The 143,257-nt window shown below is 47.8% G+C and overlaps 2 protein-coding genes across 3 annotated transcripts; one reads left to right on the top strand and one right to left on the bottom strand.

Annotated features, from left to right (window-relative positions):
* The first annotated feature begins 23,987 nt into the window (after positions 1-23,987).
* Positions 23,988-68,965, top strand: ERO1B (endoplasmic reticulum oxidoreductase 1 beta). The gene is made up of 16 exons (XM_045861044.1): positions 23,988-24,268; positions 31,465-31,584; positions 38,203-38,286; positions 42,297-42,338; positions 44,247-44,329; positions 45,739-45,812; positions 50,775-50,895; positions 51,007-51,053; positions 53,578-53,589; positions 55,596-55,622; positions 58,306-58,398; positions 58,527-58,773; positions 59,566-59,635; positions 61,805-61,891; positions 62,832-62,965; positions 66,441-68,965. The coding sequence occupies exons 1-16, from the start codon at positions 24,170-24,172 to the stop codon at positions 66,499-66,501; spliced, it is 1,401 nt and encodes a 466-aa protein (XP_045717000.1). The 5' UTR covers positions 23,988-24,169; the 3' UTR covers positions 66,502-68,965.
* Positions 68,966-69,882: 917 nt separating this feature from the next.
* Positions 69,883-114,159, bottom strand: GPR137B (G protein-coupled receptor 137B). 2 transcript variants are annotated; one of them, XM_045861055.1, is made up of 7 exons: positions 113,457-114,155; positions 93,590-93,639; positions 89,833-90,055; positions 87,728-87,877; positions 84,591-84,719; positions 77,571-77,695; positions 69,883-76,196 (listed from the first exon to the last, which is right to left on the bottom strand). In XM_045861055.1, exons 1-7 carry the CDS (start codon positions 113,823-113,825, stop codon positions 76,076-76,078), a joined length of 1,167 nt encoding a protein of 388 aa, XP_045717011.1. In that variant the 5' UTR covers positions 113,826-114,155; the 3' UTR covers positions 69,883-76,075. The 2 variants fall into 2 exon arrangements, with proteins under 2 accessions (XP_045717011.1, XP_045717021.1); XM_045861065.1 differs by lacking the exon at positions 84,591-84,719 and having other exon boundaries at positions 113,457-114,159.
* Between the last annotated feature and the right edge of the window lie 29,098 nt (positions 114,160-143,257).

Below are 143,257 nucleotides of genomic sequence, written 5' to 3' on the forward strand. Positions count from 1 at the left end.
AGGAGAAGCTTATCTCTGGTGCTCGTTTGAGGATGTAGGAGGTTGCTCGGGCTGAGCAGTGGACCAGGCAGTGACGAGGCCTCCGGATCTGAGTGTCCTTGCAGAGTTAACTGCCCCAAACAGGTCTCTCACGGGGTCCTCTCTCCACCAAGCCCTTCCAAAGAGCGTGTGCTCAGATGACAGTCGAAAGACCTCAGCTCAGAAGCAGCTGAAAAGCAGATGAGGAAAGCTAGACCCTCGTGTGCAGAGGAACGGCGGGTACAAGGTCCCACAGTGAGTTGTAGGGGAATGCCAGCCAGACTCCAGGTACGTGCATGTCGTGGTTCAGACCATGGCCTGGGACTCAGATCGCAAGAACCACGTCCTGTGTCACCTCTTCACCCCTCTATGGATTTGGGGAGCTATGGATGATTTCGGAGCGTCAGGAGGAAGAACAGCACTGGCCTCACACGGCTGTTCTGAGACGTGATCCTTAGAAAGCCTGGCATGTAGTGAGTGTTCAGATACCACTGTTACTGTCACTATTGGCTGCACAGTCACGTGCCAGCCATTAGTAAAGAATGGCCCCAATGGACTGTTTAATTAGGCTGATGTAGAAAGAAAGAGACTTCCAGAGCTTTTCTTCTTCATCCAGGTCAGCTCAGAGCAGCCTCGGAAGCCCGGAAGCCCGGGCAGTCCCACCTGCTGGGCTTCCCCTGGCCTGCCTCGGTGAGGTTCTCCTGGGGCAGGCTCACTCCATCCATGAAGACTGGGTGGCGAATATGGGTTTGGTGAGCCGTCTGACTCTGTGCACAGGCAAATCTGTGCACACTGGGGCTGACATGCTCACCTCCTTTGGGAGGCGGAGAGGGGAGAAGCCAGCCAGGGCAGCGGCAATGGCCGCCTCAGCCTCTGGCTTTGTCTCTCAGGTTCCCTCCCTCTGCATGCCCAGGCCCCACGGTCCCTCCCTCTGCATGCCCAGGTCCCCAGGGTCCCTCCCTCTGTGTGCCCAGGTCCCCAGGGTCCCTCCCTCTGTGTGCCCAGGCCCCGGGGTCCCTCCCTCTATGTGGGTAAGTCCCGGGCTCCCCTCTGCCTACTCCCCAGCCTGCTCCCTCTCCCCACAAATCGTCTGCTGTGCTTCAGGACCTGGAGACCCTGGGCAAAACTCCAACCCCACAGTGCAAGGACCCTGGAGGGGTGTGGCTGAGGGACAAGCGAAGGTGCCGACTTTTCAGCCTTCACCAGGGTCTCTGGCAGCTGGAGGACGGTTTCGCCGGCCAATTGAGGTGCTCAGAACACTGACTCTACAGCCTCGTCGTCGTCTGAGACTGCCCAGCAGGTGTCCCCCTGCCAGCAGGCTGCACACCCACCCGCCCCAGCCCTTCCTTCCCCCTCCCCAGTAGATCTTGAGCATCACTGCTAACTTTAGTATTTTTACAAATTTATTTCATATATAAGGTAGATACGTGAACATAAATTTAAATAAAACATTTAAATTTGCATACATTCTTGTAAGCACATCAAACTGCTTTCATTTGTGTGTGTTTTCTGCCCAGATCTTATCCAGGTGTGTACAAATGCCCTGTGCTGTTTTAATTCATGATTTGACCGTGATCTTTAAAAATGCGTGTAAATAATAATGCCCTAGGTGGTTTAAACACTCATTTTATTCACTTAAAAGACTTAGGATTGATTTAAGGAAGGGAAATCAAAGGCCATTGCTCTGTACTTGAACCCTGAACTGAGGAGTGGAGTCTTTGTAAGAAATTCCTCCCTTCGCGGGTCAGAGGCCACGGAAGGCAGGTGGGCACTGTTCTGCCTTTACACGTGGGAAGTACCTCGAGGTGCGGTTCCATGAGGCAGGAGAACAGAACAAGGAAAAGATCCTGGGGGAAGAGAGGCAATAAATGACCCATTAAAATTAACCTAAAGTTTAAAAAAAAAGGAAAGGTTGATTTACATGCTCTCTTACAACACCGATACTCATATAAAAATGGCAAATACAGTAGAGCTATTATTTCCATCAACAAATACACTTCGAATATGTGTGATCTTATAATAAGTAACCTGTGCAGCTCCGTGATAGAAAGTAGCTATTTTAACAGAAAGAGGCCTGCTTTACATGAAAAGACACCAGGGCACAAAGCACTAGTGATGTCACCACAACGCATCTGTGTCATCCCGTTTCCCTCCGGTTCCCGCTGACCGTTCATTCCTTCCAGAAGCTTAGGTCGGTGCGAATCCCGGGAACAGGTGTGAAGGGGGCTTGAGCCGACCCTTTCACAATCTCTGCAGATACTGAATCTCTATGTTGTACACTCAAAACTAATGGGAGACAAATTACAGAAATTACTTTTTAGTTTTATAAAACTGATTCTAGAGAGAGGGGAATGGAGGGGGAGAGGAGAAGAGAGAGAGAAACATAGATTTGTTGTTCCCTGTACTTATTCATTCTCGTTTCTTGTATGTGCCCTGACCGGGGATCGAACCCGCCACAAGCTTGGTGTATCAGGATGGTGCTCTAACTAACTGAGCTACCTAGCCAGGGCCCAGAAATTATTTTTAAAGAAAAAAGAAAGAGTTCCGACTGGTGTGGCTCAGTTGGTTGGGCATGTTCCAACAAACTGAAAGGTCACTGGTTCGATTCCCGGTCAGGGCACATGCCTGGGTTGTAGGTTTGGTCCTCGAACAGAGTGTGTACGAGAGGCAATTGATCGACATCTCTCTGGCACATTAATGTTTCTCTCCCTCTCTTTCTCCCTCCCGTCCCCTTTCTCTAAAAATAAATAAATAAAATCTTTTGTTAAGAAAAGGCGTACATTCAAGTCAAAAAAACACAGCTTGGCACTGGCAAAGCACGTGCCGTGAACTATCAGAGTCTAGCCCTTCCCCACCAAATGGGTTTCGTGGTGAGGAGGAGAAAGGCCCCAGGGGGGTCACTTCTGTGCTCACTGCTCAGCTGTAACTCACGCCCTCGCTGCAGTGTGGAGAGCATGTGATTTCGATTTGTTCTCCAGAGACTGGATATTAATTATTACATGCTGAGCCTCTTCACAGCCCTCCGGCCACTCAAGACCACAACCGGTTAAACAGAGAGATGTACGACTGGCGAGAACCTTGCTGGGAGAGTGTGGCCAGGGACTGGCAGCCTCAGCAACAGCCCGGGAGCTCATAGAAATGCAGAATCTTAAGCTCACCGCAGGCCTCCTGAATCGGAGCCTGCCCGGTAACGCGGTTCCCGGTGACTGACTGCTCACTGGAGTCCAGAAGCCTGAGAGCCAAGCACATCCCAGTGCCTTAGGATTCGCTGTCTGGCAACGTTGGATCGGCAGCTCCCAGGCCCCACGGCAGGATCCTTCCTTGATTTTACTGAATAGAGAAACATGCATGAGGGACTTTGTGAGACTTGGTATCTTTTCATATTGGTCTGTACTTAGAGCGAATTAAAAATCGGGGCTGATGCGCATCTGACTTGACGACAAAGAGAAAGGCCCTAACCTAAATCCGATAGCAACAATAACTCCAAACCTCCTGGCAACGGTGTTCTCCGCACAGCAGTCTGGAGGTCACTGTTCACAATTCCGAATTTGTCCCCGGTTTGCATAGTGTGTGTGTCCTGTGCTCTACCAGTTTTTGTTGAGCAAGTATTATCAGTTGCTTCTTGTCAGGGGAATTCTGAACACCGCTGCCGGCTGCTGCGTCTTGGAGTTGCCCAAGAAAACAGCACAGGCCCTGGGGGAAGAGCTTCCCTCGCATGGAGGAGAGGCAGAGCCAGAGCAGCTTCAGGGAGTCATGTGCTTTCAGACCCCTGGCTCTCAAGCGCCCTCTGGAGCTGCAACAGGAGGACCCACGCCCACCCCACCCCCAACAGGGGACAGATGCTGCAGTGGGGCCAGGTGCCAGAAAAGGCACCGCTTTAGCAGAACACCGGAGACACATGCTGAGTCTGAAAGCAGGGAAGATCGCTGCCCACACAAGTGACAAGTCCCCACCTGCCGCGAGGGCTGTTTCTTCCCTTTTACCAGCAGCCTGTGGGGCTGAAAGATTCTTTCCCATTTTAGCAGTTTCTGTTTTAACTCCTGTCTACCTTGCATTAACTTTGTACAAGGTGATTCTATTGAACAGTGACCGAAACTGAGAAGGTTCACAAACTAGGGAAGTCCGGCTTCCCGCCCGACAGGAACACTGACCTAGGAAGCCAGCCTTCCCAGGGGCTTCTTGGTTGACCGGTCATGCCGCTACGACTGCCCGAGTCTCTGTGTGCCAGGAGCCCCGCAGAGGCTCCACCGAGGAGAGCCAGGGAGTCATTCACTTCATCCCAGACGCCATGGCCAAGGGTTAGCTAGCTGTTGTTTTCGGTCTTTGTTCCACTGGGTGGCTGAGCTAGACCAGTACCTGCGGTCCCTGGCCTGAGGAAGTATCTTCATGGCATTTGCAGTGAAAAGACTCCCAGTTGCTAATAAAGCAAAGCCTGACCACATGACCACGTAACCACAGTGCTGTTAAATGGCTACACAGTGGTCCGGATGAATAAAGGCAAGCCAACCAAGGAGTGTGTACAAGATGTAAGAGATCTTGTCAGATGCATCTTACTTTTCACACACTGCAGGGCCTCTGAGGACAATGGGTCAGCTTTGTTTGAGACCATCACTTTGTCGATGGCTTCCTTCAAGGATCGGAAATCCTCGGCTTTGTTGTAACAAAGTTTATCAATTTGGTTTCTGTTTTTGAAGTTCTGTTTAAAAATATCTTTCCTATCTTTTAGGTCCAAAGATGTTCTTCTACATCATTTTCTATGAAGTTTATAGTTTTGTCTTTCCAATTTAGATATTTAATCTATCCAGAATCCTGTTGTATACTTTCAGAAATACTTTCATTTTTCTTTATCAGTAAACTGTTTTTTTTTCAACAGTGCGTATTGAGCAATTTGTCCTTCCTCCACTGATGTGTCAAACTGGTTTTGTGGTGTACGTGGTTGCCATCTGTACACAAATCTACCTCAAAATTCTCTCTTCTCTTCCATCAGGCTATTTTTCTGTTCTTTGGCGCCGATCACCATTTTAAAATTCATTTAAATGGCTTCAAAATATGTCAATAAATGATGGGCAAATTCTCCTTCTTTTCTTTTTAAAGACTGACTTCGTTATTTATGAACCTCCTATTTATGTCCTTAGCTACAGTTTAGAACAAGTTTACCGAGTTTCTCAAGAAAAATCCAACTGGAGTTTTGTTTGGTATGGCGCTAGATTGGAGATTAATTTGCAGATCATTGATATTTTTATAATAGAAAGATACCTTATGCAAAACCACAGGATGTATTTCCTCTTATTTAGTACTCATCCTTTTTCTCTCTCTCCTTGCCGTGAGCTGGCAGCTCGGACCGCAGGGCACTGTGACGAGCAGCGGCGACGACGTCAGCATCAGCTGGCTCACGTACTGGCAGGGAGCTTCAAGGTCAAGGTTTCCTGTTCAGCGTGACGTTGGCAGTATTTGGGGTGTATAAACTTTATTGAATAGAGGGTGTTCCCTTTTATCCTTAATTTGCTAAGAATTTTCCCCCTTAATCATAAACAGCTATTGAGTTTTAATTGTTTTCTGCATCTATTGACCATGAAGATTTTCTCCTCCAATCCGAGATGTATTCATTAATTGTTTAGTGTTATTCCACTCTTATATACTTGGAATAAACTCAGTTTTGTCATCTTTTTCATATGGTGTTCGTGCTAATTCAGCCTGCTGTTATTTGGTTTGAGATTTTGGGCATTTGACTCGTGAGTGGGACTGGCCAGTCATGTTCCTGGTGTCTTTGTTTGGTTTACTATTAATGTCTTATAATCTAACGGAAGGAACTGGAGACCATCTCCTCTGTCTTTATTTTCCAGGGAGGTTTTCTTAGTTTGGAATGATCCTTCCTTTCAAGTTTGATAAAACTTGCTTTTAACTGGCCAAATGCAGGCGTTTTTCTTTTCCTTAAGAAGTGTATATATAACATAGATATCCCTATGTATACATATGTGTGTGTATGTTTACTGAAGTATCATATACACCCAAAAGAGTGCCAAAGACACGAACGTGTACCTTGATTTCCACAAAGTAACCTCACACGTGTAATCGCTGCATTGGTCAAGAAATAGGACATAACTTATAAGTCCTTCCCAAGGTGTTTGCTATTGGCTGTCTTTTCAGCTCCTTGTTAGACATCAATGTTATTTTTAAAAAGACACATGGTGTATTTTTATTGATTTGTGTTTTCTGATTTCTTTACTCACTATTCGTTCTTGTGTCTGAGACGTCTCCTTCCTTCGACGGTGTGCTGTCTGCGAGTTCTTTCAGTCGCAGGAGACAGTTTTTTAGTTCCCATGAAAATGCCCTCACTTTGCTTTGCTCTCATTTCTGAAAGAGAGGTTTGATGGGACGTGGGTCCAGGCAGATCCCGATTGCTGTCGGACGTCTACCTTGTGTGTGCACTGTGGCCCCTCTCCCGTTGTTGCTGGGAGAAGTCTGCGCATATTTAGTCGTCATTGCTTCGAAAGTGACCTGCCCTTTCTCTGTGGTTGCTTTCAAGATCGCTTCTTTCACTTTCTGTTCTGCAATTTCACTGCAGGACGTCTGTGTGGGTTTCTTCTTATTCATCCTGTGCTGTTCACTGGGGTCCTTACATTTGTGGGCAGCGTCTTTTATTATTTCTAAGAAATTCTTGCCCACCATCTACTTGAATATCACCTTTATTTCATCTTGTCTTTTCTCTCCTCTCGGGAGAGAAAAGGGGAAGTGGTTGGGCCTCTTACTTCTTCTTCATGTTCTCGGTTCTATGCTGAAATCTGGGTGATTTCTGCAGAATTATCTTCCGGTTAACTAATTCTCTCACCTGAATCTGGCTTACTTCTTAATCTGCTTGTTGAGTTTGAAATATCCATGATTGTATTTTTCATTCTTAAATGTTATTTTGTTGTTCTTTTTTACATGAACTTTGTCCCTTGCGGTCTGCTCGTCTTAAAAATTTGATCTTCATTTAATTTGATCGACCATTAACCATGTCTTACATTGTTACTTTACATCCGAATCTGGTAATTCCCACACTTGGAATCCCCAGAGGCCTAAATCTGTTATTTGTTCTTTCTGCCGACTTTTATTAATATCGGATTCCTGACAGTTTGGTGATTTTCTAAAAATCATGAGTTTGTGCTTGACTGAGGTGAAGCTGTGGGAGTCCAGAACACCTAAATTGGAGCTGTTTTCCTCCAAGAGAACTTTTGTGTTTGTTTCTTTTGTTTCTGTGGGAGCAGGAGGTACTACCAATGTGTGGTCACTTCAGTCTGACTTGAGAGTCTTGGCTAAGTGGGGAGCCTGGGACTGGACTACAGTCATGCATTCAGTTAGTGACTGACCACACGTACGACCGTGGGCCCATGAGATCATAATAGAAGTTAACTGTACCTTTTCTAGGTTTAGATAGTTTATAGACACGAATACTCTCCGCCGTGGTACCATTGCCTACAGCATTCGGTACAGTAACCTGCTGTTCAGGTTTGTAGCCCAGGGCAGCAGACTAACCATCCAGACTAGGTGTGCGCTAGGTCTGTGTAACTGCCTCTCGAGGTTCAGACAAAGACAAAAGGACCTAAGGACACATTTCTCAGAACTGAGCTGCACGTGACTGAACTGCATCTCTCAGTGGGTGTGGGTTAGCCAGCCAACCAGAGCAGCGTTAGCTCCTCTGGCCCCAGGGAAAACACAACTTTTTTTGTTTGCTTTCTACTCATCAGCCAGCTTTCAACGCACGAGCTCTTTTACTGTCTTCATTTTCCCCGGCCCCCAGTCGATTTGGTTGGATGACTTGCTGACGATAGAAAGCACAGGACAGCTTCCTCTGCCTCAGTGTGAGACGTTGTCTTGTTTTGTTGCGAGCACATCATTGCTCTCCCACCTGGAGCTCGAGAGGCCACTTCCCCTTTCCTCTGCAGAAGGGGGGGCCTGTAGGGAAGGTGCAGTGTTGAGGAACGGTTAGGCAGGGCCCCGGAGGCACTTCAATAGAAGCATGGGGAGAGCATGTTGATAGAAAATTTCAAAGTGGAGCGAGGTTAAAATCCCTCCACCGGTTGTAACCTAGCCTCTGCTAAACCGCCTTCGGAGCTTCAGGAGGCCGCTGTTCCAGAATGTGGGTGGTGAGGCAGCCGCAGCAGATTTGTGTTAATTCCTGGTGGGAACTCCTGCCCTCCAGTGAAACAACAGTGGGTTGTTTTTGTTACTGTTTCTGTGAATGTGGCAACATGAGAGGGAAATTGAGCCAAGGAAACCGCTGGGGATATTTGATCTTTTGTTTCAGATGTCTGTTTGTTATGATAAGGATGCATGAAAGATTAGTGGCAGTGGAAATGCTATCCCACACTCCAAACATCGGCTCAAAGAATTTCGAGAAATTGACACCCTTGGAGTCTCTGGAGATGTGATTTAAGGGGTTGGGAGGGACTGGGAGTTGACAAGTTTATTTAGGATTGTTGAAATACACCATGGTTTATGTAATACGGATGCTGTTTATCTGGCTATTTACTTACTTGTTTGTTTGAACTTCTCTTGTTCTGCTGCAATGACCCTAATAACATTAAGTGCTCTTGGGTATTGTCATTGCTATGACACAACATGTTTCGGTTCTATAAAACACAGAAGAAAATATTGATGGAATTTCTGCGTCATGTAAGACTTTTGTTGAGGGCACTGTTCCCTCCTCTCTTATAACCCTTGCCCCTCCGCATCAACTGTGCTCGATGAGCTTTGCCGAGTCTTTACCATAACAGAAACGGCTAACAGTAACAGAGTCCTTAGGCTTGGTTCTATGAATTGGGAGTTGGTAGTGAACAAGCAGGCACGATCCTTCTTATCCTCGTTGAGCTTAAAGCTGTCTCTTCATTTGGACAGTGCCATCCTCTTACTGAAACTCACCAGGGGAGCTCAAAGTCAGGACGGCTGCCTGCCACAGTCTGACTCCAAAATACTGCCTTCCTTGAGAACTCAAAGGCTGGCCCTCACCTGAGGTGTAGGAGAAAAGGTGGTGTTACAAATGCAACATTTTATCATGAGTTTCCATGATGCCCAAGTATAGTAGATATTTGCTGGGCTGTCTTAATCAACCTGCTCCCCACCCGGCACCCAAGTGTTCTGGCAACTGCCCACTTCACAGTTCAAACGAAAGCATCCATGTTCATACAAATACGGTGATCCTGGGGTGGGCACCAGGCTCAAGCAGTCCCTGTGAATGTGGACTTGGGACCAAGAGATTACATTTCCATTCTAGAAAGAAAGAGAAGGAAATCCTAGAGAAAGGGGCTGCCACGTTCTGCTTATACGAACCGAGAAGCAGAGAAAGCTGCTGTGCACCAAACAAGAGCAGCTAACAAGCCCTGAAGGGCAGCGAGACGAAGAACACGGAGATTTCCTCAGGACTGGAGCCCCTGCTTCCAGATTACTCTGCAGCCTGGCTGCTTCCTTGCTCTTGTGGCCCACGGGTCACTCCTGCAGCTTACAGTACACTCTCTCTCTCCACTTAAACTGGTCCTGGTAGACTTCCATTAGTTTTGCACTGAGACATACCATTGCAACAGGTAAGTGTGCTACGGGCTGTCTAAGAACGATTAGCAAGCTTTGTAGTTTGGCAAAAGTCACTCAACTTCATGGATCACTTTGACTTTTGTGACTGTCCCTTTTCTTCCTTGTGCCACTGTGTGCCCATTGGATGGGTCCCTCTTCTGAAAGAACACAAAGTGCAGCAGGGAGTTGTCTATCATTTCCCAGATAAGAAAGGACGGCTTTGTGTTGACTGTGCTCACATGTGACACTGTGTGCTGTGGCTGTGGCTGCGTCCGCACCGGCGGGAGTGTCAGTGTCCCGGAGAGAGCCTCCTCACACCCCATACCCAGCCTCACCCACTGTGGGCAGCACCAGGAAAAACAGTCGTGGGTCCCTTTCAACTTGTCTCTGGGACCCTGTTTCAGCTGTTCTGAACAGGGACCCCGATCCCATCCTCAGCCCGGGCGGCTCTATTAGCCCATCTGGTCACATGTTAGTTTTGTAACTGAGGGTTGTAGGGTGTTTATGCACTGTGGGTCGGAAAGCAGTTGGCAAGCAGCCTACACTATTATTTGTTTATTCCAGGGGTCCCTAATCCCCGGGCCACAGACTGTACTGGTCTGTGGCCTGTTAGGAACCAGGATGCACAACAGGAAGTGAGCGGCAGGTGGGCAAGCGAAGCTTTATCTGTATTTATGGCTGCTCCCCATCCTCACATTACTGCTGGAGCTCCACCCCCTGTCCATCAGCACAAACCCTGCAGTGAACTGCAGCGAGGCATCTGGGTTGGGATCCGGGTTGCGCTCCTTCACCTGAGGATCTGAGGTGGAGCTGAAGCCGGGATGCTAGTGCTGGGCAGCAGCTGCAAATACAGATCATCATTAGCAGAAGGTTTGACTGCGCAGAGACCGTAACAAACTGATTGCTTGTATACTCCTATCAAACCCTGTCAGTGAGTGACAAGTGACAAGCTGCATCTGGTCATAGTCTTTAAGACAGAATCCGACACTTATTTTAGTCCATGCCTGGCCCGTCCATTATTTTATTTACCACTTCTTTCCTCACCTCTTTCATGCTCTGCACGCCTGTCTTGGTCACAGTTTTGCTGAGCCCACAAGCTAACCCTAGCCGAATTGAGTACCAAACAAATGTCCCTGGAGAGCTCCTTTGAAAGGGAGGGAAGACCCAATAATGAGAGCACAGAAGACTCTAAGAGTGGCAACAAAAAGAAAGCTGCATGTAAAAGAAAATAGCAAGAGTCCTACTTGAATTGCGGGCTCATTGGAACAGGTGATTCGCATTCTCCAATCCTGCTCTGTATAACATGTGGTGGCCAGCTACCCAGTGAAGCCATGACACCTTCAGAACTGCTTTGCCACCTGGGGACCAAACACCCTGTGTTAAAAGACAAGCCTCTGGAGTTTTCCAAAAGAAAAAACGTGCATGAAGAACAGAAGCAATTATTGAAGGCCACCACTTCATCAAATGTGTCTGCACTGACAGCATCGTTCTTACTGGCTGACCGCATTGCTAAAGCTGAGAAGCCCTTTACTATTGCTGAAGAGTCGATCCTGCCTGCTACTAAGGACATTTGGTGTGAACTTTTAGGAGGGGCTACAGTTCAAAAGGTGACATGTGTTCCTCTTTTGGCCAGCACCATAACTAGACCAATTGATGAAATAGCAGAGGATATTGAGGTGCAATAGTTAGAGAAGAGTTGAGTCACTGTGGTATGCAGTCCAGGCTGACAAGTCTACCACCATTGACAAGGCAACAATGCTTGTTGAGATATGTTTTTCGGGAGGACGTGCATGAGGATACGTTTATGCACTTTTGTTGCCAACCAACATCACAGCTGCAGAACTATTCAAGTCTTTGGATAACTACATAGCAGGAAAACAATTGGTCATTTTGTGTCGGTATCTACACAGATGGAGCAGCTGCCATGACTGGACAACTTTCTGGTTTCACTACCCGGGTCAAAGAGGTCACTTCTGAATGTGAGTCTACGCACTGTGTCATCCATAGAGAAATGCTGGCTAGCTGAAAATGTCACCTGAACCTAACAATGTTTTGCCGGGTGTGATTAAATTATCCACCACATTAAAGTGCATGCCCTTAACTCGTGTCTGTTCGCATAGCTCTGTGAGGAGATGGATGCAGAGCACACACGCCTTCTCTTCCACACAGAAGTGAGGTGGCTTACTAAAGGTGGATCCCTGGCCAGAGTTTCTGAGTTACAAGAGCCACTCCAGAGATTTCCTTTAAAAGAACAGTCACCATTGGCAGCACATTTCTGGGACACACGATGGGTCACAGAATTTGCTTGTGGGATGAACTCTGTCCCGTGGAGCTCTCCCGGCTGCTGCAGATGAAAAATAAGTCATCCCAGACACACTCTTGTTGTTCTGGCAGGAAAGGGGGTGGAGATTCCCTCTAGTGGGGAATGCCCCAAGCCCTTCCCTGGAACAGCTTTTCTTGGGATTGGAATGTTCTGGGTTTGTACAGTAAGCACGCATAGCTCATCAGTCAATGCCAACAGGTATTATCTACGGATAACAACCGAAGGAGCACAGTGATCTGGCTCAGGGTCTGTGTCTGGTAGTCATGCTGACGCCAGATGGTCTTTAAGACGTGTTTCACGAGATGAGGAGTTTACTCTTTATGCCTTGAACGTAAATATATCAACAGGGCTATACAAAGCAAAGCAAGCTCCTAAGGATACAAGGTATTTATCAGGCCTGATCTCCCATGGGAATCCTTGGTGTTAGTGTTGGGTGGTGCCTGCCACCTGTGTTTCCTGGATTTCCAGGGAGACTTACTGGCTTCTTTCAAGGCCTGATCTTTCCGGGCTGCAGTCTCCGAAACCACAGAGCGGTCCCCAACACTTGCTTGGTTGTGGGACATATTCACCCTGCTCAGCGAACTCAACCTGTCCCTTCAGAGGAGAGCAACCACTTTGTTCAAGTTACCCAATCAAGTGGTTGCATTCAAAGCCAAACTGGAATTGTGGGGCGACAAGCGAACATTGGGATTTTTGACACATTTCAAGTATTAGAGATTTTGAAAGAGACTGAGACAGGGCCTTCTTCCTCCCAGCCGGTGCATGATCCTTTATCTCAGCTTTCAAAAGAGTCTGGGCATTCCTTCCCAACCACAAAAGACCCTGAACTGGGAAGGAATGGACCTGCGACCCATGTGTGAGTAAGCCAGGTGCATCGACCTTGTCCGGGCTGGAAGAGGACCAACTACTGGAGATCACAAATGACGGTGGCCTTAAAAGGATGTTTGAGATTACTTCAAATCTCCATGCATTCTGGATTAAAGGCAAGGCGGGATATCCTGAGACTGCCACACAAGCACTGAACAGCCTGCTTCCGTGTCCAACACCCTATCTTTATGAAGCAGGGTTTTCTGCAGTGACAGCCACCAAAACGAGATTGGGGTAGACTGGACATAAGCAACATACTTCCGGTGTCACTGTCTCCCGTCACCCCCGGATGGAACCATCTAGTTGCAGGAAAACAATCTCAGGACTCCCACTGATTCGGCATTATGGTGAGTTGTATAACTATTTAACTATATATTACAATGTGATAATAATAGAAATAAACTGTACAATAAATGTAATGTACTTGAATCATCCTGAAACCATCCCCTACCCTACCCCCTGGTCCATGGAAAAATTATCTCCCACAAGACTGGTCCCCGGTGCCAAACAGGTTGGGGAGCACCGGTTTATTCAACAGATAGTTACTGCGTGTCAGGGGCTGTTCTGCGTGCTAAGGATACGGCAGCGGACAAATCAAACCACTGTCCTCACCCCGTGGAACTTACATCGTGGTGGAAAAGAAAGGAAAGAAGACGAGTAAAATGTGCAGTGTGTTTACATGTGCCAAGGAGAAAACAGAGCAGAGAAGCAAGAGGGGAAGCACTGGGCGAGAGGGATCACAGTGCTCAAGTGGAATTCCTGGTGACCATCTGAAGAGGGTGGTCAGGGAGAGACGGCTGGAGGAGAGTGTGCTGGCAGGGCCCTGCTGAGGCTTGCTCAGAGTGTCTGAAGAACAGCAAGGAGGGAAACAGGGCTGAAAGGGAAAGAGCCAAGCAGAGAGGGACGGGAGACGAGGGTAGGGAATCCTGGGCGGCAGACTGCAGAAGGCCTCACAAGTCCCTGTGAACACCTGGGCTTTGGGGATGAGCCTGATGGGAGCCATGGAAGGGCTACGAGCAGACAGATGACATGTTTTAACAAAAGCTCCGTGGTTGTTTTGCTGCAAAAAAAAAAAAAAAATTAAAGACAGGTGAGGAAAGAAGCAGGAAGGCCAGTGAGGAGGCTGCGGCAGTAATTCACGTGAATGGGGGCGTAGCAGGCACGGTGAGAAGTGATCAGATTCGGGGTGTGTTTGGAAGAAAGAGCCAGCAGGATTGGGTGAGACTGGGGTGAGGCAGGAGAGAAGACAGCAAAAGGCCAAGGATTCTGGCCTAAACACCCAGGAAAGGGAGCTGCCACTTACGGAGCTGGGGAAGACGGCAAGCGCAGCGCGTGGGTGCGGGCTGCTGGCCGACAGCAACGTGAACGTGTCCGGGGTGCAGGTGGGCGTGCATCTGGGGCTGCATGCAGAGGTCGAGGCTGAAGGTGTACATTTGGGGTCACTAACACGGGATGGCAGTTAAAGTAAACTGGAAGAGGTAACCAAGGGAGTGAAAGTGACAAAACAGAAGAGCCTGTTTAGGGGTCTGGAGATGAGACGGAACCAGCAAAGCAGGTCGAAGACCCTAGGTGGGAGCAGAACCAGGGGAGCAGGTTCTGGAAGTGAAGTGAAGAAAGTATCTCACAGAGACGGTGATCGGCTGTGCCGAATGCTGCTGTGGGTAGAGTCATCGAGGAGGACGGAGACTCAGCCTTGGGATGCAGCGGTGTGCGCCGAGGCCGGTGGGGAGCCTGGTGGGAGCAGTGGGAGTGGAGCAGCGAGGCAAACACTTGGCTGAGTGGGTGCTGGAGAGACCAGGAGAGAACGGAAGGCAGCAAGTGCAGAAGGCTGCGTCGAGGAGTGTTCCGTAAAGAGAGAGGCGTGGCAGAAGTACAACGTGTTTTTACACATTGATGGAATAAGTCTGATGGAATAAGTCTGTCGAGGGGGAAACTGATCGTGCAGGAAAGAGGTGGAGGAACCGTTAGAGAACGCCCTGGTGTGAGGGCGGGTAGCACGCGCAGCTCAGGGCGGTGCGCTGATGGGGAGGTGGGAGACCTAGGGCTGTGCTTTGGTTTCTACATGCTTTTTGCAAATGAAATCAAATTTTTGGTGAACACAGTTATATTTTAAATGGGATGACGGCAATGGCCAAGATACTCACTTTGGGATGAGAGGTTCTCTTTCACGCCTGGAAAGTCCCAGTGCTGCTGCGAACATCGAGAGACTCAGTGAACTGATGTCCCAAGACGGTTCAGCAACTGCTCTCCCCACAGTTCCTTCTGACACTTCTATCTGGGTGTTTTAAAGTGTTTCCTTAATAACCAACTCTGTGAAGATAACCTTACAATCGTTAGTTGCCCTCATTAAACACTGGCTGTTAGTTTGGATTTTTGAGTCAGAAAGTTTTTCTTGCTCTTTTGTTCCTCAAAGTATATTCCTGTTTCCTGGGAATTCTTACACATAGTCTGGTCTGTCTGAAAACGTGCTAAAATACGGCCACCAGTTGCTCCATTCGCCCAACATCTCCAGCTGCTTTCCAGTTCGAGCTCTTGCCTGTGGGAACACAGGGTGACAGGCCGTTCATTGACTGGCCGACCTTGGTACTCACCCTGAGAGTGGGAAGGGATCGTTTTCAAATGTTTTACTACATTAGAGAAAGACTTCTTGGTTGAAAAAAGGCTTGGTACACCTCTCTGCTTTTTAGGTGGAGTTCCTGAAAGTCAGGTTTGAAAAACTCATTGCCCTGGTTGATGTGGCTTAGTGGACTGAGTGCCGGTCTGTGAACCAAAGGGTCACAGGTTCAATACCCAGTTAGGACACAGGCCTGGGTTTCAGGGCAGGCCCCCAGTAGGGGGCACACGAGAGGCAACCACACATTGATGTTTCTCTTTCTCTCTCTCTTCCCCTTTCTCTGAAAATAAATAAATAAACACTTTACTTAAAAAAAATCATAAAAGATCATGTGGCCCATTCATTTATTTGATGCTCAAACTTCCCTTTAACTTTCCTGCTGAGGGCTGTCCACTCTTTGCTTACTTAGCTCCAGTCCAGGGGAGTGCTCGCTTCATTTCTCCATATCGTAGAAATTATCCAGCTAGGGTACACTAGTAGGTTTCCACTTTAAATTATTATAAGTCATATGTCACTTGTCAGGACCGTTGAGAGGTTTTTCAGTTGTTACCCCAAAAATATAAATCAGAGCTATGCCTTTTACGTGGACACGAAATGGGGACGTGCAGGTGCCACGCACACCCTGTGCAGCAGGTTGAGGTGCAGAGACCCCCGAGCTGCTGTGGTGTGAGGCCCGGCTCACCTCACAGGTGAGGCCACAGAGTGAGGTGGGACGCTGGAGCTCCAGGGCGCCACCCAGGGAAGGTCCCTGTGTCGGTTCCCTCCAGCCACGACAGTGCGCAGACATGAGTCTCTGGCCTGGCTCGGGGTGCCTATGGCACTGTGGTTTCAGAGCTGATCCTCCTGGGCCATGATTTTGGTTGGAAGATTAAGTGGATGATCTTTCACATTTAATAAGGCAACTGAACGCAACTACTCCTCATTTTCTTTTCTATTGAAAGCACACGATGCACACAGAGTGAAGAGAAACCACTACAGATGAACGAATCTGGTGTTTGATTTTGTTTCCATCTGTGTGGTTAGAATTAATCCCAGCTGATACGGATTTTTCCATTTGTGACATAGACCTCAGGGAAGGAAGTTTACTGAAAAATGATTTCAAATTTGTGGCATGATACATGTGAAAAAATGAAAGACTTCTATACTGATAAAAAAAACACTGAGAAAATAAAAAATTATTTCAGTGGGAGGGAGGGATGAACAGGCGGAGCACAGGACCTGTTAAGGGCAGTGACACCATTCTGTGTGACGGGGCCATGGTGGACACACGTCCTTACACATCTGTCAGAGCTCATAGACTGCACAGCGTCCCGAGTGACCTCCAATGTGAAAGATGGGTTTTGGGTGACAATGACGTGTCCTTGTAGGTCCACTGACTATGACAGTGCCCCATACCGGTGGGGGATGTTGGCCATAGGGGAGACTGGCATGTGCAGGGGGTAACTGGGAACTGTATGTTCTGTTCACTTTTGCTGTGAACCTAAAACTTGTCTAAAAAATAGTCTATTAAAAACTGACTCCAGCCCTGGCTGGTACGGCTGAGCTGGTTGGAGCATTGTTCCATAAGCCAAAAGCCTGGGGGTTTGGGTCCCAATCCCGGCACCTACCTAGGTCGCAGGTTTGATCCTTGGTCGGGGCATGTGTGGGAGGCAACCAGTCAATGTTTCTCTCTCACACTGATGTTTTTCTCTCTCTCTCTTTCTTTCTCTTTCCTCTCCTCTTTCTCTAAAATCAAAAGACATATTTTAAAAATGACTTCACAAATCTTTCAGATATAAATGTAAGTTTTTAAAATAAATACAACTGCTAATTTCTTTTGTTATTAACAAACTTGGAGCAATTTTTTGATAAATTAGTAAAATTTTACATGTCAATTAAAAAACTGCAGTGAAGTCATTCATTGATAGATTGTTTTGTACATGAAGTATCACTCTAATTAGTCCAGAGATGTCTGGAAAAAGCACCATAGACTAGAAGCTTCAGATCTATTTTTTTTGTTTGTTTTTCAGAAAGAGGGAAAGGGAGAGAGAAAGAGAGGGAGAGAAACATTGATGTGCAAGAGAAACAATGGACTGGGCCCCCAGATGGGGACCCAGCCCGCATCCCAGGCCTGTGTCCAGACGGGGAACTGAACCAGCGACCTTCCAGCCTGCGGCTGGTGCTCAATCCACTCAGCCACACAGCCAGGGCTAGAAGCTTCAGATTTTAAGACAATTTTTAAAACAACCTGAAAACTGGGTGGTGGGGGAGGGAATGATTCTCTCAAATAATTTAAAGTAATCTGAAATGAATGAATATTTCTTCTGGGTTTCCTGATTGATTTATAAACTGGTGGCAATTATGGACTGGTGGAAATACAATAGGTATTATTTTCTAAGAAATAGCAAGTTGATTGTATTGTAGAGTGGAACAGAAAGTGAATCCCTGGAATCATGGAAGAAAGAGGAGGCACAAATTACCTGTTTAGTTCTTAGGGGACTAGAAGAGTCCCCACAGTGTCACTTAGCACAGGTGACTGTCCTGCTCTGGGGGGCACTGTGGACAGTGACAGACAAGGAGCCATTAGGTAAGAGGCCCTAGGGCACCTGGCGGAGTGTGTGTTCTGCTTGTCTTTTTTCCAGAAAAGAACAAAGGGTGTTTATGTAACATTCTAAATGCAAGACAGCCGTCCTGCTGGAGAACAGGGAGAAGACAAATCCCTAAAGGGAACAAAGGAAATAATACAAAATGGAAGCCAGAGAGTGTGTGATTCTGTTCGGGCCCAAATGGAGTCCAAATCCCAGTCAAGACGGTGGCGAGTCCGAGAGAATGGGGCACCGGAGGCCGGGTCCCACTCGCTGGGGACTGCACAGTCACCACCAGACTCCTCTGGGACAGGGACAGGGACAGGGGTGGGCGGGAGGGGACAGCAGCGGGGCAGGGAGTGTGGGCGTGACTCTTGGAGAAGCCACGGGCCCGGCACAGTTTACACCTAGCCTGAACCCAGGAAAAAGCAACTGAATTTGGAGAAACGAACTTCTCAAGGTCCCAGGGGTGGTGAGTAGAGATTGACAGGAGGGCAGAAGTCCGTGCCTCGCAGGAGCACCCCAGCAGCCGCTCAGGACCTCCTGTGACCTTCCTGCCTTCCCTTGCCTGCAGTCACTGTGTCCATAACCTCGTCCCTCTCTGCTCCCCATGCCGTGCGTTTCTCGGCCGCCCAAACACTCTCAGTGCTGCCCTCACTGTGCTGTGTCCAGACTCGTGCGGAGGGGCTGGGACAGGACCGTCCGGACACGCAGGCAGTTATTCAGAACTTTGGGGTTATGGGAAGTCTTTTGTGTTATAGAAATTAGGAGGGAGGAAGAAATTGGCAGAATTATGATTCCAGTTTTCCTAATTGTTTAGATTTCATAGATTCCGCCGATCACATATTAACTTCTGGCATACCTCAAAATGTTTGTTATACAAACGAAACTTTTGTTGAAACTGCCTCCTTTAGAAATGGAAATAAATCTAATTTAAGATGATCAGCTTTAATGCTGTTAAGTGAAAATGCTTGATGGTGTCACAGCTGAGTAAATATTGAAGAAAAACCCAAATACTTTAGGAAGATAACTAATAACAAGCTATAGGCCAGCCAAGTGCCTTGGCTTTCGTTACTTTTAATCCCTATTACTTGTCAAAGAAAAGGGAGAGAACCTCTCTCAGTATAATTCAGAAATCCTACCCTCACACAAAAATTCCCCTTATAACTAAGTTACAGGTAGAAATCCACCTTTTTTTTTTTTTTGAAATCCACCTTTTAAAAAACTGCTGTGGCCAGTTGGTTAGCACAGCAGCACTATCTACAAATACAGTTGTTTAAACACAACAGATTGCTAGGACTCAGCAGGTTCACTGATGGCAACTGGGCTTGAAAATTACCAGTGTTATTAAATTTCCACCCCATTACCTTGACTTTTATTTAGAAACCTCCGTCAGTGAGTTTCTCCTTCATTACAAGTCACTAGTTAACCAAGCCATAAAAATCACAGAAACACAATGATGTCTTGGAAACGTAAATACTTAGTTCAATTCTGTTGCTTCACAAAGTCACTGAAGCATTCCAGTTAATCCACTTATGACCATTCTCAAGCCTTTGATTCAAAAACCATTAGTTGCAGTCATGTCAAATGGTGCTTGACAAAAAGAAAGCCCCAAACTCCTGACCAGTAATGGATCTTAACCAGTCGTCGGACGAGTGTGGTACCCCCTGTCTTTTTTTTTTTATAAGTTTTTAAAAGATTTATTTATTTATTTTTAGAGAGGGAAGGGAGGGCGAAAGAGAGAGAGAGAGAGAGAGAGAGAGAGAGAGAGAGAGAGAGAGAGGGAGAGAGAAAGAGAAACATCAATGTGTGGTTGGCAGGGGAGCATGGCCTGCAACCCAGGCATGTGCCCTGGCTGGGAATTGAACCTGCAATGCTTTGGTTCACAGCCTGCACTCAACCCACTGAGCTATGCCCGCCAGGGCCCCCCTGTCTTTTTGATTGTCCCCAAACCTCTGTTTCAGGACCGGTGATCTCCTGCCTGTATGAGAGTCTTGTCCTGCTGCCTTCTCCAAGGGCATTCCTACTCGAAGCAGCTGCTTCCCAGCTGCCCGCAGCAGGCGCTCAGGGGTTGGTTCGGAGAGAGGTGTCTTCTCAGATACACTGAGATCCTAAATCACATTAACAAATGAACAGCAGTCAATTGACAAGTACTTATTGACTGTTTGTTCATTGAACTAAATACCCACTGAAGAGAATTTGGTACGAGAAGACAGAGTCCTCTAAACCTTCGTACTCTGGATGGCTGCATGGATGTCTCCAATATACACACACACACACTTGTAACAGAGAGCAGACTGCCAGGGCTCGACGAAGGTTGTGGGAAGGACCTCTGTCAGACTCTGGACGAGACACTCTGGACAAGGGGACGAGGTAGTGAGGCCAGCCTCTGATGGAAGAAGGAGAGACGGCGTGGAGAGGGAGGCGGTGGGGGAAACAAAGGGATAAGAGGGGTGAGGGGATCGTTCGCATTGGACAAAACGAAGTGAATCTGCAACAGATGTAAACCTGCGTTTTTGTGCATGAGTTAGTGTGCCCACATTGCACATACGACTAAGATTGGCTTTGCCTTAAGCCCATTCTGATGCTATTCATTTGAAGAGATGAAGCACACCGAGGTCACCCACGCTGATTCCATCGGGCTCCACCAAGAATCATGGGAAACAGTGGTGGCCGGCCCCGGTGGAATTTCCATCTATGCTAAGATTGTTTCTTAACCCCTTCCCGTAAGCTGTCCCATCCAAATCAATTCCAAATTATCATTGCTTGTCTTTGGAGTGGGACGGGACAGATTATACTGATTGACTTTATTGCTGGCACTGACCCTTCTCAACGGAATAGATCTGGGAGGCCCATTAATTCTTCCATTTGAAAAATGTAGTCAATTTTTCTGTACCTTCGTTCCAGATAGTTAAGTTCCTCTAACCCCGGGTGGTGTCAGAAAGTCATAAATCACAAAAACTACCGTAGGCACACTGTTGCTCCTTCTGATGTGTGCCTTTTGGTGTGCCACGCTCAGGACACCTGTGACGATGTAATGAACCTGTGGCTACAAGCTGAGGTGAAGACAAAGTGGGAGCGAGTGCATGAGGGGCAGCACGACTTCCTGGAGGGCACGGCTGCTGCTTCTGCCCCAGCAGCTCCCACCCGCTGTCGACGGTGGAGGGCAGAGTGCTCACTGCCTGCCTGCCTACCTCTTGCTCACTCCGTGCAGTCTTGCTCTCTCCCCACAAGCTAAGCTCTGGGAGGAATCTGAATTTTGAACAAATGTACAAAGGGCCAAAAGGGATTGGAACTGATCTGTCCAATGGCAGTGCCTGAGAAAGACTCCTCTTAGAGTCCCCAAATGCTGTCCTAATGGGTTTGCCTTCCCTGAGGTTGGAGCAGTGACATCGTCCTCCATACTGGAAGCTGGGGACTTCACCCCTTTTCATCTCTTGGCATACATCAACTAATTACTACAATTCTGTAGCACACCAAAAATATTTGCCAATCTGACAAAAAAAAAGGTATAATTTTGAGTCATTCACACCAGACAGCTATCATTGTGTTGGCTGTTGTCATTTTTTTAATGTGACAACCTAAGGGAAAAGAGGTTAGTGGCTCTGACTAAATAGTCAGGTATTGAATGTTTTAAAATTTTTGTGGCACACCCATTGAAAATCGCTGCTATAAGCTACTCCAGTTTTTTTGCAGTTGCTATTCTTTTAAAAAAGGATTTAGCTAGAGGTGATTTTTTTGTGGCTTGCAGCCAAAGGGGATTACAGTATACACTTTCCTCCCTCTGTTACAACTTCCATCCACAGCATTAGGGATGGGAAGGTTCAAACAGTACATTTGCAGGACGCAGAGGTGACATCACTGATGCCTTCTGGTGCTGCTTTCAGCGCAGCTGATTTTAGGGACAGCAACAGTGAACAAAGAGGCCAGGGTGAGAGAACAAAGAAGGTGGCTGTCTGCTCCCTAAGGAGCTACCCCTCATACCACTCATTGTAACAATGAACACTACAACAGATCCCCGTGGGCATCATTATGAATGAGTCTGGCTACACTGTATCTGCTGATAAACACTAGGGCTTTCCCATTTCACCCCCCCAAGAAAAAATCCAGTCCCCAAAAGATGAGTGTGTCTGGCTTCTGAGCTGAAAAATAAATGGTGGAGGAGGGAGCACTACCCTTGTTGCTATTATTTTCTGGGTTGGGTCACCAACAAGATAAAAACTCTGTGATCCCTGCACTGGAGTTCTGTGTCTGCTGTCCCCTTTCCACCAACTAACCACTCGATGACAAAGATAGAGGGGCTCTACCTACAGGCCACAGATTCTATAGTTGAAATCAGAAGCGTGAGAGGGCCTGAGATTTTATAAAAAGAAAATACATAGTTCACTTTAACAACAATGGAAAATGCCCAGGATGTTTTAGAATATAACCCCAGAGAGTATGGGTAACCAATAACATGAAATGCAGCACAGAGACAAAGAATCTTGGGAAAGGCCCACTAGATTCCACAAGGGAAAAGCTCCAGTAGAATGATAGGGACAGAGCACATTCACATGAGGGAAAGGGGGCTGGAGGACAGAAAATAGAGGTTTGGCAAAGAAAAGAAGAGGAGAGGTAGAAAAGTAGTTAAAGGAATCAAAAATTCTTTTTGTTTTTAAGCTAGGGCCCTGCACTTGGGCTTATGCTCTGCCGTCACTGTGTTGAAATTCTTTATATTTTTGGAACCAGGACCCTGTGTTTTCACTTTTCACTGAGCCCCGTGAATTTTGAAAGTGCTCTGAAGGGAGCCAAGCACTGCGTGTAACTGACGGCTGCTTCTCCAAAGATGCCCGCGCCGTAATCCCCAGAACCCATGTGTCTGTTACCTCATGGCAGCACAAAGGACTTTGTGGAGGGGACCAAATCAAGGATTTTGAGGCAGGGAGATTATCCTGGATTTCTGGGTGGACCCTATGCGACCACAAGGGTCTTGGTAAGAGGCAGGCAGTGGAGTGAGGCTCAGAAAGAGGAGGCCTGTGGCAGTGGAAGCAGAGGGAGCGAGGAGCCCACAGTGCCATGCTGGTCCTGAGCTAGGGAATGCAGGTGGCCTGTGGAAGCTGGAAGAGGCAAAGAAATATATTGTCCCTTAAAGCGTCTAGAAGGAAGGCAGCCCTGCTGATCCAGTCTGTACTCCAGAAATGTAAGATAATAAATTTGTTTTAAGCCTATATATTTGTGTAATTTGTTATAGAAGCGATAGGTACCTAATACACACTAAAAGTGCTGTATTTCTAGTTCTCTGGAGGTCAAGGCTATTGATAAAATTAATAGCACCTATCATTGATTGAACACTTCTGTTATGTCATCCTGGAACAACTTATGAGGGGGGCGTCATGGTGTTCACATAAAGACAGGGAAACTGAGGCATCCATAGATTAAGTCACTTGCCTAGAATCGCATGATAAGTTAGAATGTTTACAGGTGGGTGCTGAGCACTGTCTATATCACAAGTTTTTCTGTGCGTTTGTCCCTATTCCCACGTTACACTCTGAACTTTGGGGTTCGTTTTCCCTCTCTAACGTGCTTCCTGTTAGGAAGGGGAGCGGGACAGGCAGAGGATGACAGCACGTCCAGGGCGCATCAAATGAAAAAGGGGCCGAAGCCGCAGGGGCTCACTACGCCCCCGCGGCGGATGAGGCCACGGGCCAGCGTCAGAGAAAGCGCCTCAGGTTCAAAGTCGAAGACGCTAACGTACGTGGGTACTGGCCGAACCCCAGGTCAGGGTAGCTGACACCCGAGACCAGGCCCTGTTTCCAGGACAACTGCAGGGGGAGGGCCGTCCCTCCTTAAACCCCGGCCAGCGCCTCTAGTGTTTTGGAGCTCACGTGGTCCCGCCTCATTGGCCGCCACGGAGGCCGAGCCCCGGGAGGCGGAGCGACTCCGCAAAGGCACGTCCGGTTTGTTTCTCCGCGATCCCGCCTTCTGCGCGGACCACAATTCCCACAAGGCCCCGCGTTCGGGGCGGGCCCGGGGCGGAGGCGGGGCCGAGAGCGGGGCGGGGCCAGGCGAGGGGCGGGGCCCCGGGGATGTGGTGGGGGCGCTGGGCTCTCCGCCTCACTGGCAGCTGCGGGGCTCGTGGACCTCTGACCCTGGACTGTCGCCGCCGCCGGCAGCAGCCCCGGTGGGTCGTCGCTCGGGCCGCTCACGGTTCCCCAGCCCTTTGGGGCCCTGCCGGCCGCGGTGCAGGGAGCGGGCAGCATGAGCCGGGGGACCCGGCGGGCCGGCGCGGAGCGGGGGGCGGCCGCGGTGCGGCTGCTGGTCACCCTGAGCCTCCTCCGGGGCGTCGTCGAGGCCCAGGTGAGCCGGCGATGGTGGGGAGGCCGGGCGGCCTTTGGGCAGCGGGCGACCTGACAGGAGTCGTCCAGGAAGCGCCGGCGAGTCGCCGCTGCGCGGGGCGGCGACACTCGGGGTGACGGCAGGGAAAGGGGAAGAGGATGCGGGCCGGGAGGTGTGCGTTCCGAGCTGATTTGTGGACCCGCTGGAGTGCGGCGGGAGAGGCGGGAGGGGCGGGAGCGAAAGCATCCGCGCTGAAACGCCCCCCTCGCCCTTGGAGAGTTGCGGGGACTAGAAGACCGAGGCCGGTGGCCTGAGGGAGCGGAGCGAGCCGGGAGGGGACGGGACTTCCCTTCCTGAACTAGAGCGTCTCTTGGCTGTCACCCCCACTAAGGACCGCCGTGTCTCGCCAACTTGTGCAGTCTGCCTGGCGACGTCCAGGTGCACCCACGTGCGAGCCTGGGTCTGGGTTGGCCTGTGGTCTCAGCAGGACGGCGGTGGCCCCGGAGCAGAGTTCGGGGTTTCCTTGGCGAAGCTTACATTACAGGTGTTCCCAACAAGCTGGAAATCGGAGGGTTAGTGACCAGATCTTTGTCCTTAAGGGGCATGTTTGCTTTGGGTTACACAGTCGAGTTTGGATAGACTGCTGCCAGGTGTTGCTGTTTGCACCTGCGGCAAAGTGGCAGAACTGAGAGAGGAACAAGGTGGCTCAGGTGGCCGGATAACCAGGGGAGATGTGATTTGAAGCAATTAAAGCTCATTGCTAAGAAAAATTCCAGGTAACTGAGTGTAACCGTGTAAACATGTTTTTCTGACAGTATTCAGACACTTTTTTCGTGGCTTTTGATGCTTTGCACTAACTCCCAGAATGCCTGAATATTCTACTTGTGCCCATGTTTGAATACTTTTTCATAAATGATAAAAATAAAAGGGACAAACTTTTGGTTTGGGGGAGTATGTTAAAAATGCAGGTTCTCTGGCCCCACTGCCAGATGTCCTGACTTAGTGGCTCCAGATGTGACCCCAGGAGTCAGCATTTTAAATAAGCCTTGCAGGTAACTGTAGCAGAGTTATCCTTCCAACTGCCTGTCCAACCCCACTTGGGAAATACTGAAGTAAAGATAGTGGAAATCTGGGCATACCTACCAGATTTATGAAAAGCACGCTTGGGCAAAATTACTTTCTAGTTACTAGTTGGATGTTTGTTTTTGAATGGAATTTACATTCAGATATTTTTTAACATCAGATTTTCTCATTTTCTCTCTCTTTTTCTCTTTGGTTTCTCCACATACCACTAATTATGTACATTAATGCTTCATAATTGCATCTGCCCTTTCATTTTTATTGTATACAAGTAAACATGTAATTTTCATTTCATTCACCCAATGGAATTAAAGATTTGTGCGTATTCAAAGTGGCATCGCGCCTAACAATCCTCAAGCATGAATACGTTTGCTTTTTGTTTCTGGTGGCACTTTCTAATATAGCCTTTGATCATATTTTAGATAGTCCTTTAATCTGTAACAAGTTACAATATACATTCTCTCATTCTATTTGATACGTCTCAGAAATGGGACTCTTGAGGTGACTGGAGTTCAAGGAGCTCACATGACGAAACATCACACTTATTAAGTCAGTGAACAAGGGGAAACGGAGCCCCAATGGGCCCCTTTCTGATCTGCACAGTACATCCCAATGTGCTTGCTGTTTTGGCATAGAAATAACGCACAGGAAACCCAGGAAAATGAAAAAGGGGAACCAAGAGAGTTCTTTTACTCTTTTTCCATATGCTAACTTGGAAGCAAAACAGTAAAGCATAAAGGGAAGAATAGATTAAAAAATAGTTTTATTCGCAAGAAATCACTGAGATATATCTTTGTAATAAAAGTGTAAAATTATTTTCAAGCACACAAAATAATAGGGATTTGTATATCTCAACTCCATTTTTTTTTAAATGAAATGCAAATGTGTTTTGTAGTGTGGCAAAGCCCAAGGAAGTAAAGACTGCAGACAGGTGATAGAACAAGTTAGTGTTCCTGTAAAGAAGTAGTTTCAGTTGGATATATTTTAAAATCTTTCTACATGCATTTCTGAGGTGGCATGAAATCCAGAAATACACAGAGCACCCCACCCCCACCCCAGCCCCGGAAGGAAAGCCATATATAACCTTGGGACTCAAACAACCTTGTTCTAGTCCATTACCCTGGGGATTTTCCCCAGCCCCAAAGACCTCCAGCTTCTGCTTTAACAGCTGCGTGAGGTGGAATGGACAAGACCTAAAGCCATGTCTGTTCAGGGAGAGGAAACTGAAAGGAGACCTCACCCTAAAACTTGGACTTCAAAGGGCTACATCCTCAACATATGGGTGACTGAAAAATGAATCCCACTGGGAGTAAGGGAACAGGAAGGAAAGTTGCTTGGGGAGGGAGGAAAAGCTCCCTTGAGAATTTGTAGCCAGGAGCCACTTACACAGGTTTGCAGGCCAAATCCATGCCACCTGTGCCACGAAAGGGTTCAAGTGGAAAATTTAATTTCTAGCAGGCCCAGGTTGGTATGCCCCCAGCTTACTGATAAAAGCAAATATCCATCCTCTCTGGAGGAGTTTATTTTCAACCAAGGTCCCAAAGAATTATTGGAGGTAAAGTGCTGGGAAGAATAGCAACTGACAATCAAAAATCACAAAACACACAGGCACCATGAACGAGGTATTAGAAAAATAGATTATAAAAGTAGACCCATAATGACCTAGGTTCTGAAAATATAAGATACAATTTTAAATTGTTCAATGTGTGTAGATAAAAAGAAATTTGAAAGTATGAAAAGGCAACAAGAGACCAAATTAAAGAATGACCAAAGAGATGACAACAATGAAAGAGTTCTAGAAATGAAAAGAAATGAATATCGATGGATGGACTAAGTAGCTGAGTATATACAACAGAAGACAGGATTATTGATCTAAACAACATTTTCTTTTTGTTCCTTCTACTTACCCTGCGGCATGTCTTCCATCATCACTCTCAGCTTCAGACGTCACCAACAAAATCGGAGTAACGGAGTAACCCACATCTGTGCATCTGTAGTCGCTGTGCCCACCTATTTTGACTTCTATAGGTCACCGTAGATAACAGTTCATACTCACACGCCCATCCATCCCCTTTCCCATTTCAGGGACCTGGCTCGAGCAAATCTGCCCCCATTCTCCTGGATCATCAATTTTTCCTTCTCTGATGGACTGTTATTGTCATTATAAGACATGCTGTTCATTCTACTGTTTTAAAGTTCTCTCTTGGCCCACCCATCTCTTCTGCCTGCTCCATTCTTCTGTCCCCGTCTGTAGAAAAAACACAGGAGAGCTGCTTCCGTCCTTCCTGTTCTGGCCCGCTCTTCAGCCCGTGCCAGGCACACTGTTGGCGCCGCCACTCCCTAGGCTGCCCTTGTCAGGACGGCACGAACGTCTCCCAAAACCTGTAGTTTTTACACGTTTGTTTGCTCTACGTGTCAGCGGCAGATTTTCACCTCTCGCTCTCCCTGAAATTCTCTGTTCTTTTGACTTCGGGATATGGTTCTGATTTTCCTCCCGACTTGCAGTCCAGTCTTTCTCATTATCCTTTCTGTGTTCCTCCCCTGCCCCCAACTAACCATTTGACCCTCTTTCCTCTCTCTGTCCTTGTTGTCTCGTTTAGTCTCTTGGTTTTAAATAATTATACATACACACACGTGTGTGTGATAAAATTGATTTTATATATAAATAATTGATTATATTTCTATATATATAAAGTTGATTTTCAGAATGTCCATGTTAGGAGTCTCAGCTCTAGATTCAAATATCCAACTACCTTTCACTATCTCCACTTGGAGGATAACTAGATATCTCAAACTGGATGTGCCAGGAACCAAATTCCTGATCTTTTCCCCCAAATCTGCTCCTCCCAGTCTTCTCCCCATTAAACAGGTTGTTGTTCTCAAACAAGGCAAGTGTGTTCTTGTTTTGAGGCCCGAATGCCTAGCACAGTCTTCTCGTGTATTTACATGGCTCACTGGCTCCCTTAGGTCTCTGCTAAAGTGTCACGTTATCCCACTTGTCCACTAATGTGAATTGTTACCTTCCTTGATCATACAAAATAAAAGAGAAACCTTCCACCTCACCTTGTACTTCTTAGGTCCTTGTCACCTGTTCTGGCACAGAGCTCCTAAAACCCTTGGAATTTCCTGCAGAATGGGAGTGCCTTTTGTCATTCATAACAAGCCCCTTTTAATCAGTTAATGCTGTGATGGTAGGTGGGGAACCCCTGGGCAGCCTCAGGGTGGGCTGGAGTGATAACAGGGCTGGTACTTTTAGCCTCCTGATGGGGAGGGTATGGTGGAGATGGAGTTCTGTAAAAGCTCTTAAAAACACAAGTTTTAAAAAAATTGTTTTTTCTTCAGAGGAATGACACGAAGAGACTCCTGTTTTAGGACAATATATATTTTTAAATATTGTATTTACTTTTAGAGAGCGTAGAAGGGAGGGAGAAAGAGAGGGAGAGAAACATCAATGTGTAGTTGCCTCTCACACATCCCCCACTACTGGGGACCTGGCCTGCAACCCAGGCGTGTGCCCTGACTGGGAATTGAACCAGCAACCACTAGGTTTGCAGGATGCCTCTCAGTCTACTGAGCCACACCAGCCTGGGCAAAAACATGAGTTTTAATGAGCTTCCCGGTTGGCAGCACAGAGACTTGGTGGGAGTGTGGCTCAGAGACACAGAAGCGCTGCCTTGCACCTTCCAGTACCTTGTCCAGTGCGTCTCTCCCATTTGGCTGCCCCTGAGTTATATTCTTTACAACAAACCAGAGGACATCAGTAAAGTGTTCTTCTTCTCAGTTCTGTAGACCACTCTAGCATATTATCAAACCTGAGAAGGGAGTCACGGGGAACTTGGGTTTTTAGTCCTCAAGCGTGGGTGGCCTGAGGTTTGAGACTGGCCTTTGAATGAGAGGAAGCCCTGCGTGACTGAGCCCCTGGTCTGTGGGCTTTGCTTGCAAAACAGATAGCATTGTTAGCAGCAAAACAGCACCAGAAGGGTACTGGTGGTTGGATCTTGGTTCAGCATCCTTGGTACTTGAGTTCCAGCTAAGAAAGAATTCAGAGCCAAGACTCAAATAGAAGTAAAAGTTTATTTAGAAAGTCACAGAGGTAGAGAAGTGAGTCGTGAAAGGAGTGAGCCAGCTGGGCAGCGTGGGCTCAGGAAACATATTGCAGAGGCAGAAGAAGGGCCCTGGGAGCTTAGGAAAAAGAAAGGCAGAGACCGTGCCTGGGGGAAGGTAGGGGGAAAGGCACAGGCATGACAGCCGTGTTGGGTCTTCTGTCCTGAGTGTTTTTTTCTGTTTCCTAAAAGCGGGGATTTTAGGGGAGGTCCCAGGGCAGGATCCCAGTAGCATATTCATCAGCTTTCCAGGTGTGCCCTTTCAGGGTCGTGGTCTCTACTGATTGGTCAGTGCCAGGGCAGGGGTCGTTAGTCAGTGCAGCTGGTCCTGAGGTCAGCCATGGCATCGTCCTGCCTGTCCTTGCTGCCTTTCTGGGCCTGAAGCTGAAGCACAGCTGAGGCCCAAATGTCATCTCCAGTTGGACCAAAACTCTGTCTCTGTGGTCAACAGACCCAAGGCTTTTGTCACTAAGGTTATTTGATGCAGGTCAGGACCTTGTCATCTTGACAGCTTAATGCTTAAGAGAGTGGTCATGTGAGGGCTTGTGTGGGAGTGGAGTGAGGCTCTTCTCCGGCCCCCTGTTCCTCCTCTAAGGGGGTCTACTAGGGGAGGAAAGGTCAGGGGAGGGTCCAGACTGCATGACCAGTCTGGATGTGAAAGGTCAGGGGGTCTACACCACATGACTAGAGAGATGCTGGGGGAGGAAAGGTCTCCCTGGGGCTGAGGTCCCACCCTACAGTAGTCTGCTGCTATGCGCGGCCCCGTGACCTCTGGTACCTGGCCCGTCGTTCTACTCTGCTCACGCCTAACGCCTGCAGAAGGGGCACCCAGTTAGTGTTGGGGAGTTGGCTGGTGTGAGGAAACCTGACTTTGTGAAAGCCAAAATCTTACAAGGGTCTCCTAATTCTTTTTTACCTACTACATAGTCCTCCTCCTTGTTTCTCAAAAACGGCAGGCCAGCTTATTGCCTCGGGGCCTTCACATGTGCATTCCATTGTTCTTATCTCATTGGTATGTGTGTGTATGAGTTCCATACACGTTTATCACATGTGGGTTCATGTACCCACCACCGCAGTCCTGGTGATGGGCAGCTCCATCGCACGGAGCCCTCCTGCCCCTGTCCCCACTCCTGCTCCATCCACTACTCCAGCCCTAAGCTCTGCCAACCAATAGTCTGTGCTCCCTTTCTAGGATTTTGTCATTTCAGAAATGTTGTAGAAATGAAACCATACAGTGTGGAACCCTTTGGGATTAGCATTTTTCATTCAGCGTAATTCTCGAAGGCTCATCTAAGCTGTGCATGTCTCAGTGAGTTCCATTTTAAAATCAGCTGAAGAGTGTTTTATGGAATTTTTGGACTCTGAACTTACTTTGTAAGAGTCAGTTTTTCTTTTCATTAATGGATACTTTCAGTAGTGAACAAGAGCATGTGTTTTAAAGTGCAATGACTTGAGACTAAGTGTCATTCCTAGTTTGGAAAAATTATTTTAACCCTGCTAAGCCTTATTTCCTTATATGTAAGATAGGGATGTACTTATTCACTGGGTATTTAGAGAATGCGATGGCTACACAAAACGGCTACACAAACACGAGATGGCACACGCACTGCTCTCAGCCCCGAGCCTGCCGCATCAGGGTTCTGAAAGTGACCGTCTAAAAGAAAGCTAGGGTCACCACAGTGACGTTACTGAGTCTATGACTTCTAGGTTAGTTTTGGAAGAAATTGCTATAGCATTCCAACGACTGCTTGGATTTGATACGTGTTTAGGCAAAGGGAAAACTCATTCAATATCTTTCTTTCTGACCACTAAACAAAAATGTTTAGTTCCTCAAAATGGGTACATCTCATTCTTCTGTTGTTTTTTATTGAGTTGACCATAGTAAAAAGTAAGTGACTACTTTGTTTTGTATCTTAATTAGCAAATCCTAGCTAATTTGAATGAGCAAGTTACCTTTTTATGTAATAGTGCAGATTTATCAGGTTCAAACATCATTTATTTATTTTAAATTTTATATATACATATTTTTTCTAGGTCATCGGAGTCCTGGATGATTGCTTGTGCGATATTGAAAGCATCGATAACTTTAACACCTTTAAAATCTTCCCCAAAATAAAAAAACTGCAAGAGCGAGACTACTTCCGTTATTACAAGGTATAGTTATAATTTTTTATTCTGTTGGTACCAAAGATTTTATATAACTGTCTACTGATGTGACTTTTATTACCTTTTAAAATGCATTTTCGACTCTCCTCAGCACCGTATATATTGGGTTGGCCAAAAAGTCCATATAGTTTTTTCCATAAAATAAAAAATGCATTTTTTATTATCACCAATAACTTGAATGATTTGGATATTTTGATTATGTTGGTGCTCTCTCTCATGGTATAATGTTGATTGTTCCCAATTAATGCCTCAGTTTGATCGCTGTCAACTTCAGCTGGTCTGCCTGACTGTGGAGCATCGTCCAGAGAGAATTCTCCAGCATGAAACTTCGCAAACCACTTTTGACACGTTCGATCAGTCACAGCACCTTATCCATACACTGCACAAATCTTTTTTTGCATTTCAGTTGTGTTTATACCTTTCTCAACAAAATGAAGCATGATATGCTGGGAATGTTGTGTATTTTCTTCCATCTTCAATATTAAAATGGCTACACAAAAATTCACCAGTTTTGGTAAGTTTTTAAAAAATGCATGCTGATGTGACAGCTGTCACAATACAGTCTAACCAGATTATCTTCAACGAAGTTAAAGACAACTAAGCACTACTAGAGCCACCTTAGGAAAAAACCAGATGAACTTTTTGGCCAACTCCATATGTCTTCTCTTGCAATGTAGTAAGCCTTATACTAAAAACCCGTTAGTCTCTCCCTCTCTTTCTCCCACCCATTCTCTAAAATTAATAAATGAAATCTTAAAAAATATATTAAAAAGAAAACCTGTTAGTCTTTTTGAAACACTTAGAATCTGAACCCCCTTCCTATGTTGGGGAAATTCTCCATCTTCACTTTGGATTGCGAGGCAGAGACTGCAGCCTCCACAGAAGCTAAAAGTGCCGCAGACTGACTTGGTCAGCCAGCCTGGTAACCGAGGTTCTGCTGTTCAGACACGCCTGCCCAGGCTCTGAGCTGAGCTGACCACGGTGTCACATGCCAGCACTGTTCTCTGTGTAAGGGACCCAGCACAGTAGACGTTCACTGGTGGCTTCCCAGGAGGGCACCGACCCAACTGAGGATGCAGGCCAAATGCCACCCACAGCGACACTGTAGGACCGGTTCTTAAATCCAGCGGCAGTCTGCTCTCTCCAGAGTGACCAGCGACCCAGCAAAGGCAGGAGCAGCGGGGCAGCGTGTGGAAGAACAGTTTAAACCTAAGAACAGGAGTCGAAGTGTAAGGACAGTCGGTTAGGTTTGAGAAGAGTGGTTTGAAAGCTGCTCTCAGGCCTTGCCTGTGCTCTTGTTCTACGTGTTCAATTGGGTTTATAAATTCTTTAATTTTTAGTGTATTTTAAAAATTGAGCGTGATTATCTCTTTTATCCTGATTCTGTACAGGCTATTTTAGTTCTTTAAATATTTCTGAGGATTAAAAAATCCAATATTTTGGTAGTTTTAAGTTGTGCAGAAAGATAAGTTAGAGAATTAAAAATTAGGGAATGCATCCTTTTTTTTTCCCGTCAGTACCAACAATATCCAAAGTAGGTGAATGTTTCTCCCCTATACACAATTCCTTAGGAACGCAGATTCCACAGACATTTCCAAGAGTAATGGATGCCTAAAGAAACTAGTAATGGAGTGTCTAGTGTTCTGGGCATTTTCCATACAAATAAGGTAGTTCAGAATGGCTTTTTCTCTTTCTCACCCTAAAGCCATAAATCCATCTGCATTTGTAGCTGCTTTCCCCTATTTCCTTTCTACTGTTAGGTTTAACCATGTGGAGTTGTTACAGATCACAGCAGTTGATTGTTGCCGATGTCATATGGTTCAGCCCAGTGCAGTAGGGGAAGTGTCACTTCGACCGAAGGTCACCCCTTCACAGAACATCCAGACCTCATACCTGTGCTGTCTGTCATCACCCTTGCTCATTCACTGCTCTCTGTTGGGGTCACATCTTCTCTTTCTGTGTCCCCACAGGCCTGGTCAAGAGTAGGCACTCACATATTTGACTAAATGAATGAGTATCTCATTGAATATTTATACTGAGCACTGTTGGGTCAGTGTTAGCTACGCTTTACAAATGAAGAAACAGTGGTTCCGGTGCTCCAGGTAGAAGTTTCATTAAAACAAGGCATGGAGCAGCACACAGAATTGAAAGACACGCTGAAGCAGCACACTTCGGAAAAGACAGAAATGAGAGCAGGAGCTACTGACCATTCTCTCTGTGGTGCCACTGGAATTTTGGGTCAAGTCCACCATTTCACCTAAGAGTCAGATTCCTGGGAGAAAGGGTCTCAGTGGTCTAGGTAGGGTCATGTGACCCTTCGACCAACAGAGGGAAAGACACTTTGGCTAACAGTCCTATCTGCATTAATATAAAGGAAGTAATTGTTTCTGAGTGGGAAATTAGAGGATGTTACAGAAGAAGGAAAAATGAAAGTTGGACAGGCAAAAATTATTGTACATCGTGGTCCTTGGCTAGCCAACATACAATTTATCTTTATACATGAACTTTTTAAAATGTTCTTACCAACATAATGAAGTTCCTCCCTGTGTAACCGGAATGTACTCATATCCTCTCCCCAAGGAGAAGAATGCAGTGGTCTGGTTCATGTATTTAGCTCCAGGTCCAAGGAAATTTAACCAGTATTCTCTAAATATTATAGTGGCAGAAAAGGAAAGCTAAGAGAAGAGATGAATTTTAAACACATTTAGATATTTATGCTACAAGGAGATATAGGCAGAAGCAACAGTAGACCTCTGTCAGCTGGTCAGTTGGCTGTGGTAGTGGCAGATACAATTCTGTTTTGCACTATCTGTTCCATTCCTTTATTCACCCAATATTCATTGATTTAGCAAGCTGTGTCCTGAGTGCTGTGGAACCAGTACTGAGTAAGACAAAGACTCTGACCCCATGGAGCTTTTATTCTGATTAGGGAGACAATAAACTAGTAAACAATAAAATATAATTGTGTGTGGTTATAGGATAACTGCCGTGGAGAAAAATAAAGTAGAGTAGGACATAGAGCGTAATGGGGTTGGGGGGTGTCAGCAGCCTTATTTAAAAGAGGTCGGTCAGGAAAGGAAGGTATCGAAGGTACTCGTGCTGTGCAGCTTGAGCAAAGAGCTTCCTGACATGGAAGGGTAGGCGTGGCGGTCCCTGGGGAGAACGTGCAGGAAGGGGACTAGAGCTGCAGGACGGAAGGTGTCGGTGTGGGAGGAATGAGACGACGCCTGGTACGGCTGGAGGAAAGCGAGGGAGATGGAGCTGGAGAGGTTGGTGGGGCCAGAGGAAAATGAGCGGGGGGCCTTATTAAACGTGAGGATGGCAAGGTTCGTTGTAGGTGTTAGGAGGAGCCACTGGAGAGAGCGGCACAAAGCAGACCGACTGTAACGGTGTGGGACAGGCAACACAGGAACCACCGAGGGGGCTGTTGCATCAGCCAGGTGACAGAGGAGGCATGGAGTCGGGCCGGGTCGTAGAGTTGGAAGAGGAGGAAAATGATCAGCTTCAGGTTGTGTATAAAAGGTAACACCAACAGGCCGTAGGGGCTGCACATAAGGTGTGAGGTTAGAAGTGATATCAAACACGATGCCCGAGTTTTGAGCATATTGCCAAAAACACACTGTGTCCAAGTGGATTTTATTCCAAGAGAGCAAGGGTGAGGCTTTGAGGTTTTCAACACATATTCCTGGTTTTTAGAAAATTTAATAAATTAAGGATGATGGGTACTCCCTTAACACGATCATTTCAGCCCTCACATTAGCATTGCCGGCCTCTGACCTACAGGGAGCTGCTGCGGGAATTCTCACTTAGGTCAGGAGCTCAGAAGAGGGTGCCCACGCTCCCCTCAGCTGTGGGAGGCGTTGGCCTGGATAACCAAACAAGAAAAAGTAAAACTCTCCACTTAAATGACGAAAGTAAACCTAGAAAAGTCAAAGGAAATAATAAAATGAACACAAACAATAAAAAACATATAGTAGGCTATAAACTTAGTAAACAAAAATCAGTATCTTCATAGTTATAAACAATAACAAGTTAGAAAATATACTAGAGGACAAATCCCCATTTGCACTGGCAATGAATAAAGATGAAATATACAGGAATAAATGTGTGAAGAAATGTGTGGAACCTGAGGCAGGAAGCACGCTCCAAAGCACTCCTGAAAGGCACAGAATAGTCTGACCAAATGAACAGGTAGTCTTTGTAGTATAAAGACGTTAATTCTCCCCCGAGTTAACATATAAATTTTAATGTAATCCTACTAAAAATATCAATAGTTGTTTTTTTCAGGAGCTGGACAAGTTGCCACAGGTTAAGTCCCGTGGGAAGCTGATTCTGAGATAGCTGTTGGTGTGTGAGAGCTTCATTAGGGCCTGCCCTTGCATCCATGTGAGGGAAGGGCAAGGGGGGGAGGAAGTCAGGGTTGGGGAGGGAGAAGGAACGCTGTGATGCTGCCTCAGTGGATACCTCTGTGACCTTCCAGAGCTGCCACCACCTGAGGGAGGGTCTGGGCCTTTATTTTTATATTTATCCTCTCCCGAGGATACTTTTTCATTGCTTTTTTAGAGATCGGGGGAGAGAGAAACATCAATGCCAGGGAGAAGCATCCATTGGTTGCCTCCCATATGTGCCCGGACCGGGGATCATATGTTTCTGGACTGGGGACCAAACCAGTAACCCAGGCATATGCCCCGATTGGGAGTTGAACCGGCAACCTTTCAGTTAAGGGATGATGCTCCAATCAACTGAGCCATGCCAGCCAGGGCACGGGTCTGGGCCTTTCTGTCCCCACACCGGTCATTGGATGAAGGCCATCACAGGCTGGGGTGGGGAGCCCTTGGGCAAAGTGGCTCTCTCCAGGTCAGCTGCCTGCAGCATTCCTGAAGGGTGACCGGAGCAGCGTGCTAGTGTCTCCCGCAGCCCTCTCCTTTCACCATGAGTTCATTATCTATTGCTGCATTAAAAACTAGCCTGAAACTCAGCAACTTAAAATAGCAGACTGAGAGGTGGTATTTGAAGAAGACCTAAAGGGAGTGAGAAGGCAAGCCATCTGCATTGCTTTCAGGCAGCGGGAGCAGCAGGAGCAAAGGCCCTGAGGCCACGGGGTGCCTCCGTGGTTGAGGAACCACCAGGATGCCTGTGAACGAGGGCTGAGAGCAGGGGAGCAGGCCCTGCAGGGCCTTCTCCGCCAGGGTAGGAACTTGGAGTTTGACCCGACCCGATTTTCGGAGGTGGTGTATGTAGGGTGAGAAGAGGAGATGAGGATGATGCCAAGGTTTTAGCTTAAGGAACTGGAATAATGGCTATTTACTGAGATGGCAAGAATTGCTGGAGGGAAGAGCTCGGATTTAGTCATGTTAGTAATTTGGCAGTGACTGTCCTGTGGGAGAGCGGGACGAGGAGAAGGGGGTGAGCCACAGGCCAGCCTGGAGGGCCGCAGAACAGGCTCTGTAGTGGCCTGGGGAGGGAGAGGAGCCCCCATGGGTGCCCAGCAGGAGGGCTGGTGTGGCTGGAGGCTGGTGGCAGGAGACAGGAGGGGCAGGGGTGGGCAGGAGGTGGGGTGACAGAGGGCCTGGTGAGCTGGCTGCAGACTTTGGGAAGCCACAGGAGGGTTGGGAGTGGGGATCGATACCATCTGAATGACGTTTTAGAGAGGTGGTTATGGCTGCTGTGTGAGAATCGGAGGCGGAGGAAGCAGAGAGACTTGCAGTAGTCTGGGCGAGAAATGAGCAGGGCAGTGGAGGCGGTGAGGAGCAGACGGTGAACTGTTTGAAGTGGATGAAAAGGGAGGAAACAAGAATTAAAAACCGTGCTCTTTGATTTGGGCGATCCCTCTGCAAGTCCTGTTGAATTGCTCTCTTCCCGTCATGGTTAGAACATGACAGTTCAGAGTCGTCACTGTGGTTAAAATGCCCTGCCCGACCTGTCCCTTGCCTGTCCCTCCCTCACTCCCTGCCACTCTGCCCGCCCCCACCCCCACCAAAAGTCAGTGAATTGGCTGTTTTCAGTTCTCAGATGCCAAATACGTTTGTCCATCCAGCATTTATCTGTTCTGAAGCATTACCTCCTCCGTGGCCTGCAGCCGCCAGCCCTGGCGTTTTCCATCAAGCAGTCAATATTTTTCCTCACGATTTGTTATTAAAGAAACATACGAATCTATGAATTTTGTACCCTCCAGCGGATGGTGAGGGTTTTGCGGGGAGGAGAGTGCTTTTTCTGCCCTTTCTTCCCCCAGAGCCCACCCAGCCCTGACACACTTCGGTGCGCCAACACGCTTGTTCCGTGATGGGGGTGTGAGGGACCCTGTGAGACGTTGAGGCGTGGAGTCCAGAAATGCTTTCCACTTCTCCAGAGGAGCTGTGCACTTGGCTTTCTTCTTTTTTTGAAGTGTCAGAGGACTAATAGCATCACTTAATTTTAAAAGTTGATATTACATCTGGGTGTCTGGAGAATAACAGTCATTTCAGTTCTGAACTAGGCAGGTACCTGGGGACAGGAAGCTCCTGCTCATTCGTCACCACGTCCCCGGTGCCCAGCACGGGGACGCCGAAGAGAGCACTGCAGAGCTGTGACACGGTGTACTCACGTTCATTCGTTCTTTCTCTCAAGGTCAATCTGAAGCGACCGTGTCCTTTCTGGGCTGAGGACGGCCACTGCTCCATCAGAGACTGCCACGTGGAGCCCTGTCCCGAGGTAACGCACCGAAAACCGGAGGCCTGGGCTCGGGCGGGTCCTCGACTGGCCGATTCTTACCCACGCTTCTGGAGCCTGTGTCTTGTGTCATAGGCAAAAAAAAATAAAAACAGAAAGCATTACTGAACTTTAAATGTAAAATTCAGAGTGGGAATTAAGTGCTTAAAGTGGGGAAATTTCAGGCTTGGAATTAGGTCTCCGATTGGTCTTCTTACAATGGGATAAAAAAGCTACATTTATTAGTAGTAGAATGTTTACATTTTAGGTTTTGTTTTTTGACATCTAGCATAGTTAATTATAGTCTTTTTCACCAGTAATTAGTTACTAGCTATATTTTCATATTACTCTTTGCTTTTCTTACCTAACCAGCTAGCCTAGTGTGTTGTCCTTAAAAATATGAAAACCCATCTGAACCAATGTCCTTCCTAATAGGAAAATTTTCAAAAATATATTATTTTCATTTCCCTTTAAGAATAAACTATGTTTTTTAAGTTTTTAGTTTGAAATGATTGCAAACCTAGAGAAAATTTGCAAGAATGGTACAAACAATATCCATATACCTTTTATCCAGATTCCCTAAATGTTAATCACATTTGCTTTATTATTCTCTCTACATGTACATATTTAGTAACATTATATTCTGAACCACTTAGGTATAAGTTACCAACATGATCCTTTATCCCTAAATATTTCAGTGTATATGTCCTTAAAAACAAGATTATTATTCTCTTACCTAATCACAGCATAATTAACAAAATCAGGAAATTAATGTTAATAGAACACTGATTTCTAATCTGTAGACCTTAATCATATATCGCCAACTGACTTAATAATGTGCCTTATAGGGAAAAAAGTTCCTGATCCTAAAGACGTGTAGCATTTGGATGCCGCGTGTCTCTAGCTTCCTTCTGACCTGGAAACAGTCCCTCCGGAGCGCTCCATCTCTCAGTGGCTTGGCTTTTCCCTCCCCCCTCCCTCCTTCCTAGGACACCAGTTGTTTGGTAAAACGCCCCTTATTTTGGGCTTTTCTGGGCTTTTCTAATTATTGGACCCAGGCCACACACTTTCAGCGGGCATGCCATAGACGTGACGATGTGTCCTTCTCCACGTGTCATGTTAGGAGTCATATGATATGTCACCTTCAGAATCACTGGGCTAAGGCGGTGTTTGCCAGATTTCTTCAGTGTCCAGTAAGAAAAGTCTTGGAGCCTATGAACATTTCCTGCTTTTCATCGTACATTTACCATTATAGTTTTAGCATTCATTGATGATTCCTGCCTGAAACAATTATTTATGTGGTGTTTGCCAAATAGTGATTTTCTTATTCCACTTCTTCCACACTTACCAGTTGGTATTCTACCATAAGCAAGAGATTTTTCTGGCCTTTTATTTATTTGTTTGTTTGTTTGTTTGTTTCAGTATGAACTTGAATTATTATTTTATTTAATGTTTTATTGTTTTTTATAACTGCTTTATTGAGACATAACTCATATATCATAAAATTCACTCTTTCTAAAATGTACAGTTCAGTGGCTTTTAGAACAGTCACAGAATTGCATAACCATCACCATTTATAAATGTTGTTACCACCCCGAAAAGAAACCCCAGCTTATTGGCAGCCACTCACCATTCCCCTCTCCCTCTCCCTGCTGGAAAGCATGGATCCACTTTCTGTCTCTAGCTCATTACGGGTGTTTCGTGTCGATAAAATCATACAATATGTGGCCCTTTGTGGCTGGCTCCTTTCACTTAGCATAACATTTTCAAGGTTCCTCCACACTGTAGCGTGTACAGAACAACCTTCCTATTGCAGAATGAGATTCCATTGTATGGATACACCCCGTCTTGTTTGTTCATCTTTTGATGGGCATTTGGGTTGTTTCCACTGTTTGGCTACTGGGAATAATGCTGCTGTGAACGTTGAGGTACAAGTTTTTGTGTGGACACATATTTTCAGTTCTCTTGAGTGTACACCTTGGAGCAGAATTGCTGGATCATATTGTAACTTGAACTGTTCGAGGAGCTGCCAGGCTGCCTCCAACGTAGCTGCATCATTTTACATTCCCGCCAGCAATGTACAATAGCTCCAGTTTCTGTGCACACTTGTCAGCCGTTGTTATCTCCTGTCTATTTTATTTTGGCCATCCTTGTGGATGGTATCACATTTGGTGTTGATTTGCATTTCCCTGATGGCCAGTAACGTTAAGCATCTGTTCAGGTACTTACTGGCCATTTGTATATTTTCTTTGGAGAAATGTCTCTTAAACTTTTGCTCATTTTTAAATTGAGTTACCTTTTTATTACTGAATTGCAAGAGTTACTTGGCTGTGTACAGAATGTATTTCTAAATTGTTTTACATTAAAATATTTATTGTCTATGGTGGATTACCCTCTTTAGTCTTAAGTTTCTACTAAGAATAAATGAAAATGTGTATTTATATATGAATCCTGGACACAAGAAATACAACATTTATATGCATTTAAAAATTCCTGTCTATTCCCTTTCCAATCCCATTCCTGTCCTTTTTTCCCCAAAGATAAAATCTGTCCCTTTTTGTTGGTTGTTTTAAGTGATGTGACAATATTTGTATTTCTCTGTCTTTGGGGGGAAGTTTAGTAGGCATTTCATACAGAACTCAAACTTGTCATGATATAGAGTGCAATTTTGCATTCTAAATCTGAAGTCTAATTGTGATGGTCGCTTCATTTTATAATTCTCAGACTGCTACATATTGCTTGCGTTAGTGGCAACAGACGGGGTTGCTTCATGCTTGGTTTTAGTTATTAACTTCATATTTCTAATTACTTTTCATTCTTTTTTGTGATTTTTATATTATTCATGATGCTCATCTATGGTGCCTACCCCCATATTTCCAGATGGCTTATGTTAGGATTTGTTTCAGGCAAATTATTGCATTTAGCATCAAACCTTTTAAAAAGCTGCTGAAGATTTTGACTTTATCATACCATAGTACCGTACAGTGGTCAGAGGGTACTTTGGCTAGTATTTATTCCCTATTTAAGTTCCGGGTCTTAAACTGTGCCTGCTGGATTTGACCTGAGTTTCGTAGCTTTCTCTCTCCTGCCCTCTGTTGGAGGCACTGGTAGGAAACACTGAAATGGTAAAATGCCAGCAGCAGGTAACATTTTTATCATGTATATGGTCTTTTTTATTGATTAGGAAAGAATCTTTTATCATAATAATAATTATTATTTATATTCTTCAGCTTGACAGGAAAATATTTATTCTGAATATTTTGTTAAAATTTATGAAACATGAAAAATTCTTCTCATGTTAATTTGCTATTAATTTGATAACTCATAAATTCAAACATCAAAAATCAGTCCCCTGGGCTGATCAGAGGATCAACCTGTGATTGTCTGCTTTCAGATATGATTTTTGTTTAAAATTGTGTTTGATAAACCAAGTGTAATAATTCATAGATTTAAGTCTAAAATGAATTATTGACTTCGGAGGGAAAAAAGTTGAACTTACATGCAGTTCTTCTGTGGTAGACCCTAGGTCAATCATAAGGGCCACAGAACTTACTCTTGCTGCTTACATTAATCCAAAATTGCCTAAACTTTAAATGTCAATTTAGAGCAAAAATTAAAAGTGAATTGAGCATATTTCAAATAATCTTGAAGTTTTTAAAGCTTCTGTTTCTGTGGTAAGGAAGTTTATGGAAAAAGTGATTTAGTCATTTTATAAAACTAAAATTATATAAACTATTAAATACTGCATTGAGAGTTTAAATTAGAGCTGATTTTGATGCTGTGGTTTTATATATGTCATTTAATTTTCTGTCCTGTGATTTACAGGTCTAAATTGGTGTAACTCTTTACCTTTTACCTCAAAGAGGTGATATGATTACAGAATGTGAATGAATATACATGTTCTCCTCATGGAATAAAATAGCCTTTGTATTAGAGCAAATAGCATTCTAATTTGTGAAGAAGTCTCAAAAAATGAAGATTGCTTAAAATTTTTTTGTTGTTGTTCTTTTAAGAGTAAAATTCCTGTTGGAATTAAAGCTGGGAGTGCTAATAAGGTGAGTCACTTTTCTTCCCTGAGTATTTCTGCTTTGTGTGGTGAAGCTTACTGTTTACTGCTTGCCAGGGGTTGCAGAAGGGAGTGGTAACATGGTGATTGGGAACGGCCACATTTTATCCGAAACTCCCTAACTCCTAATTTTTGCAGCAAGCATGGACTTGTATATTCCTGCTATTAAAATTACATAGCTTCAGTCCTGTTTTTGGAACTCTAAAAGAACTACAAAGTGTTACTACAAAGTCAGATGGCCTCCCCAACAGGTGTTTTATTGTGTGCGTGTTTTTAGTCTTCTGTTTCAGCTGGTCAGTCTGTCACATTCAGGATTATGTTGTACAGAGTAAATAATTATCAAGATATTTGAGCCTACTACTTTTAAGTGGAATTAAACTATTTTTTTAAACTATAGTTTACCCCTTTCCTCTTCTGAATATGCTGTAATTTACTGTGTCATTCCCGTGTTTTTAGATCATAGTACACATGTAGTTTTCGCTATCACACATACATGGGAAGGTCCTCATACCCTCCCTCTCTGCTTCTGTATGTGAGGCATCAGCGATTCTCCACTGCAGTGACTCCTCACCTGTCGCGGGAATTACGTTCCAGAGACCCCGCGATAGGTGAAGGTCCACAAAGTAGCAGCGTTATATTTATTTTATTATTTACATATATTTTAAGGCTTTATAAACCCTTCCCACACTCCTATAAACCTTTCCCACACTCTTATAAGCACTTCATATGCTCTTAAACACTTTCTACACTCTTAAACCTAGGTAATTTTAACAACATATAAAATTCTGCATAGGTACTCACCAGTGAAGTATACAGTCGTCCCTCGCTATATTGCGGTTCACTTACTGTTTTAAAAAACCCGCGATACAGTGAGGCTGCAATCAGTGAACCGCGATAGAGCGAGGGACAACCGTATTGCTCTCTCCCCGGACGGTCTCTCCTTCGCATTCGCTCCCTTTTATTTGTTCTTGTTTCGGGTCTCAAGTAAACAAACAAACAGTATAAAGACAGTTGCAGTCCCTTCTGGACTCCTTCCCAACCCCATTCTGTGTCCTCCCTCCCCAACGTGAGACATTTTTCTGAAGTCGATGTATATGCTGTGATATACTTCCTATTTTTATACGTTATTGTATAAGCATCCATAGTATATGTAGATCTTTTCTGTGAAATTTTTTAAAAATTTAAATACTATAGTTTTGTATGTATTCTGGTTAAAACGTTTTTTCGGTGTGTATATTTACTGCATATTATGCTTTTGAGGTTTTGTCTCTGTTGATATATGTCGATTTAGTTAATTCTGACAGTTGTGTAGTATTCGATTGTATGACTATACCGTGTCCCGTATCAGTGGGCATTTCAGCCGCCTTTGGCGTTGCTCTCCCAAGCAGTGAGGCCCCAGCGTCTTTGTCTTCTGTCTCTCTGTGCACACGTGTAAGTTCCTCTGGGTGCAGAAGCAGAAATAAGGCTGCGGGGTCATGGGGTATGCCTACCTCCGCCTCACAAGCTGCTACCAGAGAACTTTCGAAAGTGGTTGCTCATTATTTTGTTTCTGTTTTTAAATGTTACTCTGGATTTGGTTTCCATAGTGGGGCTGCTGGTTCAAGGGTTTATGCATTTTTACAGCTCTTGATAAATGTTGTCAAATGACATTCCCAAGAGGGTTGAGTTTACATCAGCAGCAGCATGCTGATTATGGTTTTAATCATAATCTGCTTATTTATTAGGTAGAAGTCTGTGATTCACTTCATTCGTGTTTCTTATATTTGTTAATAACAGGATGTGTCTATATTTCGTGTATATTATCACTGACAGACTGCCTGTCCTGCCAGTTGAGCCTGAAATAAAAAGGAAGGTAGTGACTACTACTCAGACTTGTTTGTTGTGAACTTCCTTTCAGTACTTGAAAGTGGCCAACAGCACCAGGGAACTGGAAGACTGTGAGCAAGCTAACAAGCTGGGGGCAATTAACAGCACATTAAGGTAAGTTTTGTTTTAGTAATATTTTAAAAATTCTGTTGTTTATATCAGAAATCTCCCTGTTTTTCTTGTGATTTTAAAACATTAAAGTTTCAATGAATTTTTCAGAGGAAGAAGCTATTCTTTATGCTGCACGCCATGAGAGCTGTGCTTCCTCTTGTTGTCTGATTCGTTCTGAAATTTCTAAATCATCAGTAGTGCCTCTATTAAAAAGTGAAAACGTAGAAGATCGCTCAGCTTTTGCAGGGTGTATGGGTCTGTTCTTTCTGATTATTACAGGAAAAGGAACTTGAATCTCTAAGTCTTTTATAAACAGTAATTCGATTTATCTGTTACATTCTGAATGAAAGTTAGTTAACATAACAGTACTCATGTAGTTTTCACTGTTGCACATACTTGCGAAGGTCCTAATACCCTCCTTATTTGAGTTTTCCTTATTTGCTCTAAGGACAAACCTGCCTTTGAAGGCCAACATTAATAATTTGTAAATGGTCTCAGATTATGCAGTATAAAATGACTGAACATATCAGCGAGTGGGGAATGGAATACTACAGAAATTCTTTTTCATCTCCCTGTTTGTTTAGATATGTATTTTGGTACTATAATTGTTATAAACTTATTTTGAGTTAGCAGTTTTATTTATCTTATTTATTGAAAAAAATTCAATTTAGAAAAAGAGAAAGGATAATAAATACCCATATATTCTCCATTCCAAATGAATAAATGTTAACATTTTCTACCTCTTGCAATGTTTTTTTTTTAAGAAAAGAGGAACGTCAAAGATAAAATTTAAATCCCCATGTTCTATTCCTCAATCCTGTTCTCTTTCCTTCTTTCTCAGAGGTCACGACTGTCGTGAATGTAATGTATATCCAGGCCATGTTTTTGTCTTTATTACATATGGGTATAGTTTTGTGCATATGATTTTACTCTTCCTTTATGTAAATGATATAATACTGTATTTAATGTTCTGCAACTTTCTTTTTACACTGCACACTTTGCTTTCTAGGTCTGTCCATGTTAAAACAGAGATTTGTCTCATTCTTTTAACCGATGAATAGTTTTCCTGATATAGATATACTACATTTTACTTATCTATTCCCCTACTGACAGATGTTTAGGTTGTCTCAAATTTTTTGCTTCTACAAACTGTGCTACCTTGAACGTCCGTGATAACGTTGTATTGATGTACACTAAAAGGAAACTATCAATGGAAGTTAATATCTGTGTTTTTCATATACCCATAACTTGTTTTCATCATCCCTTCATGTAACCATTAAGTGAATTTGTGACACCATGTAATTAATAAAGAAGTGACCACAGGTTATCTATTTTTAATTACACTAGAATACATTGTTAAAATTTGCAACTCTAGACTTAATCATTTTCCTCTTTATTCCTTCTTCCCATAGTAATCAAAGCAAAGAAGCTTTCATTGACTGGGCAAGATACGATGACTCACAGGATCACTTTTGTGAACTTGATGGTAATAAAATAAACTATCATAATTAAATTATTTCTACTTTTACCCTTTTATAAGACATTGAAATCAATTAAAATATCAACAGAGCTTTAAACACCGCGGTTGCCGCATGCTGATGCCTTAAGTATATTACTTCCGATCTCTACAGCTACCTCATGCATGTGTATGATTTCATGTCTGAGGAAACTGAGTCTCAGAAAGACTAAGTAACTTGCCCGAGATCACCCAGGAGCAGGAGGCCGAGGCAGGATTTCCCCCCAGATCTGACTGAGTCCAAAGCCTGTATTCTTTCCATTGTAAAGTCCATCTCCTGTAGCCTTCCAGTCAAGCCACTCCGCTACAGATCTGCGCACATGATTGTAGACATGTCCACACCTTCCAGTGTTGGGGAAGACGGACCTACCTCCCCACAGCCCTCTTCCCAAGAGTCCCCTGGCATGGTGCAAAGGCAGGGTGCTGCTCAGCAGTCACGACCCCTCTTCTTAGCTGAAGGTGACTCAGAACTTTTTTATCTGTAGGAGAATAGTCCCAAGAATTGTGTTAAGTAGGCTTAAATTACTTATTGGGCTTCTGTCTCTACCTTTACCTTAGCATTGTTATATTTTTGGTGGGGTAAAAGAATTTGGAGTTCAAGCACGCATAGCTGGTACAGAGAGCAGTTGTGCTCCTGAATTCCAGAGCATCTAGAGTGGTCATACTGCATTCTCGAGGCTTCTAAAGACTCGTGTGCAATTACACCGCCAGTCCGGGCTGCAGCGGGACAGTGCACAGCGAGCTGCTGCAGTAGTTGTCTGGAGAGGGGAGTAGGCACTGAGGGATGCAGTGTCATTACCACGGTTTACAAGGTTCCGCAAGGAAATTTTTAAGAAATCAGTGGAGTTTCTTTGGGTTATCTGCATATAATTATGCACAATCAATAAAATACCCCTGTAATGATATTTAGAATTGGCAAAGCAAGCCATTGTGCCTGGGTCAGGTACACACACCACTGCTGACTCTTTCTTTGCCCTTTGGTTCTCGTTCTGATTATATTCGAGTGTTTAACACGTATAGTCACTTCTGCCCAACTTTTCATTTTACCTCTTCTTTGATTAAAATGAAAAAATTTTAATAGTGCTTATTTAACAGGTTTTCCAATAAAAGAATATTATGGCCAATATATGTTTTCCTTATAGTAAATGTGAATATATATTTCTCCTATAGGTATTTAATAAAAATACTATCCAGGCATCAGCTGCTATGATTAAGTGATGTGCTCATTACCTGTCATCAATATAAATAGTGTTAACTAATTTTTTAGCATTAGCTTGTTATATAATAATTAGTAATTTGTATATTTTTGTAGTTCCTAAACATAAAAGCCCACTACTAACTGGATTACCACTCTTCCTCTGAGTGGTAGTGTGTGTTTGTCACCATGATGTAGACCTACGGTTTTAAAAGATACTCTCAGAGCGGTTTGGAGTCATTCCGTGGTTGTCTCAGGTCTCTGAAATCATTGGATTAAAACAGAATTCTCAGGAACTCACCCCCATTTGTTGGAACACACCCATACAGCCCAGCTCTCTGCTGTTTTGTTGATCTGTTGCTGTTCGAAAGGAAGCTGATCCCCCCAGATCAAGTAGTAGGTTTTTAAATAATTTAGCAGTTCTAGGTAAGCTGCTGCCCCTACCCCTCTCCATTTTTCTGTTGTTATTGTCTTTATGCATGGCTTGCTCCTTCCTTTGCCTCAGGTTTCCGCTCAAATGTCATCCCACCAAAGCCTGCTGCCGCTCCCTATACAAAGCAGCAACCCCTGCCGCTGTCCGCCCCTTTGCAGTGCGGCCTGCTCACCCAGAGAACTATCTGGGAGTGCCTGGCACGTACCTAGTTTATCTGTCCGCCTCTTTCTGCTCCAGCACGACTAGGTGCCAGTGGGGGGCAGGGGCCCAGCCTCTTCGGCTCACTACGGTATGCCCCGTGCCTAGGACAGTGGCAGGACATTTGCTGAATTAAGTAGTTGGCTCATAGATAACCTACAGAGTGTGATAGATTTTTTTTACTTTTATATGTTCCCTTAAAACATGTTTATTAATAAATTAGCAATATTGTTTAACACAGTAGTTTTTAAATCAGGCTGTGCATCAAAACTATGTGGGCATTTCACAAACTGTAGGCTCTCCTGAGCCAATGGTGTTCCGGCAGGGGTGGGGCTGGCGGTGGAGGGTCGTACTCTCAGCCCTGAGTCTGTATCCCACCGTCTCTGACCCGTGTCCAGAAGCGGAACGCCTGCACACTGCACTGGCCTGCACTGCCACTGTTTTCAAAGAGATGTGGTTTAGGAGGCGGGAAGGAGTGTGTAGCATCCTGGAAAATGTAGCGTAGCCTCCTAACACTGACATTAAATTAGGGCAATGAGAAGAAAATCCAGCTGGGGAAAGAAGGTGTACTTGAGAAGGAGGAGAAACATAGTTCATATTGATGAATTCCCAGAATTACATATTTTGATTCAGTGGAAGTTCTTTGAGTATTGAGGAATGGTTATTAGCATGGCAAATAGAACAGCTTGGCCAAGGGAGACAAGAGAAAACCCTTCGGGAGGAGGAGGATGTAGTCGGAGTCCAAAGAGAACTGGCGGAATGATTGATGCAGCTGAACTGATGGGAACAGGTTAAAGTTCAGAACAAATGAGCTACAGTCATGTCCCGGGTGGCCTGGGGGTAAGGATGGGCACCAGCCCGGTGTGTTTACAGGGGGCTTTCTCCCACACCCCGTCCTCCCTCCGGGTGTGGTGAGGTCCTGTCAGCATAGGTCAGGGATCCGAAAACTTCTCTTCTGTAAATGGACAAATAGTAAGTGTGTCAGGCTTGGGGACCATATGGTCCGTGTTGCAGCTGTTCAACTCAGCTGTGACCCTGTGAAAGCAGCCCCGAGCAGATGGCATGATTCATCCTCCCGTAAACCCTCCTTTACAAACCTGCACCGCAGACCAGACTCGCTCCCTGGGCCGCGGTTGGCTGACCTCTCCCACTGGTTCACAAAACCCACTTTCCTCATGGTTTGAAAAAGCACTAAAAATTATTCAACAAGTTTTGGTTGAAGTAAGGGGTGCTCATGTTAAGAACATTGAGAAAGTAAGTTTTACTTAAGAAGGTAATTAAAATTGATGTAATTGATTTTGCTGATGTGATCCTCTGCTCTTTTAAAATATATTTTAAATCTTTATACTTTAATATCTGAATCTGGTTGTTTAGTTGCTTTTGTTGGACAAAGAGGTTGATACCAGACCAGTCTGCTCATTCATAGGTGACCCTACAAAGATACGGGCTTACACGCACACACACATTCCTTGTACGTGTGTACCTACACACTTCTGTCAGTAAAGGTGTGTGTGTGTGTTTAATAATATTTGTACAGCTTATGTACATGATTGAATTAATTTTGCAAGTGAATTTACACAAAAAAGAGCTCAAAGAAATTAAAAATGTATAACAAAAGCTAGTGAACTGTTAAACTTTTGTTGGAATTTTATCATATATAAAAGCCATACTTTTATTATTAACTTTTTAATTTGAATCTTTATTTTTAAATTAAGACTTAAAAATTATATTATTTGGTTTAGGTCTTGAGTCAGTTTATGACCTTAGGCAGTTTCTGTTCATCCATCTATAAATTAACAGTTTTCATTGCCTTGTAAAGTAGAATATCTGTGCAATGTTCAGACTAGAAATAGAGCCAATATTCTAAAAAAATCAGGGTTCCATTGACTCTAAGTTTGACACAGCTCACTGAGGAATGAATAGTTTTAATTATCTTTGTGCTCTTTCTGTATCATGTAAGTGCCAGGTAGTGTTTGGAAAGCATGGGTCAGGTGCTATTTCCCCCTGTGGTTGTGGGTAATCTCAGTCTGTGGTCACTGAGTGGCCAGTGCATGTTGACCGACAGGAAGGTACACTTATCAGGTAATGAAAAGAAGAGGGATCATATTTTAATGACCATATTTGACCACTATTTTAATCCTGGTGTCTGCATACTGTTGATTTAATGTCGTGAGTCCGAGAAGTAGGAAGGACATAGGTGAAGGAACACATCAGTGCCTACACGTGTAGCGCTTCAGCTTATGTGCGTTGTGAGCATACATTTGTGAGTCCGGTTGAATTGTTATAATTTTTCCATGGGCATGAAGCGTGTGTTTTCCTGTCTGCCTAGATTGTGAGCCTCAATAATCAGGACCACTTTTCTTTATCTTTCGTGTCCCTCAGTGATCTCTGTTGAAATGTTGTCCAAATAGTGGAGATCTAGTAACTGCTCATTTAGGTTTTGACACAAAGGGAAATGGTCATTTAATTTTAAATGTCTTAACAAGTCCTTGAAATTGTGCCTCCTGTATTGATTTGAGAAGAGAAGCAAGCACTTCAATATGTTAACATTGGTAAAAATAAATTAATGATGTTTTTAAAAACTAGACCATTGTGTAAGTCCAGGAATGATCGAATTTGAATCACAGTTACCAAACCATTCACTTCATAGGTCAAAGGTAGAATCACAGGATCTCTATTTTCAGTACAATATATGCTAACAAATAAGTGTTTCCAAACTTGTGCTTAGATAGGTGTACATATGGGGAAGAAATCAAATAAAATACTAAAACAGGTGGTGATTCTGCTAGGTCTTCTCAATCCTGGTGGTCAAAGCGCAGACACAGTGAACGCCTCCAACAGGGTGAGGGCCCTGCCCGTCTTCAGAGCACCCCTGTCCAGAGGAGAGGGAGGGGCGGTTTTTCCTCTTTCAAGTCCAAGTCACTATGAATCCTGAATCCTGGGTCAAGTACAGTCACAAGTGCGCTCACCACTCTGCCGATTAAGTTGGAGATTACTTGTGAAGTGTAGCATTTCTTTAACCTTCTGGTAGTCCTGTTTGCTTCGTGGTGCTAAAGTTGAGACAAATTGTGAAACAGGGGTGGTTTATGACTTGTCTCTTGTTTAGATGAGAGGTCTCCAGCCGCCCAGTACGTGGACCTGCTGCTGAACCCGGAGCGCTACACCGGCTACAAAGGGCCGTCTGCGTGGCGCGTGTGGAACAGCATCTATGAAGAGAACTGTTTCAAGTAACCAGTGGGGCGGGGGAGGAAGGAGCATGCTCGTGTCTGTTGGGGAAAATTACAGAACAAACTCAATTTGTTTCATGTTTGAGTTTTGTGGTGGTTCTTTTTTTTCAGGCCTCGATCAGTTTATCGTCCTTTAAATCCCCTGGCACCCAGCCGAGGTGGGTTTTTTAAAATACATTTTTATGCTTTTAGAGATTGTTTACAAAATGTCTTTATTATAACTAAACTTAATTTGAGAAAGGTTTGAGCTATTTTATATGTCATTTAATTTGAATGTTGAAAAGTATGTTAAATGCTCTTAGTTAAGTCTCAAGAGTACTACGTGTTTTTAGGAGCACCTGAGATGCACCAGGCGCTAAACCAGGAGCTTCATGTAAAATTAGTTCTACCCTGTGGCTGATCCATGTACCAGCAGTTTCCCAGGGAGCTCGTAGAAACCTGGAGGCGCAGGCCCTATCCCGTGCCAGCTGAGCCCGAATTTCTGGGTTAGACCCAGGCGTTGGTATTCTTGTACACTCCAGGTGATTCCAGTATGCAGCCAGGTTTGAGAACCAAGGGCTGATGCGTGCTTCGCAAACTTCGTGTGCGTGCCAGTCCCCGGGGAAGCTTGTCAGGTGCAGGTTCTGGTTGTCTAGGTCTCGGGCAAGGCTCCAGTTTCGGGACGTTAGGTTGCCTGCAACCTGCACGATCTGAGAAGGCAGCCGCTTGCCACGTCGGGCTGCTGAGCACATGAAATTAAATTTTGCAGTCTACTTAATTTTAGTTTATTTAAACTTAAACACAGAAGCAATGTAAGACATATCTTCATTAAACAGAATTTGATTGTTTTGGTAGGGCTGCTTAAACTCTAGTGTTGTAGGGCACATGTACCACCTGCTGTTTGCAGTGTGGTATTAGGAAATATTTTAATTGGAAATTTTTTACTAGAAAAAATTTAAAACTGCATGTGTGGCTGGCATGTATTTCTGTGGGACAGCATAGCTGTAGACAGTTGGGGCTTACTCAGTATAAAACTGGGGGTACATTCTCAGTCTTTCCTCAAGCCAACCCTGGGAGCAGCCCTGTAACTGCCTTGCCCTTCCGATGTTTCCTGCAGACCAGGGTGGTAGGAACTTGAACTTCCTGGTCTGGGTTTGTGTCTTCAGGCATTTCTGAGAGCCAAGGCGATGCAGGAAGGCTGAGCGAGTGGACTGCCCCTGGACACTCCCTGCACCACAGTGTGCCGGCCCTGGTCCCCAGTTTGTCCTCACGCTGCCTGCAGGGGGCGCCCGGTCAGGGAGGGGGTGCGCCTGGCTTCTCGCCCTCTGCCTCTTCTACTTCAGAACTTTTCTCTTTTCAACTTAAATGTTTTTTACTACATGAGATTTACAAAACTTAGAACAATGCAAAAGTTACATAAACTAAAAAGGGAATGCTCCCCCAGCCCCACCCTGCCTCCACAATCTGTTCTACAGGACAGCTTGGAACACTCCCGGACAGTTTTCCTGTGGTCACTTACTTTTTTGGGGGGATCGGAACTTTTGAAATTTCTTTAGTTGAGGTATAGCCAACGTATAACTACGTTAGTGTCAGGTGCACAGCACGGCGGTTTGCTGCTTGTTTCTACTGTGACGTGATCACCACGGCGAGTCTAGTCACCATCCAGCTCCACACAGTTAGAAATCTGTATTTCTGAGAGGAGGACTTTTGAAGTCTACTGTCTTAGCAACTTTCCAAGGTGTAGCACAATCTTATCACCTGTGGTCACCTTGCTATACGTTATGTGCCCGGGACATACTTATTTTATAACTGAAGTTTGTGCCTTTGACCCTCTTCACCCATTTCACCCACCCACTCCCCCACCTTTGGCAGCCACCCATCTGTTCTTTGTATCTGAGAGTTTGGTTTTTGGTTTTCTTTTGTTTTTAGATTCTGCACGTATCTGAAATCATGGTATATTTGTCTTTCTCTGTCTGACTTGTTTCACTTAGTATAATGCCCTCAGGGTTGGTCCATGTTGTCCCAGATGAAGGAGGGAGACGAGGCTAGGTAAGGGAGGAGGCGGGCTCCCTGGAGTGAGGAAGTGGCCCTTGCTGTGCTGTCTGTGCACAGCGCTGTCTCCATGGGAGCTGCTGACTGTGGACCACAGCTCTCCCATTGTGAACTCTTCCTGAGCCACAACCGCTAGGCTAGGCTTCTACAGCTGGCTTTCCAACAGCTTGTGAACAACAGAGCCTTTTTTTTTTTTTTTTGATAAAAATGAGAGGCAGTGGGGTTTCACTGATTACAGTTTGGGAAGAACTTTTGTCAAGGTGTGTGTATGCCTGGGAGCAGTAATTGAAAGGACAGAGCGTCCCAGTGGGGAAAGGATAGTGTCCGAGAGAGTGTGTCCTGCACGTGATGGTGACATGGGTGACCTCCTGTATATTTGTTAGTCAGTGGTTGACACCAGTGGTCTTTGTGATTATTTGTAGTTGCTTTCTGATGTTATTTACTGTGTGAAAAGTGAAAGTCTTATACTTTTTGGGCTGTACCCTTGCTAAGAAGTCTCACTTGCGGGGCAGCTGCACTTGGACCAGGGTTTCCGGTGTAAGGAGTGGTTGAGCACACAGGAAGTTTTAGCCCCACGTTAAAGTTAACGGGATTGGAAGCTGAACTGTGTAAGACATTCTCTAAAATCTCCTCTATTGTTTTCTCTTTCAGGAGAAGATGATGGTGAGTTGAACTCTTGTGTTTTTGTTTCAAGTAGAGGAAATGTTTTTAATGATCAAAGTTTGGTTTTTCCCCTGATTCAAAAGAAAGTGTTTATCTTATTTTTTTGGAAAATACCTACCAATAAATAGTGACAAAAATTGAGTAGTTTTAGTACTAGAAATTTACCCTATATTAAAAAATATATAGATCATTTTCCTTTAGTGTTTAGAATGGGAACCATGATCACATGCCAACCTCTCCACTTCCTGGTTGTTATAATCTACTTAGATATGCTCTGAAGGAACAGAAATTAGGATAGTCTGACCAAATAATATGTCTTGTGACTTATTTATTATTGACTTTGAAATTTACAGTCTCAGTTATTATAATATTTACTCTGATGAATAATACTAATTTATACTAATTTATTAGCTGTGGGTTACTCAAGGTTAACTAAATGACTGTTGGTCATAAGTTGCCTCCAAATTGCCTAAATACTTACTTCAAATGAATAATTATTTTAAATCTATGTTTGAGGGTATGTTGTTCATTGTGATGATGTGCAGGATAGAAAGATGTATAAAAAGTGATGCCTTCCCTCTAGGAGTTGACAATATATAGCAAAAAGGATCAGCTCTATAAACGATGATAAAGAAGTACTAAGGTTGCAAGTTAGATCCCCAGTCAGGGCACATATAAGAATCAACAATGAATGCATAAATAAGTGGAACAACAAATCAATGCTCCTCTCTCTCTCCCTTTCCCTCTGCCCCTCTCCCTCCCCTCCTCTCTCTCTCTCTCTGTCTCTCTCTCTGTCTCTCTCTCTCTCTCTCTAAAAATCAGTAAATTTTTTTGAAAAGAAGTACTACACATACATAGCACAAATAGTCCATAATATAGCTCTGTAGAGGTGGCAAAATCGTATTTCACTGGAGTGATCTGGGAAAGCTGAGGTCCCAGAAGTGGATAGGATGTGCTATTTGGAGAAACAGCATGGACCTAGGAGCTGAGAAGGGAAAAGTCAAGCATGTTTGGGCAGACACCCTGTGAGCAGTAGGGAAGACTTTATATAGGGGTAAATTAGACAGATGAGTAGAAGCCAGATTATTGAGAGTCTTGGGAGCCAATAGGAACGTTAGCTGTTAGGGTTTTTTGAATAGAAAAGGGAGATGATGATGATGATGAACGATCCTTAGTAAACAAACGGCTGTTGAACGAATGCCTCTGTAGGAAGATGCTGGAGTTTTGCAGTGGACTCTCAGGAGGCACAGTCATTCCCCCTCATCAAATTTACCCCCTGGATTCCTACTCAGCTCATCTGTGTGCTGGGTTTTCTTGCCATGCTTTGCTTTTCTCAGTTAAAATCAAACAAAATAAGTGTCAGTAACCTAGGAAGTGCATTAACTCTTTTCATCTTATTGACTGTCACCTCATTTCTTGGAGCAACAGTGTTGGTCCAGAAACCATTATCTTAGCGTCAGTGCTCAGGTCAGCTGGGGCCCTCCGTGTTCTAGTTGTGAGCTTTGCTGAGTAATCATCTTAAAAATGAAGGGATTTAAAAATTGTCCCTTGAAAGTTAGTAGTCTTAGATAATTGATGAAATATACCTAGCTTTACTGGATCAGGAAAAAATGGAATAACAATTAGATCTTTGTATTAATTATAATTCACTGTTGTTTTTTTCTGAAATTTTAAGAGTGCTATAGTTATCATCAAAAGCAAATTTAAGATTGTTAAACTCTCCCCCCATACTTATGGATGTTTAAGCCTTCTAGTGAATAAGATTTATATAACATTTTGACTATTTTCTAAAAAAATTTTCCTAGTCAAAATATCATTTATAAGAACATTCTTCTAATACTTCAGTTACTTTTGGGCTTTGTTTTCACACGAAACTATGGACATTTCTAGAGATATTCCTTAATCTGTCATAAAAATATTTATAGGTAATTTATTCTAATATATAAATGACTATTTAAATATTTTAACCTGGTTCTGTATGTATGTGTGTTTTGTTTTTTTTTAAGGAGAATCATTCTACACCTGGCTAGAAGGTAAACTATGTCTACATTTTAAATGTATTAGATTCTTGTAAGAAACGTCTTGAGTTATTGAACATATTTTTGTAAGTTTTAGGAGTCATTGCCTCGACAACTAATTTTGACAGTGTTTGAAAGAAAATGACATGCTTTAGGTTATTATATTTTGGGATGCAGTTATTTGAAAATGTTGAGGCCAAAAGTCAGCATTATGGAAAGACACAGAGCAGACAGTGTCGCCGGCTCCCAGGGTTGCCGCCACCCCCAACCCCCCTGCCGCCTTCCCGGCCACATCTAATAGCCACCACGCAGACCCAGCATTTCAAGTGGGACTTTTTACATACAAAGGGCAAAGTTGAATTCATAAGGTTTTAAGCATGTTTTTTACACATGTTAATATGGTCTAAACTTGTCTAATTAGAGGATAAGTGGTATAGGTCCCAATATACCATACACTTTTGTACTAGTATACTTTCTAATACTGAAAATATTAGAAACGTAAGATGTTATTAATAGAAAGCTGAAACATTCTAGGATTTTAACAATTAGATATGTGATGCTTTTAAAAAATTTAATCAAATTACCGTTAATTTATAAAACCAAAAGTTAAAATATAATAAAAATAAGTAAGTTGAATGATATAGGAAAATTGATATTTTATAGCCACAACCTGGCAGGAACTCTACAGAGTTACACTAAGTAGTTAATTCTGTTCTACCTTTGTCTTTATGAACTATGTACACATATTGGCCATTGTTAAGGTAACTATTATTAATGCGTAGGTACTGTGCTAGGAATTGTATTGATAAATGCTTATGTGGGAGAAGATGCTTAGCTCTGTCTAATTCGTTTTATTCTAAAGATACAAATTGTGCAAAAGTAACATTTAGGTAGTAAGAGGTGGTCAGAGATTCTGAATATTGATAATGAAGGAGAATGACATCTATGGGCAGTATTGGATTCTGGGGTGTACTGTACCAACTGCTCTTGTCGGATCTGATGACGGGAGCCCCTGTGGAAAGGTCTCCTGTTTCCAGGCAACTGGCTCACGTTTTCTGAGGTTCAGCTCCCTGGTCTGGGGAACAAAAGCAGCCATAGCCATCCAGCTGTGAGTGTGGGTCCAGCCTGTAATCTTCCTTCGAAAGCCACCAGGCACTGCACAGTCGTCCCTCGCTATATTGCGGTTCACTTATTGCGGCTTCACTGTAAGGAAACCCGCAATACAGTGAAGCCACAATAAGTGAACCGAGATATAGTGAGGAACGAATGTATAGAATTTTATATGTTGTTAAAATTATGCAGGTTTAAGAGTGTAGAAAGTGTTTAAGAGCATATGAAGTGTTTATAAGAGTGTGGGAAAGGTTAAGATGAGAGTGAGAAAGGTTTATAGGAGTGTGAGAAGGGTTTATAAAGCCTTAAAATATATATAAATAATAAAATAAATATAATGCTGCTACTTTGTGGGTTTTCACCTATCATGGGGGTCTCTGGAACATAACTCCCATGAAAGGTGAGGGATCACTGTGTGTCCATGTGCCCAATTACACAGAAAACCTTGCCCTTTTATGAAAGGAAAAATCAGCGTCCTCTAGTCAATCCAGTTGCGGAAAATGAATTTGAATGAAATTAAATCCAAAAAAAAGGAGAACCACTTTCAAAGCAGGGTAGTGAGTTCTCTGTATTGTGAAGAATTTGCGTTTTTGCATAAACATGGGACTCTGAAGCGGCTGCTTGGGCCCAGCAGCCTGCAAGTGGGAGAAGCTGTCCAGCCAGAGCTGCCGAAGTGTGTCGTGTGTCCGGCTGGAGGACCCGGTACTGTTACCGTTTTGCTTGAAGTTGCCTGATTTTCGTGTTTATGGAAGGACATTTCCACTCCTCCTTCCTCACCTGTCCCCCATTCCCGCTCAGTAAGGGCCTCTGTGGGCTTTGCCGATTAGAATTGCCTCCCGGGCTTCACAGTCTCGTTTTGGGGCCTCAGCATCTTCACAGGCTTGGCTTTGCCTGTTCTCCCTTCTCTAGACTGTAGACCTTTTCCTGGACACAAGTCGGTGCTGCGTACAGGGGAGGAGAAGAAGGTGGACGCAGATCAAATCGGATCATTTTGCTCTCTGATGACAGAGATTTAGAGGTTTTACTGGAGGAGAAGTTACTACCTAATATCTTACCAAATTAAGTCAGATAGTATCCCTTGTTACTGTAAACATTCCAAACTGGCCTTATACTTTTAGGAGGAAGCTATAAAACAGATTTTAATTTCTACATTTTGGTCTCCATCCATGACAATGGGAATATTTTAGCAAAATTCTGAATTAGGGAATGAGATCTCAAGCTATTGTTAAGCCACACAGGACTTGATCATTACATTTGCTTTAGTTTAACCTAAACCATGAAAAATCTGTGCTGTTGCCTTCTGGGTAACATGGGACCTGCCAAGTGCATCCAGAGTGTTTGAACCTCCGGGAGCCCACACTTTCTGTCTCCTTCTGTGTCCAGTTATCATTCGGTCCACTCTGTTTGGAAGTCAGAAGCTTATATTCTCGCCTAGTGAGGGAATCTTGATCCAGTTTTTTCATAATATTCTTTGATTTATTCATAATATCCTTGAATCTTAACTTTAAAAATAAGCCTGTGTATGCAATCTTTAACATTTCTGTTATCTAAATGGATGTGATATCTTTTTCAATATTTTTCTGAATAGGTTTGTGTCTGGAGAAAAGAGTCTTCTATAAGCTTATATCGGGACTTCACGCTAGTATCAATTTACATCTCTGTGCAAATTATCTTTTGGAAGGTAATCAGATTTTTACATGGAGACTTTGCCCTCTATTAGTGTGAAAATTGGAGGGGGGGATATCTATTTTCTATAGAGAAAAAAATCCTGTCTATTAAAGTATATCATGTACTTCTCTTTCTCTTTAGAAACCTGGGGTAAACCTAGCTGGGGACCTAACATCAAAGAATTTAAACGCCGTTTTGACCCTGTGGAAACCAAGGGGGAAGGGCCAAGAAGGTTAAAGAATCTGTACTTCTTATACTTAATTGAGCTGCGAGCTTTGTCAAAGGTGGCCCCGTATTTTGAGCGCTCGATTGTCGATCTTTACACCGGAAACGTGGAGGACGATGCTGACACAAAGTCCCTCCTCCTGAGCATCTTCCAGGACACAAAGTAAGGATCCAGGCGGTGCGCTGAAACTCCCCACTCGGGTGTGAAGGAGGCAGCGCCTGGAACGCAACCAGCAGCTGGCTTCTCGCAGTTCCTAGAAGAGGGAGAGTTAGAAGGGAGAAGGGAGTGGTCGACAAAACCACAGTCTTCCAGGTTTTTCCCTAAAAATGTTCACTGAAAATCATCTGTAATCCAGCATTGCAGTTCCACACTTGAGAATGGGCTTTACTTTAAAATACAACTTTAAGCTTAATGCCACTGTAATGCTCTTTCTGCCAATCTCATAGTCTTCCGGTTGCTATTCAAGTTCAGATGGCATCATGTGTGACCGTGTCTATAGCTCTCTGAGGGAACATCATTAGCCTTGCCTTCTACAATATGACCCTTAAAAGATGCTGGGTCTAAAGCTTGAGGTCACTGCTGTTAAAATGAGCATGGAGGAATGTTGGATTTAGAAGTGCTTGATGTAAACTATGCATTACATTTTAAAAGGTGCTTTAAAATATTAAGTGATGTACATTTTTCATATAAATTGTTTTTAGTTATTTTTTAGATTATTTTTCATATACTTTCTTAAAACATTGCAAGCTTGTACATTATAAAGCTGTCTTTATCTTGCTTTAGTCTGTTATTGAATGGTTTATATGTGAACTGTTTGTCACTTTGCTGTTACTAAACCTTACATATGAGTAACTTACGAATTTAAATGTTTGTAGGGCTGAAAAATTCTACCAGAGCGCTAATACACAGCACTTGAGTTTTGTCTACAACTTAACAATGTTGTCCTCCCGTCAGGTCCTTTCCCATGCACTTTGACGAGAAGTCCATGTTTGCAGGTGACAAAAAGGGGGCCAAGTCATTGAAGGTAAAAATGACTGGGGGGCAGGGTGTGGGGGAGTTTACTGGCTGTGTTTAAACCCTGTTAGCCTGCACTGTCCCTCCCCAGTTTTCCTTGTTGGAGCTGGTCTGATTGGGTTCCCTGTGAATGGTGCAAACAGCCCCTTTGACCAACTGCTTGGCTGGGCGGGCCCTCAGCCACCGCTGTGACCAATGAATGTGGCGCCTTTGTAAACGTCTCCGAGGGCTGTGTTCCGAGAGTCTTCTTACTTTAAAATCACATTGTGTTTAATCCACCTTGAAGGCAATAAGTAGTATATTTTTCTAAAGTTTCTTTTATGGAATGTTAATCATTTACGAAACTCTTAGGTTTTTGTCCTTGTGGACTAACCTAAAAGGCAAAGGTTTCCTGTAACCTGAGATGTAAGAAGGAAAGTGTATTTTAGGAACATTATAAAGCTTCATGTGAGGAGGTCTTAGTTTTCCTTTGCTTACAGTAAGTGCATGAGGAATACATTGTACCCTTAAAATGTAATGAAAGTACTTAAAATTGGCTGGCAAATAGTCCTCTAGTACAGCTCCACAGCCTTTTTATGCAATTCCAAAATCAAGAAGGCTCCAAAAACTGATCATGTTTCTTGTTTTTGGTGTAAATTAGTTAGCAAAACCTAACTTGAATTGATGTAATAATATTTATAGTCTTTTCAAAAAAATTCTGCTTTGTAAATATTCTTAGATGTTTATAAATATTCTTACACAAGCTTCCATGTATCTGGTTACGGGGTGTTGCCACATAGTCTGGAGAAGTGTTTCTTAATAAATAGTGAATGCACTGTTTCTGAAATCTGAAAAATTCTGAAACACATTTGTCCCCAAAATATTTTAGATGTAATATACTGCATGAACTAATACGTTAGCATTGAGTAGGCTCCATTGGTAAGAGTTTCTTGGTATTTCTGAAGTGAAATAATTTGGCCACACAGTATTTTAGTTTTGGAAGGCTGTTTTGTTTCATGGTTGTTTTAGAGGTACATTGCTATTTTGGCATTTAATATGATAATTTATTTTTTAATCTAAAGTGGTTAATTAATTTTTGTAATGCTTCCTATTTTCTAAGTATTTATATAAATATTATACTTTTGACCTTCACAACATCCTTGTGTAAATGACATGACCGCCATAATTATGGATCTTTTTATAGATGAGGAAGGTGAGGCTGATAAAGCACTGAGGTACATATGCTAGCTGTCAGCTACAAAATGCTGGAAGTTTTGTTTGCTGTTTTCTAAAGATGTGTATAGCAGAACTTAAGTTTATTTTTCCATCTGCTCCAAAAAACATGAATTGCATGAGGCTGGAGAGCAAAGGAGTTTTTGTGTTCTGCTTATATTGTCCTGGTTTGGCCAGGGTACTGGTTCCTCAGGGCTTGTGGTAGCCAGAGTTTTCAGGCTATGCATGTCCAGCTTCATGCAACAAAATGTTCACCTCGGTACAGTAAAATGATTTTTATTTCCAAATTTGCCACGTGAAAAAGATAAGGAGACTTTCTCTTAACTAATGTTGCCCTCAGGTACCGTGAGCCTGCCCTTAGTCACAGGAACATGTACAGGTGCCCCCAAGCAGGAGCCTTCCTGTGTGGCACAACCCCAGGGCCCTTCCCTGAGGGGCTGCCCTAGTGGATCTGGGGCTGAGAGACTCTGCCCCCCACCGCCACCACCGCCACCACCTGCATTCAGCCTGTGATCACCCGTGCTGGGTGCTGGTGGGGCACCGTTACAAGCAGTGTGGTACTAGGGAGAGAGGTGGGGATCAGCATTGTTCTAGGGCAAGCTTTCTGATTTAGACTCACACAAAGCAACGCATCAAAAGTAAATGAAGCTATTTACTGCTGCTTGTACGCACATACTAAGTGGAGGCAGCTGTGAAGTCCTGAAAAGTAAAAACTGGGTATTACTTACTTTCATGTTGGTGCTTTGCATAGAGTTGCCCCTCAGTCAAGTTTGTTGAATTAATATGTGGAATGGATTTTCTAGATTTTCATTCATGTTTTATGCTGTACAGCTTCAAACAGCTTTCTTCTCCACTGTTGAAAAACAACTCATTCACTAAAACTTCAAAACTTTTACTTCCTATAATTCAGACACAGGCAGTTCATTTTAAATGTGTGATTAGAACACAAATATTTTCTGCACATTAGGAGGAATTCCGGTTACACTTCAAGAACATCTCCCGTATAATGGACTGCGTTGGATGTGACAAGTGCAGGCTGTGGGGGAAATTACAGGTGTGTGTCGTCTTCTGTGTGAAGCTCTTACTCACCTTACATCTTCCCACTGAGGAGCCGAAACTTTTTATTAAAGGCCCTCATTGTTCACTAAATTAGAGATCTGAAGTGTGATTTTTCTATGTTATTGATGAAAAAATTAATATTAAACTCTGAGGCTTATATGTGTATGTGTAAGGGTGTTTTTCCTGTTACTCTATGTTAATGATTTTGGGTTAGTGCATCTGTTTCTATTGATATAATCTCAAATTCATTTCTGAAGTTGGTGGTTATAAATAGAGTATGTTATATAGGTATTTCATATACCTATATGAAAGGTAAAGTATAATTACATGAAAAGACGTAATTATGAAATTTCAGTCACTGAATTTGTTTCAATGATCAAAAGGCTACCTAGTCACAAAATAGGAAAGTTCTGCCAAGCTTTATATATCAGTATAATGTTCCCTATACATTTTATATAAAAAAGATTGATGTTTTATGTTTTTTTTAATGAAGACAAGTCAGAAAATCAAGAGACAGAATTATTGCAATGGAGGCTACACAGAAATCAGATATTTTTCCTCTAGTGCTAATAATTGAGAAATTATTAAGTGTTGGTATCACTAGTAATAAGTTTTGAGTTGCTAGGGGCTGTAAAGGATGCTTTCAGGATTACACATTGAACATTGTAATCCTATCATCATATTTTCTAGGTAAGAAGAGGTGTTTTAGTAATTTGGAATAGTACGATATGGATAAACCATTCAGCCGAGATAAATTTACCATGTGCATGGTCCGTGAGGAAGCAGAAACTGCATTTCGCATAGTTTATTAATAACATGTGAAGTTCAGTTCGTATGCATTTCCCGACTCTCATCCCCATAACCGAATATTCCTGTCAGCCTTCCCAGTGGTCATGGTGTGATTCTGATCGTAAGTTTATCGCTCTTTTCTTCAGACTCAGGGTTTAGGAACCGCCCTGAAGATACTATTCTCCGAAAAAGAAATCCAAAAGCTTCCAGAGAACAGCCCGTCGAAAGGCTTCCAACTCACTCGTCAGGAAATAGTTGCTCTTTTAAATGCCTTTGGGAGGTAAGGTGGGCCTGGTTTCTCTGCTGCTTTCAGCCAACTGCAAGGTGCTCTCTGCTGAGGTAGTTTGTTTTGCAGACAAAGAGAACATTTTTATCAAATATTATTATGACTGTACTCAAAGCCAGTTTCTCTACAGCTCACAGCACTTCTGTGTGTGCCACTGTTTCCCAGTTTGCCTTTCAGTTGTGTGGGGAAGAAATTCTCCCCTGATACTATGTCCTTAGGTGACCGTCTCGGACATCCCTTGTTCAAGAACAGTAGCTGTTGGAGAGCTTGGGGGAGGGGTGCCGGGGGAAAGAGAGGTGACACCTTTCAACTGCTCTTATTTCTGAAACTGAGGGGGCATTTTTCTTCCGCTTATTCTTACCCCACTTTTTCTGTATACAGATATGTAGTTTACTTTCTGTTTATACCACAGATGGTTTCAAAAATAGTTTGGATTTGCCTGTAGAGATATATGCACTACCAACTGAGTAATACAGAACAGAAGGAACAGAATTAGAGGAAAATAATACTAAGTTGCCCTGGGAAAAAATGAAAAAAGTCAACGTAAGGAAGAATTTTTTAGTAAATAGAGAACCAAGTGATGCAGAGATTACCTCTTATATTTCCTTAAAAATGCATTTTTAACTTAAAAAGAGGCAGTTAAATTAAAAATAAATTAGTTGCTCATTCCCTGTCTTAATAGCAAAGATTTCACTTGTTGCCTCCCTGTATTTGAAGATGATTGTGTAAGCAGAGGTTTCGAATAAGATAGACATAGGATGTCCATCTGTAATTGGCATTTCATGAAAAATTCAGTCCACCCACTTATGAGGCCTGTAGTAAGATAAAACAGGAGAAAATTAATTTAAAATGCAATTTAAATGAAAAAGATTTTTTAACAACTTAAACACTTGAAGTCCAAATTAAATTGAGAAAGACACAAACGTTAACTTCCTAGAATTTCTCGCCTTCCTGCTCTAGTTCTTCTGGACAGCCCGGTCTTACCTCTGTTGTTCTCTAGAGGGCGCTGTTCTCTAGAGGGCGTCGACCCCCCCTGGACCCGGCTGCACCTTGTGCTTCAGAGTGTGAGCGCCCACAAATCACTTTCCTCTGTCTGCGCTCTGCTGATTCTGCAGTGAGGCAGATGCAAACCTGCCTCACAGAGTTCCCCTGAAGATACAAGGTGGTTATATATGACGGCACCTCTTAAACTCCAAGGTGCTGCCTAAATCCCGTGGCAGTGTGGTTGGTGGTGAGGGTGATTCACAAACACCATTGGGTGGTTAGTGCCCTTCTTTTTTTTCCAACGAGATGAGATAGGAGAAACCTGTCTTCTCTTAGGGGTGATGACACAGAGGGTGGGCAGGGCACACAGAAGGGTACAGCCTAATTTCATCTTTTCCTCCCCAGGGAAAAACAAAGAGTGGTTAGCCATTCTCCTTTTACATTCAGTTGAGCTGTATTGGTTCCTTCATACAGATTCTATACATTTCCTACTTCTCCCTTAATGAATGTTACAGTTTTTAATAATTAATGGGGTCCGTTAACTTCATTCTATGTTCTACCCAATTAATCATACCATTTAAATAATAAATTTTGGCTCTACTGACGCACAAAATTAATGTTAACTTTGGGGAGTATATGCACTAGTCTTTCTTAAGTAGACTGGTGGTTTTCTCTGTCTGATAACCTGTTTAATACAGTTAATACCTGTTTAATGCCTCAGGGCACCCAGCACAACATGGCTTTGTCATGTGATGCTAGTGGGCAGAGACATACAATAAGCATTGTCTTTGGTTCTTGCCACTGAGTCCTGGAGAATATGGTTTCTTTATCTCGGCTACTCTGCAAGTGTCTTTCCTACACTAGCAGCCATTTTTTGATAGTTTCATCATTATATGTCAAATGGTTTATTTTCCAGGGAACAGACATATGGCATAAATACACTGATTGGATATTACAGTGTATTTTAGTGCCTCTCTAAAAGGGTAAAGTAATAGGAGGTAGACACAGGCATGCTGTGTGCCTTCCTGTGTCTATTAGAATAATACTGGAGAAGGTGGAAACCTCTCCGGTGATAAACCTAGAGGTCTGAACGGCACCTCCCCAGAGATGGTGCCGCAGTGCGGGGCAGTTTGTGCTCCTGGAAGAGGGGACACCCATGGTCAATGTGCCCAGTAACCTTTGGGTTCTCAGATCCTCTCTCTGCCTCAACCAGACTTGGAGTGTGGTCTCCACACTCTGAGCACATCTGCTATTTACTAAACTCTCTTCTTTAACATTTAGGCCTTGGGCTCTTTACCTTCATGTATATTTTGGTAGGGATTTTTTTTTTAACAGCTGCTTTGTTGAGGTACAGCATATGATTTTATACATTTGTTTAATAACCATATTCTGTTTTTCCTAATAATTAAAATCTGTTTCAATCCTTTAATATTCTGATGATTAGAGTAAGAATTCATTTGCTATTAATCCTACAACCTGTCAGAATATAAAGACAATGAATGGTTTGGAGACCTTAGAGAGCCTGGACTTGTTGAGCGGCCATATGGTCCCGGATCTGATGGGCCTGTTACAGTGCACCTACCAGCTGGCTGCCGCTGGGAAGTAACTTGATCTATTTGAGCCTCTGCTCTCCCGAAATGTAAAATCAGGGTTAATTTTATCTACCTTGTAGGGTTGTGTGTTTTTTTTTTTTTTCCACAACTAATGAGGTTATGTGGTGATGTGCTAGAACATTGCCTGGCATATCCTAAGCTCTTGGTGTAGGAAAAGTTATCATTTATTAAGTGCTTAGAGTAAAGAAAGGAGCTGACTACTGCATACTATATTATCCTCAGTTGTAGAAAGAAAACGTTAGATATTTATTGTATCCACCCTGACTTGTACATAAAGATAATCGAGCCTATAGAATTATTTTGTGGTTCCCATTCCAGAGTTGTGCTGCTGGACCTGGGACCTGAAGCATTTTATTCATTCATCCTTATTTATTTATTTATTTATTTATTTAACACCATAAATGTGGGATTCAGCAGTAGCCAATATGGACAGAATCTTTACCTTTAAAGATCTGGGAACTAACAGTGTAAAACAAATTAGTGTGTTTGAGGAACAGCAAGAAAGGAGCAGACATCTGGGGAGAAATGTTCAAAATGAATTTATAGACGAAGTATACATGTTTTGAGGTTCTTTATGATAATGAATTACTCTTATCACTATCCCTGTCGTTAATGTATTGATAATAAGAAGTAGCTGGCTTCCTTTGCCCCTTCTTAACCAAAACTGAAGAACCATAGTCTTGTGTTTTATTAATACTTAACAAGTAATTACAGCATACTTAATTTAAAATGAAAGCTTCAGTGTTCAATGTTGAATGCATTCTTTTATTCTGGATTTTGCTTTTGAATTATAGCTCATGTACAATATCAATCATTTGAAATATATGCATATCATATCAACTGTACTAATATGCTTTTTTTCCCTCCAATAGGCTCTCTACAAGTATAAGAGAGTTACAGAATTTTAAAGTTTTATTACAACACAGTAGGTAATAAAGGCTTATTATATGTCTAATTAGAGACATAAAGAGACTACGTGAGAACTTTTACTCCTGGACATTCAGCAAAAGGAGACTAATCTTCAAAGACTTCAAGAATTCTGAACTCTTAAAGAGAAAATTCAAATGTTCACTTGAATATTTATGATTCTTAATAGACTGTCAATTAGAGGTATTTATAAAAGAAGTATATACTTTTAAAACATGTAAGTTATGCTAATTCTGTGTTTAATTTCATGTTTCCATCTGTTGAATATTCTATTTGTTTAGAATTGGCTTTGTTCTTGTTTGATTATGCTTTATTTCCAGTTGCCAAACTGAAATGACCATGTCTCCATCCTAGTAATGCTGTCAGCAGTTAGGGAGGTGGGGAGCTAGGGAATAAGCGTCGTTTGGGGCCGGTCTCAGGGTGACAGTTCATCGGTGGCTCTGACGTGTGGGCAGCCGTGCCTGGTTCGGTGTCACCCTCTAGGATGTGCAGGTTGTTTGTGTGACCAGTGGCCCTCTCAGTGTGGTTTCAGAAGCTACTGAAGCAGCTCAGGACTTCAGCTTCAATTTCATTGGTTTTTATCTCAGTTTGTAGTGGCTGTTGTAGTTTTGGTTTGGTCTCAAGGACCTGCTGTAGTGAAGGTAAGTAAGTGCTGCCCTCTGTGCCACCAAGACCCATCTCCTGTGTGGAGAGGGCAGCTGGGGGGAGGGGCTCTTTACTCAGAACCTGGACGTGAGTTTCTTTTGATTTTGTGTCTTTGTTTCTATTCCAATTTCAGAAATTTTCATTTACTCTAAAAGAGAACAAAACAAAAACTGTATAAATATTTAACAGTTTCCATCTTGATAAAAATTTGAATGGGATTTTATGGGTTTATAATGCCAATTTAAAACATAATATGCACAAAATTTACTACTTTAAAGTAAGCATTTTTAAAGGATTTTATTTTAGAACACAATCTATGCAATCCTCTCAATCTGATTTTCTTTGGTGGGGGATTTAAGCAGGTAGAGTAGTTCACGACTCTTAAGCGCCCCTCCCCCACTTTTCTCCATAGCTCTAGTACGTGAGTGGTACTTCAGGTGATTCGTACCAACAGATGACTCATTGGTCCTCTCCAGTCATTTTCTAAACCTCGATTTAAATATCCTCAATATTTAAAATATTGATTCTTTAAAAATACCTTAGTAGATGCAATGTTAGTAGATGCTAGTAGATGCAGGGTGGTTAATTTGGAAGGTTGCATCTACGTGGAAGTGATATGGGTACTAAACAGAGTCTCTCCTTAGACTCTTCAGTCTTATGAAGTAAGTGCTCTTAAACCCATTCCCTTCTCCTGCAAAAGTCTGAAGTGTATTCATTGGTGTAGTTGTGCATTTTTTAACTGTGTTTAGTTGGCTTTCCCCTCTTTTAAAAATAAGTAGTCACCCTTGGAGGGAGGGATGTGGTTGGACGGAGGAAGGTCTCACTAGCTAATTATTTTCTTACCCAATTTCTAATCTTTATAAAGCTGGGGTTTTGTTGTTGATGGTGATGTTTTTCTATTTGAAGTCAGATAAAACAGGCTGGCCTGATTGGAGCCTTCTCCACTTTTTCTTTTCATTTTTAAGGATACAAGTATCACATATGGTGGGAGAGGGGGACCTTCAGGTAAATGTGAAGTGAATAAGTAAAATTGATGGTAAATGAATAAGAATTATTCTTAGTGTTCATTCAGAGTTTAAGAAAATGTGAATTTTGTACTTTGTCTAGTTTTACTGTAAGTTTAAAAATCATTTTGGTAGTGTTTCTTCGGTGTTCCCTCGGTTAAAGGTAAAACCTATTATTTAAACTCTTACTGGAAGAATTCCTTGGCCATTCCCATTTATTGCTTTGTTTCTCTTTACTTTGATTTGCTTCGAGCTTAGGAGAAAATTGTGTATTGGAGTGAGTTCTAGGAAATCCAAAAGTCTAGTTAGGGTAAAGGTCTTTTCAAAATTTACACAAATTTTTTCACTACCAAGAAAATAAACAAATGAAGTATGTTTAAGCTGAAATTTATATTAACTTTATTTTACTATAAATTAGACGATGGGGTGCAGCCTACATTTTTATGTCTGTATTTCTTAATTGTGTAAGCTCTAAGAATCTCTGTTTTGTGAGCTTGTTGATGTTTTATGGTTCATGTGACAACAGCTTTTTCTCCAATCTGCGCACCTTTTGTTGTGAAGTGGTATGAAGAGTATTGATTGCTTTGTAAAAACGCTTGGCTGGTAGTGCCTCTTGGCATTTTGTCTTTATCTCACCACCTAGTTTGAACACCCAGCACTTGATAATATAATGACAGAAATGATTGTACCAGTGGATGAAGTAATGAAAATGAAGAAAAGGAAACGATCCCTTCCTTCCATGGCATGAGTTGTTGTTTTTTTTCTTAAGTGGCATTTATGTAAGTTAGAAATACTATATATTAAAGCTGGTAAAATTTGAACATTTCTCCTGTGTTGATTTTTAGACTATGAGGAGGATCAGACAGAATGGTAATAGCTTTCACAGTTTTGAAATTTGGTTAAGTGAAACATTTTAACATTTTGACATTGTGAATTACTCAGTACTTGCTGTCTCTGTGTACCCGAAACACTGCGCCATGTTGTCCAGCTTTGCCTAGGGGCCATTCGTGGGGTCTCAGGAAGGATAGCTGGTTTGACCTTCGTGAGCACTGCCTTCAGCCGGGAACTTGGGCTCCCCAGTAAACCTCTCGGCAGTTTGCAAGCTGAAGTGCCTGCTGAAACCATAGCTGCTCACCAAAGCAGACTGGGCGTGCGGTCTTGTGGAAATTACTCGGTAGAACAAAACCCAGACACACATGCAAGTTATAGGTGCTTTATTTTAAGAAAGATCTACAAGTGCACCTTTGATTTTGAACAGAATTGTAAGTAATGTGCTGTTGTACCCACCATATAGTAGAAAATGTGAATTAAAGTAAATGTTTCTGCCATCTTTTTCTTTTTTTTCCCCTCCCTTTTCAATGTTCCTTTTTTGAGATGAGGATTTGATTATAATTTGTGGAGAAAGGAGGAAATCTTAAGTAGTCTGAGGCTGTTCCTTCTCATCCTGACGGCAGCTGCTGGGTGAGGGGCTTTGCGTGGGGGATTTCACGTTCACAGCAGCACCGTGAACAGGTACGATTACGTCTGCTCACAAACACGGACACTGAGGGTGAGAGAGGTTACATCCCGAGTCTACAGTCACAAATTCCAGGTGGTGGGACCAGATTCTGGAACCAGGAGGCCTGACTCCAAAGCCTGCTCAGAATGTGCTACATCTGCGTCATTTTATGTTGGTCCATTACCATTCCACTAAATATTGGGGACTTTCAGCATCTCTTGAATTGCATTGAGTCATGAGGCTTTTTAAGTATATTTATTTGGGTTTTTGAGCAGGTAATACATTCGCATGATTCAAAAACCAAAAAACAGAAAAGATCAGTGGTGGTGTGATGTCTTCTTTGTATCCAATACCGCACACCTTACCCCTGCCTCTCCAAAAATAACCTCTGGTCTTGGTTTCTTATGATTCCATTCATACCGTTTTAGGCATATACAAACAAATAGCAATGTGAAGTCTTATTTTTCCCTAATTTTTACACAAGAGTGGCATCATATATATACTGTTTGCTTTTTTCCCACTTAATTTTTCTTGGTGGACTTCCCATGTCACTAGATAGCTTATTCTTTCTCTCTCTCTCTTTTTTTTTTTTTTCAGTAACTGGTTGGTATTCCATTATATGAACATGCAGTCATTTAACCAACCCCCTATTAATGGGCATTTGGATATTTCCCAGATCTCATATATATTATTTCACATGTATATAATTATGCACTTGGTAGAATTTGGGGATAAAAGACCATACGTGTTTGTAGGTTTAAAAGATTTTAGAACATTGCCTTCCGTGGGTGGAAGCTGCCAACCCCCATGCCCACCTGTAATTCAGACAATGCCTGCTCACCCACCAACTTACAACACAGGTGTCATCCAAAACTCTAATATTTGCCATTGTGATAGACAAAAACTACATTCCCATGTGCTTTAGTTTGTATTTTTATTACAAGGTTGGCTCCCTTTAATGTTTGGACCATTCATATTTCCTTTGCATTCTCTTCTTTCACTAATTTTCGTACTGCCTGGTTGATCTTCTCACGAACTTGCAGGAGTACTTTCTCGGGATAGGGATGTTAGTCCTGACACTGTAATGAGCTGAATATTTTTCCAATGTATCGTCTTTTGACTTTGCTTTTTTAGTGGTTTCTGGACTTTCAGTCATACTTAGAATGCCCTTTCACTCCACAGCAATAATTTACCTGTATTTTCTTCTAGAACTTTTACAGCTTAGTTTAATCTAAATTTTTCTTCCTTTGGAGTGTATCCCAGATGGTTACCCAGCAGGTTCAGTATCACTTATTGAACCGTTTGTCCTTTCCTGACCAGTGTGAGATGTTGCATTTATCATACCTGAAGCCCCATATGGACTTGTCTCTGTATTTGGGTTCTTTCTATTTTACTAGCCTATCTACTGATGCACCAGTACCTCACTGTTTTCATTTCTCCGGGTCTGTATTCCAGTATCTGGTTCATTGGTCCCAATTCATTCCCCCTCCATTTTTTTTACAATTTTCTTTAGTTGTTCTTGTTTATTCCATATGGGCTTTAAAAACCTGTTTAATGTTATGGGTCATGCTAAAGCTCCGCCCTACTCAGTATTTTCTCACTAGGGTTACATTTTTAACCACTTAATGTGTCCCTGTTCTTTTGATTTGATACTTTACTTGATAAAGATTTCCTTCTTACTGCCTGTTGTATTGTTTCCCAAGAGGTGAGGGCAGAGAGGCAAGACATGGCATGCCAGCATAGATAGAATTTTAATTTACCTTATTGCTTCTATTTTAAGACTTAGCTTCTAATTTGAGAACTACATATAGAATCCTTATTTCCTTTTTTATTCCAGTGTGAATTCTTTATCCAAAAGTTAGGTATTTGTAAATGAGCATTATTATACCTGTCAAGTATATCGTCGCTTACAGACGATGTCACTGGAAGAGCAGGGTCTGACTGCACGCACCGTTCTAGGAGTTGGGGATGCGATCAAAACAGACAGGTATCCCCGTCAGCATAGAACCTAGGAATTCTGCAGCCTGACTAGGTCCCATCTAGTTCAGAGAGACGCACCCAGAGAAGAGTCTATCGACTGAGGAGGAACAGCTCCCGAAGAAGCAGGTCCAGGGGACAGGTGCCCTCCGTGGGAATGGCTCTTATTGTCTGCTTGATGGTGCCATCCAGGTGTTGCAAATTGACTGAAATTGTCCACTTAATGCCCCTGGTCAGTGCAAAGTGAGCATTCACCTTCTGATATAATTTAACTTTCCACGTGGATTTCCTTCACCGCATATTCCCCCAAATGGGCAAGTGCGCTGCTTCCCCATTCGATTGGGAAAGGTCTTAAGTCTGCAAACCTGATGCCCAGACCCTGGGCCAGTGAACTCACTGAGAGTACTTGGTGACATCAATTGAATGGCCCTGGTCAAACAATTTATCCTAAATATACCCTTTCATACCTCAGTTAATGCCGTCCAGGACCACCTTGATTTGGAACTGTAAAGAGATGGAGGAGCTGTTGTAGGGGAACCAGGTTCCTGGGGAATTGAGGCTCAGAGCCAAGAAAGGCCACAGATCTAGCTGAAGAGAGCAGCCCTCTGAGCTCCTTTTCTGACCACACTCAAGTTCAGGGGCAGAAGATGTGTCCCAGAGACAGAGTCTAATGTTCTGTCTGAGTGGTAGGGCAGCCAAGGTCCAAAGGGCAGCCCAGGTCTGCAGGCTACAGAATTAACATTGGCAAGGTGTAATTATTTCCAGAAAAACAAAGGACAGGCACCGGCCACAGGGCAAGGAGTCCAGCTTTGGAGGAACCAGGCAGATACCCTTATTTATGGTTTGCTGAGTCTCTGGATTTGGATCTGAGGACTCTGAACCCCGACTTGATGACCTGGGCAGCAAGTCTCAGAACCCCACACTGGATGGACGCCATCAGTGCCCAGGCCCAGAGGAGCTGGGGACAGGTATGAGAAATCAACAGAGACACAGTTGGGAGCACGGGGACATCAATAGCCGACTTCAAGGTATTTGGACCCTTTGGTGCAAGGGCTTTTCCTACATCCCTGCTAAGGGCCAAGAGGAGGGCTGCCCTCAGGGTGTTGCTGAGTTTACAGGCTGGGCCCAGCACACATGGCAAGTACCAAGCCCAGTGTCCATCACATAATATGCACTTGGTTGACACTGACTGAATCCCACTCCCTCGTCCTCAGTGTCCCTTTCTAAATAAATGTTTCCTCACTTCAATCAGCTCATTGATGGTCTTTGATGAGAATTCCACTGTTTGCCTGAGGCTTTCTAACAAACAGCTCCTCCCTGTGGACTGTGACAAGTCTGAGGTAGCAGTATGCACAGTCGGAAATGCCCTTGATGAGTAAAATTCTCCCTCGTGTGGAGTGGAAGATGGAAATGTACATTAGCTGTGTTTTCCATCAGACCCGCTAGTCTACGTTCTACCATGCTGCAATCTAAAGGGGAGGAAGGTGTTTTATAACCAAGTCTCTTCTGTTGGAAATTGATACAAAGTTTCAAATATTTAGGCCCATTTATTTCTAACGTAAATTCACCTTCACTGTCAAAAATAAAAGCAATATTCTAGAGATATCCATCAGGTTAACTATAAGTGAGAACCCTTTTCTCAAAGCACTTCTCACTCTTGGGTGCACTAATGCCTAGTCCTCTCCTCTCTATAGGGGTTGAGCACTCAAGGCCACAGAAAACACTCTTGGGGGTTTTGGTAAAACAATCTGGGAGTGGACCAGAGACTGCCTGATCTTTGCAGCCGAACAAGGTAACTTGCAGTTAACCACATGCCTGACACGCCCAAGTGGGCAGTGTCCTGCAACTGCTATGTATACTGTAAGACAAAATTTAGGAGTCCACAGCTCTGTGTGTAACACTCTGGACATTTAATCATCGGCTCAATTAAATGAGTTAATTGTAAAAATGAGAAAGAGCTGATGAAGATGCGCACAAGTCGGTGGAACTCTCAGGAGTCCACTTTGCAGTTGGCTGTTCCGCAGAATTCCAACAGCCGCTCAGAAACCTGACAGGCGGCCGTTTGGTGCGGAATCAGGCTGAGATGGGTGATGACGGTACAAAATGTGCGGGGATACTGACTCTTCATGTACATTCTTACCTTTAATTTCCTTGCGTGTCCTTAGAGGACATTTGGGTGCTTTCAGGACAGAAATTACCATTCCTTGCCTTCTCTTAGCCTTTACTATTCCACAGAAGGAGTCACTTTGTTAGTGTAACTTAGCAGCACAAGAAACTAAAGGAAGTTTTAGTTTTCCTTTCCATCCAAATCTGCCACATTTCACAGGCTATATATATGACCATGTACTACAAGAGAAAAATAGTTTGATACATAGTTTTTAATATTCTAGATGTGTTTTAATACTCTAGGTGTGCTTTAGCGTTACTTTTTAAAAACAGGGAGAAGAGAAAAATGGGCACTTAGAACATTTTTATCCTTTCTAATAAAAAAGAATAGTTCAAATAAATACTAGTAGCTTTATCACAGAAACAGATTATGGTTTTTACCGGTAAATGCTGGGTATTTCAGTTTTCTTGGCAGTAACAACAGAACAATAAAGTATTTAACATGGGACGGATGTAATAATTACAGTTTTAGTGATATTATAATCACTGTATTCTTTAAAAATATTTCTGCCCTTGAATGGGCTGCTGTGAACAATGGCAGCACGTCCTGAAAGCCTGATTTAAAGGAGCTCTGAGCATATGCCAGCTCTGCCTGTAAATTCCCCTAAGCACCAGTCACAGAGATGGGTGACAAATGACCAGCGTGTTCGTAGAGCTATTCAGATGAACAACTTCTATCATAGGGTGAACTGAATAATCAGTGCAAATTTTGCTTCAGTGTAGAACTTCCCTGAAGTAACTGTTTTACATGATGTGTGACCCCAGCTCTTCCACATCCTGAAAGGAGAGGAGGAGGGCTTACGCAGGGAAGAGACGCTCTGCACACATGAAAACCCAGTCGTGGCCTGTTTAAAACGGGAGATCCCAGCTGTAAATCCCTTCAAGATGAGAGAAGCGGGCTCACTGTCTGTGAAATCAGTGCCCAGAGATGAATTATTCCTAAAGGCCAAAACGGGGCTTCCTTGTGGAGGCAGGACTTTCAGACAAGACTGAGATGCTTTCACCTCCCCGAGCGGTGAGACTCTGGGCAGAACAGAATCTGTCCCTCTGCTAACAGTACTTCCTCTCCCACCTCACCTCTGTGCAGCTTCCCTAGAGGACCACAGTCTCCCATCGCGGGCAGTTTTACAACTGCAGAATACAAGTGTACACGTGAGGTTTTGGAATGGCGCTTGTGGTTGGAGAACCAGTATTTCCTGGTGTTTCTCTCCAATGAGAGACAACACAGCAGCAGCCGCCGGAAGCGCCCCTCACGTGACAGAGGCGGGCGTTACGTAGTCACGTGAGGGAGCCCCGGGCTTCTGGCGTGTGAAGCACGCCACTTCCGGCAGGCTGCTTTCGGAGCTACTGAAAAATACGGGGCGTTGTTTTAAATGTGGGTGGAAATTATGAGAATGCCGTTAGGATTCCACACTGCCTTTTGGCTCGAGGGCCCGGGGTCTTTCTTACTGGCCCCCTTTGAGAGCCCCTCCGCGTTCCTTCAGCGGCGAGGGCGTTCAGTGCGCGGGGAAAGGCGCGCTCCTGCTGCAGTCCTGAGGTAATTCCGCTTCCCGGAGCTGAAAGCTGGCTCCGCTCTCTGAGGGTAGCGGAGGAGGTTTACGCGTGTAAGTCAACACTACCAACACCTGCAACATCATCATCTGAGTGCACACCCTAGCACCCTCCAGAGAAGAGTACCAGACTTTTGGCAAAATTGGGATTCTTGAAGGGACCGACTATCTGGGTCTTGACAAACTGTGAGGAGCCAGGGAGCTGGCACGTAGCCTGTTGACATTCTGCTAGAGTCTCACCCTCGCCACCGGAGCCGTGCGTAGAGGCTGCCAGCGCAGAGGTCAGGATCCGAGTGACGGAAGAGGTAAGGATTCGAGGAACGCTTTAGTCCGAAAGCCTAAAGAAGCCCTCAGACCATATACTGTTTACTTTTAAAGTGAGTTATGCATAAAAGTCTGTGCAAACTGTAACATATTGCAGTAACATTCTCAAAACCCCCTACTATATTTTAGCACTGTTTAAGTTATATAAAATACATCTTTATAAAAGTATGGAATTTTTGAAGTTTAAATTAAACCCACTGAAATAGGCAGCCAGGCTCCCTTTTTAGTACTAAACTAAGGTTTTGTCAATCTAAAATTTAGATTCTAAGTTATCGCTTAGTCCTATGGAGCCATTAGAAACCTATAACAAATAAAAATCAAGTCCTACTTCTTAAGGAAAAGTGCCCTAAAGAGTCAGCTGTCATTAAGTTAGTCTTCCTGAAGCTTTCCACCCGAGGAATCGTCCACGCAACCGTTCACTGGTGCTGCCCATGGCTGGGTTTGTCAGGATCCACACTTGAGTCTGGTGGCAGAGTTCCTGCTGGAACCAGGAAGCTGTTCACTTGGTGTCCCCAGTCGTAGTAGTCTGGAGCAAAACTTAAAAAGAAAGAGGTATCTCAGTGAAACACTGTGCTTATTACTGATGACATGTCTGCTTTGGGTAAGCAGCACTGGGACTCTGTGTGAACTCCCGACAATTCCAAGGTTTTTTTAAGGCAGCTTCTCGTTGCCCATTTTTCCACCAGATGGTGCTTTGTGCAGTGGCTAGAAGTCCACTCACAACAGTCTGCTGAGCTCTTCAGAGCCCACCAGTACGTGTTACTAGACCATGAACCAAATCATGGTGCTTAACAAAACGTGGTAGCAACAAACCAGGTCTGAATCCCAACACAGAGCGCGTGTGATTCACTACCTGTGTGCCTTCAGACAGGTAACTTCTGGGCCTTGGTTTTATCACCTGTGACTACCTTGTCAGGCTTTTTTTAAGTTAATACCTATAAAAGCTTAAAACAGTATTTTAATATACAATTAGCACTCGATAATGTGCAATTGTTATTATTTCTCTCTGTCCGTGGAGGGAGAGGGGTCTTTCCTTCCTCCACGTAGGTAGTGAGGACTTGCTCAGCTCTGCTGCTTCCCACAGGTGAGGGCGCACGCAGAGGAACATACACGGCAAGCAGGAAGTGCAGCTGGGTGACTGGGTAAGGGAACAATTTTAGGGAAAAGGTCAGGACAACTTTGGACATGGGGATGCCCTTGTTTATGACCCATGTTCCCTATATCTTAGATGGGTCTGCTTTGCTTTTGCCCAAGCACCATCTTTTGTTCCATCTGACCAGGCCCTCTGCCACCTGGCCCACTTAGGAAGCGATGTATTCTCCCAGATTTTCACTCCACTCCCCAGTCCCTAAAACACTGGCCCTTTTCTTCAGAGCTCTTCTATGGCTTTCTAAGGACTTCTACATCTCTTTTCATTTCCTCCCAGGGGGTGGGTGGGAGGAAGGGTTTCAGGTAAAATGTTAATGATAGGTCTTTAAATCCACAACAGATTGCCTATGATCAGCTTTTACTTCTAAGTGGCCTGAAGCTTCCCTTCCACAAGAACAGTGCAAGGTCCTGGGGACACCAAGCACTAGGTTGGCAGTTGTCCTCCCCTCCTCATCCTGGGGGCCTCAAAATTCTAGGGGCATAGGTCGGAAGAGGGACATGACGATTACTGGGCAGTGATGTGTGGCTGAGGAAAGGGGACGGGAGCCCCAGGGGCTGCCACCCTCCTGTCTGCAGACTGTGCCTTTGACCTGGCGCAGGTAGAAGCACCTGGCCCAGGTAGAAGCACATGATCATGGGAGGGGCTGTGTTCTGGCTGCAGGTCGCCTCACACACAGGATTCTCACCTAGCCCATTTCAGGGCTCCCGTGCATTTCACTGGGGCAGCCCTCACCATGCCTCTTACACCAGGGAGGGGCTTACCTTCCTTGAAGGCCCTGAGGGGCAATGTTCCAGGCTAGGTCGTCATCGCTGTCATATCTTCGGGGGTTGTCAAAGAAGTAGGATCTGGGGCTGAATCCATGGCTGGGGACCAACCCAGGACTGGTCTAGAAAGACAGCTACTAGGTTAATGCATGTTCATACCCTGGGCCTCCCGCCAAGCAAAGAACAACAAGACCTCTTGCAGGAGACACAGGATGCTCTGCTCCTCTGGACAGAGGCCCCCTGTACATGGCAGTGTCTGTCCACTTGCTTTTATTTTAAGAGGCTCTATCTCTACTCAGTGTGGACAAAATCTTTCAGAGCTCTGCTGACAACAATGAATTATCCAAGTATTGATCCCTTAATGAAAAACCAGACAATGCCCAAATCAGCCAGACTAGACAGTCCCACATTGGATCTAAACCTGTAAAATAGGGCAGGCATTTACAACAATTTAGAATAATGAAATGAAGGTGAAATAATTCTGAAAAAGTTTCTTATTGGCTTCCATACCCTGCCTCTCTAATTATTCCATCCTGTTTCTGTTCCCAAGCTGAGTTTACCTCTCAAAGAATTTCAAATGACTGGTTCCAAGCAGGCAGGTCAGGACTAGATGATATGGCAAACTAAGTGTGGCATAGAAACCAGCAGTTGTCTGGCATGCGTGTACGTGTCACAGTGGCCCATTTAAAAGTTAACCAACAGAGAATGAACCCAAGATGTTATGGGAGGGTAACCATGTGTGAATCCCTGCTTCTCTAAGACAAATCCACCAAATGTGGGAAGCAAAGTAGAACTTACACAAGGTGTGATACCTTATAATTTACTATTTGTAGCAGTTCAGGAACACCTATGCAAAAGAATGAAGTTGGACCCTTACCTCTTACAAAAAGTAACTCAAAATGGACCAAAGACCTTAATATAAGAGTAAAAACCATCAAACTCTTACAAGAAAACACAGGGGCAAATCTCTATGACCTAGAATCTGGCAAAGAATTCTTAGCTGTGAGACAAAAAACATGAGCAACAAAAGAACAAGTAAGTTGGACTTCATCAAAATTAAAAACTTTTGTGCTTCGAAGGACACCATCAAGAAATTTAAATGACAGCCCACAGAATAGAAGAAAATATTTGCAAATCATATACCAGACAAGGAGTCATATCTGAAATATGTGAAGAACTCTTACAATTCAATAAAAAGACAACTCAATTTAAAAATGGGCAAAGGACCTGAAGAGACATTTCTCCGAGAAAGCCAATGAGCACATGGAGAGGTGTGTGAAATCTTTAGTCATCAGGGAAAGCCACATGAGATAGCCCTGAATGGCCATCGGGACATCTAGCAGCAAAGTGTCAGGTAACAAGTGCTGGAGAGGATGCGCAGGACCCAGAACACACTACCGCTGAGTGTGAAGCATTGCACCTTCTGTGGGGAGGAGTCTGGCACCTTGTCAAAGAGTTAAAACATAGTTCTCAGCAATTGTACTCTGAGAACTCCCAAGAGAAATGAAGATGTGTTTAGGTAGAAACTCGTACATGAATGTTCACAGCACCATTATTCACAACAGTCAAAACATGGAAACAACCCAAGTGTCCATCAATGGATGAAGGGCTAACGAGAGACGGTGTATCAGTACAATGGAATATCACTCACCCATTCCTTATCACTCAGCCATGAAAAGGAATGCGGTCCTGCTACATGCTACATCACAGATGAACCCTGAAAACATTATGCCAAGTGAAAGAAGCCAGTCGCAGAAAACTACATGCAACATGACCCCATTTTCATGAAAGTCACAAATGGGAAATCCATAGACAGCAGATTGAGGGTTGGCTGGGGAGGGGATGGAAGTGAGAGATAAAGGGCACAGGGTTTCTTTGTGAGGTGATAAAAATGTTCTAAAAACCGGCTATGGTTGCACATACCTGAACATACAAAAAAAATCACTGGATCATACACATGTAATGGGTGAATTGTATGGTATGGGAATTATATCTCAACACTATTTATACGAAAAAAAATTATGGAAAGAGATTCTGAAACTCTACCCCAGAGATTCTGACCTGAGGCCAGGACAGGGCCTGAGACTTGTACACCAAGCACCTTGGAATCTGATGTGGGCAGCCACACTTGGAGTGCAACATCAAGTAGAGGCTGGTTTGTACCCGCTGAATTATGGACACAAACAGTAAGTCACATTCTACAGAAATGCCCCACCTGTGGTGTCTTTTCCCTAAAGGCACACCTGTAGCGTGTGCCCTTTTTTTTTTAAGATTTTATTTATTTTTAGAGAGGGAAGGGAGGGAGATAGAGAGAGAGAGAGAAACATCAATGTGCGGTTGCTGGGGGTTATAGCCTGCAACCCAGGCATGTGCCCTGGCTGGGAATCGAACCTGCGACACTTTGGTTCGCAGCCCACGCTCAATCCACTGAGCTACACCAGCCAGGGCGTGTGTGCCCTTTTAAAAGTGATGAGTATGAGTTAAGTTGTAAATTTCCCCTAAAAGGATATCAGACAACTGACTTTCCTCCAAGCAGTTACAGACATACAGTAACAGCGTTATTATCGAGACATGCGTACGGCAGGTCCTGCAATGACATTTCATTATAACGTTGCTGAGAGGCCACAGGAGCTTGTCTCTGGTTTATGTCGGGCAGCCAGTGGTTATAATGGCTTTATTATACATCGTTCCACTTAAAGTCCTAGAAGCTACCGGAAACCATAACTGAGGACTTACTGTGTTAAGAATTTTGTTTCTTCTCCACACCTTACTATGCCAAGGAAAGCCACAGGGTAGCACAATAATTAAAATCATGGACTTCAGAGCCAGACAGACATGGTTAAAATCCTGGCTCTGTCTCCTACTTGCCAGGCCACCTCAAGCCTCAGTTTCCCCATCTAAGAATGAACGTAAAAACAAGGTGGAGTCAAGTAGGTAAATGCTGACCTCACCTCCTCTCATCAAAACACATCAAAATTACAACTAAACCAGTGGTCCCCAACCTTTTTTGCACCGGTTTTGTGGGTGACAATTTTTCCACAGACTGTAGCAGGTGCTGGGAGGGGGAACAGGAGCTTTGCTCACTCACAGCTCACCACCTGCTGTGCAGCCCGGTTCCTAACAGGCCATGGAACGGTGCTGGTCTGAGGCTTGGTAACCCCCAAACAAAACTACAGAACCACCATTACTGAGGGCCACCTGAAGACTAGGGATCAGAAGTCCTACAACTAAGAATATTAAGAAGAAGCCACGTCAAGACTGGTAGGAGGGTCAGAGACATGGTCCCACCCACACACGGTGATTAATAAACTGAAGACATGCTCGGCTACAGAGGTTCCCTCAGGGGAGTAAGGGGCCCAGGCTTTATACCAGGCACCCCACCTGGGGCTCCTGTGCTGGGAAGAGGTGCCCATAACATCTGGCTTTGAAGACCGACAGGATCCTGTCTGGGAGACAGAAGGCTGAGAGAGCCAGACGCTCCCAGTGGGCTCATACACTAACTCCTGGCTCCCAACTCCAGCATAGGGCAGCAGCTCGAGAGGTGACTGGGACATAAAGGGAGAAGGGCAAGGGATGGATAGGCAGGGGGCGGGGAACTCTTGGGGGACAGAGTGCTGGCAGGCACCACTGTTCCTTTGTGAGCTCTCCTCCCACCCAGCTGACCCAGGACAAGCAGGTGCAAAATCTGTCGTTCTCCATTAACCTGCTAACACCAGTCACCCTGAGATGTCCCTTCACCCACCCACTCCCCTGGCCAGGGCTTCTCCCAGTGGCTGCAGACCCTCCAAAGAGCAGTGACCTGTCTTAGTTCATATTGAAGATTGTCCCAAAGGTCCACAAACCCCACACGAATGGCGGCCAGCCCTGGTGTGCATCATAACCCCCACCAAGTAGCCCCAAGGCCAGCACAAATGGTAGCTGGCCCCACTCCACAATGGAGCCCCTCCCAACAGGCTTCAGACCACACCAGACCTGACCCAGGTGACTCCATAACCAACATACCTGATGGTCAGCCTCAGCTAGCACCAGCGCCCCCTCCCACAGCAACATCCGGGCCATGGGATCAGCCCCTGAGCAATAATTCTCCCCCCAACAGTCACAGGCAGCCTTCAGTCATGCTGCCTGAGGGTCAACACCATGCCTGAGGGTCAACACCATTCCCGATGGGCCAGCATCTATGAGGCCCGACTACAGCAGGAGGACACACACACATCCACACAGGAAACACCCCTAGAGCACCCGGGTCAGGTGACCGGGGGTACTGTGGCCCTGGGCCCCACAGGATACCTTCTATACAAGGCCACTCTTTCAAGAACAGAAAGCGAGGTAGATCTGCCTGATACACAGAAACAAACACCGTCAGCCAAAATGAACAGACAAGAAGACATGCCCTACATCAAAGAACAGCACACAACTCCAGAAAGGAGGAAATGGAACAATGAAATGGAAGAGAAGTGACAACCGACATCACAGAAACAGAAAGGATTGTCAGAAAATACTATAACAATTATATGGCAACAAAATAAACAACCTGGATAAATTCCTAGAAAGATAAAATCTTCCAAGGCTGAATCAGAAAGAAAACAAAATCTGAACAGACATAACTGCTAACGAAACTGAAGCAGTAATCAAAAACTCCCAATAAACAAAAGTCCTGGACCAAATGGCTTCACAGATGAATTTTACCAAACATTCAAAGAAGAATTAATACCTATCCTCTCAAACTATTCCAAAAAATTCAAGAGGAGGGAAGGCTCCCAGGCTCATTTTAAGAGGCCACCATCACCCTGATACCAAAACCAGACAGGGACGTTATGAAGAAAGAAAATTGTAGGCCCATATCCCTGATGAACAGATATGCAAAAATCCTCAGCAAAATATCATCAAAATGAGTCCAGCAATACATTATAAAGATCATACACCATGATCAAGTGGAATTTATTCCTGGGATGCAAGGTGGCTACACTCTTTGCAAGTCAATTAACATGATCACAACATAAACAGAAAGGAAGCATATACCATATTTTGCCATGTTTAATGTGCTTCTGTGTATAGTGCACACCCACCCACATTTTTGGCCCAAACTTTCAGGAAAAAAATCCTTCGTTTTAATTTTTTATTTCAATTATTTATTTCTACTTAGAAACAAAACCGATGATCGTATTCCAGGGTATTATTTTGCATACGGATATCATCATTGCTTCCTCAAGTTACACTTTCAACACGAGTACAAATAAAAGAATTAAAAATATTTCTATAAATACAGAATTAGTACTACCCACGTATAATGAACATCCTTATTTTTCCCTCAAAAATTTGGACAAAAAAAGTGCACCTTATACACGGCAAAATACGGTAAACCACATGATCATCTCAATAGATAAAAAAATCATTTGACAAAATCCCACATCCATTTATGATAAAAACTCTCAGCAAAGTGGGACTAGAGGGATCATAACCCAACATAATAAAGGCCATATATGACAAACCCACAGCCAACATCATATTCAATGGGAAAAAGCTGAAAGTGTTTTTCCCGAGATCAGGAATAAGACAGGGATGTCCCCTTTCACCTCTCTTATTCAACATAGTACTGGGAATCCTAGCCACAGCAATCAGACAAAGAAAAAAAAAAAAAGAAACAAAAGGCATGAAAACTGGAAAGGAAGAAGTAAAACTGTCAGTATTTGAAGATGACATGATACTATATAGAGAGAACCCTAAAGATTCCACCAAAAACTCCAGAACTGATAAGTTCATCAAAGTAGCAGGATGCAAAATTCATATTCAGATGTAGGTTGCATTTTTATATACCAATAATAAACTATCAGAAAGAGAAATTAAGAAAGCAATGCCCTTTATAATTACATCAAAAACATAAAGTACCTAGCAATATAGTTAACCAAAAACCTGTACTCAGAAAACTGTAACACAATGAAGAAAGAAATTGAAATAAATGGAAGCATATACCATGCCAATGGACAGGAAACATTAACACCATCAAAACGTCCACACTGCCCAGAGCAATCTACCAATCCAAAGAGGAAGTGTTTAGGGTCTGACTGGACAGAAGCCTCTGAGTGTTCCCAAAGCACATCAAGGTCAGATAATTGAAAATGAAAGGGTGGGAATAGGTCTTGAGATCTAGAAAATGTTGCCCTGGACCACATGGCTTCACAGGTGAATTTTACCAAATGTTCAAAGAGGGGCCCATTGTCTCTCAAGGTCCACCACCTGCCCACTCTAGTCTCACTGATCTTCTATTCCGGGCTCATTAGTGACTATCCAGAGATGAGTAAGAAAAACACAAAACAAAGTACCACAGACTGGCTATTATATATTAGCTTTCTTTACCATTCACATTTTGCTCACATTGGAAAAAAATTACATTTTGTTATACTTTCCCATGGGTTTCATACACCAGTGTTTCAAAATTCTACCGCTAGTTAGTCTGGCTGGAATCATTTACGGAGCAGAGCTTCATGGGCATCCTCACAGCCGGGTTTTGCATTTTCTGTCTGCCCTCATAAACACGTTTATGTAAAGTTGGTGAGTAGAAACATGATCATATTAGGGGGAGTGGCTTTAGTAGTCCTTTTTTCCCCACAATGTATTTTAATTCCCTATCACCTCATTCAGCATAAGGTAGGAATAAAGAACTGAATTTCCCACTTTCCTTTGCTAAAATAGAAGCTTATAGATTCAGTTCCTGGCAAGTCAAGGCTGAAATACTAGTGAGGCTGTTGTTGCATCAGGAAAAGTAGTTAATCACTCTCTTTGGGCCCTGAGATGCAACTCACTTTCATTTCTCTTGTAAAAATGAAACTACACTGTAAAACACATTTCCCTCAAAAGAGAATCAAGAGGGATAACAGTTTCAATTAAATAAGGGAACCTTTTCTATCACAACAGGATGGAAGAGGCTCTCAAACGAAGAATCTAAGAAAAAAATTCCAACGGTATGTTTGTGATTAGAATTAGGTGGTATCCTCTGCAAATATAAAACAGTTGACTCACAAGGTCCCTTGCAGGATTCCTAACGCGGAAGAAGTAGACGACTAAGGTGGTGGGCAGGAGCTCCCACACGAAAAGGACGACTCCGAACACGACGTAGCCGGCGTCTCCCAGCTGGTTCTTCAGGTCCGCCTGTGGGGAGACAGGCGGCAGGGTCAGGGCCGAGGGCAGAGGGACTCGCTGGACTTGTTCCTCCTACCGCAAACAGATAGCACCTCTGATCCGGTGCAATCCATTCCCCTAAAACGTGCAGGCTGAAGCCAGGTGACACAGGGTTGGCCAAAAAGTCCATTTAGTTTTTTCTGTAAAATAAGACACATTTTTCATTTTCATCAACAACTTCTTGATTTGGGTATTTTGAATGTGTTGGCTGTCTCCCACGTGGTAGAATGTTGATTGTTCTCAGTTAATGTCTCCATTTGATCACTATCAACTTCAACTGGTCTGCCCGACCGTGGAGCATCGTCCAGTGAGAAATCTCCAGCATGAAACTTCACAAACCACTTTTGACACATTCGATTGGTCACAGCACCATCTGCATACACTGCACAAATCTCTTTTTGCATTCCAGTTGCATTTTTAGCTTTCTCAAAATAATAAAGCATAATATGCCGAAAAATGTTGCGTATTTTCTTCAATATTTAATATTAAAATGACTACACAAAAATTCACCAATTCTGATTAAATTTTTTTAAACATACACTGTCATGACAGCTGACACAATGCAATCTAACAAAATTGTTTTCAATGAAGTTAAAGACACCTAAGCGCTACCAGAGCCACCTTAGTAAAGAAAAAACCAAACACACTTTGGCCAACCCATTACTAATGGTTCTGACCACATGTCCTCCTCTTTCCAAATTGCCAGCTCTCTGGTGTTTTATTACTTCCCCTTCCAAATTCTTCCTTCCGTCCACATCAAGTCCCAACTAAAACTGACTGTCTTTTCTTCACCAGCTGAATAATGAGAATGTGTCGCCTTCTGCCAAATTCTTAAGGGAATATGTAATAGTCACGCTACTTCTCACCCTAGGATACACGTGCCAGGGTGTAAACTGTTTACAGTAGCTTTGTCCTATTTTTTACTCATTAGAGCTCAGTGCAGGTGAGATCCTCTAGAAAAGAGTTCTCAGTGTCCAGGACATCAGGCTTTGGGACCAGAGAGGTGGCTGAGCAGCCTCAGTGGACACTTCTGTCCCTGCAGGTGGACGGAAGGCACGCAGGGGAAGTGCAGGGGGTGTTTAGACTGCTTGACCAGAAAGGCCGTCGTTTCAAAACCAGTGCACCAAGATCGCGCCATACAGGTCCAGTCACCTCAGCTGGGTCTGTTTCCTTCACTGTCACAGCGTATTTAAGTACAGTAACCAAAACAAGTCATGGGCTCTTCAGAAAACCTGCATCTCACATTCCACCTGCGACACGTCTCAACACGCCATTCCACCAAACGGCATGTGCTACTGTGGCCCAGCCTTGCTACCGGATTCCACTGGCGGCCACACACAGTCTAGATGTCTGTGAGTGAATGTCCCCTGAAAACAACACAAGTTTAGAAATGGTAACCCTATTTTAAATCTGTTATAAGCTCTCACTTGAGCCCTGGCTGGCGTAGCTCAGTGGATTGAGCGTGGGCTGCGAACAGGCATTGCAGGTTCGATTCCCAGTCAGGGCACATGCCTGGGTTGCAGGCCTTGGCCCCCAGCAACTGCACATTGATGTTTCTCTCTCTCTCTCTTCCCCCTCCCTTCCCTCTCTAAAAATAAATTTAAAAAAAAAAGCTCTCACTTGAAATAAAAATTGAAATAATTATTTTGTTAAAACCCCATCTGTTCTGTAATTGGTTGAGAGTTTCAGTTTGGGAAGGTGAGAAAGTTCTGGAGGGGACGTTGGTGCCATCTGTGCAGTAATGCCACTGCGCTACGGCCAATAAGTTGTTAACAAAGTCAATTTTATATTTTACTACCATAACAATCCTTTCTGTATTATTAGTATCCTGTTTAAAGTTTATATTGCTATATATGTGATACTCTCAACACGAGGCACACCTTCCGCAGTGCCTTGCCCAACCTCCTGCATGTGTTGTTGGTCTGGCGGGGGGAGGGGGGTTGCATTGCCGTTTTAATCCTTTCTAATTATAACACCTGGCTGGGCCTCTTCAGAAGACAGCTTGTCCTCACAGGTTTAACTCATCACGGTCATTTCCCCCTTTCCCCCACAACCCTGATCCAGCCCAGGTTCTGAGCGCTGCTGGGGATTTCAGAAGTGGATGTATATGCAGTGGGGTATTCGATGTTTTTCCAGGGAAAGCGAAGGAGCCTTTGCAACACAATCCAACAGACTCTCTTCTGCAAGTTCTATTTCCTTATGGTAATGGCATTTCTGTGTGTCCCCTCCTTGGGGACATCAGCTCTCTGCAGGGAGGGAGTCCGCTCACTTCCCCACCCCCACACTCCGTCCAGGACCGTCCAGGACCGGAGAGGGGAAATCGGTGTTTGTCAAGTGAGAGAACGCCAGCCCCCTCTCATTCCTTTGTATTCTGAGCTTCTGTGAACATGGTTGCCAGTTAATATTTCACTGCCTCTGTACCTTTGCTTTATAATTTATGACCTTCTGAATATGTTAAGGAGGGAGAGAGCATCCCATTGAGACCACGGGTAAAATGAGCTTTTGCTAATAACACTTTCATGTCCTCCAGCACTTTCCACTAGACTTTCTCAAATCCGTTAGTGTTCCCACTCCATCAAAAAAAAAGATTCTCATAACTTTGTAGTTTCGTCTACGTTCTGAAACCTAAATATAATGTTTTATCTGTGCGAATTTCACCCTTCAGTAAGATCATTTACATTTATATGGAAGCACTTAAAAATGTTTAAGCAGCTTGACAGGAGCCCCCAGAAGGTGCAAAGGAGAAAGGGTGTGTGTGTGTGCACACTTGCACGTGTGCACGCACATGTGTGTCCCAGTTGTGCTGCAGCAGCAGGTGCTGTGATCCTGTTTCACAGACAAGGAGGCAGATACCTCACAGGTGAGTGACCCTCAAGGTGACCCAGCTCTTTAACAGCAAAGAACTTCAAACTCTCTGCCACCCTGGGTGCCGCAAAGCAAAGAGGGGCCTCCCAGTGACGCCTCGTGCGCCCACTGACCTGGTCTGACACATTGTACCAGTCGTAATCAAAGGAGTGGACGTTCTTGCTCTGAGAGAAGGACAGGGTGAACAGGTTGTAGCAGGCTCGGGAGGTGTACAGCAGGATGACGGTCACCCCGACGGCGGTCACCTGACACACGGAGGAGCCCTGGAAGAGTGGGAGCCGTGAGGGGCACGCTCGCTCTGGTGTGAATACCGGCCTCCTCCCAGAACACCCTGTGCCCACCCCCCATCCCCATCAGGACCCTCACCCCCAGGCCTCAGACCCCACACCCCGAGGCCCTTCTGAAATCTCAGAGTATCTGCACAGAGAAGCTTCAAAGCCTAGGCTTTGATTAGGAGGTTCCTGGAACAGGCTTAAAACATGGGCCATTTCCCTGAGGCCCGGGCTTGTAAGAACAAGAAGGTCATACTGCTTCTTGGTGAAATCGCCAAGGGCCACCACGCAGCTCCAAGAGGAGCCGTGAGTCCAGCACCCGCCTCTGGTCTGGGGACAACCAAACAGGCTCGGGGGGGGACGGCAGCCTGGAGAGAGCCAAGCAGACGCCCGCAGCTCTGAGCAGCGAGTGCTTCCTCAAAACCCAGCATCTTCCAGGCTGGGAGGATGGGGTCCCGACGGACTCTGGGCTTGGAGTAGGTGGGAATCAGTGACCGTGACCCAGATTATGAAGCTGTCCATTTCCAAGGTCTGTTAGAGGACCCCCAGCTAGAAACGGACAGTTAAAGAAAACTGAAATTTGCATCTGAGTTTTGCATCTGGAAGTCACTAACTCAATCCAAGCTATTCGATGCTGACAGTAGAGGTTTGTTAGCTTGTTTGCCATGGAAGTGACCCCAATGGTAGCTGACAATTTAAAACTTAACCCTCCTCTTAAGACCACAATCCTGTTTTTAAAAGCTATGGATGGTCCCTATGTGGGAGACAATATAAATAACAGAGAAAGTTGAGGCAAAATCAAGTTTAAAACTCATCAAAACGTATAGATGGAAAACTAGTCTGCTACACTCACTTCCAGGATTTTGCAAGAGTTCAGCCAGTTCACAGAGGGCTCTGATTAAGGCTTTGTATTTTGAAGCTAGAGGCACAGGTTTGAACCGATGGGTCACTGAAGACACTGAGGAAGTCAGAGCTGCCCCACAGCCAGACGGGCCAGCACAGAGGCGGCAGCCCAGGGTGCGGCCCAGGGCACGCAGCCACAGAATTCCAGGAGCTAAGGCACCAGCGACCACTCAACCCTTCTCCACGTGCAAAAACCGAGCCAGAGGCCGAGTGACGTGGGGCGGGGGTCCTGCAGCCCAAGAGCACCCAGCCTCTGCTGCCCAGCATCTGCTCCCTGCCCTCCACACTCCGCTGGGCCTCTCGACAGAGGGGCCAGACTGGTCGGGGTGCTGGGCCCCCAGCCTGGGCAGCCTGTCAGCCCCCCTGCATCCTGGGGGAGGAAAAGAGAACACCTGGGTTGTATGGGGCTTGTTTGGCTCCCTCCCTGAACAGTCAGCGACAGCAGAGGTATCCTGACTCCAGGGGCAGTTCCCACGGCCATGGGGACCCTCAGAGGCCCCGCCCATTGGCAGGAGCCTGCGCCCGAGTCTGCACTGTGGTGCGGCCCAGGAATGGGGAGGGCAGACCTGCAGCCAGGCGGCCGGGCGACGCGGGGCTCTGCAGCTGCACCCCTGGGGGGCCTAGGGACCCACATGCCTCAGCTTCCTCATCCATGAAGTGGAGAGAAGGTGGACTCTCACAGTCTTGAGGTTACATTCGTCATGTGCTCAGAAAGTGCCTGGAACCCAGAGAACACTGCTGTGTGTTTCTGGCAACATTTTTAGCACTATCTCCCCACTTGTCCTTTAAAATGTGGTTAAACCACCATTATGATAAACCAGGGAATAATTCCTCACACTCCGATACACCGAGCCACTGAAACAGAGTGCTTCTTGCAAGCAAAGTTCCGTGACCTCTGTGCCGCTGGGTTCTGGCCACCGCGGTGTGCCTGATCATCTGCAGGTTGGCTGTGAAAGGTGTTTGCTGAGTCTGTTTGCAAACCGGGAGACTATTTTTAGAACACGCTAAATGGAGAAGGGCTCTTGGCCTCGTCTCCACCTTACCTTGGACTCCAAGTAAATGTTGGCCAAGGACATCTTGGAGATTTTGTAGAGGCAGACAGAGAGCGAGACGGCACACAGCACGAAGAGCGTGTCGTTGATGGCCACGCGCACGGAGACGATGGCCTTCCTCTCCCAGCTGCCCGTCTTCACCAGCACGGCACAGGTAAGATTCACCAGGAGGAACACGAGGCTGATGAGGAGTGAGGCCAGGTAGAGAGGTAACCTGGAAGGGGCGAGAGACGTGTGAGCACCGCGGCAGGCACGCTGGCTGCGCAGTCTGGGTCCATCTAGAAGAACACTGACATGTTTTTGGTGAACGGCTAGAGGCAGAATCCACCGACGCAAACAAACACTCCACAGGTGGGCTGTGGAGGTGGCTGGTCCAGGACTCAAATGACAGGTTAACCACCAACTGTGCCCTCAGGAAGGCACGCCAGCTCTCGGGGCCTCACTTCCCGTCACTGGGCGGACTGAGGACTGAACAGGGCGTGAACACCCGCTCACCTCGTCCAAGTGCTCGCCCAGAGTCCGGAGGGCAGGCTGGGCCACAGAGCGGGTTCCAGGGAGCCGGCCACCACCCTGTGCTCCGGGGACTTGGGCCAAGTCAGCCCGTGTGAGTCCTGGTGCCAACTACCTAAAACACAGGAACACCCACCCTGCACGCTGTCTTTGAGGACTGAGGTCATGTTTATTTTTAAAAAGTCACTGAAGACGTGGGAGCCGGGGGGCACTCACTCGCACCTGGGAGCCTTCGCACCAGCTTGCCCAGGGCAGATGCTGCCGGCCATCCTGGTCACCGGCCACTGTGAACTCACAGCTTCTCAGAGCCACACACACTTCCTCAGTGACCTGTGTAAGGTCTCTATGAAGATGTCTCAGACCTGCTAATACCGCAACCCACGGCCCGTCCACCTCGAGCTTCGTCTGGGTGGACATCAGTCAACAGACACGCAAAGAAGAGACAGGCCTGCTGGGCTCGAAACCAGGCTGGTTCCAGCTGAACCTTCGCAAGTCTAAAGGCAAAAGACCATCAGCCAGAAGTGGTTTTGCAGCCAGACAGTGGTGGTGTTTTCAAAGCCGTCACAGACCAGGACATGAAGGCCTGGGTTCGAGTCCCCGCTCAGACACCAGTGACAGGAACCCGTGTGAGGGGGCAGGGGGCAGTCACAGAGGAAAGGACAGAAAAACAGAGAGAGAAGAGACAGGAGCAGCTGCGGTTTTATTTCCTGCTCGCGGGTGGCAGGGCCGTGGAATCAACCCCACGGCCCCCCAGCTAACTTGAATGCAATAATAGTTTCCTGTCCACTAGCAAAGTCCCTCACCTGATTTTTCAGAACAAACATTCTACCAAAGGAACTTTTTCAGCCTTATTCCTCATCCTTTAGATTGTAGCTCGAAGATCGCTTCTTCCGAGAAGCCTTCCCTGCCTCCTGACCCCTTACAGGTACATGCATGCACACGCATGCACACACATGCACACAGGCTCACCTCTGCCTGCGCCTTCCTGGTCCCTGTGCTTTAACTCTACAGACAGAGCCCCGCTGACTCAGAAGCACTCGGATGGTCTGACCCACGCGCCTCCCGTCTAGGTGGTAAGCTCCAGGGAGATACACGTTTGGCTCTTTCAGTGCTGTCCCCCTGCGCCAGCAGGAGCTCAAGAAATACTCGACTCCTGGTGAAGATTTGCACCTGCATCGGAAGCGTGAGGCAGGTCCCTCTCCTTTCCTACAGCTGCTACAGGTCTGGCCCTTTGGGGGAAACAACCTGAACTGGAGCAGCTGCATCCTCCAAGGTGGAGACAAGATGGAGGCTCTTCCCTCCGCAGCCCTGCTGGGGCTAGACGGCCTGCAGGGGCAGACGGGGTGGGAGAGAAGCTGCAGGAGCTGGCGGCCCACAGGTGGGTACGCAGAGGGACAGTGGAGTGGGACAGGATGACAGGACTCTAGTCGGGAGGCTATGGCCCAGAGCTGAGAAGGGAATGTGACCGGCGAGACCTGGGCAGGCAATGCCACTGAAGGAGGTGAGAACAGTGCGGGCGGGCCGGGGCCCAGTGGTGCCACAGGGACGGTGATGTAACCGGGCAGCCAGGGAGAGCGGACTGGAATGCTCATGTGTGAACAATGACGACTGCACTGTACTAGTCAGTGGGGACGATAGATGTTACTGAGTGAGCATGTGCACTGTGTGGCCGTCACATTCAAAATGACTGAGTGAGTCTGATGCAATGAATCTGCATCAAATTTTGCATTAAGCTTGAACATTCCTCCACGGAAACTATTCAGATGATTCAGAAGGCCACAGCTGTGGGCAACTGGTGATTGGCAGCTTCACCATGACAATGTGCCCGCTCATATATAACATCTCATGCAGAGTTTTTTGGCCAAAAATCAAATCACCCAGGTGACTCAGCCCCCCAGTAGCCCAGATTTGGGGCCCTGCCACTTCTGGCTTTTCCTAAAACTACAATCACCTTTGAGAGGGAAGAGATTTCAGACTGTTGATGAGATTCAGGAAAATATGACAGGGCAGCTGATGGCAACTGGGAGAACTGTCTGAGGAGCCAAGGTGCCTGCTCTGAAGGGGACTGAGGTGTCACTGTCCTGTGTACAATGTTTCTTGTGTCTTCTATTTTCTTCAATAAATGTCTCTGTTTTTCATATTACATGCCCAGAAACCTTCTGGACAGACCTTATATCTAAATAAAATATAATGTATATGCCTTTTGGCATATTTTTAAAGTAACAAAATAAGAACATTTTCATTCTGATTCAAGGAGGTAAGTGGCTACAGTGGCCTTTCCTGAAACGTTTGCCCTCGGTGTGCGGGTCTCCCGGGCAGGGACATCAGGACCCCGTCCCTCGTGCTGCACCCGACTCGCGTCCCCAGACACCCAGCCTCCCCTCCCCTCTGCCGAAGTCTGACCTCTCTCAGCCCCCGGTTCTCTCCCGGTGGCGGGGTGGTGTCACGGAGCACTCTGCACACCTGGGAAGAGCCGCAGCGCTCTCCTCGCACAGCCCTCTGCACACACCCGGGACACAGGCCTTCCCTTCTGGACTGCAAGCCCCTCCCGTTCATCTCCGCACAGGCCTCACTTCCTCCACCACGTTCCCATAATGCCCCCAGTCCCCAGAGGCCACAGCAAAATGCCCACACACCTGACACGTCACTGACAGCACTTGGCCTGATTCTGCGACTTTCTCCGCTGTTCAGGACATCTCTACCCTCAGTGTTTGCCACCCTCCCCCCCAAGACCCAGCCTACCGCCCTGCCTCAGGGTACCCAGCTGAGTGCCTAATGGTCAAAACTGTGTCTGCTGGATGGTGCCTGGTGCTGGGGTGACAGCTGCCTGCTGTACCCAGGCCCTGCAGCTCTGGAGAACAGAGCCCACTGGCGGGTGGTGGCCACTCGCCGTGTCGGGCCACCAGGTGGAAGGCAGGGGGCAGGCTCCTCCACAGCTGCACCGCAGGAGGGTGGGGGGGAGAAGACAGGAGGGATGCCAGGCCCCTCAGGCATCAGGGATCCTCTGCCTGCCGCTGAGGCCTGCACCCCAGTACCTCCCACGTGCTCGGGGCCCACATGGGCTTTGGGCTTACCCCCCCTCCCCTTCCTCCTGGGCTCCGAAAGGCACCGGCCTCTCGTTCCCAAAACAGGTGGACGTGCTGTGAGACCCAGAAAGTTCAGCCACCTGTCACCTGTGGGGGACAGCTCACGTGTGAGCCTTTTCCCTGCTTTCTCAGGAGAACACCCCGGTACTTACCGGTATTTGAGTAATTCTGGAGAATATTTCGACTTGGCTTTGAAAATCACCTGCAATGACAGAGAAACACAGTGGGGTGGGGACGCAAGAGGCTGACCCCGAGGCACCCACATCACGCTCAGGGCACTCCCCTCCCCCCTCCCTGGGCGCTGGATGAGGAAGTTTGCTAAGCTAAATGCTTTTCAGGCAGTGCATACCATTTTAAAATAAAGGTAGATAAAATTGTCACAATGTTAAAAAAAAAAGGAAAGGTCTTCTATGACTTTATGGTTTACATGTGAATCCGTACTTGTCCTAGAGATAAACCCCATGCCCTCCTCCTGAGTTACTGGGAGTTTCCCTGGCACCAAATCAACCCAGTTTGGCTGAGTGACCACGTCCCCGGGCCTCCAGCTTCGCTGCACACGCAAACTGCCCTGGGCCACAGACATGTCACACGGGACAGTGGTCTGTAGGAGAAACGCTGTGTGCTGCAAGTCCTCCAGATCTTCAGCAGGCTGCACCCTCGAATGTGCCCACGGGTGCAGGCTTGAGAAGGCAGAGAGGGGACCACAGGCAGATGTCGGCTCTGGCTCCAGCCGACTGGGCTGGTCTACCCAGGTGGTCACGGGGCAGAGGGCTGGCTGGGGGCTGGGGCTGGGGGCAGCAGAGTGGCTGGGCACGGGCTCAGGCATTTGCCATCCTGGGTCCTGGTCGGTGGGGAGTGGGGAGGCACTGGGAGAAGCAGAGAAAGGTTTGGAAGGACAGAGAATGGGACGCTTTCTCAGACAAGATCTGGTGAGAATCTTCTAGCAAAGCCTTCTGTGTGGAGTTCCTAAACAGGACCTCGGCTGGCTGCAGCCTTCCTGGCCGCTGACCCCTCACAGGCCCTCAGCCATGAGCCCTCCCCTCTGCTTAGCTCTCTTAAAACTCCTCAGGATCTGCTCAGCCTGCAGATATCGAAGGGGAGAAAGACGTTGCCTGAGGGGGCATTTCCCCAGTCATAGGAAGTGAAGGACAATGAGAAACAGGGCGGGGAGCAGCAGCCTGGTTCTGGAGGGAGCTGAGGAGAGGACAGCCGCTCTGGGACTCTAGGGGCACACGGGGGTCAGATATTGTTGCCTCCTTGTCTGAGGAGGAAGCAGTGAGAAATCTGTTTCCTCCAGGGATCCTGGAAAGTAACCCCAGAAATCACCCAGTGGATCCCAAGTGTCCAGCCAGAACTGCTGGTGCAGTAGCCACTGGGGTAGGGACCCTCTGCCTAACCCTACAGGCCAATTCCCAGAGCACACTGTGCAAGACGATACCGCCAGAGGCAGGATGGGGCTGACAACAGACAAGGAGCTCGAGGGGCCTGGGCAGCCCACCCGAGCACACACACAGTCAGGTGCCGCCAGGGAGGACCCACAGAATCCCTGCCTGGGGCAGGCGACCACAGCTTCCTACAGAGCTTACAACAAGCACATCCACCTCCCCTTTCAAAAAAATCATTTTCAGAGCTTCCCAGGGAGCATTCCAAACTTGGACATGAGTTTTATCTTTGTCCTAAGTCCTTCTGGGAAGCAGGTAGGAGGCAGGGGTGGCACCATAAATAAATGAAAATATCCAGTAAGACGAACGGATGACAGGAATTCAGGGCCCTTACTTTACAGGAGTCGTGAGGCAGCTTTGCCTGACAGCCCCTGTGGTGGGGGCGGGGCCAGGCTGCTCCCACCACCTCCCAAGTCTCTCAAGACCAAGGAGCAGACGCGCACGTGACTCCGAGGTGCTGTTACAAATTTAATACCGACTCATGCACCGCAGACAAAGTTCTCACAGATGTGCCCTCCTTCTGATTGGTGCTTGGGGATATCGCTTTCAGCAGCCAAGAGAAGTCTTCGCAGGCATCAAAGCAGAAGAAACTACAGGATTTTTAAAAGTGTTTGGCCGTGTCAAGGAAATATGCAACTATTGTTTAATATTCTGCCACACTTAGGGGGACTCACTCAGGTCACTTACCCACAAGTCACTCTCACGCGCCACTGCCTATCCCAGCAGCCCTGCCACCACCCACAGCATCCCCCGCCCACGGACTCAGCTCTGGGCAAGGTGCTGTCAGGAACCAAAGAAAAACATGACCAGCTCTGCCTTCCTCGGGCTCACAGTCGCAGTGAGGGGTGAGACGTGCACAGAGGAAGCACCAACAGAGGCCGACCCACAGGCTCCAGGCTTGGCGCGTGGGAGCTCACGGAGCTGATCTGTAGGTTGCAGACTCAGCCTCGTGGTGACGTCAGCCCTTCTCGGCCACACGCTGCCCCGGCTGGCCCAGGCAGCTCCTGGTCACCGGAGGTCAGCATGAGTGTGTGATTGTATCAGGGTCGGCTTAAGGCTACTCGGCTCCCAGCTCACGCCCACCACTCGGCCAGTGCTGGGTCTCCGGGATGTGGAACCCGCAGGATGACATACCCAGCTAGCCAAGAGCTGTGAATGTAGGTGACACTCCCAAGTGGGAGTGTAGCCCTCCTCCCCAACCACCTTCCTTTATACACAAAGGAAGACGCTGCTGGACTTCCCACAGCCCCACCCCTGCAGCTCCATCTACCGGTTTGGTGCCGGGTGGGCTGAACGGGGTCAAGTGCAGCATCACGACCTCTATGGACAGCCTGCACCCTAGAGCACCCTCCCAGAACACTGCAAAGGACAGAGGTTCCAGCCAGGACTGTCCAATACTTGGTCCAGTACTCCGGCCCTGTAACCAGTCAGACCCTTTGCCTCAAAAATTCCACTTGCAAGAGATCATTCGGAGGCAGGGCTTCTCACAGTGCGCCCACAGAAATGAGAACTTTAAATGTTACTGGAAATAAGTGTTGCGATCAAGCCTACGGAGAGCTGCATGGCCAAACAGGTTTTCTTCCCAGCAGCGACTTCCAGAGCCTTTGCAAGGCTCGTGTGGCGTGAACCTTCAAGAGAAACACGGGGCTACAGCAGTTTCCAAACGGATTCGGCCACTGCAGGTCTTCCCAGGAGTGAGTGTTTCTGGGAACCCAGACTGGGGAACACTGCCCTGGGGCACTAAGCACAAATGGAACGCTCCCTGCAGCCCTAATAGTAGTGACAATCACAATAATAATAAAATAACCACAACAAGTGAGAAGCGATGACAACTTCCAAATGATGCCGAGTGTTCACCCCCATGAACATGAGTTCCAATCAAGCATGAGGGGTCCACAGGGTTGGCGACCCCAAAAAGGACCCACAGCCCCACCCCGTAGAATGACCTGTGCAATAAAAGATGGGGAAGCCCCACAAAACTCCAACTCAGATCACCATGACATCCCTGCCTGCCCAGAGGAAGACAGCTGTCACCGGTAAAGGAACAACCAGGCAGCCAATCATCATTCTATCCTCTCTAGGCTGAAAGCAAAGGTGACGACCTGAAAACAAGCCTTGACCGTGATTTGTAAAAGTTCTGTCCACTCTCGGTCATTTCTGGCAACTGTATGCTTTGAATCCAACTGGGCGTGTTCACGCTGTGCTTGGAAACACTTCGTTTATCCTTCAAGCTAATCATTAAAGTTCCTTGAAGTTGTATTTAAGTTCCCGGCATATTAAACTGAGGTATACACCAATATACATATATATGTGTATGCATATATTAATTACAGTACAATTTTTGTCCTCCCTAATTTAAGGGCATAAATGTCTGAACCAAGTGTTTAAAAAAATCCAAACTCGCCTGCCCACCCCACCCCACCCCCATCTGTGCTCCAAGACACTTCACTAACAAAGGTCCTCTGACGAGGGCCCAGAACTGCAGCTTAACCTCCTGGGCCGAGGCTGGGACCTCTCATCGGCCTGCCCACCTGCTGCCGTCTGCGCCGGCTCCCACTGGCCCCGGCAGGGACTCGGCTGGAAAGAGAATGATCATGAACTCAGTTTACCGTGCTGCCCACAGCAGGGGCTCAGCCCGCAGGTGCAAAGCCAAGCCCACAGACTCAGAGCAGAGGGAGACCAGGACTGTGAGGGAGCACCTGGGGAGCACGCACAGCCAGATAAAAATGCAAAGGTTCCACATTCAGACGGGTGGTGCTCACGATGGTTCAGCTGGAAGTGAGCACTAAATCTGGGTTCCAGAATTGTGAACATAAGGAAAAGCTGGTCCACACCCTCGAGAAACTCAGAGTCAGACACAGACATGCCAGCAGAGTGGAGCTGTGATGTGGTGTGAGGTGTGAGGAGGTAAGGGGAGGTGTGAGGAGGTGTGGAGAGGTGAGGGGTGGTGTGGGGACGTGTAAGGAGGTGTGGGCAGGTGTGAGGGGATGTGTGGAAGTGAAAGGAAATGGGAGAGGATGTATTGGCAGGTGTGAGGAAGTGTGAGGTGTGATGTGAGGTGGTGTAAGGAGGTGAGGTGTGGTGTGAAGTGTATGGAGGTGTGAGGAGCTGAGGGCAAGTGTGAGGATGTGAGGAGGTGTGAGGAGCTGAGGGCAAGTGTGAGGATGTGAGGAGGTGTGAGGAGCTGAGGGCAAGTGTGAGGATGTGAGGAGGTGTGAGGAACTGAGGGCAAGCATGAGGGTGTGAGGAGGTGTGAGTTGATGTGGGGACAGGTGCGGAGGTGTGGGTAAGTGTGGGGGTGTGTGGAAGTGGGAGGACACGTGAGGATGTGTTGGGAGATGTGAGGTGTGTCAGGAGTTATGAGGAGTTGTGAGGTGAGGGGAGGTACAGGGAGGTGTGGGGAGGTGTGAAGAGGTGTGAGGAGGTCTGAAGAGGTGTGTGGAAGTAGAAGGAGGGAAGGTGTGAGGAGATGTGAGGAGCTGAGGGGAGGTGTGAGGGAGTGAGAAGTATGGGGAGGTGTGAGGAGGTGTGGGGAGGTGTGAGGAGGTGTGTAGAGGTCAAGGGAGATGTGATGTGTTGGGAAGTGTGAGGACGTGAGGGGACGTGTGAAGAAGTGAGGGGAAGGATGAGGTGTGGTGTGAGGAGGTGGGGTGTGAGGCAGTGAGGGGAGGTGTGAGGCTGTGTTGGGAGGTGTGAGGAGGTTTGAGAAGATGAGGGGAGGTGGATAAGGGGGTACCTGGGTCCCAGCAGGTAACAGTGACAGTGAACACGGCACAGGTAGGTGGAGAACTGGACAGAATGTGAGTCACGTCTGAACCCTGTAAAGGAGAGAGGAAGGCAAGGAGCTGGCCAGCAGCAGGGCAGGGCCTTGTCATCAAGCTCCAAAGACCCCAGCAGAAAGGGGCCTGGGTGGAGGACAGTCGGGGTGTCTGGGCTGCCCCGGGGTCAGCAGCATGAACCTGGCAGCTGGCCGATGGGGGAGAAGAGAGACCATGGGGACAGCGGGCAGGAGGAAGTGGGTGTGGTGTGTCAATCCCAGAGCATCAGCTGTGCTTTAAAAGTGTCTGCAAGAGTTCCGGCCAAGATGGAGGTGCAAATAGAAACCTTTTGCTTCCTCACACAACCAAAAAGAGGATAACAACCCATCTAAAATCAATAACAATCAAAAGCACCAGAAAATCAAACTGCATGGAACTCTGACAACCAAGGAATTAAAGAAAAAATCAACCAGAACAACCAGACCAGTAAGGTGGTGGGCCACGCTGGCCAACTCAGAAAAACCGCAGCAACTCGGGGGACCAGGCAGGTGGGATGGCTGTGGTAAGGTGGGCTGCACGGGAGGGGCTGACTTAAGGGAAAACTGAGACTCAGAGCCAACTGTGGACTATGGCGAGGATTGCCCAGGTGGGAGAAACTCCCAGTCTCACACGAGAGTCTGTTGGAAAGTGGGCTAGAGACGAGCGGCGGAGCTGCACTGTTCCCTCTCTAGCCCCTCCCCCACAGGCAGCGCCACAGGGCAGCAAAGAGGGCAGGTTGCCCTGCCCGGGTGAATACCTAAAGTCCCACCCCCTTACAACTTCTCAGGTGCACCAGGACAAAGAAATACGGCCCAAATGAAAGAACAGAACAAAACCTCAGAAAGAGAACTAAGTGAGGAGGAGATCGCCAACCTATCTGATGGAGAATTTAAAGTCCTGGTAATCAAATTGCTCACAGAAATGACTGAGCTTGATCAAAAAATGAAAAAGCAAATGAAAGATACCCAAAGTGAAATAAAGCAAAATATTCAGGGAACCAACAGTGACAGGAAGGAAACCAGGACTCAAATCAATGATTTGGAACAAAAGGGAAAAATAAACATCCAACTGGAACAAAATGAAGAAACAAAAATTCAAAAAAGTGAAGAGAGTCTTACAAACCTCTGGGACAACCTGAAATATTCCAATATCTGAATTGTAGGGGTGTCAGAAGGAGAAGAACAGCAGCAAGAAATTGAAAACTTACTTAAACAAATAATGAAGGAAAACTTCCCCAATCTGGTGAAGGAAACACACTTCCAGGAAGTGCAGGAAGCTCAGAGAGTCCCAAAGAACTTGGACCCAAAGAGGAGCACACCAAGGCACATTATCATTAAGTTACCCAAGATTAAATATAAAGAGAATCCTGAAAGGAGAAAGAGGAAAGGAGCACTAAAAGAAGTGCCCATAAGGCTATCAGCTAATTTCTCAAAAGAAACCTTGCAGGCAAGAAGGGGCTGGAAAGAAGTATTTGAAGTCATGAAAGGCAAGGACCCACATCCAAGATGACTCTATCCAGCAAACCTTTCATTTAGAATGGAAGGGCAGATAAAGTGCTTCCCAGATAAGGGCCAGTTAAAGGAGTTCATCATCACCAAGCCCTTATTATATGAAAGGTTAAAGGGACTTATCTAAGAAAAAAGATAAAAAATATGAACAGTAAAATGACAACAAACTCACAACTATCAACAAATGAACTGAAAAGAAAAGCAACAAAAACAAAAACTAAGCAAACAACCAGAACAGGAACAGAATTTTATCACATGGAGGGAATTCAGTGGTGAGGGGTAAGGGAGGAATGGGGGGAAAGGTACAGGGAAGAAGAAGCATAATTAGTAGGCATATAATAGACGGGGAGAGATAAAACATGGTACAGGAAACAGAAGACTCCAAGAACTTAATGTACAGCCCATGGACACGAACTAAGGGGGGGAATGCTGGAGGGTTGGGGGGCAGGGAGGGGAAAAATTGGGAAAACTAATAGCCTAATCAATAAAAAAAAACTTAAAAAATGTGCTTGCAAAATGAAAGGTTCTTCAAGGGCACTGGACCTACATCTTTTTTTTTCTTTAATCCTCACCAGAGGATATGTTTTTATTGATTTTAGAGAGAGAGGAAGTGGGAGAGAGAGACATCGATCAGGGACTCTCATATGTACCTCAACCAGGGGTCGAACCCACAAACTAGGTATGTGCCCTGACCAGGAATCTAACCCACAACCTTTTTTGGTATATGGGTCAACATTCCAAACAAATGAGCCACCTGGCCAGGGCTGGACCTTGTTTTCAGGTTTGAGGGACCCAGGGTGTGGAGGAGCCCAGGCCCCAAAATGGCAGAGCAGAGGGAGAGGCGGAACCAGGGGTGCGGTGGAGGGGCTCTGTCGAGAAGGCAGACAAGCTGGACGCAGAGGCAGGAAGGAGGGGGCGGCAGCAGAAGGTGGCCACAGATTTTGAACAGTGAGGCAGGGCTGGAACCCTGAGGTGGAGGAAGAGGCCCAGCCGTTTGTTAGGGAACCTTGACCGGGACCCCACAGTGAGGGAGGCAGGGCCCAGGCCCCTCTCCCCCCCCTCCCCCTCCCACACCTACATTGTCTGTGCAAACAGCGGTTTTCCCAGGGCCCCACGTGGCGGTGGAGGGGTGGGAGGATGGGCAGGGAGCGGGACCGAAGATGACACCCGGGAAAAGCAGCGGTTTCTGTGGGAAACCCCCACCATCTCACGGCAGCGAGGCGTTTCCCCAGATCACAAATCCCTTTAGGTCCCAGCCTCCTTCCTCCCACTGCAGATCCCACCTAGAAAAATGCCAATGAAAGCAAAGTCCGGTGACTTTCCCGAGGTTCCATTCGGGTCTGAGCTCCCGGAAGGCCTGAGGTGAGGCCGCAGGGCCCGCCAGTCCACCCCCTGCTCCCTCCTCCCAGGGCCCAGCCTCCTCGCCCCGACCTGTGGGCACGCTCAGAGCCCTCTGTGACCCCAGGCCCTGCACACCACCGTTCAGATGACGCAGGAGGCCCAGGGACCAGGATGTGACGTACTTGAGCAAGAAGATCTAGAAGCGGCTGCTGACCTCTGCCCCCCTTCACCAATAAATCACAGTCCCCGGATGTCACCAGCTCTGTTCCCAACCTTGACCTCCTGTCTGCTTTTCTCCTACTACTGAAGTTGGCATTCGTTGTCTGACTTATTTTCCTACGTCATGTTGGCTGCTTCGTGGGTAGGGCAGCGACCCTTGTGCATTCAGCAGACGAACAAGAGTGACTTCTGTCCCCAGAGGCAGTGTGTGATGATTAAATGAAGCACTGTGCATCCGTGGGCTTCATTCAAAACCTCTGTGCCGACACTTTGCTTTACAAATACCCCAACAAAATGCGGCCTGTGTCTCCGTGTCCCCGTGTCCCCATTCCTGGCCACCCCTCCCTGAAGTGCTGCTCCTGTAGCCACTTCCCAGTCCTCTCTCCTTAAGAGGCTCTGGACCCCGAAGCCAGACCCTTGATCCCATGTGCCACAGTTCAGTCTGGGGGCTGAGGCCCCTGGGAGACCCAGGAATAACGGAGCCAGTCTGAATCTAGGTCAAGCACCGACTAGAGTCTAAAGAAACCAGTATGTTATTTGCAACAGCCAAGATACAGAGGCAACAACCTAGGTGCCCAGCGACAGACTAGTGGGCCAAGAAGGCGTGCTACATTTATACAACGGACTGTCACTCAGCTGTAAAAAGAGTAACATCTCACCATTCATGGCAACACGAATGGACCTGGAGGGTGTTGTGCTAAGTGAAATAAGTCAGACACAGAAAGACAAATACCACATGACTTCACCTAGATGTGAAATCTAAAAACATGAAACAAATGAATAAACAACGCAACAGAAACCGATTCACAGGTACAGAGAACAAGCCAATGGTTGCCAGGAAGACGTGGGAAGATGGGGGGAAAACAGATCGGGTGATGTGGAGGGCATTTCACTGTAATTAATAAAATAAAAAGAATACTGAGTAACATAAGAAAAAAAGAAACCAGCATCTCAGGCATACATACAATTTGTAAGTTAGTATGCATGCAAATTCACTTGCCTGTTACAAATTTATGGTAGGATTAAACTTTATTATAAAATATGTCAAGTCTACACAAAGAAATAACACAGCAAATACTCATGTACCTGCCACGCAGCTCAGTCAAACTGGAACACTGCCACGCTGGGCACCACCAAAGCCCCCAGCTCGCCCCCCCCGCGGCTCTAGTTCTCACTGCCCTGCCGAGGTCCCCCCGACCTGAGCCCGGTGCTACCACCCCAGGCAGGCTCACTCACTCTCCTGCTGCATTCACAGACCACATCTCGCCCCATCTTGCCTGTTGCCAGACCCGCCTGCAACATGTCTGCTCACCCATCGTGATGTGTGTGATGTGCTCACCATGTGTGGATGCTGGACGCCAGCTCCAGACCGTGCCCTGCACACTGAGGTGTGAAGCCCCACCATGCACAGGCCACAGCTGCATCCGGCCACGGCACAGGGACGCAAGAGTGTGGACTCAGGAGCTCCCGCGCCTGGCTTTGAACCCCGGCTCCACCTGGGACCAGCTGTGACTGGGGAGCCATCACCTAACCACTCTGGGCCTCCAGTCCCTCATCTGCAGAGCGGACGGGTTTTGTGGGGAGGAGGTGAACTGGGACATGTGGACGCCGAGTTTGCTGCCCCTGCCACTGCCAGCCGCCTTGTGTATGTTCTCAGACTGCGACTCCAAACTGCGAGCACAGACGCTCTCTTGACCATAAAAGGAGCCTCCACACTCAGAAAGTCCGGCACCACTGACACATTTGCCATTTGCTCACATGGCCGCTCTGCGCTGCCCACTTCCTGACAGAATGCAGAAGTTACGCAAACCCGAGGGCCTGGCGTCCTGGCGACCGTGACCCGTCGGAAACCCACACGCGGGCTCCTCCCTGCGTGCAGCTCATCTGGTCCAGTCTCTGAGGCAGCAGGTTCTGTCTGCAGCCTGCCCGTCCTCTTAAAGCCACCGGAGTCCGTGCAGTCCTGGCCACGGGACTCTGCGTGCAGCAGCCTGAAGCCACGTGGGCTGTGTCCAGGGGTGCCAGGCGCCCAGGTGAGGTCCTCACCATGCCAGCTCCTGTGTTCGAGCCTGGCGAGCACGGGGTCCACGGAGCGAGTCCTGCTCACTTCCTGGTCTCACGCTGACCCCCAGAACACGGAGCCACCAGAACTTAGGGCACTTCCTCATCTGTGGCCTCAGACCAACAATGACACTGTTCCTCCTCTGGGCTTCCATGAAAACCAGTGTCCCCAGGGTGTCCTCAGCTTCTCCAGCCCGCCAGAGAGCTGCACTGTCCTGACACCCAGCTGACCCGGCCCCGGGAAGCCCTCCTCCAGCGTGTACGTGCACATGTGAGTGCGTGTGTGTGTGTGTCACCCCCAGTAAGACTGGGTGCCCCACGAAGTGGGGACTCACCTTACCTGTCAGCCCTACTCTGTGCTCATTCAGTAAATGGTGAAGGGTCAGAGGCCTCATAGGCAAACCCATCTCCACCGCTTCCCCCCTTCCCACGGCCCCTCCTGTTTCCAGTTCCCCTCTCTCCTCCACCCTCCACGGCCCCGAGAGCCTCCATCCATCAGCGCGCTCACTAGCTGGGCCGCCCTGGGCTGGGCCTGCACTGGTAGGCCCGTGAGGGGCAGGGGGCCATACCCCTCCCTCTGAAGGCTCCCAAAACCAACCTGATGACACAGACCACTGGTCTCACTCCCTCCGCTTTTCCATGTGGTCATCTGAGCATCTGGATTTGGGGCCGTGGCTGGCCAGACTGCCACGAACCTGCCCCTGATGAACTCTCTCTGTCCCCAGCCTCAGTGTCCACCTGTGAGGTCAAAGGTTAGTACCTTGTCCACTAAGGCGCCTCTCCTTTGAAAACCCTATGCCAGGAAGGGCCTTCCAAGAGGGCAGCCTGCATCCTCTGGATGTGACGCCCGGCAGACACAGCACAAGCGCGCTCCCAAGTGGGCCCCGCAGCCCAGCAGCAGCCGGTCACACGGGCCCCGAGCTGCCCCTGCCATCCCACCGACTCCGAGGGGCGAGCGCCTGCCCGCTCGCTGGCCTGAGTGGACTCTGACCGTGTGGATCAGCCTCTCGGTCTCATGAGTGGACAGGGCTGTGGCCACACGAGGTACCACTAATCTCCTTCTGTTTCTGAGCTGCCCCTACCACAAATGCGGTTCGTTTTACCAGCCAGGACCCTGCCTCTGGTTGTTCCGAATGAGCCGAAACAAGGTGTCACAGCCGAGCAAGGCGGCCGGGCTCTAAGGCTCCACGAAGGAAGGGCCCCCCCCGCACCCCGTGCAGGCCACCATCTCACCGCCCACCCTGACCCTTGTGCTCAATTATGCAAAAACCACAAAGTAAGTTATGCGGAATACGCCTCTGTTTTTCCCCCAAAATAACTTCCTGCCTCTGAAGTGAGGAATCTGGGTTCCCTGGAACGCCGGCCCTGGCTGGAAGCTGTCTCTGCCTCTGTCTCTGTCTGTCCCTGTCTCTCTCCCACTGCATGAGGACACGAGGAGACAGCGGCCGCCTGCAAAGAGGAAGCGGCCGCTCCACAGCCCGGCCCTGCTGACGCCCCGACCTCGCCCGTCCAGCCTCGGGAACCGAGGAACGGGTGCAGTGAGGCAGCGTCGGAAGATGCTCCCAGAAGACGCTCCCGGTGTCCTGCCCGCCCTCACGCCTCCTCCAGAGCGGTGACAGAGGCTGCTCTCTGGGCTGCCCCAACTCACTGTGGACACCGGGCAGGGCCTCTGGGGACGGGGATGGCAAGAGAGAAACCGCATCCCAGAGAGAAATAAGGAAAGGAACTGAGAAAGCTCCACCCAAAGCAGGGGGGCCTCGGGTGGGGCCAGCCAGCATTTGCCACCAAATCTGTGAAAGGCCGGCTGTCGTGGGAGGAGGGGCAGACCTGACGGGCGAGGACAGGCGTCAGCCAGCTCCGTCCCAGGCCTCCTCACCTGTCCATCCTCACGCTGGTCTGGACCCCAGGAAGCTGCCGCGAACAAACCAGGGCCAACGGATTTGACTCCTGTTGATATAGCAGCAAAAGTTGCCAGTTCTTTTTAAAACGTCTGTCTTAGCGGGAGATTCACACAGGAGTGAAAGGGTGAATTAAGCCCCCAACCTTCAACTAGAAACATCCCCCAGTTCCCGTCACCACGGTGAGGACCGTCACTAAGTAATGCTGGCCAACCGCACAAAAGACACGTTATTTACGTGCCCTGTTCTGCCTGTCCAACGCTAAGTTCCCGAAGGCAGAAGCCTGACCTCAGTCCGGTGTGCACAGCACCTAGAGGACAGGCACGCGAAACCACACAAGGAAGCAACCTGAACGTCCATCAGGAGCGGACGCGTAAACGAGCTGTCCTTCACACAACGCGGACATGCTGTCCAGCCTTGGACAGGGAGGACATACGCTGCAACACAGAGGGACCTCGAGACACGACGCCGAGTGACAGTGGACACACGCTACAGCCACGCGTGGTATGAGCCCTTTGGTGTGAAGGACCTAGACGTGGTGACTCCACACACACAACAGACTGGTGGCTGCCGGGCGCTGGGGTGAGGGGCCGTGCGGAGAGAGGGCTCAGGGGGTACAGGGTGTCGTCTTTCATGGGCGACGAAAATGTTCTGGAACTAAATAGAGGTGACAGTTGCAAAATAATGGAATGTACTAAATGCCACTAAGTTGTTCATATTAAAAGGTTAATTGTGTGTTATGAGAGTTTTCCTCCAAGTTTAAAAACACACTTGTTGAGTGGATGGAATGAACATCCCTGTTCCGGGGGACACCTGTGTCCCTGTGTGGGGGCCGGGCCCAAGGGCCTCTGTGGGGACAGGCGTGTGCGTCTCATCAGGACAGGACAGGAGGGTGGTCCTGACCCGGGCTCACCCGCTGCCTGTGCCTCTCCCTTTCTGCCCCAGGTCACGCATGACGAAGCAACCGTCACATCACCTGATGGGCAACACGGCCCTGGACACTGTCCAGTGTGGGAAGCAGGGAGAGCGGAGCGGGAGGCAGGTGCTACCTGGGAGCTGGTCTCATCACATGCAGGCACCTACCAGGTGTTCTGCCGGCTGCAGAGCTTACCAAGTGTCTGCCACTGGGGGCGGGGGGGGGGGCAGTGCTCACACAGCCCCAAGACGCCCAGCCCACCCTGCTCTGCACATCCCGAGCCGCTGGTTCCCAAGGGGAGGTTCCCCTTGTGTGCTGGGGGTGGGGGGCAGGTGGCCCGTGGCACCTCGTTTCTGCCTGCACCTGTCCTTCCCAACAGCGAGTGGCCCTTCAGCGCAGACACTTCCAGTCTCTGACCCCAGACATGGCGGGTGGGTGACGGGTCCGGTGTGCACCCTGAGGGAACGACACTCTAACTACCGGACCAGACGCCAAAGCCTGTTTCCCACTCGCCCAGCAGAAATCGCAGGGCAAAGGCAGGCAGGGGCAGCTCAACACAGGTGCCGGGCTTGTGCATCCCCGTCCCGAGGACCGAGCCTGGCCTGCAGCCTGTTCTTGTGCACGCTGTGAACGTTAACTGGTTTTCATCTTTTTAAAGAGATATTACACAAACACGCGACAGGGGCTGTGTCCCTGGCCCGACTCCCACCGGGCGTCCGTTGTGAAGCCCCTGTGCCCGGTGGGACAAGTGCACTTTGTCCTCTCGACTTTGGCCACAGGATTACATATAAAGTGAGAGGCCGGCAGCCCGCGGGGACCTCTGCCCAGCCGGCGTGTGTCGGGCTGTCTGACCCGTCTGTCTGCTGAGGCGCCTTCTGTCCGGGGGAGGCTGGCCTGTCGGGGCGGAGGCAGCCCTACACACCAGGGAGGGGCTGTCCCCTCTCACTGGACCAGGTGACCAGGAGCTGACAAAGCCACTCTGGGAATCACCTGACATGTTTTAAAATCCTAAGAATCTGAGTGATGTTCTGGAGGAGTCGCCTTCCCTTCTGTCGTGTTCTCTGGTCACCTCCAGATGAGCCCCTCCTGGGACTGGTGGCCTTGGGTGGTGGGCACCCTGGCGGGGACGGGTCCCTGTGTGCTAGTGGACACAGCCCCGACAACCCCCACCCCAGGGAATGAACTCTGCCTTAGCCCAGGGCTCATCCCCCTCTCCCGCTAGTCCTGCGTGTGGGGCAGGCCCCGGAGCAAACCCCGGCAGGTACCAGGGAGCATGGGGCCCAGTGCAGGCTACCTTGGGGCCAGTGGGGTCCTGCAGGAGGACGACACAGCCACGCCAGCTCGGCCTCTGCTGGTGGGAAGTCAGGCCTTGTGGTCAGCAAGGCTGGATTCCGGTCCCACCGTGAGAGTCTGTCTCATTGTCCCCAGGAGCACGGAGGGCATTCGTGACATCTGATCACCTGCGGTCGGCAGGGGACCCTCAGGCCCTGCAGCAGCAACACTGGCACAGAGGGGAGCTGGTGCTCCAAGGGGTCTGGGAGAGCGGGCTGTGAGCCAGAAGTTAGGGGGCGGGGGCTGCTGCTGCTGCTCCCTGGGGGCGGCGGTGGGCACGGCAGACTGGGCGTCACTAACAGGAAACGTCTCCGGTCCCGTGTGCGGTTGCACTCACACATGCGGACAAACAGGCAGTCACACAAGCGCTCACAGGAATTCACACGGGCATGTGCTCTGGCACATACACATGTGCTCACACAGCCACACACACGGGTTCACACAGGCCCTCACGGGGACACACACACAGTGGGGTGAAGGTAGGTTCATGGTGGTGAGTATGTTAACAGAGTTTATCTTTGTGTTGTTATCAATTGATTATTGCATGCTTTTCCACACAAATAGCTGAACACCTACTTCTGCCTACCCTGTGCACCCGGCTCTGGTGGCTGCGAGGCCACTGAGTGACCCGGAGGAGCCAGGGCCGGGGCCACCAGGGCCGGGGCCAGTGTGCAGCGCAGAGGTGAGGCCACGCCCCCTCGCTGGTCTCCTGGCTCTGAAGTCAGGCACTTGGGGACTGGCGAGCCTCGTGAGTCTCTAAGCCTCTGTCTTCATAATCCCCAAGAGGCCTAGAGGTTCCCCCTTCCCAGCTCCTGACTAGTACATACCACAGGGGTCTGGTGATCACCCCTGATGAAACTGGGCCACAGTGAGGAGACCCCCACACCCCTTTCCCGGTGGGTGGAGGGCCGTGGCCTAGCGGTCAACACCACCCAGTTCCCAGTCGGCAGGGGCGAGGACCCTGGTGCCTGTGGCGTTAGGGTGCGTGGGCAGCAGGGCGAAGGCCCAGCTGGGCTCTGCCTCCCCGGTGGGCTGGTGAGCTGGGCCACGTCTCTAGAATCCTCCAGGCCCAGAGGCTCGGGCGCAGACCCGGAGGGGTCTGCTCGGCCCGAGGTCTGAGGGGCTGTACTGGGAGCAGCTGCTACCCCCCACCCCATGCTCTCCCTAAGGCAAGGCCAGCGTCGCAGCCAGGCACACACGCTGGCTGCAGCTGGGCGGACACGTCGAGCAGATGACACGTGGGCTAGTGAGGGCAGAGTGCTGACCCTCAGGAACCTGGGTCCGGGCCGTGAGACGCGGGCAGAGCGGCCTACTGGAGGGGGCAGAGCAGAGGGGGCAGCAGGCAGCGCCCCCTTCGGCTGCCCCCACCCACCATGAGCAGCACGGCTGCCATGTTCCTGGCAAGGAAGGCCGGCACCCTGGGGGCCAGGCCGGGATTCAGGCCCAGCTCAGCCCACAGGGTGCCTGCTCCTTCTGCTCCAAGGCTGCCTCCCCAGTTACAGGCCCTCACGGGCACGCCGTAACCCAGGCGTCGTGGTGAGCGCCAACACCCACCATGCCCCAGGCGCCCCATGCGCCCCAGGGCCCCATGAGGACCCCCTTGTGGCTCCCCAGTCGCCCTCTGAGGCGCAGTGCGGTGCTGGCTCCTGCGTCAGCATCCATTCGTCACACCACCTCCCCCCACGAGGGCTCACTTCTCCTTTCCTGCCTAGCACGGCAGGCAGGGCTCTGACGCAGGACCCGACGCAAGGCTGAGTGAGGTGAAGGGGGCCCCCCGCTCCATCCACCCAAACTCAGGAACCCAACGGCCTGGGGCCCAGACCCGTCACTCTGAGAGCAGCAGCAGGGGTCACCCTGATCTGACGTCACCGAGCCCTCCACCCCATCACCACCCGCCACCCACGGCCCTCTCCCCCTCTCTGCGGACAGATCTGCGTGCCCAGGGGCTGCCCGGCCGGGTGGCAGGGGTCACCGCAACGCTCAGGCCTCAGGGTCCTGCCCCACTCAAAACCGCATCAGTGGGCCCATGAACATGACGCTGATGCCGATGCCGCTGCTGGGGTGGGAGGGAGCTGAGGGTCTCCCAGGACTGGCATGCCAGCCGGAGCCGGCAACACCAGGTCCTCGACCCTCCGTGTTCCCAGGGGAGCTGCGAGCCTTCAGGCCAGATGTGTCGCCCCCAAACACACACACACACACACACACACACACACACGCACGGCCGCTGAGAGTCGGCAGAACCAGTCCAGCCACCAGCACCTCCACCCTTCGCAGCCCGTCAGAGGAACAGGTCGTCGGAGGAAGAGGTTGGAGGAAGAGGACAGTGGAGAAGTCATCAGCCGGTGCCCAGGAGCGCAGTGCTCAGGGTGATGCCAGCCCTCACCCCAGGTCACCGAGGACACAGCACCAGGGTCCCACTGAGGGGCCAGGAAGAAAGGGGGCCCGGTGCTGCTCCCTGACAGGTCCTTGCTCAGCTGGGAATGTGCCGCCCAGCAGATGCGGACACCAGAGCGAAGCGGCTGTGAGCAGAGCGTCCTGGCAGAGGCCAGCCTATGTGCGCAGGTCTGAGGGTCCCGGGAATGTGGGATCTGCAGGTAGCAGGGCCCCCAGACAGGCAGGGAATGAAAGGGGGCAGGTGGAGGCCTCGGGGAGGCGCTGGGTGGGGAGCAGCCCATCACCTGCGTGGCCCCACCTGAAGAAGGGACTGGGATGGAAGGAGGGAAAGGACGGGGACAGAGCCAAGGGAGGAAGCCAGGATGAAGGTGACCTCATGACGTGGACACAGCCACCTGGCAGAGTCTCGCACAGGCAGAGCGAGACCCGGAGGTGGACAGGCACAGAGTCACACAAGACAACCCTGTCCCGCCCTGGGCCAGCCCCAGAAGAGCCAGATTCCAAAGATGACGACAGGAGAGGCTACGGGAACAGGGCACACCCCTGCCCTCGGACCTGGACGGACCGGACTGAGGCAGCACAGCAGTGCGGGCATGCTGAGACCCTCCCGAGGGGACAGGGGGCGGTAGTGAGCAGGCAGGGCCAGGCGCTGGCTGGGAGGCATCAAGGGCGACCCAGTCACAGAAAAGAATGTTCCTTCACCTCTCAGGACCCCCTCCAGTTCACTGCGGGCCCTCCCCTTCGGCCTCAGGAGCCGGCGCAAACCTGCCTCATCCCTGAGGACCCAGGGTCCACCCAGGTCTCCCAAAGGCTGGCTGTCCCCCTGCAAATCCCTGGAGTTGCTGCTGAACTGGGTCGTGCGCGCTTTTTGTCCCCGCCCTGGTGGTCGGCTCCTGAAGCAGCAGGAACCACACTAGCTAAGGGCGTGCTTCCCCCCGTGAGGGGTTTCAAATGCTGCACCATGAGGGATAAGCCTCACACTCCAATGTCACAGACATGGGTGACCACGGCTCCACCGTGCACTCACCCTGTGACCTTGAGCGAGTCATCTGACCTGTCTGACCTGCCGCCTCTAAGAAATGGGCGCCTCTAAGAAATGGGGCCCCTGTCAGTACCTTCCTCACAAAGCTGCTGAGAAGAATAATTAAGACACACCCCTTAGAACTGTGCCTGCCACACGGCGCCTGCTGCTGAAACGGTGGCAGCTACTGCACCCCACCCCCCACTCCACAATCTGCTTTACTTGCTCTGAGATGCTGCCGCCAGCCCCCCTCCACCAGTGGTGATTCCCAAGCTCCCCCGGCACTTCCAGTACTGGGAACCCGTGTCAGTCGAAGAGGAGACGTGGGGGGAGGGGGCAGGACAGAGCGGTGCCAGAGCTGGGAGCCGAAGGGTGGCCCCTCTGTGACCCCCCAGAGCATGGGTTTTGTCAGGTGGCCAGGGAATGGTTTTGCCCTGCCAGGTCCCAGATGCCAGCTCTCAGGCACTACCCTCTCCTACCAGCCACCCTAGAAACAGGACAAAAGATCCAGAAACATAAAGAAGGCAGGGCCGTGGCCACGGGCCTCTGAGCCTGAGTGGCTGTCTGCCGGGTCACTCTTTCCCTTGCTCAGCATTTACTCCCAACCAACAGATGGTGAGGGGAAAAACACACACACACACACACACACACACACACACACACACACACAAAAACCGTGCAGCATCTGCCCCTAATCCCGCCGCAGACTCTGCATGTGATTACCAGGGCAGCCTCACAAAGGGACAGGAATGACGATCAATGTGCAATATGACCCTTGTCACAGTTCCTGAAGTAACATCAACCCACCTGACTTTTGTGTCTTGCCGAAACCAACCCCTTTCGAGCCAATGAAGAAGCTGGAGTGTCTGCAGAGGAGCTGGCTGCCTGAGCTGGTTTGGGGGCGTCAAAGTAGTATTTGGAGACATAACACACATCATTCGTCCACTGGAAAATCCGTGGAGATGTGGGACTAGTAACAAGTCTCTGGTGTAGATCCATTTTGCTATGAGTACAATAGTTGCTAAGTAGTGCATAGGCTCTTTTTCAGAAACAAGTATTTCCCCCAAGTTTTTAGTCAGGGGCTCCTACTACACCAGAGCAATCAATCTTTTTTCTACCTTATCTTTGCTTTAATCAATGACATTTTCTTTGGAGAAACAGACACTGTCCAAGGGAACAGAGCGCTTGCCTGCCCGAGCCCCTGCCCAGGAGGCAGCTAGTAAATTACCCTCAGCAGGTGACATGCCTGGACCTTCCCCGTGGGCGCAGTCCTAGTGCAAGGGACATTTCGGTGCTCAGAAAGCTAGTGAGAATCAGAGATGGCGAGGATGGTGGTGGTGGGTGCGATTAAACATTACACAATGCTTACCGCGGTATTTGCAAAGTACTTTACAATTACTCTGCTTTCACTAATGCATGTTCTCCCATTAGCTTATTAACAATGCTCCCCATAAAATGACTCCTGTAAAGGCTCCCCAGCAAACATGTAGGCTTGCGCTTGGGGCCTAACGCCCGCTGGGTGTCACCCAGGACTGCTCTTTGGCTCTCCTGGGGAGTGAGTTAGTAAGTCCTAAGTCGGTGGGGCTCCTGGCCTGGAGGTTCCAAACGTCTCACCCAAACAAGCACGGTCCCACCTGCTGCCACCACGCAAAAAAGTCAGTCTGGTCCAAAAGTACAGATGACGTTTCCAGGCTGGGGTGAGAGGGCGGAGGGAAAATTCTAGAGTTCATCTCCCAGAGGACACACCTGCCAGTACCTCTTCTGATGTGTGAACTAAGAGGCTGCGCGCCAGGCACCCAATGGATGGTGCTTCGCTAAGGGCACAGATTCACAGGTGGCCTTCCGGCCCTCACTGTCCTCTTTCGCCTTTTGGGGGGATGAGAGGGCGTTCTCTGAGAAACGCTGCAGGTAGGTAGGGCAGGCTCAGACGACCCAGAACCAATGCCCCCCCCCCACCCCGCACTCTCAACCTCTGGTTCTGCGACCGGCCCCCGCGCTGCCATCGCACCCCCCCCCCCGCCCGCCACCAAGCGCTGTGAGAGGCCACTTGCCAGGTGAGCCCTCGCCAGGTGTCTCCCGCCCGCCCAACTCACCTGCGTGAAGTACAAGTTCATGAGTGTGAGGGTGAAGAACTGGAGGCACACGGGGAAGCAGTAAAGCAGCCAGAAGACGAAGGGACTGAGAGAGTTGGCCGCCACGAAGTCCCTGAAGTAGAAGGAAAAGAGGACCGTCCGCAGGGAGGCCCAAAAGAGGCAGAGGAAGAGGAAGACGCTCTGGTAGCTGAGTCGTTTGTGGCCGTAGCGCAGCACCAGCCAGAGCTGCAAGTAGATGAACACGAAGAGCAGCGAATAAAAGGCAGTGTAGACGCTGGTAAGGCCGAGCTTCACGTAGGGGGGCACGGCCGGGGTCAGCGTGGGCGGCAGCGAGTCGTTTCGGAGTGGGTCCCAGCGCGGAGCCGCCATCGGGCCGGGGGCGCTGCGGCGCGGCCGGGGGCTCGGGCCTCATCCGGGCCGACGGACCCCACGGGGGTCTCCGCGCATCGCTCCGCCCGGCCGGCTGCGGGAGGAAAGAAAACAAGCCGACTTCCTCCCGGCACCACATGATTTACGGGGCGGCCTTTGTCTGGGATTGGCGGCGACGCACCTCCGCCCCGCGCGCGCCCCCGCACGCACTGCGCGCCCCCGCTCCGCGCGCGCGCGTCCTGCATTGTGCCCTCCAAGGCCAGCCCTGTGCGCCCACCACAGCGCCCCACATTGCGTGCCCCACCCCACGTTCGGCCCTTGGCGCCCACCGGCCCCGCTCCCCCACTGTGCGTCTCCGCCTCACGCACCCCCAGGTGCTGCGCCCCCCGCCCCCGCCCCCTGCAATGCGCGTCTCCGCCCTGCGCGCCCACAGGTACCGCGCCCCAACCCCGCACAATGCGCGTCTCCGCTCGCCCTTCCCCAGGTGCTCCGCCCCTTACCCTGCTTGTCTCCGCCCCGCGCGCTCCTGAAGCCCCAGGGGCCGCGCCCCCCAGCCACCGAAGACCCCCGAGACCGCCCGCCGCCCATGCCCCTCTTGGGGTAGAGCTCCGCGCCTCGCACTTTCCGATGATTACTTCTTGTTTAGCAGAAGTTAATTCTTTTATTTCAAAAACAACAAACTTTACAAGTCTTTTTTCTTTTAAAAATAAAACGTTACGACTCCGTGCCTGCTCATGCTTGGGTGATGCTTATTTCTAAATCTAGAAATGTCGAAGACGGTTTTTGTTTTTGAGGTCAAGTTTGTTAACTGGGAAGGAAGGAACGGTCCGATGGCGCCCGTTTGTTCCCGGAGACCCGCGCCGCGCGCCCCGCGCAGTGCGCCCTCGCACACAGTGCGCGCGGTGGGGACGCTGCGCCCCTCACCTCTTAGTTCAGCGGGTGCCCGGGAGCGCAGGGCGGCAGGCAGCGGGGGGAAGTAGCAACGCTCTCTAGCCCTGCCTCCGATTGCGATCCAACCCTCCCAGTAGGGCTGTCCCTCCTCTGGACCAGCAAGCTTCACATTTGCTGCGGCTGAGCGAGTGGCTGCTCGGAGGCAGTGCAGTTGACTCAAGTTTTTGTCCCGGGGCGCCTCTCCAGCCTTATCCTGGGGGCGCAGGTGGTGTACTGCGCCCTGCGCTAGGAGGGCATGCCCCGCTGCCTCGGGAAGCATTTCTAGGCGAGCAGTTCCCGTGTACAGAAGAGAGGGACCCGATCCTTCAAAGCTCGGGTAATTTCTCGTGATTTAGTTTCTTCTCTTAAATTACTACAAGCCTACCTTAGAAGCACTGCCAGTTCGGTTCCAGACCACCACAATAAAGCGAGTGCTAATCTTTTTTGCTGGTGGAGGGTCTTGCCTTCAGATCGTAAACAACACAAAACCCGCGAAGACCGTGAAGGGGGATGCCTGCATTCAACTCCCTACCTAACTGTGTGGTCTGTTTCCTAGCGGGCCCCTCAGAGCCCGAATCCAGCCCTGCTCTTCCTCCCATTTACTTGGTGTTTACACCCTCCCAACGTGCTGCGGGTGTTTCATCAAGGGCAAGTGTACCTTTGGTGTCAAGTTCCTTTTCTAGTTCCACTGCCCTTTCCCTCTCTCCCTATCACTATTTAAAAAGAAAATATAGAATTAGTCTCCCCATCTCCGATTTTGACCCCCTCAATCCATTCTGCACAGAACAACTGGAATGCTCTTTCAAAAGAATAAATCTGACCATGCCCTTCCTATGCTTACGTTCCTTTCACCTTCCCCTCGTTGTTCTGAGGATCAAGTCCAAACTCCTACTCCAGCTTGCCTGTTGAACTCTCTTGACAGGAGAGTTAACACCTCTTAGCCCCCCGGGGCCAAGAAAACTCTCTCCACCCTGTCCTCCAAGAACTGAACAGATCCCCTTGTGTAAGGGAGTCACTTCCTCCAAGAAGTCCTCTCAGACCACGCCAGCCACCATCCGCTCAGGCTTAGACGAGGCGTACTTACAGGGCATCTTGCATATTGTCAGTCGCCCCACTTGTTTGGGAGTTTCTTCGGGATAGAAACGATGTGTTGTTTAACAAAGTCTTCTTCGTGCTTGCCAGGACATCAAAAAGAAAAAACCCAACTTTCCATTTTATTACACTGAAAAGAATGTAGTTTGTCATCAGAAGCCCCGGCTGTGACAAATGCGTCCCTAAGTAGGACCCCCAAGCATTGTCCCTGTCTTTCCTGGAGTCGGTCGTGCGAGGTTCCACACCCATCCTTCGCTTGGACACCGTCGTTCAGCCGAGATTGTGGGCCCGCTGAAAAGCCTCCCTGAGGTCCCAGCCCTGTAGGTTCATGCAGTTTATTTCTCACACTGCAATTTGTGTGTTTCGTACTAACATCCAGAGTAACTACTCTTCCCAGTCTCAGATCCTCATAGAGTGACGTCCTAAGGAACGTCGAGATGACTGCAGTTTCTGCAGATGGAATCGTGGCGTGGCACCAGAGCTGCCATACCTCTGAAGCAAGGCGGAAAGTCATCCTTGCTAGATGAGACTAAGCAGCTTTTGGAGTTCGTTGTTTACAGGGAATGAGAAAAAAAAATCATTTTCCTTGAGGGGCTATGTTGATGTCACCACCTTATTAAGTTTATGATGACCTGTGGCCACTCTCCAAGGCTGTGCGTCTTCTACATCAACTGGACAGTCATGGGGGTGTTATAGGCATCTACCATTCCTGTGGCATTCAAGCTCCGTCTCAGAATTGGTATGGGCACCAGATTGTCTGCTGTTGACTTAGAGAACTTCCGGTTTGCTTCTGTCATGTGGGCTATTATGTAGATCACACAGGGCTGCCCAGCTGTTTTGGTCCTGGGACTCATGATCAATCCCTTTCCGTCAAAGATATCTGACAGGCAAGAGAGTCTGATCCCTAGACTGGCCCTGGGCGAGGGCGTAGTTTCCATGACTTCTGCTGAGACTGTCTCCCCTCTCCTGGTGGTTGCGCCCCGCTGACCTTGGACAGCCAGGATCTGGGGTCTGTTTACCACCAGCAGCACGGTGTGTGAAATAGCCATAACAGTGCTTGTGAGAGGTGGTGGCCCTTCCCTCACCGATGTATCTCTCAGAACCTCCACGAGAGGAGTATCTTCTGGTCCCTCTCAGGGGCTGGGGTTAGGGGATTGGAGAGTGGGTCATACACAGCATTGTCCACACAGACATTCCCAGTTCCTCGGATTCCTGCTCCTACATGATGTTAAAGAAATTCAAGCATCTTGACCTCTCTTGGTGTGGGTCACCAGGATTCATTCAACCGAGTTATACTGTCTTGAGGAAGATGTGTCCTGTTCTTCTCTCCCCGCTGAAGCACCCTCAGGACTGGTTCCCATGAGTGTGCCCAAGGCTTTTACCAAGGTAAAGAGAAAAATATTACCATTCCTTTGGAGCAGAATCTCCTCCGTCAAGGTTTGGTTTTGCAACGGGATGGACATGTTCGTATCTACCTAGGGTTTTGGTCTGAGGACGGAAGAAGGAGGCACAAAGGGACTTGCATTCCTCCTTGCAAAGTGACTTCCTGAGGCAAGAACATTATGGGTCTTGAAGCAAATGGGGAGCAGTGTCTCTATCCGGGGAGCAGGGAAGCTGTGTACTCTCTGCGTCCTCAGGCTCCTAGGTCCCCGCTCGGAGTCACCAGCCGATGGAACAGGAGCAGGTTGTGCAATGAGCGGATATTGTGATCAGGAACCCACAGACCTCCCTGTTGGTTCAGCCACTGTGGTGGCAGAAGTCCTGGTCTGCAGACCGCCCCGAGCCAGGGTTCAGGCTGCTGCCATTCACTTCCTAAGCTTTCCAGCCACTCTCATCCATGACCCCTCCACCCACAGTTGTGGGTTCTTGGTGCCCCGTGCTGTTTGCTTGGTTTCTCCATGCGCTAACTTCACTGTGCTGGTGGCATTCACTGCAAGTGACCACAGGGATCATTTGTGCCCTGAGCTGTCTTAATACTGCCTGGATTTTTATTGTCCTTACATCCAACCAGACCTCGTTATCAACCTCAGATCCTCTCCACTCCTGAAGCTGTGTTGCTGCCACCACCCCTGGAGTCAGTTTCTGAATTTCTCAGGATTCTTTTTTTTTTTAATCATTGTTCAAGTACAGTTTTCTGTCCTTTAGTCCCATCCCAGCCCACCCACCCCTCCCTCCCCACCTCCCTCCCATTTCTACCCCCCCTAGTTTTTGTCCATGTGTCCTTTATATTTTTTCCTGTAAACCCTTCCCATTCTCCCATGAAATTCCCTCCCCTCTCCCCTCTGGTCACTGTCAGCTTATCCTCTATTTGCGTCTTTGACTATGTTTTGCTTGTTTCTTTGTTTTGTTGTTTAGGTTCCTGTTAAAGGTGAGATCATATGGTATTTGTCTCTCACTGCTGAATTTCTCAAGATTCTTGATGGCAAGCAACGGAAATAAACTTCAGTTCATTTTTTACCCAGTCTCTGCCTTTGTCTTCACAGTGTTCTCTCTCCTTGTCTAAATGACCTCATCTTCTTTTTTTAAACTTTGGTGAATTTAAGCAGAAAAGGAATGTCCTAAAATACACGTTACGTAGCTCGTGAAATCTTCAGGACTGCAGAAAGAGGAGGGACCAGAAATAATGTTGCAGAACTGGTTTGGCAACACGAGCCCCCATGCCGGCTGGGACATGCTGGTTCACACCACTGACCACACAATGCCGGACGCTGCATTGGTTCGGAATGGAGACAGTTGCAGAGAACAGAAAACCTGGCAATAATCGTTTAAAAATAAATGCTTGGGTTTTTTTTTTTTTTCACATATCTGGAAGTCAGGTGTTGCAAGCATGGATTCAGCCATCTAAAAAAATCAGCCAGGGACCCTGGTTCTCTCCATCTGCTCTGTTCCCCTGAGCTTATTGGCTTTCGTCTTCAGAGTGGTCCCCTCGAGGTCGCAAGATGGCTGCTGCAGCCCTAGATGCCACATCTGCGTTCGAGGCAGAAGGTAGGAGGAGACAGAAGGGTTTCTATATCAGGAAGGCAAGAGTTTTCCAAGAAATCTCAAGACAGACCTCCACCTATATCCCCCCCCCCACAGAAGTGCACCATGTGCCGTCTAGAGATGGGGACACAGGAGCACAGGAAGGCACAGACTCCACAGGCCCAGCTTCTGAAGTGCGGGCCGCAGGGGAGCGCGGTGAAAGGGTGCGGGAACCTCCCTCTGGAGTAGATTACATGCACTCCACGCACCTCTGAGTCAAGAGCTTCCAGCGCAGAGTCTGGCCAGCGCCTTCCAGTTGGAGAGCCTAGGCCGTGTGCCCACACGCCAGCGGCAGCAGTGGCCAGGGACCTGGAGGCCGGCATCTTCAGATCCAACTTCCTAGAGGAGGAAACCACCCCATGGACCAACACGTTGGCAAATATCTTCCCATCTTGTTTATAGACCTTCCCAGTCGAGTGTGTGCACATAGCCAAAAGTTTAGAATTAACTTTTTGGGAGACGGATATAACATTTGCATGAAATTGCCTGTTTTTATTATCTATCCACTGTCCTCAGAAATTCTTTTATTTAAAAGGTGAGAAGAAGGTAGGCCAACGATGAGTTGGTGTTGGCCCTTGGCGGATCGCTCAGGTCCAGCTACCCCCAGGCCCGTCTCCCAGCTCTGAACTTCCTGTTCCTACTCAAACCTCAAAAGACACCGGCATTCGGGCTGCCTGTCACCACCAAACCCAATAAGCAATGACAGCGATTGAATCTTTATGGGCACATTATTCAGATGGCTGGCGATCTGAGAAGATGGTGGGTTCATACCCTAACAAACCATCTTGTCTTTTCTTTCCAGGCCAAGGTTTTTATAGCCGGGAATAAACAAGGTGTGGTGAGGGGTTTTGAAGTTCAGGGAGGATTAAGTGGCAGAGACTGCAACATTCCTGTCCTGTTAGCTGTTCCCAGGGGAGGGTAGTGGTCTGTCTCTCCCTGGAACACAGAGGCCCGGATGCCTCCACTTGGCCCCAGGCGGTAATCTCTAGCCAGTGCCCTAGGAGGATGGCTGTTTTCCCAGAAGCCAGGATGGGCCTTATCTAGGGTTTCTGAAACAAAAGCTTTAACATATACATTACTTACTAGGCTCATAACTTTTTACCTTAAACTAAAATTTTCCAACTCTTGAGCCCCCTATCACTACTGCACACCCCCACGTGGTATCCCGGGACCCCCACCATGCCGCTGCCCTGGCCACCTGACCACAGCAGGCCCAGCTCCGGGCCTTTGCCATGCCCCACCCTCACTCCAGGCCAGGTGAACATCTGTCTGTGTCCACTTCTGGGACTTCCCAAGGTGGCGAGTGGGTGTTCATTTCCATAAGCAAATCCTGGCTGGTATGTTCCCGGGAAAGTGGCCTCTGCTGTGTTCGGTGTGGCTGATTCCTGCTGGTGAGCCACACGATCCCAAGCCACGGCCTGCTCAGTCAGGGCCCCAGCAAGGGCCACACAGATCGGGAGTGTCCGTCACTCAGGGGGCATGCCCCCTGGATGGTGGGAATGACACACATCCATGTCGACAGGTGGACATTGTGGGATGAAATGGCTCGGCAGCTACAGTAGCCACTGAGTTATGCTTTTTTACATATTTTAAATCCAACCCCTGGAATCCGGGTGTCATGTGGCTTCAGCCTCCAGATCCCACTCCTAAGAAATTTGTTTTGCTCTGAGCGATGCCGTGTCACATTTCACCAGGTGAAGATGACAGAAAGACACGCCATCTCTTCATTTCCATGACCGACACGTGTTGGGTGTTTGATTTATTATTGAATCAGCCAATGACTCACTGGCTACAGTTTTGGTTCTTAGCCATTCAGGACACAGTTGGCATTCCTTGTGGGTTTTTGGTCTACATCCCAAGCTTAAGCTGTGAATGCCAGGGCTTTCAAAGGTTTCAGGACACCGGGCCACTCCAGGGGAAGCAGGGGAGAAGGTCCAAGAGGTGAGGCTTTTGCAGGCAAAGGTCATTCTGGTGTAAAATGTCCTATTTCAACAAATAATAACTTTTTGTGAAGTATGCATCTATTTGTTTTTATCTCATGCTTGTAATTAGTAAATTTAAAGGGCAGGAAGCATATCAGATTTTCTTAAAAACTTTATAGGATCATAAAATTCACCCATCTGAAGTGTGCCATCCAGTGATTTTGTAGTAGTTTTACCCAGTGGTGTGTTTTTCACCATAAATCTGTGTTAGAGTATTTCATGTCCTGTGTCCCCCTTCCAAAATCATGTCAGGTTTTACCTCCGCCAGGCAGCCCAGCAGAATGATTTATAACAAATCCAGTCTAGGGCAACTGTTGCCCGCTCACGAAGCAGACAGGTGGGTGGCGCTCAGAAGTTAATGCTCTGTTAATGGTTCAATAATCTCATTAAAACTTGGGTATTAAGTGGATCTGGGGTAAAAGGGAACTTAGTGTGAACTGGGGCCCACAGAGGTCAGGAGCCGGAAGGCTTATTCACCTGAAAACAGGTGAAATGCCCCTCTCAGCCCTGGGTGGCCACTGTACGTGGTTCCCCCTCATTCTCTACCCAGTCCTTGGAAAGCCACGTGGAGCTGCCTCCTGCCGCCCACGTGCTTCTTCCAGGTTCCGGTTCTCATCTCCAGAAGAAGAGGTGCATTGCATGGTGTCGCACTAGCAGGAGAGGGAGCCACTCCCACCAGGAAGTCTGTCCTGGGGCTGAGGTTTGCAGTTTCCTGCCCAGCAGGGGACTGGCTGTAGTGACTGCCCCAATGCTCCCCCTGCACACCCGCTGAGCGCTGGGGTGGTGGGTGTCTGGGCCCAGAGTCCACAGAGGAAGGCCTGCTGACGGCCTCAGGTGACAGGTGAGGGCTCAGGCGGGCTTGGGCTGGAAGACGTGCTCCCAAAAAAGCATTCAAGAGGCGGCGCCACAGCCGGTGTTCGTGGATCCTGAAGCTTCTTCAATGTTAGAGACCCTCTTTAAGGAAAGAAGAATAAAACTGCACGCACAAAAGTAGGTACTAAAGTGAATGTTTATAGAGAACAACCAATTACAAATTTTGAGAAGCTGACCAACATCACAAAACCCAGAAGGATTGATAGGGGACTCAAGACTTGGAAAATTTTAGCCTAAGGTAAAAAAGTTATAAGTCTAGCAAGTAATGTGTATGTTAAAGCTTTTGTTTCAGAAACTACAGATAAGGCCCATCCTGGTTCTTGGAAAAACAGCCGACCTCCTGGGGCACTGGCTAGAGATTACCACCTGGGGACAAGTTGGAGGCATCTGGGCCTTTATGTTCCAGGGAGAGCAGATGACCACCCTCCCCTGGGAACAGCTAACTGCCCAGAACAGTAATGTTGCAGCTTCACTCACTTAAGCCTCCCTGAATCTCAAAGCCCTCATCACACCTTGTTTATCCACCCAACCCCACCTTATAAAAGGTCTGGCCTAGAAAGAAAAGAAAAGATGATCTGTTAGGGTATGAACCCACCATCTTCTCGGATCATCGGCCATCTGAATAAAGCACCCATAAAGATTCAACTGCTGTCATTGCTTATTGCGTTTGGTAGTGACAGGCAGCCCGAACGCCAGTGTCTTTTCCAGTTACAGAATCACGCAGCGTTGTTACTCGCTGATAGTCCGAGGCATCATCTCTAAATTCCCCTCCCTACACTTCTCGGCTATATAGTCTTCGTCATGTAAGATGGAATCTGCAATATCATTTTCTGTAGAGAGAATAGAAACTTTGTTTTTATCCTCCTGCACAATTGGTCAGGTACTGCTTTTGTTATTGACATTCAGAGAGTTTCAGCTTCACAAGGTGCTCCTATTATTAGTCCTGTAGGCTTTTAGGGTTGTTGTCAGTTGGGAAAACTGCAGTGAACTTTTCTGTTGCTTCTGATCCCTGGTCTTCCGAGCACCTCAGGCTGCCTTGTGCACCCACCAATCTTAGCCTGTGAATTAGGGACACTCATTACCCAGTGTGCTGTGCTGTCCCAGTCACAGAGGATGAAGTTTTCAGTCGTCCTTCTGGTTCAGGCGCAGTCTGCTGAAAGGGAAAACACAGGCTGGCCTCAGAAAATGCAAGCCCGTGGGCGGTGGGCCCGGGCACACCCAGTGCCTCGTCAGCATTTTCCTTCTGTGTGCACAGTGGCCGGTTTGTGTTTGGAAAGGGAAGAATATGTTCCCCATCTATGTGCCAGGGGGCAGCCTCCTGTGTCCTGTCCTGTGGAGACAGAGAAAAGGGAGCAGGAGGAGGACGCTGACCAAGGGCCCTGGGGGTGGGGCGCCTACACTGCTAGGACTCCGGGTTCCAGCGGGTGCCCTGGGACCACACTGTCCGACCGGCCCTTCTCAAGTAGATGGAAAATTTACACCATGTTCAGGAGCATCTAGAAGCAAATCTCAAAAAAAGTACTTGCTAAGCGTGCTCTTGAAACGTGAAAACAGCACCAGGGATACTAATTCCAGCAGGAGTCACATTTCACCCCTTGTACTTGGACTCAGAATAAGGAAACTAACCACGTTCATTTGCTGGGGCCACCGTGACAAGATGCTGCAGACCGGGGGCGGTGGGGGGGGGGTGCACCAGGGAAACTTATCTCCTCCCAGTGCTGGAGGCTGAAGTCCCAGGTCAGCGCACCAGCACGGTGCGGTCCTGGTGAGAGACCTTGTCCGGGTGCATAGGTGGCCACCTTCTCGCTGTGCCCCCACAGGCTGGAGAGAGGGAGCGCTCTGGTGTGTGTCCTTGATGGGGCACTGATTCTATCCTAAGGGCCCCACCCTCATGTCCTCATCTAAACTCAATGACCTCCCACAGGCCCCAACTCCATCACACCGGGAGGTAAGGCATCAATGTAAGGATTTGGGGACCCAGTTCAGCGTAGCACCAACTAAACCGAGAGAAGGAGAAAGCCCGGGAAAGGAGTTCAGGTGAGTTGGGGAGAAGCAGTCATTGGTGTTAAGAAGCAGTGTTGGGAGCCAGTGGGAGGATGAACATCATCCCCTCTGTCCACAGGAAGAGCTGCCCTGAGGCCGAAGTGACCGCAGCTGCCAACACGCACTGCCTCAGCACGTCTAGGCCATGGGACACTGCTGCCTGTGCTTTGACAAGCTCAACAACCAAGCTTCAGGACGCCCCCCCACAGCCTGCTGGTGCATTAGGACCCCCTGCCAGCTCCAAGCGCGGCCTGAGGTCTCCTGCATCAAGCTGAGTGCAAGGCTGAGCCAGGGGCACGTGGGGGCCCCGGAGGAGGAAGCAGGCCCCTGGAGCGCCAGCACTGAGCTGCTGAGACAGGAGGTGAGTAGCTCTGGGCTCTGCCCGGGATGGACAGCTACTCCCCTTGCTGATTCCGCCATAGCCTTGCAGATCACCACGGCTCTTCTTGTCTGGACTAGACAATCAGCCTCACAGGGCTGCACTGAAATGAAAGAAGACATGCGCGTGAATGCCGAGCCCTGTGTCCTGAAGAAGCCACCCACTCAGAGTGGTGAATGGCGCTGCTGCTGCTGCTGCGGACAACTCCGCCAGGGTGACAGGGGCCGTGAGCCACCTTTGCGTCGTGGTGAGGGCTGCGGGCTGGGCTGTCCACCTCCTCTTACCTCATTCCCTCTGTAACAGAAGTGACTCAGCTGCACATGGCCCTGGGAGGAGCAGCCCCTTAGGAGACATGTGACTCCCCAGCTCCAGGGCTGAGGGTCACAGGACCGAGAGGGGAAGAGAAGGAAGTAGAGAGCTGGGGAGGGCTCCAGGTACAAGCGGGAACTGGGAGTGTGAGCAGGAAAAGAAAGGTCTGGTAAAGGGGAGAGACGAGGGGTCCGATGTCACAGGCTGTGTGGGTCGTCAGCAGGGACCGAGAGCAGGTCTGGGACCACCCTGAGGTCAGGACACAGGGAGGTGGGGGTGGGGAGGCCAGGGACTGACGTCAAATAGGCTCCAGGGAAACCAGGCAAGCCAACCAAGTAACAGTCGTTCTCAAGGCGTCAGACTAAGACAGTTCAAGCACAGTGTTTCGTTCATTCCATCACTCTGCACCACTGCTGTCTCTGGCTGCTGGGGGAGGAAAGGCTCGGGGAGGCCAGAGGCCTTTCCTGGAGGCACGCAGCTCTCTGAGGGCAGAGCGGGCCCGGGAAGCCTGCGTCCAGTGCTGAGCACTGCACAGGGCTGTCCAGTGAGCACAGGGACCCATCACGTCCTGGTGAGCCCCCATCAGGCCTGCCGGCTTTTCATAGCAACCAGGCACTGACTCCGAGCCTGGGACCAGCAGGCAGTGAGCTCTGTCCCGCCCCAGTCTGAGTGCCCCTTAAGCGACGACCATTGTGTAGTGGCATGTACACTATGAACTGTCATATGTCTGGGCTTGGGCAGGATCCCACTTGACTCGATGCTGGCCTGTGGCTGCCACCTCTGTAAGCATCTCAGAGGCTGAGGTACAGGCCACCAGAGATAGGGTTCCCCAGCAAATTAAATGCACCATGCACCAGGCCCTGTGGCAGGTTCCGAGAATGCAGAGGTGGTACCACCCTGGCCTTGGTCTTGAAGAGCCCAAGGCACGCAGGCATACACCCAGGGGACACAGGGAAGCAGGAGGAGGGGGCTCCACCCCCGGGAGCATCTGAATGGCATGGCCAGGAGGGGGTCCTGGAGGGTGTCAGCAGGCAGTGAGGGCAGCTGTTCTGGTCCGTGGCCCATCTAAAGGCCCGGAGGTGAGGGCCCCCTGGCTGCAGGGATGTCCCCGCAATAATGGGGCAGAGCAGGAGGGAGGCTGGAGCCCAGCCAGCAGCCACTGACTGGGAGTGGCTGAGTCGGGGTCTCATTCTTTAGGACAGTGTTTGTCTGGACTCTGTGCTGCAAACCTAGTAAACCATCCCTGATGAACTTAAGCACCAAGGGGGACTTATTAGCCAAGGACCCAAAGGTCGGGGAGGGCAGAGGTGAGTCTGGCCTGAGGGGTGTCGGGTGAAGGTGGGACCTTGTGTCCCCACTTGGTCTTCCCTCAGTGTATGTCTGTGTCCCAGTCCCCTCCATGTGTAGGGTGGCCAGTCAGACTGGATTAGGGTCCACCCTCATGACCTTGGTCACCTCTTCAAAGATTTCTGTCTCCAAATACTCTCACTCTCTGAGGTCCTGTGGGTTAGGGCTTCAACATCTGAATGTCAGGGGACACAGTTCAGCCGAGGACATAGGACTGACAGGTCATTTGCGGTGAGTGGTGGCCAGGAGGTGAGAGGGAATGTGACGATAATGTCCAGTGCTGGGGTGCCAGGCGCTGTTCTAAGACTTCCTCTCGATGTCACTACTTTCTTCCTTGTCATGACCAATGACTTGCTTACATCCATTAAAAAAAAAATGGAACAGATGCAGTGGTTGGTCCTGGATCGGAGCTGGAAGGTCTCGGGCAGATGGTGCCCTGGGTGGGTCCACCGTCAGCGTCCACCCGTCCTCTGGAGGTCCTCTTGTGAAGTCCCATTCCTCTAGTCCGACACCCACCCGTTAACCAAACTCGTCAGCAGGCACCTGTCGAGGATTCGCTCGCGCTGGGCCCGCAGCCCGGGAGCTGGAGAGCGTGCAGCTCCCAGCTGGTCCTGCGGGGCAGGCAGCTTCGTGCGTGCCTGGACTTGGGACGGAAACCCCAGAACCGGGAGACACCGCCAGCAGCGGCTTGCTGTGGGCGGGACCGGGCGGATGGGGACAGAGGGTGAAGGAGGACGGTCCCTGTACACACCCTCCTGTATGTTTTGATAGTTTTTGAACCACAAATCTACCTATATGGCCTGTTCACAAAAATTAAGTTAAAAAGAAAAAAAAAAGACAGACTCGAGCCCGTCCCTCAAAGGACCAATGATTAATCACATTTGTATCAGACGTTAACTGTAGCAGCACAGCGGGTTGAGAATTGTCCCATTTTCGTCACCTTTGAGAATATGGAGGGCTGGAACCCTTAACCTGTTCTGCAGGTAAAGGGCTGAAGGAAAATAAAGAGACCCCATGGGACAACAGCAAGGTAAACAAATGTCTGTTCAATGTGGTATTGCGTGAAATCCTCACAAAACAGGTCTTTTCATTTTTTCTGCCTGGAAAAGGACATCCCCCATTGAATGGGTTTGGTGTGTTAAATGTTGCTGCGTGTGGACATTCTAACGTCACTGATGAGGATGCCACCCCATCGCCCCCTTGGACGTGGGTCCCAGCACCCTGAGGATCCCTTGACACCACCCAGGAGAGGGTGTTGCTCAGAGCCAGGCCAGTCAGGATAACCAGGAGCTGATAGGTAAACACCCAAAGGAACATCAAACAAACAAACAACAACAACAAAAACAAAGAGAACCAAACTTTTGGGAGGGACATTTCAGCTGTGCTCTCAGGGGCTGCAGGAGGCTCTGAAACAAGAGGTGACTGAAGCTGAGGACGCGGCATCAATCCAGGAGCCCCGACCTGTGATCTGCGGACCTGAACCTGTGGCCGTAGGTAGGTTTCCTGCTGGCGGGTCACCCAGCGCACGGGTAGTAATGTCCCCAGCTTGGCCAGGTAATTTGGGTGAAAAACAAAGCAGGAAACGTGCTCCTTGACCTGAAGAAACGTCCCCCCCTCCCCCGCAGGCTTGAAGAGGTAAAGGTAACGGTGGAGCAGTTGTGGTGTGTTTGAGGCGGATGGCCCTGGTGTGGGTTGCTCAGCAGCTGGCGGGATGCGGAGGCTCGGCGGGCAGGGAATGGGGTGCGCGATCCGGGTGGGCAGAGGGGCAGAGCGGGTCCCAGCAGGACTTTGAATCGCCCGTGGGCTGACACAAGGCAAGTTATTCCTCCTCTCTGACTCCCGGTTTCCTAACCTGGGAATTGTCTTATATTTTCCACGCCTTGCGTAGTTGTGAATGTTAAAGGAAGTAAGGTCTAGTACTTCTGCCCTAGGGGGGTGAAACCCCCGCGCCCGCAGCCACCTAGGAGTGGAGCGGGCCGGCTGGGGGGAGCGGGGCAGCACCCGCGAGGCCCTAGGAGATGCAGAGTCACAGGCTCCGCCCCCTCGTTTGCACCCAGCAGGGGGCTGGAGACAGCCGTCCACACCTGCGCCCCCTAATGATAGGAGGGTCTCGTGCAAACCACGGACAGCTGCTAACAAAACCGCCTGGGTGTGAGAGGAAATCGCCCCCTACCCGCCTCCCCCCTCCCTCCCTGTCTTTCCTCGCCGCCCGTGGGCAGGGCCCGAGCTCCTTCAGGGCCGCGCCACCCTTCCGAGGACTCCGAGCAGGATCGCTCTCACAAGGCCTAATCAACTATTCCCTTTATTTCGGCTCCTCGAGCGTGAGGATAAGTGGAGCCGAGAGAGAGCACAGCCCCAGTCCTTTCCTCGCAGAAGCGCCTGGAGTAATGCGGAGAACCCGGAGACAGGTGGTTGTTGGGTAGGGAGGGGGCCCTGAGTCCCAGCGCCCAGGGGAGCCAGCTGTGACTTCCATGCCTTGGCCAACGTAGACCAATTTAACCTTAAACGTGGTGAATGGTCTCCCTAGCTGGTGTGGCTCAGTGGACTGAACGCCCGCCTGTGAATCAACGAGTCGCTGGTTCTATTCCCAGTCAGGGCACATGCCTGGGTTTCGTCCCAGGGCCCCATTAGGGAGCTCTGGAGAGGCAACCACACATCGGTGTTTCTTGCCTTGTCTTCCTCCCTTGCCCTCTTCTGTAAGCATAAATAAATAAGGTCATTAAAAGACTTTTTAAACAAAGTGGTGAACAATCTTTAAAGGCAAATGTTTCCTCTTTCTGAATTTTCGAGTTGGAGGAGATCTAACAGCCCTTCGTGTTGCACACGCAGAAAAAGGCCGCCTTGCCTGAGGCCGCTTGGCTGCTCCCGGCAGGTAGGGAAGCAGGACTGAGGTGTCCTGATGTACGAAGGCCTCCCCTCATCCATGCCTCCCTGCCTCCTTGGGGCCCCTGGGAAAGGCAACCTGCCAGAGGTCGGACAGAGCAGCAGCCTGCTACCAGTGCCACCTGCTCTGCCTCTCAGGAGGCGACTTTCCTGCTCCGGCTTCTAGCACAACTGGCCCTGCTCTATTCGCTCATACGCCATCTAAGGAGACTGGGTGGGTCTGTCTGCTGAGGCTGGAAGGCCTTCCGATTTTTCTAGATGTTGTCTATGAGAAATAGCCACCAAACGACTTGGGAAAACATCCACTTGACAGATGGAAACACTGAGCCCCAGAGGACAAAAACCTTTGTACTGAATAATAAATAGTGTATGAGCAACTCTTGCTTTAGCCTATACCAAATGGGAAAAAAAGTTCTGATTCTAGGAATGATGGCTTTGAGGAATTGTGATTCATCCGAGGAAATTAGCTGGTAGAAGCCAGAGGCGAACATGAGAAGAACATAATTAAAGAGGCCAGTGATTGGACTAAACATGCCTGTTTACCTCAGGAGACTTTCAAAGAGAAAAGTCAAAGAAACCAAGAAAAAGTCAGTTGCATGTTAAAAAAAAAGAAGAAAAGAAAGAAACTAGTCAAAGAAAATCTACCAAGTACATACATCAAAAAGTCAGAAATATAATTAAAGAGGAGACTGTTATTACAGAGCATATAGGTTTAAACTAATCATCAAAAGCAAACACGTTTGGAGAGAGGAAGATAAGGACAAATTCGGAGAAAGAAGTTCAGCTGGCTCAAGAGTTACTCATCCTCCTGCCTCAGCTTCCCCATCTGCAGTCATCCAAATTTAAAATTCAGTAAGAAATAGCTAACTCACATTTTTTTTGTTTCTTAATTACTGAATTTTCTTATTTATTTAAAAAAATTTTTTATCCTCACCTGAGGACATTTTTTAATTGCTTTGAGAGAGAGAGAGGAAGAGAGAGCTATCAGCTGGTTGCCTCCCATGTGGACCCACACTGGGAATTGTTTGCACCTAGACCAGGGATCAAACCCACAGCCCAGCTATGTCCCCTGACCAGGAATCGAACCAGCAATCTTTTGGTTTCGAGATGACACTCCAACCAACTGAGCCACATTGGACAGGCCTTATTTCTTTATTTTTAACTAAAACAATACATAGGTAACTTTGCAGAAAAAGTAAAATGTACATCTGAGAAGGTCAATTAAAATCACTCATCTTACTACACAGAAAGTTATTGTGAATATGTTCATGTATGCTCTCCCAGATTCATATATAAATACAATTTCGTTATTACCCATTTTCAGTCAACAAAATATTTCAAGGATATTTTTTTGTCACAGTGGTGTTGCCATGTCATTGCTGTGGATTGTAGTTTAAATGAAAGCGTAGAGTGTGGCATTTGCTGCAGTGCACATGTAAGTGTGTCCAGCATGGAAGACGTGAAGAAAGCTGAGAGGGGGAAAAAACTGCGTGATGCTTCTGTTTTTACATAGAAGCTTCCTCACCTGCAAATTTGTCCTGTCACCTCTGTGACTGCCCAGATAGCACAGTGTCTGACATGTAGGAAACATCAGTAAACATAGTTGAATAAATGAAGAAATAAATGAATATGCATTGTTTTATGTATTCCTCATAACACTGGGGTGAGAGAGGCATCATTGTACAGCTTGTACTGTTCACCTTTGAAAAATCCTTTATGGTTTAGGCCATTTGCAGAAATGCAACTCCTTTGAGCTACAAATCTTCTCTGCAACTAAGCAGAATTTAATGGCTTTAAACAGTGATGGAGACCAAGACAGTGGGTGGGGAGCTTGACCTTGAATCCAAACCCACGATACCTCCCATTGCTTCCTGGCTAGAAACCCCTGCTCCATGTTACGTAAGCAGTCTGGGTTGCAATGGGATGGGGCCACCCCAGTGCTGGTTTGACACTGGGCCCTGGGGGCAGTGACTTACAGTGTTTGCTGCTTTCCCTGGTGCAAACCCTCTGACTGTGGCTGATTTGAGGCTGATGACATGATGTCACTGAACTCAGGGGCGGGAGGATGTGACCACCATCAGCCCCCAGCAGCCAGCTCGCTCTAACAACTGAGTGTAATAAACTATTTTTTCCACCTAACTATTCATTTCTGGAGGCTGGGGACTGTATATCTTTTCGGTTTCACAATGCCACACACGGAGGCAGCAATGAGTGGATGTTTTAGGCATGAGCATCCAGCCTGGCTTTGCTGGTTTGGCTTCTCACTCTCTTTAGTTTCCACTCCTGGACTTGGGGGACTGCATGGGACAAAGTGACATGAGTACTGTCACTTTGGTGTTGCCCTTTCCTCCATCTCCATCTGTGTCCTGGCCGTGGCCCAGGGCAGAGAGGGAGGCATGATGCGGGAGAGGCCTGGGTCATGCTTCCCAGTCTCTTGAGACCAAGAGTCTTCCCAGGGTCCCAGCACCTCACTGATCCCAGAAACATCGGGCTGTTGCTCTGACAGGGGTCAAAGGGCAGTGGAGATGGCTGATGGGGTGGGGGCAGGTCAAGGCTGATCAGGCCTATTGATGAATTTCTTCAAAACTGAACTGGCACGAAATCCATAAACAATTTGGAAACCAGGAAGTTGCTGGTTCTTCCAACCAAGGCTACAGCTCTTGGGGCTCTTTTCCCCTAAACATCTCAGCGGGGGTTTTCTGCTGTGGATCTTAGCTAGAGCTGGTGTCTGTTGATAAAGAAACTCATTTTCTCCAGGGTGAAAGGTGCTAGGAGACCGTGAAGAACCAGGAGGAAGGTGGAGAAAAGACACACTCTGGCGCCATCTGCTGAAAGCTGCTGGTTGTACATGCCATGTATGAGTTGAATTACATTGACAAAACAAGTTTCCTGTTCTGTTTCCTGATACGTGGTTGATTTTGAACATCTCCTATAAGAAGAAACTCAGAAGACATACATTTAATAAAATCATTACTTAACATAACTTCTCCCCCCAAAAAACATTCATCCAATCTGCTATCAGACTTCATTGTAACTCTACTTACTTCCCCCTCCGACCTACCCTCCCTTCAGATACTGCCACGTAGTGGGACAGCCAAAGACGAGAGAAGAGACAGTGAGAAAAGCCGAGGCCAGAATGGTGACTGGCCCGAAACACTGTGAAAAACTTTGGTCACCCTCGCCAGAGCCTGTGCGGCTGCCGTCCACCCCCACCCAGGCTGCTCGAGCGGGTGTTCGGTGGAGCCGGGGAGGGAAACCCTGCAGGGACGTGCTCAAGAGCGCCCGGACCTAATGGCGGGGGCAGAGGGGGAGGGAGTACAGCGGTTCATTGTGGAGCTGTAACTGAGACACAGGTTCAGCTGCCCTAATGGAACAAAACTGAACTCTCGAGGCAGGTGCTGGTGCACAAGGAAAGCGGTTCACTCAGGGGCCGTGTGACCCGGGAGCATGGTGGACTCCCGTTCCCCTTCCTGCTCAAGCCTGCAGTTTTTACAGGGGTAGGGAGGGGACGGCTTTTTTCCTTCTAACTATCTTGCTGGTTTTGATGCTCTCAGGTCCTTTCCATTCATCTTTCTAGCTGTGGTGGCTCAGCGTAAGAACCTCCCCCATACCTTCTTGGCCAGGAAGGCAGACTCCTCAGCACTCCCTGACTGTCTAGGGTAGCGGAGCCAGGATCCAAAGCCGCAGTGACTCCCGTGCAGTCCCCATGGCACTGGTAGTTAGATCAGCAGGTGAGATGGGTGTGAATTAACTACAGTACAGCTTTTTTCCCCCACACCGTGAGCTCTCCAACACCAGCTCATGGGTGCACTACAATTCCGTTCAATTTTGACACTCCCTGGAGGGGACATCAGAGGCCACGGGCTAAGGGCTCACTCCTACAGGACTGCTCCCGGTCTTCAGACACCAATGGAAGGCCCAAGTCCTCACCTGTGCCTCCGACCCCTGCAAATCAGAGGTTCCCGTGACCCCTCCTCAGTCATCGGCTAGAATGGCTCCCAGAACTCGGGCAACAGTTCACTTCCTAGATTACCAGTTTAGTAGAAGAGGGGTATTTGTGACAAAGGGAAGGGGCAATTACATCAATGGAACAGATTTCTGTAGGTGCAATAAGCTAACACAGTGATGCCGGGTGTAAAGAATGTCTTTAACTTCCAGTCCGGGAGCCGTTTAATCAACAGTCGTTTGGAATACGAAGGTGCTTTAGGCTTAGTTCAAAGGTTATTTTGTCCGGTTTTAAATCCAAAGGTTTGAGCAGGAAGACGTGCAAGACAGTCGCTCTGGGGTGGCAGCTCTGACTCCACATTCAAGTGGCTCTGTTCCCGTATTTCCCACACGTCCTGTGAGAAACAAGGCAAGTGCAGGAAAGGCAGCCGGGAGACAGGGAGCAATGTGCAGAGGCAAGCTGTGGTTAGGGTGCGAGGTCACGGGTGGTGATGGAGAGGTCAAGCTTTAGATTGAAACATCTGAATTCCAGTCCAGCGATCTATTAGCCTCCTGACCTTGTGCGAGCTCTCTGTCTCCGTGTCCTTGTTTATAAGAAGCTGCCAATAAGACTACCTACTTACATTGTATGACTGGGGTAACACACTAGGGATTATACAACGTCTGACACATGGGATGTGTTCAATCAACCTGAGCTCTAATTACTCCTACTGATTAGCATGGCGGAAGGTGGGACGGGAGAAGCTGGAGGAGAGGAGAGTTTCCAGATGGAGCCAGCAGGGGGAGGGTGAGGAGTGGGGGTGGGGGGAGAGTGCACTTGAGGGGAGGGGAGAACTGAGGGCACCCACGCACCGGTGTTAGGGGGAGGGTGCTGGGGATTGTCGAGAGGGAGGGAGACTCTCCAGCAGTGGTGCTGCCAGGGGCGGGGCCGTCCGCCAGAATCCTCTGTGCCCTGCTTTCTTCCCCCAAGAAACTCACAGGAAGGCGCCTGGAGCGACAAAACCTCCCTCCAATGGACTGCAATTATGCTTTAGCTGTCTCTTTTCTTTTCTCTCTCGTCCTTATCACTGGCAATTTCTCTGCCCATCTCTGTTTTTGCTTCTAGGGCAGCCGCCCAGGGGCTCAGCCCTGGGGTAGAGCAGGTCTGGTGAACACGGGACCTGGGGGGCTGGGCCAGCCAGGCCACCTGTCCACGAGGCCTTCTAGGGCGGCAGCACATACTCCAGGCAGCGCATCCTTTGTGTGTGCACATGGCCCCTACATACCGCCCCACCCAGGCGGGAAGCGGAGAAACGCATTAAACACTGGCCAGGAAGGAAGGCAGAAAGTGTGGGAGGTCTGAGAGAATGTTTAGTGCAACTGCTTTCGAACCTCTGGTTTTGCAAAGGGTACATGAAATTCACAGTAACTTGGAAGCACGTCTAGTTATGGTACAACAGTGCCATACACGTCTAGGCCATGCAAGAAGCTTTGTTTGTGTGATTCTACTTATTAAACACCACTGCATATTCAGAGGGTGAGTGGGAACTAATAGATGGGAACCCTTAACACCTGCTCACACCCTCAGCAGCTTAGCATGGAGCTGGGCCTCTGCTGCCTGTTGTGGGTCAAATTCTCCCCCACCTGCACCAGATGCTTCTGAGAGCTCCCTCTGGGAGGAGACCACGCTGTCCCTGAATGAAAGCCTGGGTGTGCGCACTCTGCTGCTGACTCTTGTCCCCCACTCTGCTGACAGTGCAGGTGCGCAGGCTCAGGATAGTCTGGACAGTTATTTTTGGTCCTGTGTAAGGAAATCCCGGTGTGCCAATGAAATGCAGTTAGTTTAGTCAACGTATAGGTGCATAGTGAAGAGATGAGGGTGATGGTTCAGGATTAAACACATCCCTAATGCTGAATGGACCAGCTGTTGTTTCAAGCAGTTGATCTGCAATGACTGACCCTCACAACCAGGTGAGGTAGATGCCGTCACTAGCCAATTTAATGAATGAGGAAACCGAGACAGAAGTAGCATGCCCAGACTGCACAGCAGGTAAGTGGTGGAGCCAGGATTTGAACCCAGGCCTCAGTGTCTACCTTTCAGACTGCATAGTTGCTGTATCTCTCTCTGTATAGTCTCATGTGTCTCAATTAGCTTTGCACAGGTTTTTTAAAAGTGGAGCTCTCTTTTCTCCTGTCCCTATTCCCATTAGCTCTCTAGCTCCTACCCTTGCTAATTCACATGAATTTTTCCTTTTTGGTCTTCTGTTCACTAGGGCCTCACAGCTACTGGGTTCCTTCTTTCAAAAGGTCCTACTTCTGTCAGATGACTTCTCACTACAGGTGGACTGTCCCCTCCATGTCCGTCAGTGTGAGGAGGGTTGTGCCCAAAAGACAGAGATGGAGGGGCTACCATCTATGGATGGGAGGGGCATAGTTGCTAAAGCCCCTCTCCCCCAAGTTGCCACGGGGGAAAGGGCAGATTTCTCCTCTGTAGATAAAAAGACACGAAGACTCTCGTATATTAGTGGGGAAGCCAAAATGATTCAATATTTTCAGAGTGGAATTTTGCACTGTGTAACAATATTTTACTTGCCCCTTTCTTTAGCAACCCAATTCTCTAAACCTATGTTATAGACCTGCTGGCAAAAAAAAAAAAAAGAAAAAAGAAAAGAAAAGACATTGCAAAAAGTGTCTGTGAAGAGGACACACATAGCAGCTTGGTCTGTAAAAGCAAACACCAAAAGGAACATCAGTGTGCGTCAGGGAGGCCCGGTTCAGTGGCTCCAGGGGCCTCTGTTCCTGGGGACGCAATGAGCTGACTTCATACACTAGATCTGTGCGTGCTGCTCTAGGGCCCCTCCCCCCTCTATTGCTGAATGAGAACGCTGTGCTAACGCAGTACATACACAATGTACCAGTGAGGACAAGTGCAAGGGAGGAGACTGAGTTGTTTGCCAGTGCTCCTTCTTTATTTCCTTTAGGAATAGATCTGGTGTCCCCCGCTCCCACTGCCTGGGGGTGGGGCGAAGACCCAGGGACATTGTGGCCCAATCCTGCACTTAAGCAGCAGGCAGAGCCTCTCTTCAGCAAAATTTGACAGAAGGTCTCCGATCTGGCCAACAGGAGGCGAGCAGAAGTGGCCACATCCTTCAAAACGAAGCTAGTCATCGTCCACTTCCTCTGTCCCCTTCCTGCCAGTGGACCCCAGAGATAAACCTGTTGTAGACAAGGACCCCTGCTAGGGGACAGAACTCATGGAACCGAAGCAACTGCCCACCTGGTCCCACTCCTCTAAGTGCTTCTGGAAAGAGAGAGAAACTTGTATCTTGTTGAACTACCGTAGTTTGGGGTCTCTGTTACAGCAGTTAATCCTATTCCTACGTAATGCAGTGTTTATAATATTCCCACTATCACTACTAATGAACATACATCTAGTGCTTGTTACGTGCCAAGTGCTGTTCCAGGCACTTAACGTGTAATAACTCATTTAATTTCACAACAACCCTGTGAGGTGAGTAAGTGTGGACATTGAGAACAAAGGTATCTACTAGTAAGGGCTCCTGGTCACTAACTGAGCTCAAATTTTAAAACAGAGCCTAGCAGCCATTTCTGCAGAGGCCTCTCACACAAAACGCACTGCAGGGAGAAAGGAGGCTGCCCCTGCCTCTGCACTGAACTGCCTGCACCGTGTTCCTGCCGCTTGAGCCCCCCCTTAGAGAGGAGTTCCTGGAATCCTATTTCGGTAGAACTGACTTTCCTGTCCATTCCGAGCTGTGCAGCTGTATCCCCATCTGCATCTTTACTGACCAAACAAAACAGCTCCATTCTGACCAATCAGGAAAGTGCCTGTTGATCCAATAAAACTTTGAGGATCTGGAGTCTTCATTTGCATAATGACAAACCAATCAGGGATCAGGGGTAGGGATCTCTCTCTATATAAGCCAGCTCCCCTCTCCCTCTGGAATGCATTTTGCCTTCCCACCACAGAGTGAAGACTGTTTCCCAGACTGAGTTGAAATAGCAAAGATGTTTTGCTGTTTCAGGCAAACTCAGGCCCCAGCAGACCAGAGCAGAGCAGAGCTGAGCTGTCTAGCCTGAGAGGGGCCTGGCCCCAGGACTGCCTCACAGCTGTGCTGTATCACGACTGAGCTGTTTTGCACGGAATAAAGTTTCCTTCTTCACCACACCCCAAGTGGGGGATTCCTGCTGGTGCACCAACAACCTTGCCTTGATAGTAGCATTGTTGTCCCCATTTCACAGATGACAGAACTAAGACATTAGGAGAGCAAGCAACTTGCCCAGGGCCTCCCGAGCAGCGTGGCAGAGCAGGAGCGGCACCCAGGCCCTCTGACTCCAGACCCTGTTCCTGAGATGAGATCCCAAATTATCCCTGGAACGTGGGATTCGGGGAAGCGAGAGGGGAAGTTCCCTCTTTGTTTGTATGCATTTCTGAATGTTTGCATTTTTATAACAGTTATGCATTATTTTTACAACATAAAAGAGGGGAGGTTTTCTTAAAGAAGTCTAAATATTTTAGTGAAAAATAAACACAATGGAGAGTGATAACATTAATTTAAAATGCAACTACAAAACAAAAAAAATATTCTTTTCAGGCCGGATGGCTCACTCCGCCCCAGAGAGGCGGGAAAGGGGCCCATGGTGAGCCCTGATATTATAACGAGACACGTTAAGGGATGGGTTTGATGCTGAGGTAAGCACATGGGACTGAAAATGCCCCCAGACGGGCCAGAGGGGCCAGCTGCTGCTGTAGTGCAGACAGCCCTCTGAGTCAGCCAGGCCTCCCTGGGGGTCATGCACCATGGCTCTCCACATCTGTAAACATTTAGTGCTCCATTACAAAAGTTTTGCACTTTTGTAAACTTCCCTGTGCTCTGTGACAGCCCCGAGGGGCACGTATTCTGGGCCACGCTGTTGCGCCATATTTGGTATGAAATGAGTGGACGGGTGATTGTTTTAAATCTTCTAACTGGAACAGAGGACGTTAGGTCCGTGCAGTTTAAATGGACTCGAGGGTTCTGTCCGAGTCCTTATCCAAAGAGCCTCTGGCGTCTCAGTCCACCCAACAGCTGGATGTGCTCTTGTGCCTGGAGGAGTTTCTGAAAGCCGAAGAGGCGGGCTGGCCACGTGGGGAAGTCAGCATTATTTTAAAAGCAAAGACAGAAATTCACTCTTGGTGGAAGTTGACCTTTCATAGCTCTGTAATGGAAAGGACCCAGGCTAAAGAGCTGGTGTTTCCTCTTGTTAATTGGGTGTTCCTGGGCAAGGCAACGAACTTCGGACCTCATCTATAAAATAGGGACAAAAATGCTGCAGATTAAATGAGATTATAGATGTGCTTTGTAAACGAAAGCGTTCTCACTGGAGATGCGCTCAGCAGGGTGTAGGGAAGAGATGAGTTCTGTTGGGGAATGTGGGGACAGTTTTGCAGGAGGTGGGTTTGGGCCAGGTCTACAGACCTGCTGAGAGGCGCTTGCTGTTTCTCCAGTGTTGGTGGTGATTTTGTTCACGTCCCGAGTTTCAACATTCCCCTCCCTCATTCCTGACAGTGACATATCTGGGGACAAAAACTGTTCACAGCCTTGACCCAGCAATCCCACTTGGGGGAAGGATATTTCAGGAACTCTTTCCCAGAGAGGAAGAGGAAATTCACTACAGATTTTCTTAAATAATAGCCAAAAAAAAAAAAAATACAGATGGCCTAAATGCTAAAAGTAGGGAAACGGTCAAGTAATTCTAATATATTGAATGCAATGTCTGCAAAATAATGATTATGAAAGTGATGTTGTGACATGGAAATCATTGCACATCATGCAACCTGGAAAAAAGTGAGTACAGAAAAATGTGTGTATACTGTAGCAGCCTGTCGGAACATTTGCATACCAGCACTGATTAGAATGCAAAGAAAAATACTTGCCCTTAGGTAATGTCTTTTGTTGCTTTAGCATGTTGAACAAGTCTTGAGCACCATTATGATGGTGGGAAGCCAGCGATGTTTGGAGTCAGGATCATGCTGTAGCCTCAGCTCCACCAGGAGCAGCTTCTGAGCCCTGGCTGGTGTGGCTTGGCGGACTGAGTGCCAGCCTGTAAACCAAAGGGTCCTTGGTTCGATTCCCAGTCATGGCATATGCCTGGGTTGCAGGCCAGGTCCCTAGTAGGGGGTACCACATAGATGTTTCTCTCCCTCTCTTTCTCCCTCCCTTTCCCTCTCTCTAAAAATAAATACATAAACTCTTAAAAAAAAAGCTACTGTTTAACTCTCTCAGGCCGAAGTTCCTCACCAGTGAAGTAGCTGCAGTCATACATACCTTCCCGGGGCTCTGTAAGGGTTAGATGACATCACATACATGACCACAGAGTAAGTGAGCCAGACCCCAAACCTCACGGTTTTCCTGGCCAGTGAAGGCTGAAGCTGGGGAGCCGGAGGAAGCCGGCAGTGCAGGCCTCACACCTGAGGAAGAGAGGGGCGAGGCAGGAGGATAAGTGGGAAGACCCTCGGCTGCAGTGTGGCCCGTGGCCAAGCAGATGGGACCCCCTGGCACAGTCACTCGTCAGAGGAGTGCGCATGTGCAGTACCAGGACAGGCGTGCACTGCCCCCACTGGCTGGGCGGGTGTGGTGGGTGCGGGGGGCCAGCAGCCGGGGCTCAGTCAGCCATGCTCCCGGTATCGGGCCTGAGTGCACGTTCATGGTCGCCACATTTCTCTTCCTGTCCCCATTGTTGATCCCGCCTCTACAACTACTGGCGACCTCTCCACTGTCCCTGACACCCGCATTCCCATGCCATTTCTTCACGAACCCCACCCACACGTACTGACAGAGGAATTTCGCAGAGCACACCTCGGCTGACGTCACCACTCAAACACCTCCAGTCGTGGCTCCTGGGTGCCTGGAAAAAGTGAGAGCAATAAGAGATAGAGGGAGAAAAGGAAGAGAGGACACCAGGTGAAACACGAAATGGGCCAAGTGGAGATGAGACAGAGACAGAGCATCGCTGGGGCCAGATGGCCAGGGCAGCGGAGGCCCAGGTGGCTGCTGGGAGCTGCGTCGGGTGGTGGGAGGAGGAGCTGCAGTCGGGGACGCTGCGACCCAGGCCAGGGGCTGCACAGCCGGGCGTTGGGGCCGGAGCGGTGTGCCTGGGCGCCTCGTGCATTCCTTCACTGCTCGGTTCCATGGGGTGCGGCTTTCTGTGTTCATACGATGTGTCTTTTAACAAAGATTTTATTTATTTACTTTTAGAGAGAAGGGAAAAGAGGGAGAAAAACATTGATTTGTGAGAGAAATATGGACTGGTTGCCTCCCACAAGCCCCCAACCGGGGACCTGGCCTGCAACCCAGGCGTGTTTCCTGACCAGGAATTGAACCGGTGACCTTTCGCTTTTCGGGGATGACGCATGACCCGCTGAGCTCTGCCAGTCAGAGCACATCTGGTGATTTCTGAAGATAAAATTTTGCATAAGCAAATGCAAAAACACATTATTTCCTAATATCATTCGTGTTGGAACAGATTTGCATTTCGAAGCCAGCGTTACAGCAGAACTGACTGTGCTGAAATTCAGTGAGAAAACAGCCGGACTTTGCTCTCTGCGTCTGTCCCTTTCCAGGGGTCACAATTCCGTGAGTCTCCCACTGGAATCGCCTCCCTCCTTGGCTCCCTTCGTCTGCACTTCTCCCTTCAGTGTTCTCTGTGACCGGAGGCAGCCGTTGAACTTGGTCACGACAGCACGTGCCCTGGTACCTGGGCTGGTTCCCTTTGGGTTTGATAGTGCCTGCTGAACTATTTTCAGATGGTTGCTAGATGTCAAAAGCCCTTCTTGTGGCAGATGAGGCCGAAGGCCCCACCCCTAGCTCCCCCAGCTCCCCCATTTCCATCTTGGAACGGAGGGAGCGCCTTTTGGCTAAGGGACCCGACAGCTGTGGCCCAGGGCTCACACGCTGCGGCTGTGCAGCTCCTTCTCCCTGCGCACACGTGCCTGCTTGTGCCCTCAAGGCCTTCCCTGATCTGAATAGTGACGTGACCTCGCACACCCACCCACGGCACTCTCCTAAGGTATTTTTATTCCTAGCACTTTCCTCGCTGCCACCTGACAGGATGTAAACTGTTTACTTGTTCCTTTATCATCCATCTTCCCCACGAGGTGACCTTGTTCTCGGGTGTGCCCCCGTACCCAAAACAGTGTCAGGTACACAGGAGGGACTCAATAAACATTAATGAAAAATTATCAGTATAGATTATTAATGGTGATTAAGTTAATACATGAAAATCCATTGTTGAAATAAGAAAATCGAAAACAGGAGCTGAGAAACCATAAATATAATATAAACTTTTTTTAAGATTTTATTTATTTATTTTCAGAGAGGGAAGGGAGGGAGAAAGAAAGAGAGAAACGTCAATGTGCAGTTGCTTGGGGTCATGGCCTGCAATCCAGGCATGTACCCTGACTAGGAATCGAACCTGTGACACTTTGGTTTGCAGCCCGTGCTCAATCCACTGAGCAAATGTAAACTTTTTAGATTAATCTCTCAATAGTTTTCTGTGATATTGTCTTTGGATGAACCTTGTTTTGGAACATGACATAGTTATAAAAACAGTCTCAGATAATTATGCAGGTAAGAAATATAAAAGAATATTGATATTAAATAAAAATTTGACAATCTGTGATTGGAAACGAAACTAAGTATATGCAGATGCTTTTCAAACCCTGAAAATATGAAAGATAATAGAGTCTTTATTAATAATAAGAGTGATAATTCTGGTGCTTACTGAAACATTACTGTTACTTTACTTTCTGAAAAAAATCCAGTGGAGCCCTGGCCTGTCTGGCTCAGTTGGTTGGAGCACCGTCCTGCACACCAAAATGTTGAGGGTTCGATACCCTGTCGGGGCACATACCTGGGTTTCAGGTTCAAGCCCCTGTCTGGGTGCATTTGGGAGGAAACCAGTTGCTGTTTCTCTCTCACATTGATGTTTCTCTCTCTCTCTCTCCCCTTCTCTCTCTTTCTCTCCCTCTTTTTTTCTCTCTCTAAAATCAATAAACATGATTTTAAAACTCCGGTGGAGAAATCTGATAGACACCAGATTTCCACTGGTTGGAGTCAACACCATGGATAACAGACAAAAGGACATGAGCCTCACGACGTGATACGGTGAGAACACCACCACCTCCAGCCTGCGGTGCTGCCGCCAGACTGCACGGCCTCAGTCTAATCCCAAGGAGACTCTTAGACAAACCCAAACCAAGGGCTCATTCTACAAAACTACTGACCTGTTCTTCTCACAAAAGACCCCCTCCCCACAAAAAAAGAAAGAAAGAGGCTGAGGACCTACTCCTGAATAGAGAAGACTAAAAGGATGAGATAACTTGGATCGGATCCTGGATCATAAAATATTTATTACAAATGATGTAATTGGAGCTAAAATGTGGACGTAGATGTGTTGGCGACGAGAACAGCACCGGGTGTCGGATGGGTGGGGTCAGGCCGGACCTCAGGTCAGGGTCCTCAGTACTTGAGTTCTGGCTGGGAGAGAATTCAGGGCCAAGACTCAAAGTAAAAGAATGTTTATTTAGAAAGTCACACACACAAAAGTCACAGCGGTAGGGAAGTGACCTGAACAAGTGGGCTCAGGAAGCAAGTGACAGGCCAAAGAAGGGCCCGTGGACCTTAGGAGGGAGGGGGGTAATGGGAATGTGCCTGGAGGTACGAGTTGAGGGAGGAACTGCTGGTGTGCTCCTAGGAGGGAGAGCGCACTGGGTCTTTGGTCCTAAGGCTTTTAAGGACAGAGATTTTAGGGACGGTCCCAGAGGAAGATCTAATAGAATATTCATCAGCTTTCCAGGTGTGTCTTTTCAGGGTCATGGTCTCTACTGATTGGCTGGTGCCAGGGCAGGGGGCCCATAGTCATTGCAGCTGGTCCTGAGGGCAGCCATGATTTTGCTTGTCTGATTTTGCTGCTTTTCTGGAGCTGAAACACAGCTGAGGCCTAGATATAATCCCTAGGGGTTAATGCTTGAGGGCGTGGTCATGCAGGCATGCAGGGGCCCACCTGGGAGTTGCATGGGACCACTCTTGGGCCTGTTGTTCCCTCTCCAAAGGGGTCTACCAAATGACTAGCGACATGCCAGGGGAGGCAAGGTTACCCCGAGGGTGGGTGAGGTCCTTGTTTTGCCCCCTGCTAGACTTCCAGGGCTTTTCACCCTAGTGACCTGGCCCACTGTCCTTGCTCCACTCCTGTCTAACTGCTGAGCACAGATAAATAACACCATCATTTAGATAATGGTGTTGCAGGTGGGCACAGGTAACCAGGTTTTTGGTGATCATGGACCAAGAATTGACCCGAACACACAGAGAATTTACAGTGGAAAGAAAGAGAGCAGATTTATTAAGCAATAGTGCACTCCACAGAGCATGGGAGCGGGCCAACTCTGAGCAGAGACTGACCTCAGGGGCTGCAGGGATTCCATTCATATGGGGCAGCCGTTTCCTGGCTAGTTTTGGTGGAGTTTTATTGTGCATGTACAAGTAGTTATGAAGCAGGAGACAGCATAGGAAGAGCTCTGAGACTGCAATACTGTCACTGGCCAGCATTTATCACCCTGGTTGCCAGGAAATACCTTTTACCAATTAGGACAA

Source organism: Phyllostomus hastatus, unplaced genomic scaffold, assembly GCF_019186645.2.
Source record: "Phyllostomus hastatus isolate PE091 unplaced genomic scaffold, TTU_PhHast_1.1 phas_contig_148, whole genome shotgun sequence".
Lineage (NCBI taxonomy): Eukaryota > Metazoa > Chordata > Mammalia > Chiroptera > Phyllostomidae > Phyllostomus > Phyllostomus hastatus.

Coding starts and splice junctions, on each gene's coding strand:
- GPR137B (XM_045861055.1), bottom strand. CDS start 113,825: ATGGCGGCTCCGCGCTGGGACCCACTCCGAAACGACTCGCTGCCGCCC. Junction 87,878..89,832: donor ACATTTACTTGGAGTCCAAG/GTAAGGTGGAGA, acceptor CCACTCTTCCAG/GGCTCCTCCGTGTGTCAGGT. Junction 76,197..77,570: donor CCTCAGGGCCTTCAAGGAAG/GTAAGCCCCTCC, acceptor TTTCTTTTTAAG/TTTTGCTCCAGACTACTACG.
- ERO1B (XM_045861044.1), top strand. CDS start 24,170: ATGAGCCGGGGGACCCGGCGGGCCGGCGCGGAGCGGGGGGCGGCCGCG. Junction 38,287..42,296: donor ACGTGGAGCCCTGTCCCGAG/GTAACGCACCGA, acceptor TGTTCTTTTAAG/AGTAAAATTCCTGTTGGAAT. Junction 58,399..58,526: donor TGCAAATTATCTTTTGGAAG/GTAATCAGATTT, acceptor CTTTCTCTTTAG/AAACCTGGGGTAAACCTAGC.